At 43.4% G+C, this 127,232-nt stretch overlaps 1 protein-coding gene and 1 long non-coding RNA gene across 2 annotated transcripts; one reads left to right on the top strand and one right to left on the bottom strand.

The window, feature by feature from the left end:
* Positions 1–6,538: 6,538 nt before the first annotated feature.
* On the bottom strand, positions 6,539–73,686 carry USP44 (ubiquitin specific peptidase 44). The gene is made up of 6 exons (XM_073620154.1): positions 73,499–73,686; positions 60,407–61,898; positions 21,383–21,581; positions 15,903–16,011; positions 14,333–14,538; positions 6,539–9,676 (listed from the first exon to the last, which is right to left on the bottom strand). The coding sequence occupies exons 2-6, from the start codon at positions 61,886–61,888 to the stop codon at positions 9,498–9,500; spliced, it is 2,175 nt and encodes a 724-aa protein (XP_073476255.1). The 5' UTR covers positions 61,889–61,898; positions 73,499–73,686; the 3' UTR covers positions 6,539–9,497.
* A 46,581-nt stretch (positions 73,687–120,267) lies between these two features.
* LOC141134523 (uncharacterized) lies at positions 120,268–123,548 on the top strand. Its single transcript, XR_012243184.1, has 3 exons — positions 120,268–121,415; positions 122,988–123,164; positions 123,255–123,548. It is a non-coding gene; the product is annotated as an uncharacterized lncRNA (long non-coding RNA).
* Positions 123,549–127,232: the final 3,684 nt, after the last annotated feature.

The following is a 127,232-nucleotide window of genomic DNA, read 5'->3' as shown; positions in this document are numbered from 1 at the left end:
ATTTGTCTCACTTCCAGAAGGAGTCTTATATCTGTTAATTGCAGAGAACACTTGCCTAAATGTTGGTCCTATTGCTTATGCCTTTTGATGAGCAATGTCTCTGGGGTTTCCCTGGCCAATGTTACTAAAGATGTGAGTTAAGAAAAAGTACTCTTTTGCCCCAGCAGAAGAAACCTAAGTTTCAAGCTGAGAACACCTCATACCTCTAAAACGAAGAGTTTCTTTCGTGTTAACATGCCTTCAAATCTCGTCCTTGGTATAATACCCAGTTTAATTGCAGATTTTGGACTCTGAGTCTACAGACCAATTCTCCTCGCAAGGAAGGTAGGTCTCCCGACAGTGTGATCAAAAAATTCTGAGATGCCTGGGTACGGCCGACCCCAGGCAGTTTGAGTCTTGGCCAGTTGAGCAGGAACTGGCTGAGATTTTAACTATGTATGGGCAGGCTGAATGTACCAAATTGATCGATCAACTTGTGTACAACCAGCCTGCTGGCTTTTACATGCAGTTATCACTAGTGGCTAGTATAGCCACTAGCAGTGTTCACTGTCTTCTCCCACTGCCAGAATACAATGGCTTGGTGGGAGGAGTTCTCCTGTCAACATTGTGTTGCTAGGGGATTGGGCAAATTTCTTTCCTGAAACCCGTGGTTACAGGAAAGGAATTTGCTTTGTGTATGGCCTGCATCTGTGGTGTCCAGGGGTTTACAGGCTAGAATTTCTCTCATTACCAATGCCCTGCCTGTGTTCCTGTCCAGGAGAACAGATCTCGATGCTGCGCTTGGCAGTCCCCCAAGCTCCAGGAACCATTGCCATGGTTCCAGAGGAGGAAGCTCCAACCTGCTTCTTGTTCCCCTAAGGCAAATGGATAGTTTGCCCTATCTTCGATCTGAAGGCAATATCTTAATTTGCGTTTAAATATTTTGCATAGAATCCACTAGGTCTGGTACTGCTGCCATTCATCAGGGAGACTTTCTATTCACTGTAGAATTCCTGCATTTTGCTGTGGGTACACACCACTTACAGTTTGTAGTGTTTCCATTTGGTCTGTCCTCCACACCCTATGTGTTAAATAAGGTATAAGCCCCAGTGCCTACCTACCAGGGCATTCCAATAGTGGGATACCCAGACAACCTCCTCTTGAGGGAACAGGCAGCACAGACTTTGTCAATGTCCAGACTGTACAAGAGGTTCAGTTTGATCCTGAACCTTCAGAAGTTACCGCTGGAACTGAGTTAACACTTTGAGTATCTGGGTTTCCACCCAGTCCAGTTTTTCTTCATCAGAATAAAATGTCAGACCCCTAGCTCCCATACTCCAGACTTTAGGCTGCATTCACAGCTGAGCTTTTCGTTTTCAGGTAGAAAGTCATGCGGCTTTTACCACACATTTGTACAGGCGACCAATGTAAAAAGCAGAAAAATGCCCAAATTGAGCTACAAAAAAAGCTCCAGAACTTTTTTGAGCTTCAGGTGTCATGGAGTGGAGATGTGAACCATCTCCATAGAGGATAATTGATCATCCCCCCCCCCAGCATTTTGGAGCTTCAGGCTACAAAACGCTGAGGTGTGAAAGGGGCCTTAAAGTCCAGAAGCTGTCCACTTCAACATGAAAGATCTGAGCTTGATTGCCTTGTTTGATAGTCCCCTTTGCCCATTTTTTTGAATTGTGATAGTTAGTGGATACAGAGTACAGGGAGTGTGGTATTTAAGGCTGACTTTGCACTTGTGTACAGGGATATAAAGGAGTGATGTAATCAAACTGATAAATGACAACTTTGTGCAGGGTGATGTGATTATGCTAGCTCCAACAGGGTCTAAGCACATTATAGTGTTGGACAGTACTCAGTTTATTTCAATGTTGGGGGTCAGAGAATTTGTGGCAGTATCTAGGGACCAGTGTATGATGGTTCATTGGGTGTGTTGTGGGTGGAAGCTGGAACTGTGGAGAGAGTGTTGCATCAGGTTTCCTATACATTGAGGTGTGCTGTTTATCACCCCTGATAGATGGTGCAGGATCTAGGAAGTTTATATGTGATTGTGGAATAGTCTATTTTTAGTTTGATTGAAAAGTGAGCTGTATTAAGCAATAGGTTTTTGTTTGTTTGTTTGTTTTTTTCTTAAAGAGGGACTAAACGGATAATAAAGGCACGCACTGAGAGATAACTCACATTTTGCTTGTGCAATAAACCACAATCCTGCCAACAACAGCTGATGTTTTAACTAATCACATGCACAGCACCAGGACAACTGCAGATCAAACAAAGGCTAAGATGACAGCTTCCTTGGCTGTAAAGGATAGGAGGGTTTAGTTTCACTAACATTTTGCTAAACCTGTGTTTCAGTACTTAGAATAGCCCATCTGATCTTTAGGATTCAAGGCAGTTTTTGACTGCTGTGTTTACTATTTCCCTTTGGTTGTTTCATGTCGGCAACAGCGATTACATTGTTTGGCTATACATTTTTAAAGTGCTTGTAAACCTCAGACATGAAATACAAACAAAGCATGTCCTTCTATAGTGTGTACTTGTCTCCATTAAGAGCACCGAGTGTAATTTCTGTCTGCTAATTCTTCTTTCCTTTATCAACATGAATCACTTCTGGACACTTTTCCTAACATAGATAGAAAAAAGGTGACAGGGTAGGGGCCTTCACCTGATTAACCACTTACCAACCAACCCGGCCAATTCTGACACTTCACTGCTACATGTAAAAATCATCTTTTTTTTTTTTTTTTTTGCTAGAAAATTACACAGAACCCCCAAACAGTTTTTTTTTTTTTAGCAGAGAACGTAGAGAATACAATGGCGATCATTGCAACTTTTTATCTCGCACGGTATTTGCGCAGCAATTTTTCAAACACGTTTTTTGGGGGGGGGGGGAGAGAAACAGTAAAGTTAGCCCAATTTTTTTGCATAACGTGAAAGATTTCATATGTGGGCAGGACTTACGCATGCATTCGCTTCTGCGTGCAGGGGCACGTTAAAATTTTTTTTTTTTTTTAAATTATTTTACTTAAAGAAAAAAAAACAAAAAAACTTTTCATCACTTTTATTCCTATTACAAGGAATGTAAACATCCCTTGTAATAGGAATATGGCATGATCGGACCTCGTTACATAGTAGGTGAGGTTGAAAAAAGACACAAGTGAGATATGGGGTCAATCAGATCCCACATCGCACCTCTAGGCTGGGAAGCCTAAAAATAAAAAGATTATGGCTTCCTATCCGAGGTGGCACCGTTTCTTTTAATGCAGAGGCCGGGCATGACGTCATAACATCGCGCTCTGACGATCATAGAGACTCTGGCGACCATCTGGTCCGCCGGAAATCTCTATGGTGGACATCCAGCGCCGGGGGATCTGTTCTCCGACTCACCAATCGCAGAGGTGAGTCGGTGGAAGCACAGGAGGGGTGGGGGAAGACGTCCCCTCTCGCTGCCCATAAGAACGAACAAGCGGCTGACCCGCTGTTATGATTGTTCTTATGGTGTAGGGAATCACCGGCTGAAAACTGCAATATCTGAATGATGCTTCTAGCTGCAGGCATCATTCAGATATACCCCCACAACCCCAGGCCGTCCCACAGTCAGCAAGTGGTTAACAGCCTGTGCTGTGTGAAGGGGATGTGTCCCTTCCTTCCACTCAGCTGTCTGCCCCTTTTTTTTCTGACAGCTCAGCCAAGTTTTATAAATTCTGGACTTCGAACAGCTATAGAGAAGATAGACAAGTACAACATATGTAGGAGGATTTGTTTCAGCTCTGTGTATCACCTTTGGCCAATCACTTCACTGGGTATCTGTAAGGCGCCTTTCACACAGACGGCTGTTTTGCCACAGTTAAAAACATACTATGTTCTGTGAAATTCAAGACTTCAGGCACTGCGATCAGCTGCATTTGTACAGTGAGATTACCTGCAGCTGTGTTTGGAACATTCTTACCATTTCTGATGTGCTTCCTGTTGCTTTTCTTGTTCCCGCTGCTATCCGCAGGAGAAATAGTACAATGCGATTACCTGCAGTTATGTGCAGATAGCTGTGCTAAATCGCTCCTGGACGCAGTCAATTCTATTTTTTCTAAACCGCATGTAACCAAATCGCAGCTAAATGCAGTGTGTAAATGGGGCCAGAGGAAAGCATTGTGTGCTTTTAGCTGCAGTAGAAAACCCGCAGCTAAAAGCACAATTCTAGCCGTCCGCGTGGAAGGGGCCTAAGGTTTTACAACCATTTTAGTCCAACTGAACTTTAACGTGAAACTAAAGTTCTGCTGTGACTCACTGTGAGCAGGCAGGCTTTTTTTTTATTGCAGAAGAGACATTCACTGTCTTCTGCAATGAATTACACCTACCTGCCTAATCATAGCAATGGCTGGTAAGCAAGTTGAGCTGGGCAGCTCTGCTTACAGTGGCCAGCCCGATCCTGTGTGATGGGATGACTCGCTACGCACGTGCAGGCAGGCATGACATCATACCACGCTGGCCAATGCAGATGCCTGAAAACAGGCACACTAGAGAAGATGCCAGCACCAGGGTCACAATTGGAAAGGTTTGCAACTCTGTCTTTAGATCCTCTTTAAATCTGCTAAACCCCAGCTGCAGCAAAAAAAAAAAAAAAAAATATATATGTTTTCAACGTCTTGCAGTTATTTTTTTAACATTTTTTCTAATGCATGTATATAGCCCACGTAGGCACGCTTGTCACATGCCAGCAACTAAAGAGTAGGAGAGGAGAGATTGACTCAGCAATTGGTGTTACATCTCTGCAGAAAAATAACTACTTCTGCAGCATATCGTCAGGCTGACCAGACTTTTAGGCTGCGTTCTCACACACACGCACGCGTGGTGCGAATTCCAGCTCCGTTTTCTCTAAGAGAAAATAAAAAAAATTAAAAAAAAACAGCTGTTTAGCGGTTCCTTTCAGTTGTAGCTGTGGATCAGTGAGCAGGGAAAGGGAGGAGGTGTAGTGAGGAGAAGGAATTTGTGTTCAAAATGGAATGAGTCTGCAAATCAGATGCGTTCCTATAGACGATAATGTGCTTGTAATTCGCACCGCAATGCCCAGAAAACACACTTTTTTTGGGCAATGCGAATGCAACACACATATGTGAACCAGATGCATTCAGATGAATGCATTTTAAAATGTCCTGCAAATTGGATGCGGCGTAAGCCACATAGGTGTGAGCGGGGCTTACGACTCCAGGCTGTGACTGTTATATAAAGAAATCAAACTAAGACTTCAAACACTGTTTTTGATGCACCTAGAATGTATTTGATTGAGCCTCATTCTGATGCAAAAATCATTCTGCCGCAAATGTTAATAAGTCAGAACGACGTTCGTGTTCCAGGGTGACCCACACTCAGTACTGAAGATGCTGAGCTCTGTTGTAAGTTTGCCTGTGTGTTTCTCCTCCTCCCTGCATGCATCATGACAACATCTGTCTTGAGGAAGTACCTGGTGCTGAGACAAACACTGTCAATCAAGACTAATGATATATTCATCTTTTGGTTTATGTGTGACCAGACAGCAGTAGGGGAGATGTGCTGTCCACCACACTACCTCAGGACCACTTAGGAAAATCAAGACAATGTGACAGTCATACATGTCAGACACGTTACAGTGATAGAAATGGTCAACCTAGCTGAGTCTCTGGTTATTAATGGCAAACTTGCCTAAAAATAATTGTTCTGTAACAAAAAGGTTGTTTGGAATCGATTTTAACATAAGATTTACATTGTATTAAAAATAAACGTCAAGCAATTAAAAAAAAAAAAAAAAAAAAAGTCTGAACAAACCTAGTATCTCTGCTTTAAATAGATGCCAGCAAATAAACCAATCCACATATTGATTTAATCCCTTAAATTGGCCATACATGTTTCAAAATTTAGCTCAGCAGGGACCTGCCAAAATTTAGATCCATGTATGGGGACTGACCGACGTCTGTATAATAAATGCCGCTTGATCAGCATACTATGGGCTAAAGCAGACAGCAGTAACCAGTATATTATGATGGTGGGGAAGTCTTCCTGCTGACAAAACACATTCGCTTAGCAGGAGTGATTCCTTCATCCATTTTGAACTCACGGAAGGGGGAAAATTGGGTCAGTTTTTTTTTTTTTTTTTTTTCCCCCTTTGTGTGACCCACTGGTTAGAAAAAAAAAAAAAAAAAAATTTATACACCAATCATTTATGGGCTGCTTTTGGTACTCCAGTGCCAAAATCTGTACACCGGTATCAGAAACCTCAACCTTCCTGTTGGATTTACAAGAAAGGGAAAGCAGCAGAAAGAATAGGACTCCATAGTGAAGACAAAGCTGATAATCCCGATATGGAATTTTTGTGAGACACCACAGACTAAGCTATGCATTTTTCATTAACTGACCTTATTCCCTTTTTGTAACCAGTGTCTGTACACAAACAGGTCAACTGTGTGACACAATACTCAAATGAATCTAAAATAAGCAGGTAGAACTTAAAGTAAAAACAAGCAAGAGAACAGTTACTGTAAAAATACAATGCATGATGTATTAAAATGGAAAGAAAAAAAACAAAAAAAAAAACAAATCTAAAACCATAAAATGACATCAAGAAATCACAAAGTCAAAAATCAGCCTGAGGTCAGAACTATACAATTTTACATGGGAACAGCAAAAATATAGTTTGATAAAAAATGTTTTAAAGTTATACATTGCCAATATACAAAATGTTACCATCATTTTATTCTATTTTGGGTGCTTAATTCCTTAAAAATGTATAAACATATTGTACACAAAAATTGAGAAACATTGTCACATTCTTTCAATCATGGTGCTTATACAAGCATTTGGGATGACATGTCTGCTACAGCCTGCCCCTGGGCAGCAAGGTATAAAAGATCATTTATTTCATCAGCCAGGAAAGTGTTGTTCGTTTGCTTCCTTTTGGTTCTAAGTTGTTGGGTAGCAAAACCCACAGACTGATCAAATGATGCTTCCAGATTTATTCAGGGTACATGCCAAATGACATTCAAAGGACAGGACCCTACAACAATGCATAGGGCCAAAAATGCTATTGTTCAAAGTGCAACCCCTCAATTGACCGAGCAACACAGTGGAACCCAACAACCAGAAAAAAGAAAGCGTCTGAAACCTCTGCACCTGCATTGAACTGTTTACTACCCGTAATGGCACAAGGGGTATTTATTCGTGAGAACTGATTTTCTCCCAAAAAGCACCTCTGAAGGATCTTAGAAGTATGTCTAACAAATTTCAAATGCAAGCTGGCAACTGCAACATTGTTTTAGGTGCATTCAATCTACACTAGGCCTAATGTGTAGACAATTGAAAGGAAAACCTGTACTAAAATACAGAGGCTGTCATTGCAAAGACAACCAAGGTGTTAGCATTTTCATTAAGAGGTCAGCAATAGAGGCATTCGTATTTTTCACAGTACAGGCTTCCTTTACTGACAGTCCAGGTTGTTATCTATGAAAAACATGTAGCACTTTGTCCGTGCAATAATGGTTATGTTTCTCACATACATGTTCTGGATTTTAAAATATTTGTTTTTGTACTCACAGTAAAATGTTTTTCTCGGCATCCATTGAGGGACACAGGATGTAAAACCTTTGGGTTATACTGCCACCTACAGGATTGGACAGTGGGAAACCAACTGTAAGATAGCCAGGATAACCCCTCCTATTACCAGCATGCTGCCGTTTCCGAGCAAAGCAGTACCAAGAGTATGAGACCACAAGTTTGGGTTTGAGCCACCTAGAAATGGGGGACAATCTGGGAAAACAAACAGGGAATCAAGTTTTTCTGAAAAGTTGTGTCTGAAAGACTGACTCACACCCCAAACCACATACGACCTATGGAGAGAAATTTTGGTGAAACGTCACCTTCTGGTGAAGTGGAGCCAGACAGAAGAATGATGTTCTGGTTGAGGTGAAGTACAGAAACCACCAGAGGTAGGAAGAAAGTCCTGGACTTCAATGTCCTTATGCAAAACCAAAAAGCATTCCTTGCAAGATAAGACCATTAGTTAGGATACTTGCCTTGCAGAGATGGCTACAACAAATACCACCTTGTAAGTGAGGGGGGGCGAGGAATGTCCCCAATGGGCTCAAATGGTGGTTTTTGAAGCAGAGAGCCAGATGTAGATCCCAGAGTCACAGGAGAATGAACAGGGGGAGCTATGATGAAAACAAACCTGTACAAATGTCAAAACCAAGAAATATAAAAAGTTATTTGCCTCTGAAACTAGATGGAAAAAACATAAATCTGACCATTTATAGTGCTGATAGGTAAACACTGATTTAGACCCAGCTGTAGGAAGAAGGAGATATTAATCCCAAGAAGAAATATAGGATGGAAGCTCAGAGACTTGCACCAAGTGAAGTATGCCTTTCATTTCACAGAACAGACATTTTGGGATGTAGACTTCCTAATTTTTAACTTCCCAGGATCCATGGATTTAAAGATCCCACTGTCTCTCAGTTGCTGGCTTCAACAGCATGACTGTTGGACCCAGGTTCTGTTAAGTAGGCTGGGGACAGAAAATGAAAGGAAAGGAAAAGAGAGCAGAGCACCTAACACACCCACTCAACAGAAAGTGTGCATTTTAAAGAGGCCCAGTGACCAATCTAAACAAGGTAACTCCTGGTGATTCAGCCTGACCAGCTTACTCACTAAATGAGTCTTCAGAGACAGGACAAGCAGAGGCAACGCCAGTGGCTCTGGACTTGGAAAAGGCTCTGCTGCTAACTTGTTACCAGAACAATGTTTGAAAACCACCTTATGCTGAATTCCAGTGCTTAAAGGTAACTTCCAGACTATCCCTGCAATCTCCAGTCCAACAGGGTCCAGATGCCACACTCCAAAAGGCAGGCTGAGGATTGGCTGTGCCAAATAACTGCAACAGAAGAGAACAGCTCTAGCAGCAATGTAGAGAAGAGTGTTGATTAAAGAAAAAAAATGTTGCTCGTAAAAATAGGTTCGTCTTTTTCACAACAGAGCTGACGAAGACGTTCCTCCTAAGAACAGCAGCAAAAGACTGAGGCATTCTGGTAGTAGGATAGGCTATCCTGGGGCTGCCCTACAGTTTTGTTTGCCAGTGTCCAATCTTCCTGTCAACAGCAGTATAACCTTAATGTGAATTACTGGTTGTGCTACTCAACAGGTGAGACACACTTGCTTTCTTTGACAGGTGAGAACATGTATACAATTTTCTGCTTACGAAACAAGACCTATGGATTTCCTCAATAGACCTGGAGTCAACATTTGATGTCAGGAGCATGGTAATTCCTCTGCTGGATTCTGCCAAAGATAGTCACTTTTGTGAGCCTGCATTGACAGGATTTTTATTTAAAATTTACAGCAATGTTAAAATATCTTGAGCGGCCAATACTAGTCTGTGCTGGTTGGGTTGAAAAGAATGTGTACTGTACACAAGCAGACACACCAATGGCTCCAGGAACTGAGTTTAGAAGCTGCCATTAAAGGTTTTAATTTTCTATGAGAGTCTCTCAGCAAGGTGTGGACAGTGGACTACTAGACGGAGTGCCATGGCCTGAAAGCTTGTTAGACAAGTGTCCATTCTCCTGAGTGACCCGTTGTGTGTAGAACAGGATGTAAGCTTGTGCCTTGCAGACTTCTTCCACTGTGCATGTGTGCAGCTTAGAGTCATTGCAGTGCACCCAAAATCCTAAAGGAAAGAAAAAGGGTAAAACTTAACATTGGAGGAGTTATCATTTGTTCATCTAAGTGTCTGGAATGTGTCAAAACATGATCAAAATGGATAAACACATACAAATCTTTTACAATAATCTGCAGTAGTCTTGGAGAAATCTAGATGTGGATTTTTTTCAATGTATATTTGAAACAATGAAAATGCTAAATTAGTTGTGTAAAGGAAACCTCAATGTTATGGCTATAGATATGCACTTTACTAGGCACTACTGGCAGGTTTTTCAGTGTGTACACATTTATTCAATAGTATCACACTCAAATTCTCAAAAGGGTAGACGAGACATCATAGATGAGATTTAAAAAGGGAGGCACAGAAAGGCAATGTATTCTATTGTGATGAGCGTTAACAGTGTCCACTAATAGTAAGTAAAATGCTATATATTCTGACTACATGCTACATCTTCATTTAGTTTGAAGCAAAAACTGTCTCCTCTGAGAACATTTTTACAAATCATGATGTGTGCAAGCACTTCTACCACACACAGCCTCAGCTCTATCACATCTGATACTGCACTAAGGGTAGGTGCAGCAGAGGGCAGCTAGAAAGAGAAGAATCCAATACACCTAAAAGTGTCATTGTTCACATTTTCCCCTGCCTGTAACTGTAAGAATGTGTTCAAATAAAGCACTAATTAAAAAAAAAAAAAAAAAATGTAATTTTGACTTCCCTGTAAACTCCAGGCTGAACTTCACAGACTCTGGGTTTTAGGGTTAAACCCTTTTGTTGATTGGACTCTTGCAAAGCCTTTGAGGATATGCCCCCCCTATAACCTTACCCAACTCCATGAGTCCTCAGTTTTGTAGCAAGCAATGCAGCGTAACCCAGGAATAGAAGAGCTTGTGTGCTGGACTATACTCCCAAATATCTAATTTACAGATCAAATTTCCTCTTATCTCAACTGTACAGGACACAGGCTAAGTATTCATAGACCATGGGATGTCCCTAAGCAATGACTGAGAAGGAAGGGATACAACCAACGCTGTATCCTGGCCTAGGCCGACAAGGCCCAGGCCTAGGGCAGCACTTTGCAGGGGGGCAGCACAGAAAGAGTCCCGCCAGCTTGCGCTACACTGTAAGTGTAGCGCCAGTCTTATGGGGCGGACTGGGCTGAAAGGCAAATTAGTCTAGTGCCGCCGGCATTCTGCTACAGTGGGGGGGGGGGGCGCCGCTTCTAATTTTGACTGTCCTATCATCCTGGAACACAAACCTTCCTCACTGTGCTATATGTTTTCTGCTGCACCATTGGCATGGTTATATCTTCTTAGTCCTCTCCATAAAATTATCAGAAATTTGTGCTTAAAAGTAGAACTATAGGCAACACTTTTTTTTTTTGCATTTTGAAAAGAATAAGGTAATTAAAAATAAGGAAAGTAATAAGGTAAAAAAGGGGTTAATAGCCACTGTCAGTTTATTTTTTAACATCTGTCCCATTGCAGAGGTTCCCCTTCACTTCCTGTCCCATAGCCAAACAGGAAGTGAGAGGAAATGTATGCAAATTAAGGGAATCCATTGCCCCCCCAGGCCCTCAGAAGTGTCCCCACTTGAAAATTTCAGGGCGGGTCTTAAACAGCAAAGGGTGTGGCCTTGACAGGAAGGGGTGGGTCATATTTAAATTAGGGGGTGTACGCATTTAGTCAGGCCTAGGGCAGCACAAAACCTAAATACACTACTGGATACAACTAGGCAAACAGAACTGTGCCAAAAGGCCCAACAGGGATCAACAGACCCAATCTCAGAGTGCAACTGCAAGTACATTGCAGCCAAAGCTACATTTGCAGAAGACTGGTTGTGTATCTGGTAGAAATCAGAAAAGGAATGATGAGAGGAGCAGGTGGTTGACTTACAGATCCTGGCCTACAGAGGTTTGGTGCTGGAAAACTGAGAAAACACTCAAGGACCTGGGGGAGTGGGTGCATAAAAATGCAGGAGTAGTTTTTTCTCCTTAATAAGAGTGTAAGCTCTGGAGTTGTCTTATTCATCTAGGAATGGTGGACTTTGCAAGGTCCTGAGGGTAAGCCAAAAAGAAGTCCATCTTCCGGACAGAAGCGAATGCTTTGGAGTAGACTAATGGCTAGGGCTACATCCAGGCAATGTAGAGCCATTCCCATAGGGTCTTTGAAATGGGGCATAATATGGAAGGACAATGTCTTCATTGAGGTGAAAGACTGAAGCCACCTTAGGAAGAAAAGAGGATCTTGGGTGCAAGACTACCTTGTCCTTGTAAAGAAGCGGAATGACTTGAGCCATGTCTGACAGGAAGGCTCATCTGATGGTTTCAAAGGATGGTTTCTCCACGGCAGAGAGCCAAATTGAGGTCTGATCCAAGATACACTTTGGATAAATGTTTTGAAGGCTAGTGGGGTCAGAGTCTGTTGAAAGAGAATTGACAAGGCCGAAAGCTGTCCTTCCAGAGCATTAAGGCCAAGTTCTGGTCAAGTCCCGATTGCAGAAAGGTCAGAATATGAGGAACAGGGTAATTACTGGGATTAAAGTGCATATGTTCATAACAGGCCAAGAAGGATTTTCAGTAAGGATGCACCAATACTTTTTTTTTTTTTTTTAAATCGGCCAGTACAGATAGTTTCGCTCAAGTTCTCGCCAATATCAAGTACTGATACTTTGCGGTGCAATTTGCGCCCATATAAAATGAATGGGCGCAAATCGCACTGCAAATAAACTTTGCATAATTTCTTAGGAGTTAGGCACGCACTTTTGGCAAATGCAACTCCTAAGTGGAGGGCACTTGGTGTGAAGATATACATTGGAAGGCTCACCTAGCGGTGAAATTTTTAAGTAATACACGACTAGACTGTCTGATTAAATGCTTTGGAGAATATGCAGTATGTGGTAAAGGAAATTTGCAGTGAATTAACCTTTGTATGTATATACTGTGTATATCATTTTTTTGTACAGAAAATGTATTTAGTATAATGCTATTGATTTATGTAGACTCAAGGCTCTCATATGTCAGAGATTGGCCGTTAATATGATGCTATTGATTTATATAGACTTGAGGCCACATAACAAAATTGAAAAAAAAAAAAAAAGTGAAGGGGGTCTGAATACCTTACGAATGCACTCATTTTATCCAAAGGGGCATGGCAAGATGGAGGAGATTACAGTGCGACAATGTCAAGGCTTTTGCGCACAGCAGAAGGGACACTGGCAAGCATACTGTGTGAAGCTGCATTGTCAGGTGTACAGGAGTCGAAGTGAGAAATCTTCCGCAGTCTCCAACATTGCCTCTGGGTCCTCTTTATTCTCCTCTATATCCACCTCTTGTAGGCAGGGCATATAGGGATCTGACTCAGGTAGAGATGGCAGAACTGGAGAAGGTGCCTCCATTTTGGAGCCCTGGACAAGGGTGACTATATTAATTGCCCAACTTGTGATATAGTTGCAAAAAAATATGCCTTAGTTAAGTAGGCTGCTTGTTGCGTGCCTGAAATAAAACTACAATTGGATGCAGAGACCACTATTAGAATCGGGGCCTGCTCTGATGTAAGGAAAGAACTGTCACTGAGGTTGTGTTGTGTGGGCCTTCGGCACAGCAAATGTTCATTTGAGTTTTTGCCTGGTTTTCACCCTAGCTACAGGTGAGGGTATTTCCCTGTGGGGTACTCAATGAGTAGGGTGCAGAATATAGAGTAACTGTATCTGAGAAGGACAGCATATGCAGTAACACGGGTGCAGACCATCCTGTAGCAAAGTCCCCATGGCAAAGGGGCATGAGCAAGTGCTCAAGTACATTATAAGGGCTCTAGGGAAAGTGGCAGTAAACTCTGCGACATGTGGTGTGATGTAACACCTGGTCATCCACAGGAGGCTAATCGCTAAGTGGTTGCGTTTTAGCTCAACGTTTGAAAAGTTTACACTGTAAAAGTGAATACATTGCAAACATAACCCTGGATTTTACAGTAATGGACAAAGATACAGGGTGACCCTGGCTTACTGGACATGGTGCTGGTCCTTCTATAGGGTCCAGGCTTCACCCAACAGAGCGGGCGTACCCCCAAAACGGGTCTGTGTTCCATGAGTGTGGATCACACCCCCTACACCTGTGTAGCACTCTGTGGCTAACTACACGTGCTGAGGTGAGTGCCTCAGCAGGATTCAGTGCCTGAATCAGGATTACAGGCCCCACTGTGTGTGGTTTTATAAAGGTTGAACCGATTCAGGCACACTGCTTCTACTGTGGTATGAGAAGACAGTGAAGAGATGACAGAAGAGTTGACTTAAGAATCAGAAGATAAAGTAGTTAAGCCAAGAGCGATTTCTCCATAAGGAAGAAGGCCCATCACCTTAGGACACTTGCAAAAAACTGAGAACTCTTGGTGTGCAGAAAAGTTATAAGGGAGCCTCCCAGGAAGCTGATCCTCAAAAGCTTTGGCAGTGTTCAATCACCTGAAGTTTGGAACCAATAATAACCCAGGGTCTATAAATACGGAACCTGTGTCCTCTACTGTACTATTAAGATAATGCGTTTGGTCTGATGACAAGCTATAATTTCAATTAAATGCAACTGTAAGCACTTTAATAAAATGTGTGCACTTTTTGATTTACTTAGAAAGCCTTACAAGCTTTTACAATCATATTGACCACATCAACTACCTCCTTCCGGGTTGTAGCAGAAAGCTGTATAATGTCCAGAACCAAATCCTTTTCCATGATGCATCACCACAGCAGACAGGTCATAGATAAAGTGATCCGATTTCAGGGCTGCAGTAGATTCTCTACAACAATACGGCTTCATGTTTAGCGTTTGATCAAACTGTACGTGTACTCCAATTTTCTCACGATGATTGCGACCAGACCACCTGAAAATGAAAACCATTAAGCAGTTATGTTTTGGTGTGAATCGTCCTGCTTCCTGATAAGGCGTGCGCTTGAAAAGATAAATTGGGTTTAACAGTTTGAGTGTATTTTAGGATTAATGGTTTTAAGTGTTAAATTTAATTTTAAGTGTTAGGTTGAATTTTATGGTTGAGGTCAAGGGTTATTAGCTTAGATTATTAAGTGTACCTGACCTGAAACATTTCCAAGATAATAATAAAGCTAAAGTTCAAACATATTGTGGCAAGTACCCCCATCAATCTTCAAATCAAACCTTGTGGAGCACCTTGGATCCTAGACCTAGGGCTTTAACTTAGGCTTAGCAGCAGGAGGGGGTGATACTTGACCTTAACTTAGGCAAGAGCTGAAATTCAATGTTCACTCTAAGCCTAGGACTCAAGGAGCTCCATAGGATACAGCGTTTGATTCCAAGACTAATACAGGTTCTGTTACCTTAGAAATGTTTTAGAACATGTTAGATATGTGTTCAGGTTTAGGGATAGGTCACAAGAACAGGGTTAGAGACTGTTTAATAATCAGGTTTTGATACTGAAAGCCCCAAAACCCCTGGCAGTAGGCAACCTCGGCACTGCAGCTGTGTGCCAACTACAAATCGCATGAGGCACTGCAAGACTGTCAGCCACAGGCATGATGGGATTTGTATTTCATCACAGCTGGGGTGCCAATGTTTGACTATCCCTGGGCTATACATTTAAAACTGAAGAATCAGTTTAAATGGCCCCTTGAATTCAATCAATCAATCTCCACCCAAAGCAATGTTTCCTGTTTTTGGTGAAACAAAATGAGGTGATCAAACCCCCATGTTTGTTGTAACTCTGCATCTGTACAGCCTCAAGCGGCATAGACTTCTCCATTTATTCCTATAGAACGCCTTACGAGGTAACACGGAAAACCCATTTCTGAATTTATTGGGAAACTCCAGGCAAAGCAAAATATTCAGCAATGAACAACGAAACTTTCAAGTAATGCACTTGTGTCTGCGTTTGTTTTTGAATGTTGTATTTGAAAGAAATTATGTTCCACATTTTTTTAGCCTGCGTCTGGAAATTAAAAATGAGACAGCATACGGTTTCTCTGCAGTATGCACAAAAAATATCCATTGCACACAATACAATTTCTTTCAATAAACCCTCCACGTCATCAATTAGAAACTTGGCCTCAAATGTAAAGCTCTCAAATTTATGCAAATTTAAAAGAGAGCTTTACATTTAAGGATCACCTATCTTTGCAAGGCATATCCATATATGTTTCTCCCAGATATCAGAAAACTGGGCACACTCAAGGGCTCTGACTGTCCAGGTCCTTTGGAACATGCATATACCATTACCTGAATCTCTTGAGATGGAGTCGCAAGACTTGAGGTAGCTGACACACCATCAGCTGTTTCTGAGCTTCTGTAAGGATGACCGGTTTGGATGAGAACTTCCTGCGCTTGGCTGCACATATCAAGAAAGAAATGGGTAGTGGAATTGTAAACACAGAAAAACTATATCATCATCATACATTTCTAAGCCAAGTTTATAGCCTTGCCTTTTGTAACATCTACTCCTTCTGTTATCTTTATAACACTTGAAGTGAACATTTGAGAACAAACAAATGAAACTTCTAAAAGCCAAAACGGTTTTTACGTTTTGGTAAAAATAGGGAATGGTTAGAGAGACAGAGAATGAAGTCGCCGCTGTGGGGGATACAGATGGTAATGAAAGCCTTAATTACCTTTGAGCAGGTATAGGCCATCATCCTATTCCTTTTGTTTCCAACGTGTCCATCAAGCACAACCCTCCCAAAGCAAATGTGACAATACTGACTTCCCCAAGGGGACCTCCCAAGTGGCAAAGGCCATACCAGCTGAAAGAATGCCAAGACAAGTTATGGTATTGTATTGTATTGGGAGATGGAAGTGGAAAGGTGTGTCAAACTCAAAAGTGGCACTTCCTGTTGTCCCAGGGCTGAATGCATAGTTTTGCATGAATAATAGCAAGTCAGAGCACACACACCAGCTTTTAAAACCTCCCCCAGAGATGCATAACAAGTCTGCATCTAATGATTCAAAATTTGTCTACCTGCTAATTATTATAGAAGTTTCACCCCTGTCATTGGACTGGCTTCATGTACATCGTTTCATAGAAGTAGCAAGTGTCACTTCCTTTGTTTAGGAATGGCTGCAGTGCAGGTGCAACCATGAGTTCCCTATTGGATTGAATACTTTAAAAAAAATTAAATGATAAATACAATTAAAGTGGTTGTAAACCTCACACATGAAATATGAACAAAGCATACCCCTCTAGAATAGTGTGTACTCTCCAGTAGGATTTGGTGAAGGATGCAAGTGATACTATGTTATTTTACAAAGAGCATTATATGGCACGCATGTGCTAAGTTTATATATTTTACTGGACCTTCCCTGAAAAAAGGAAGATTTTCTGCCGTAACAATACAACAAAAGCAGTAAATTAGTAAAAAAAAGCTACATACATATGCCCAAGATCTCCCCATGGAAGACAGTGATGTCATTGGCATAACCAAAAAAAGCGAATAAAAAAAAACCAAAACAAAAAACACACATATACAGTGGGGAAATGTATTATTTGATCCCCTGCAGATTTGGCAAGAATATAAAATTTGCAGGACCAAGTAATAATTCTCACAAGACAGACAAGCAGCGCCAATCTAAGTGCAGCAATATTAGTAACACATTTTATTGAGTAGTTATTTGCTGCCTTTCTTGTGTCAGCTATACTCCCTGTGGTCATTACCCAGGCTATGGACTTCCTTTTAAAACCCATCCTACGCTAGGACTAAGAACCCCATAATGGTGTGAAACATGTCAGCTTTTCATTGTTCCTGTGCCTCTGAGGTCTTTGTACCAGAAGAATTTTTAAACGGTCTTCAATAAAAGGTGTAGAGGTCGACTGATATATCGGCCGATATTTGGCTTTTTTTTTACTTAATCGGCATCGGCCGATTGTGCTGATAAAAAAAAGCCGATTATAACTTCATCGGGACTTGCAAATGACTTCTGTAATAGAAGTCAATGCAAGTTTCCCGAGGTTATCTGTGGAGAGGATTCTCTCCCCCCTGGGCAGCCTGCCAAGTCTGATAAAAAGAACTTGAAAAGATACAATGTATCTTCTTATCAATGAACTGAGCTCCTTGTGTAGAAGTTTTCAGTTTAACCATTTAAAGACTAAATCTTTTCTGACACTTGTTGCTTACAAGTAAAAATCCTGTATTTTCTGCTAGAAATTCACTTAGAACCCCCAAAACATTATATATATTTTTTTAGCAGAGACCCTAGGGAATAAAAAAGCGGTTGTTGCAATATTTTATGTCACACGGTATTTGCGCAGCGGTCTTTCAAACGCAATTTTTTTAAAAAAAAATTAATGAAATAAAAAAAAAAAAAAAAAAAAAAAAAAACACACTAAAGCAGTAAAGTTAGCCCATTTTTTTTCGTCCAAAAGTTTTGATTACCTGTTTTTGTGTATTTAATATTTAAGATAGTTATTTTTTTAATCTAAATTATACAGAGAAGTGAACTGATTGGAGGTTTGTTTTGTTTAATAAATGTGTAAATGTAAAAAATTTTCTGTATCACTTATTACTTAAGGTTGCTTCACACTGGAGCGGGCAGGCGTTGACGGTAAAACGCTGTTAGTTTTAGCGGCGCTTTACCGTCATTTTAGCGGCGCTTTTCGGCTGCTAGCGGGGCACTTATAACCCAGCTAGCGGCCAAGGAAGGGGTTAAATGCGCCCATGAAGCGCTGCTGCCGAAACGCTTTGCAGGCGCTTCGGCAGCGGTGCGCATTCATTTCAATGGGCAGGAGTGGTGGAGGAGCGGTATACACCGCTCGAAAGATGCTGCTCGCAGGACTTTTTTTTTTAACATCCTGCCAGCGCATCGCCTCAGTGTGAAAGCACTCAGGCTTTCACACAGACTGCAGGGGAGCCGTTTTACAGGCGCTATTTTTAGCCCAAAAGCGCCTGAAAAACGCCCCAGTGTGAAAGGGGTCTAACTGTTAGATTTTATGAGATGAAGGGAAAAAAAAAAAAAATAAATAAAAAAAATCGGCCTAATATATCGGCCCAAAAAAATCGGCATCATATCGGCCAGCGCGATTTCTAAATATCGGCATCGGCCAGAGAAAAACCCATATCGGTCGACCTCTAAAAAGGTGTCAACAGAGTGCGACTGTCCAGTCTTTTCTTCGATTCATTCCTACATGCAGAGCCAGCACCTGTTTCCATTAGCAAGTGGGGATGCATTATGAGATGTCTGCCTAGAGCAGTGTTCTTTTGTTGTTTATATGTTCAGTAGCTTGACACCATCATTTTTTCATCATCCCAAATGAGACAGCTCTGACTGTTGGAACACCCTAGCGCAACAATTATTGTGTTTTTTCCAGAGTAATAATTCTTACCAACATTATGCTCCTAAAGGAATAGATTTTAGCTTAGCATAGATTTTGTACAATTTTGTACATATTTTCTTCTTTTTTTTGTGATTGAGCAAAAAAATGCAACATTTTGTTTAGTCAGGTAAAATTGGATAATGCCTATGAATATTGTTTATTCTAATTTCCAGAATGCAGTTGGACCATTAGGCTTCATTAAAAAAGGGTGACACCAGCCCTTTTGGAGATTTCTCCTTACTTCCTCTCCCAGTGACAACGCTGTCACCAGGAATAGAAGGCAGTAATCTTTCAGCGCAAGACAGCAGTAAAAACACAAAGGTTCTAGCCCCCAGCACCCTGAGTTGCCCTTAAAGTGCCTGAGGAAACAGGGCTGAACTATATGTGCCTTGGGATGTTGTATGTGCTTGCCTTCAAAACAATCACACAGGGCGGGTCTTACCTGCTTGCCAAATGGAGTCGCAACTCTCTGCCCTGTCCTGACACCAAACCTCAGACCACCTCCGCCCCATCATTCCACGATCGAAATGACAGAGCCTCTAGCAGGGCTCAAGTGAAATCAACTAAACAAAACTAAGGAGCCTATTAATAAATGGTGTATAAATCTAGAAGGTGAATACAAGTTTCATCAATTTTCTTTCACACTGCAATAAAATGTATTGAGTGACAAATCAATGTTACAGGCCCAGGAACAAAGCTGCTTTACCCATTCTGAGATCACATAAATGTACTATTGTTGGAAAGAAGGTAGTGAATGTTCTGTATGCTTGGAAGGATAGGTGAACTTTTAGTGATCGTACACACCTGCCTGCAGTGTTTTACTGTGTGGGCTGGTGTCTGGTGTGTGGCAGTGATGAGGTGTTTTAGCGTACCACATTGTTTACATTGTCTTTTAGCTTTATTGAAGTGTCAAAAAACAAAAAACAGACACTTCATTAAAGTTTAAGCACCACATCTGAGCTGCAGTGTGCGATTCGGAGAGTTGTGCTGCAGGTGGTCTGCAATTTTCCTCACGGCTGCATATGAATGGAGCACAAAGAAAACAAACTACACAGACCCATTAATTAGGGTGAGAGTAAATAGAATTATATTTGAACCCTTTCCTGTACTCCGGGGGACCAGACAGGGATGCCGGTTGTCCCCTCTTTTTTTCCTTGGCCATAGAGCCCCTGGCAGCAAAACTGAGAGACAATCCTCGCATGAATGGACTAAGAGTGGGAGGGATTGAGGAACGAGTTTACCTTTATGCAGATGACATGCTCCTATACCTACAAGATCCAGGTACTTCTCTGTCCACGGCTTTCCAATTGATACAAGAATTTGGAGACTATTCTGGATTCCGTATCAATTGGTCCAAATCGTCCCTATTCTCTATTGATCACACAGTGGCGGTCCCAGTGGATTGCCCTATTCAACTGTCTCAGTCATTTAAATACCTGGGGGTATTCAACTCCCCATTTCTGGGTATCTGGACTTCAATCTAAGACCGGTAATGGGGGAGATAAGGGAGATAAGACTGGGAGGCCCAGACCCGACTGCTAGAACTAGATGGCTAGCGATTATACTAGAACTGAGGAAATGTGGCAGGAGGTGCTCGATACATACCTTGTCTCGGTTATTTCTTCCACAGATAGAATGATACAGCTTCGATATTTACATCAGGTGTACTACACTCCAACCAGGCTATTCAAAATGCACAGAAGAGACAATGCAGAGTGTCATAAATGCAAGGGAAATGAGGGAACTTTCTTTCACATGATATGGCACTGTCCTAAGATAAGGCCACTATGGTCCCAGGTAACAGAGTTCATATCTGACCACTTTGACCTTCCAAATATATGCGCTCCCATAAGGTGTCTGTTGGGGGTCTTTGACCAAGAAGAGATTAATGTGCATACAAAAAGTTGTTTCTCAGACTTCTGTACTTCGGAATGCGGAAATTGATGGATTCATGACGAACAGCTCACTCTGGGAATGTGAATGAAAATAATAAATGCAGATATACCCTTGTATAAAACGACATATGAGGCGAGGGGAGCCCCCAAGAAATTTAGGAAGGTATGGTCTAGGTGGACTGACTCCAAAAACACTTTGGCAGACGAGGGGGAAGGGGGCACTGGGGATGGACGAACGTAGGCAAAGATGAACATGAACAGTAATGTGATATTTGAGAGGATACATACAATATTCTGGACAGATTAACACTGAGGGGGGAGGGAAGGGGGAATTCATCTGTTTCTATGGTTGAAACTATGTTTATATGGGTTAATGTTGAAGGTTGCGACTTTTTTTTGGTAACTTTTGAATAAAAAAAAAAAAGAGCTATTTAGAACAGGACAAACGTAATGTTGGATAGTACAGAATACCTTTGAGAATACATACTGCATCTACTCACTGTTGCACTGATCACAGGCGTAGATCTTCCCCTCTAAAGCCTCAGTCTCTGTGAACTTAGCCAGCATCTCGGTCAGCAGGCAAGGTCGCTGAGAGGCACTCTCTTTTCCATTGCAATGATATCTCTCAGGAAACTCCAAGGATAAGTCCCAAAATGGCTCTACTGTATTGGACTTGTTGTCACAGGCAAGACAGGTGACCTGAACAAAGATGTGATTTATTATCCTTCAGATTTAGAAATATAATCAATGACAAAGCACTATAAACAAAAAAAAAAAAATAAAATCTGGTGTACACCAAAAAGTGTCAAATTGTCAATAATGCATGCACCGTAATCAGTAATAGTCTATGAACTGGTTGTCTCTGTCTTTCTCTAGCCTTGATAATTGCTAAAGAGGTTTGAGGGTACAAAAAAAAAAAAAAAAAAAAAAAAACCCATACACATACTCACCTCTATGGCTGCAGCTGTCCCTTATCAGCTTTAAAAGTTGATGTAAACCATCTCCTATACCCAGTGAAGTAAACAGCCTCAGATGATACACAAAGATGAAACAAATCTCCCTACATACGTTTTACTTGTATATCTGCAGTCTTTCCCTTTTTTCATTCTTTAAAAGGTGCCGATCGTGTTAGAAATATTTCTTCCTGTTTTAGCAGTGGGAGGGGAGTCTGGACATACACTATGTGTGAGCTAATTGGAGGAAAGGCACCCCCCCCCCCCCTCCACATAGTAAGAGAAACGAAGGAGCATGCAGCGCTGCAGTCTGAAGACTCTCTGCTTATCTCTAAGTTCCCTCCCTGACACAATTTTCCAGTGGCTTTTATCTCATGAGCTTGTCAGAAGTTAAGCTAACAGAGCAGCAGAAAGACACAGCACTCAGAGCTTTAGAGAGGGATAAGTAAACACTACAGATACAGTTGTGCTCATAAGTTTACATACCCTGGCAGAATTTATGATTTCTTGGCCATTTTTCAGAGAATATGAACGATGACACAAAAACATTTTTCACTCATTGTTAGTGTTTGGCTGAAGCCATTTATTATAAAATCAACTGCGTTTATTCTTTTTAAATCATAATGACAACAGAAACTACCCAAATGACCCTGATCAAAAGTTTACATACCCTGGTGATTTTGGCCTGATAACATGCACACAAGTTGACACAAAGGGATTTGAATGGCTATTAAAAAAGGTAACCATCCTCACTTGTGATCTGTTTGCTTGTATTTAGTGTGTGAGTGTGAGTGTGTGTGTGTGTGTAAAAAGGTCAATGAGTTTCTGGACTCCTGACAGACCCTTGTATCTTTCATCCAATGCTGCACTGAAGTTTCTGGATTCTGAGTCATGGAGAAAGCAAAAGAATTGTCAAAGGATCTGCAGGAAAAGGTAGTTGAACTGTAAAAAACAGGAAAGGGATATAAAATGATATCCAAGGAATTGAGAATGCCAATTAGCAGTGTTCAAACTCTAAATCAAGAAGTGGAAAATGAGGGGTTCTGTTGAAACCAAACCACGGTCAGGTAGACCAACAGGGATTTCAGCCACAACTGCCAGGAAAATTGTTTCGGGATGCAAAGAAAAAACCACAAATAACTTCAGGTGAAATACAGGACCAAATGTGGTGTGGCTGTTTCAAGATGCACAATAAGGAGGCACTTTAAGAAAGATGGGCTGCATGGTCGAGTCTCCAGAAGAAAGCCATTACTACGCAAATGCCACAAAGTATCCCGCTTGAAATATGCCAAACAGCACAGAGACAAGCCTCAAACCTTCTGGCACAAAGTAATCTGGAGTGAGGAGACCAAAATTGAGCTTTTTGGCCACAACCATAAAACGCTACATTTGGAGAGGAGTCAACAAGGCCTATGATGAAAGGTACGGAGGTGGATCGCTGATGTTTTATTTTTTTTCTATCTTTTCATGTGAAAACTGGTCACTGGACGTTCAACAGGGCACCTCATGGCAAAGAACTTGAGGATCTGAAAAAAAGAATTGTTGCTCTACACTAGGCTATAAGAAGATTGCAAAGACCCTGAAACGGAGCTGCAGCTTGGTGGCCAAGACCATACGGCGGTTTAACAGGACAGGTTCCACTCAGAACAGGCCTCACCATGGTCGACCAAAGAAGTTGAGTGCATGTACTCAGCGTAATATCCAGAGGTTGTCTTTGAGAAATAGACGTATGAGTGCTGCCAGCATTGCTGTAGAGGTTGAAGGGATGAGGATTTAGCCTGTCAGTGCTCAGACCATACTCTGCATCAAATTGGTCTGCATGGCTGTTGTCCCAAAAGGAAGCCTCTTCTAAAGATGATGCACAAAAGAGCCCGCAAACAGTTTGCTGAAGACAAGTAGACTAAGGACATGGATTACTGGAACCATGTCCTGCTGTCTGAGACCAAGATAAACTTATTTGGTTCAGATGGTGTCAAGCATGTATGGCGGCAACCAGGTGAGGAGTACAAAGACAAGTGTCTCTGGTCTACAGTCAAGCATGGTGGTGGGAGTGTCATGGTCTGGTGGCCACACAAAATATTGACACTTTGTGCCCAATTTGGACATTTTCACTTAGAGGTGTACTCACTTTTGTTGCCAGCAGTGTAATGGCTGTGTGCTGAGTTATTTTGAGGGGACAGCAAATTTACACTGTTATACAAGCTGTACACTCACTACTTTACATTGTAGCAAAGTGTCATGTCTTCAGTGTTGTCACATGAAAAGATAAAATATTTACAAAAAAGTGAGGGGTGTACTCACTTTTATGAGATATATATATATATATATATATATATATATATATTTATTTATTTATTTGGGCATTCGAAGTAATACAGACTACAACTTGTAAGCAACACGCGTCAGAAAAAGGTTTAGTCCAGGGGTAGGCAACTCCCTCCCCATCAGCAGAGCAGCGCAGGGAAGTGTCAGTGCAACACTAATGCATTCCAATTTCAGAATTCTCCACACAGCACCTACACTGAGGGGGAGGCACTGCACCCCCACACATTGTAAAAGATGGGAAACATTGTTCGGTTCTCTAACTTTGCTGTAGTTGCGATCGTCAGCTTTTGCGATGGGGAAGAGATTGGGTGCAGTTCTGCTGGGGTGGGGGTGGTCCCTGTTTCTAGGAGGAGGACTGTCATTGACCACTGCTAAAGCCAAATCAGTCCTGCTAGCCCCATCCACCATCAGGAACAAGATGACTCGCTTGGTTGCCACCATCAATCTCAGAAAGTATTTCACTGTGATTGGGAAAACCACAATCAGGTGATAGTTTGTGGAATTACTGTTGAGCTTCTGGGAACATTGTTGAAATTATTCCTGAGCCTTTGTGTCACCTACTACTGAACCCCTCTGCACTCTGTGTCCCTTTAAGCCACAGTCAGTATTCAGCACAATGAAAATCACACCCAACCACTTTCTCAGCTGTGGGGGCCCAACTTATGATCCTGTACACAGGCCCACTGCTTTCAGAAAATGCCCCTGACCTGAGCTCATCATTGATTGATGATGGATGATCGGGGGGGGGGGGGGGGGTGTCAGTGTTAGGCCAGAAGAGGGGGGGGGGGTGAACAGTGTAGTCCAAGAATGAAATGTTACTTTGTTTATAGTTATTTCTGATGTTGAGATAAATTGGCAGGCTGCCTGGAATTTTTTTTGTGTCAGCTGTCAGAAGTGAGCAGAGAATGCTGAACTTGTTACATAGAATCTGGGAAATGCTGTTTTAAGATCGGGAGTGGGTAGAATCACAATTTCGCCTCTTGGAATACAGTGCAAACCAAGCACTAACATCTAATAATGTACACTATTTTAGCATTTCCCTCACCAATATGTGAGAACAATAATTACAGGCATCTGGAGAAAAACAAAAAAACAAAAAACTGCATTACAAATTTAAAGCGGTATTAAACCCAAAATCAAAAGTGTTAAAAATATTAAAATGTAAAATATAATATATTTTTTAAAAAGAAGTAGGGCCAAAGCTCTTTTGACCCTACTTCTCCTGTGGGTCACAGGAGTGCATTTAGGTCTGCACTCCTGTGACCCAGATTCATCTGACAAGATAAAGTCTGCCCTTACGCAGCTGGTCGAGACTCTGGTAGGATCCCAACAGTAAAGGTGGGATCCCTCCAGATGCCTGACCAGCAGCTGGACCAGCCTTTCAGAGCGTGGCTGAGAGCTTGAGCCAGACGTGTTTGTCCCTCAACAGGCCACAGCCCATATCCCTTTTTCGTCTTTAGTTGTCTCTTTATGGCTGATGTATATGTACCCAAGATGGTGGAAGGAGAGGAGAAAAGGGGTAAGCAGACATGGAGGGGGAGCGGTATGAGATATAAATGGGGTTTGTATTCACCAAAAAAAAAAAAGGGGGGGGGGGGGGTAGAGATTGACAAAATAAAACAAATGAAAGTGTAGTTAAGGGACTCCAAGGAAAGCCTATGTGAAGTTGCTTTTCATCATCTCCAGGAGTCCTATCCACTTTCAGGTCCCTAGGGTCAGCCAGGCTTTGGAGCTCACAAACACACCACACCCTGAGTAGCCATCCAATGTCAGGCTCTGGTTACACTGAACATGACATTACATTCAGGAATTATGGAATGGATTTGTAGTGCGTTTACCATGCCCATGTCTTTTTATATTTTGGTCAGCCTATCCTGAGCAGAGAAGTTTTTCTGTCTGATTCGAACATGATCATGTCTACTTGAATAACTTGCAAGGAATGTGCACAGTGCTTCTTCCTCCCTGTCCTAGGCAGAGATCACCCCCAAAGCAGCTACATATAGTTACATAGTAGGTGAGGTTGAAAAAAGACACAAGTCCAACCTATGTGTGTGATTATATGTCAGTATTACATTACATATCCCTGTATGTTGCGGTTGTTCAGGTGCTTATCTAATAGTTTCTTGAAACCATCAATGCCCCCCGCTGAGACCACCGCCCGTGGAAGGGAATTCCACATGCTTGCCGCTCTTACAGTAAAGAACCCTCTACGTAGTTTACGGTTAAACCTCTTTTCTTCCAATTTTAATGAGTGGCCACGAGTCTTGTTAAACTCCCTTCTGAAAAAAAGGTTTTATCCCTATTGTAGGGGTCACCAGTATGGTATTTGTATATTGAAATCATATCCCCTCTCAAGCGTCTCTTCTCCAGAAAGAAGTTGTTCAGTGCTCGCAACCTTTCCTCATAACCAAGATCCTCCAGACCCTTTATTAGCTTTGTTGCCCTTCTTTGTACTCACTCCATTTCCAGTACATCCTTCCTGAGGACTGGTGCCCAGAACTGGACAGCATACTCTAGGTGCGGCCGGACCAGAGTCTTGTAGAGCGGGAGAATTCTAGTTTTATCTCTGGAGTTGAGCCGCTTTTTAATGCATGCCAATATTCTGTTTGCTTTGTAAGGCTCAGCAATGGCATGCAATGCCAAGTTGCTGCTATCATCTACTAGGACCCCCAGGTCCTTTTCCATCCTAGATTCCCCCAGGAGGTTCTCCCCCAAGTGTATAGATTGCATTCATATTTTTGCCACCCACATGCATTATTTTACATTTTTCTACATTGAACCTCATTTTCCATGTAGTTGCCCACCCCATTAATTTGTTCAGATCTTTTTGCAAGGTTTCCACATCCTGAGGAGAATTTAGTGCTCTGCTTAGCTTAGTATCGTCCACAAATACAGAGATTGAACTGTTTATACCATCCTCCAGGTCGTTTATGAACAAATTAAATAGGATTGGTCCCAGCAAAGAACCCTGGGGAACCCCACTACCCACCCCTGACCATTCCGAGTACTGTCCAGCTACTTCTCCAGGCTGCCTCCAATAATGCAAATAAAGTTGCAGAACTGATCAAGCAAGAGTTTAAAATGCAAATGCTAATTATCACGTCACCGGCATATTAAAATGACCATCTGGAGCCACAAAAATATCTAACGTGATTTATGAGATCCTTTGATAACTCAGAAGACTGTAAAATGTGTTATATACTGTATTTTTATGGGCTGCTCATAACATGCTGGATATGGTCATTTTAACATGCGACTGTGTTGATCCTGTTGCTGCTATAACCCTGACTGGAGTGCCCCATGTTTCCCATTTGGAATACACTACAGATAAGCAGATGGCAAGTGGCATACAATGCAAAAATCAAGTTCTAGGTGTCTGGCAACCCAAGATTCCAGTGAAACAAAGTTCAAAACTCAATCAGACCCCATATGTCACTAGAAATATTAAAACTGAACAGATATTAAAACAGAAATTACCAAGCTGACCACACAGTAGGAACTCCTTAAAGCAGTATAACCCAAAAGCACACATATTGCAGCATACCAATTCTTAGATGTGATGGCTGTATTAGTTTTCTTTTTTAGGCTTTTTATTTTCACCTAATCTGGCCAATAAGTCTTTTGCAAAAGAACAAGCACTCCTGCATTTGTATCAGTTACAGGGATGGAGACAAACCAACACCGACAGGGATTCTTACAATGATCAGCTTTTTATAAGAAAGAAAAGCTAGACAGCCGCACTCCGAGGCAATCTCCTTTTTTAGACGTAATAAAAACAATAAACATATACAGCACGGATGGTGAACAACAAATACTAGCTAACGCGTTTCACACCCAAACTGGTGCTTACTCCTAGATGGTCAGCTTTTATGTCCCTTTATCCCAAAAAAAAAAAAAAAAAAAAAAAATATATCTGCTGCTGTGGCTGCTTATAAAGTGCTGGCTGTAGTTTGGCTTCAGTTCGTTAGTGTATTTAAATTTGTAATTACACTCCCCTCCCAACCGATTAACAATGCTGCTGTCCAAAGGTGCCCCTGTGATCCTTCATTCAGAGTAGGGATACTGTAGAAAGCGTGTTACTGGCCAGATTACCAGGTAAAAAAAGAGAAAAAAAAAAAAAAACAACACACGAACACACACACACACACACACACACACACACACGAATGCAGCCACCACATCTAATGATTGGTAAGCTGCGATACATTACATTTTTGGTTTAATACCGTTCTGAATTCTTAAAGGGGTTGTAAAGTCTGAAGGCTTTTTTATCTTAATGCATTAAGATAAAAAAAAAAAAAACCTGTGTGCAACAGCCCCCCTCACCCCCCCCCCAATACTTACCTGAGCCCCCTCTCTGTCCAGCAATGTCCACGAATGTCTCTACCGCCCGAGACTCTCCAACCTGATTGGCTGAGCCATTGGCTCCCACTGCTGTCAATGTCGGCTAGTCAACAGGGGAAGAGAGAGTGTCGGGGCTGGGCCAAAGCTCCATGGACTGAATGGACACAGGGAACTGACTCGGCTCGGGTGCCCCCATAGCACGCTGCTTGCTGTGGGGGCACTCGACAGGAGGGAGGGGCCAGAGCCCAAAAGAGGTACTCAAGAAGAGGAGAATCTGGGCTTCTCTGTGCAAAACCACTACACGGGGCAGGTAAGTATAACTTTTTTTTCCAATAAAAATCACAAACACCACAAGACTTTAGAATCACTTTAAGTGGGCTGGCTGCAAGCACCCGGAGGGGACAGTGGACAAAGATAGCAGAGCGGGACCAGGTGTGCTGCTCCAGATCCCTACTCGACAGAACACCGCTGGATCTCTGGGCAGCCAAGTATGTTTAGTTTGCATAACCCAGCGAAGGAGGAAGGGTCTCCTAAATATTTTGAAAATCTTTACTTCTTTAACATAAATACACACCCTTGGGCAGTCATATTTGCTCATTACAAATGCAGGCTCTGCTTCTTGCATGGCAGGACTACAAAACAGTTGTGCTTTACTGCTGCACTTTATAATGGAAGTCTATAAGTTTGGTCTTGTTCTCACTATATCCTTCTGCAAAGATCAACAAAGGCTCAACGAAAGGCAAATAAATAGTAAAAAACTACTGTTCTCTATGTGCCCTGTTTACAACCTAATGCTTCACAAAGGTTCATTTCAGTGGCCAAAAATGCAACATATCTGCATTTTTATGTGCCTCACTGCATCTCAACACGTTGCAGGGTATATAGCGTTCAATGAAATGTCATTTTGTGACAATTCAATAGTTAAAAAAAAAAAAAAAAAAAAAAAAAGGGAGGTGCAATGCAAGGGTTGCCAACCACCAGTAAATTTACTGACAGTTTGTAAAAATCTTTTTTTTTTTTTTTTTTTTTTTACAACGGCCAGTAAATATCAGGGGCTTATAATTTCATGCCGTGTTGACTTTTTAAGTGTAAATCAAGCAAATTACTTTATTTAGGTATTGTCAGCATTTCCATATCATGTTTATACTGTTCAAATATTCACTGTGCTTGTTTTCAATAGGAGTTCTGTAATTTCTCAGGTTGTCAGAGAGAACAAAAAAAAAAAAAAAAAAAAAAGTGCTCCGACAGTAGATTTTCCATGTTTTGACAGTAAAAAATGCCGCGGGAGGTTGGCAACCCTGTACAATGCACTGTAGCAATGTATCCCACCACCCTTCATAATTTAGAACATATGCGGACTGGTGTGAACAAGAAGACCAATGCACTCCACAGCAGTTTGACATACTTGGGTATAACTGGTGGATTCAAAAAGGCTTTGCAGATATTTACTCACTTCTCACCACAGATGGTATAAAAGGGGTTGGGCAACATTAAAAAGTTAGCGATCTACCTGAACAACACGGGAGACGTCAAAGATCACCGGGCACAGTGTCCCCTCCTCATGCATTGCACGGCAATCATGGGTTTAAATCAGGTGGTGAGAAGAGAACAGATCACCTCCTCACTACCTATTAACACATACTCGGATTGCTTTTCAGAGGAGCAGCACTTGAATGAGCCTTTAGTTGCATTCAGCAGCGGCACCTTAGGGCTCGTTCACACTTAAAGTCTATGGATAGAAGTCTATGGCTAATCGCAGCAAACCCACAGGAAGGCTGCAAGTACACTGCATTGCACCCATGGTGTGGGTAAAGCGTAGCACATCAGTGTGAAAGCAGCCCTATACTATTATGCCCAGTGTATTGCTTCACACTGACCTGAAAATCTTTTCTTTTCTGCTGTTGGCCCCACTCTGGAGACCACTACCCACCATAAGAGGTGGAGTGCAGTTGGTATCACTCTGCATGGGACAGGAGCCAGCACTACAGAGGAGGCATCAGCTTATGCGGCTCTTGTTCCCTACTACAGCTCCAACTTCACAAGTAGTTCCTTTTGCAATGCAATCTGTTTGATGCTTTGGAATGGCAGGTCAGCAAACCCAGACTGCAATCTACCAGTTACCTGTCTGCGATCTACTGGTAGATCGCGATCTACAGGTTGCTGACCCCCCGGTATAAAGTCTTGACTACTTTTGGTAAAAACATGAGGCATGTATACAGTTATGACACAACATGTAACTAAAGGATAGGGGAAAGAAAAAAAAAAAAAAAAAAAAAAAAAAAAAAAAAAAAAACCAACACCACACAAAACACACACACACACACACACACACACACACACACATATGAGTATACTACACTACAAATTTATTGAGCAATAGCTCAAGATAAAACAGCATAAATACCCTAATGTTCTCATAATGTCCTAACAAGTACCTGAGTCCCTCTATTAACCCCTCCCAGACTGGAACCATGGACCACCCTTAAAAAAAGGGAGGGATGCAGTCCAAAAAACGCGAAGCTGAGCCCACCCTCCCCTAAACAAAAACCTTCCCCACACCAAGGGACCAACTAGAGTTACTAGTCAATTGACTATCATTTGCAAGGCTCCTTCATACATCTCGATACCAGCACAGCAGGTGGACACTGAATCAAATGTTTTTAGCTCCCATTACAGCAGTTTGGTTTTCCTTTCTGCCATTGACTGACTACTTTGACTGACTGGCTTTGTGGGCTTGTGTTTTCATGCATGTAGCCCAATTTGGGCAGGTATGCATCTCTGTCCCACTTAATGCTGGTGTCTCATTTTGCCCACTGTGGCTTGAAGGTGCAGCACTGCACTCCATGCAACCAGTGTTTACCTCTATTTTGGTGGTGTGATTCGGGGTCCCCCTTGGTGTGTGTGGGGGGGGGGGGTTTGTTTAGGGGAGGGTGGGCTCAGCTCCGCATTGGGACTGCATCCCTCCCTTTTTTAAGGGTGGTCCATGGTTCCAGTCCAGGAGGGGTTAATAGGGGGACTCAGGTGGTTGTTAGGACATGAGAAACATTATGGTATTTATGCTGTTTATCTTGAGCTATTTCTCAATAAATTTGTAGTACACCAATTTTGGTGTGTAGTGTCTTTTTGTTTTTTATTTTTCCTATCCCTTAGCAATTATCTTGACAGATAAGCAAAGGTTCCACTTTTGAGTGGAACTCCGCTATAACCACTTCAGCCCCGGATTTACCCCCTTCCTGACCAGAGCACTTTTTGTGATACGGCACTGCGTCGCTTTCAACTCACAATTACGCAGTCTTGTGACGTTGCACCTAAACAAAAATTGACGTCTTTTTTCTCTCCCACAAATAGAGCTTTCTTTTAGTGGTATTTGATCACCTCCGCGGTTTTTATTTTTTGCGCAAAAAAAAAAAAAAAGAAGGAAAGAAGGATCAGGGGAAACGCAGGTATAGCAGCCCATTAAAATGGATGGCCCATACAAACATGAGCTGCACAACATGCTAGAGTGTGAACCTAGACTCCATGTTGAGAACGCAATTCCAACTTAAAGATTCAGGGACAAAAAAAAAAAAAAAGTAAAAAAGTAAAATTCAGTGCAGAAAACGTATACTAAAAGCCAGAAAAGAATGCCTAAAATCACCTCCAGCTAAAAACTGCAGCACTATCTCACGTGAGACCACCTGAAAACTGGTCGGTCCTAATAAAGGCCGATTTCCTAGCAACACGGTCTATAGCTTTTTCATGTTTTATCACCTCTGAGGGAACCATTTGGAAAAAGAGGGTCATCTAGGGGGCTTTAAAGAGTATGATGCCTTTGACAAAATAAAACCTCTCATTGCTAGTGCAAAAGCATACTAGAAGCGTAGATTGTTAAAATGTGTGACAACTTGGAATATTGCCTCCAAAAAATGACTTTGCAATGTATTTGAGAGAAAAAAGTGCCATCTGTCTAATTTACTTTAAAAAACCCTTGAGAATAATAATGGTCTTGCATCTCCCCTTGCTTTGTTACAAAGGTGAACTCATACCAACCTAAACATGACACTGTAGAAAATTAGTAGCAATGTTTGGCAGCTACCCCAAGGCCAGCATTGAGCAAATGTCTTTCCTGTAACCACGGGTTGCAGGAAAGAAATTAGCACAATTCCCCCATCAACACAGACAGTGCTGACAGGGAAAGCCTTCCCGCCAAGCAATTGTCTCCTTGGAAAGACCGTGATTATTGCTAGCAGCTGCTTACGATAATTGCAAGTGAATCCGACAGGCTGGTTGTACCCAAGTTGATCGATCAACTTGGTACATTTAGCTTGCCCATTAATGGTTCTACTCCCAGCTGTTTCAGCAGGAACCAAACTGTGTATATGCTGCCACTTGTAGAAAAGGCTACTACTGATTAAGCATTTGGGAATCAATGTAGAGAGACACACTATTACAATTACCTAAAAATAAAGCCGGCCATAGACGGTTTGAATCTTGGCTGGTTCCTGCTGAACCGATGGAGATTCAAACAATGTATGGGCAGGATGAATGTACCCAAGTTGATCGATTGATCAACTTGGGTACAACCAGCCTGTCAGATTTTACATGTGATTATTGCCAGTGGCTATATAGTCGCTAGCAGTAATCACTGTGTTCCCCTGGCAGGGGCAGCTTCCCCCGCCTAGAGAACATGACTCCCTGGGAGGGATTCCAAAGTGTGTCAGATGCAGAAAATCCTTTGCAGCCTTAAAAAGTGAAGAGAAGCCACAGAGAGCAAAAATAAGCCATAGAGTTTGAAAATGGTTGTAACCCTTGCTACTACAAACACCATCTGTCAAGTCAAATCAAGCTTGGACTGTGATCTTTGTTCAAAAATAAAATTCCTTTACTGAACTGTGCAACCCGTAGCTGCAGGAAAGAAAAATCGTTCTATCTATGGCCAACCTAATGGAGAACATTTTCACTCCACTGTACTGAATTATGTATGTACTTTAGGAGAGTAAATAAGCACCAGTGTGGTGAAAAATTGGACTGGAAACAGACAATGCAGTCTTTTGAAAGACTTTCCCATCAACAGGCCTCCTGTGACCAGCAAGTGCGGCTCTAGGACTTGCTCACACCAGCAAAGTCTGCTGCAATGTGTTAATATTCATTTAAAAAGGGTGCCCAGTGTACTACAATGTACCAAAAATTGAGCATGAAGCAATTTTGTGATGCCATTCAGAATATGACACAATCACAGCAACAATGTAAAGAAATGCCATTCTGAATACCAATCCAATCTCAGCAGGTTAAGGTTGCAGCAAGATGCAAAAATAAAAAAAATAAATTATATATCAGCATGCATAATTTTTGGCTCATTGTGCAGACCAATGAGTGGGCAGCTCTAACACAATGTGCATATGAACAGGTCTTTAAAATAATTTAAACAAGATGAAAAGCTGCTGACTTTGAATAAGGACAATTACCTGTCCAGCGAGTCAGCGATGTCGGCCCCCCGAGGCCGATCCGTCCATTGGATCGGCTGCCGGCGCCTCCATCTTAACGAAGGGAAACAGGCGGTGGAGCCTTGCGGCTTCACTGCCCGTTTCCTACTGCGCATGCGCAAGTCGCTTTGTGAATGGCCCAGTTGTTTTCTGGGACACACACGTCCCAGAAGGCAACAGGGTCGCTTGCCGAAGAGGAGGAAACGCTGCAGAATAGGAAGAGGCCGATTAGGAAGACTGCCTAGCAACAGGGGTTTCAGGTAAGCCATTTTTTTTTTTTTTTTTTAAGAATAATGCAATTTATTTTAGGGTGCCCCTCCGCTTTAATATACAAAGTCCAACTACACGGTCTGCCCCTTATGAGAGTGGGCTCTGGGGGGGGGATTACATTATTCCATTTAAAACCATTTTTAAAAACATGCAGCAGCTCAGTTTCACCTCCTCAGAAAATACAAGCTGGCTGGCACTAGAGTGTTACTTATGGATGTAATCTATGCTGCATGAAAACAGCTGACCTACAATAACTTTCAGACTGAAGCACACTGCTCTTATCTGACTTGCATAATACCAGCTGCTGCTCCTAGAGCAGATTACCAAGAAATAGATTGAAGGAAAATGGACACCTCTGATGACAACACATTAAATGGAAAGGAGAGGGGACCCAGCACCCTGTCAGTCAAGATGAAAGTGGTAGAAACAGGTGTGTGCACATGAAATGGCCATCTTTAACCACTTCAGCCCAAGAAGGATGTACCTCCTTAAAGAGGAAGTAAACCCTGATTGGTTTTACTTCCTCTTTTGTACCCTGCAAACGAAGCCGGCGCCGTCCCCGCATCCATCTTCGCCCCTCTTCCTTCCGGAGCTCTGTGACTGGCCAGAGCCGCGTGATGTCACTGCCGTGCACCTGAGCCGCCAGTCACTGCACTCACTCGGGAAGAAACCGTTTCTTCACAGCACATGCGACGATTACATCATTAGCACGCTACAAGTTAAATATCTCCTAAACGCCGCACGTTTAGCAGATATTTACAGTAACTATAAGTAAGCCTAGAATAAGGCTTACCTATAGGTACAAGTTCTAAAAAGAGGTTTACAGCCACTTTAATGACCAGAGCACTTTTTGAAGTTTGGCACTGTGTTGTTTTAACTGGTAATTGCGCAGTCCTGTACCCAAACAAAATTTGCGTTCTTTTTTCCCCACAAATAGAACTTTCTTTTGCTGGTATTTGATCACCTCTGAGATTTTCATTTTTTTGCGATAAACAAAAAAAAGACCGAAAATTTGGGAAAAAAAAAATATTGATATTTTTCACAATATAAAAAAAAAAAACTCCAATAAACTAAATTTTAGTCATACATTTTAGGCCAAAACGTATTCAACCACATGGGCTGGGGGGGGGGGGGGGGGATTTTGATAAGCGTATATTTATTGGTTTGCGCAAAAGTTATAGCGTCTACAAACTAGGGTACATTTACTGGAATTTACGCAGCTTTTAGTTTATGACTGCCTATGTCATTTCTTGAGGTGCTAAAAGTTGTAACTGAAATGATATACTGCTCACACATGGCATGGGTATACGTGGAATTACACCACAAAATACATTCTGCTGCTTATCCTGAGTACGGAGATACCACATGTGTGGGACTTTTTGGCAGTCTACCTTCGCATTCAGGACCTCGAAAAATAATCACCGCCTTCAGGATTTTTAAGGCCGAAAATTTTAGATTTCACTCCTCACTACCCATTACAGTTTCGGAGGCCGTGAAATGCCCAGACAGCACAACACCCCCCCCCACATTTTGGAAAGTAGACACCCCAAGCCATGAGAGGCATGTTGAGTATTTTGCTGATCGCTTATTGTCACAAAGTTAAGGGGAAAAAAAAAAAAAAAAAAAAAAAAAAAAAGGGGGATACATTTTCCTTTCCTCTCTTCATTTGCCAAAACAAATGAGAGCTGCAAAATACTGACCATGCCTCTTAGCAAATACCTTGGGGTGTCTACTTTCCAAAATGAGGCCATTTGTGGGGGTTTGACATTTCATGGCCTCTGAAACTGATAGGTAGTGAGAGTGATATCACCATTTTACGCCCTTAGAAACCCTGAAGGCAGTGATTGGTTTTCGGGTTCCTGTATGCAGCTAGGCTCCCAAAAAGTCTCACACATGCGGTAGAGACTTGTCAGCAGAATGTATTTTTGGGGTGTAATTCTACATATAACCATGCCACGTGTGAGCAATATGTCATTTAGTGCATCCTTTGTAATAAAAAAATAAATACATTTTTTCTGAAACTTGTGGCAAAATATAAAAAATATTCCATGGACTAAACATGCCTCTCAGCAAATAGCTTGGGGTGTCTACTTTCCAAAATTGTTGGGGGGGGGTTTGTGCGATCTTGACATTGCATTGACAGACTTTTACTGAGGTTTGTTCAGGGGCTTAAGCCTAGAACACACGGGCCAAATGTTGGGTGCCATCAGCTAGTTTCCATTGACACTGAGACCATGTGTACTGCAGCCGGTCCGACAGAAGCCAGCCGAATGGGCATGACTGAAAAAGGTCTGCTGATTGCCTCCCAATCAGCGCCCTTAGCCAATAGCAGGAGTGTTCTTGCGGGGGGGGAGTGTTAGAACACATTAGCACAGCAGGGGAGGTCGTTGCATTAACATCACACAGTTATTACAGCTGCTCCTCCTGAGCTGTCAGGATTTTTTTTGTTCAGCCCTGCTTGGGGGAAAAAAAAACAAAAAAAAAAAAAAAACAAAACCCACACATGTGTGTACAAGGCTTTAAAGCAAATAAAATCACCAAAAGCCCCAAAAACTTCAGCATAGGAGCAGATGTGTGCATGAGGTCTAAGATAGCTAAGAACACTTTGCCCACAATTACACCATTCACAAAAGGTTCTGACTACAGTAGGAGCCAATGGTTCCCACTGCTCTCAATATGTCCTGTGAGAAGATGAAGAGACCAGTGCTGCTACAGATGGGACCAGAGCTGGAACAAGAGAAGGCTCAGGTAAGTGGTGGGAAAAGGGGGAAAGTAATGGATAGTGGGACATTTTTTACTTTCAAGGATAATGCACTTTTTTTGCAGAACACAGGTCAGACATGTGTTCTGGCGGGGAAAGGGGTGGCAGGGGCAGTCAGAACACAAAAGGCACAGGGGGAGATCACTGCATCAACATCGCTTGTGTTGATATGGTGATCGGTTATTTGTTTTTGTACTATAAAAGGGCCAATGTTTGGTTTTTAACCCTAGTATGATAGGTGACACAAAAGCATGCTGTTGATACTAAAATGTCTTGTATCAAGCTACCTGCCTATGACAAGGGAGTCTGTCATGCATAATATATTACAGCCATGTCTGAAATCTGCAAAAAAGTGTTTTAGGCTAGGTTTCCACTAGTGCGTCCCCAAAGTTGCGCGATTTTACCGCGACTTTTTACCGCGATTTGGAGCAATGCCTGTATCTATAGACCTCAAGTCGCATCAAAGTGGGACCAAAGTAGTGCAGGGACTACTTTGAAGTCGCTGCGACTTGAAGTCGCACAGATATGAACGGTACTCATTGGAAATCATGGGAAACAATTTGTCATGCGACTTTTCAGTCCCAAGTCGCATGAAAAGTCGCACTAGTGGAAACAGAGCCTTAGGCCTTTTACATTTTTTTTCTCGTTAAATAAAAAGTTTGATCTCGAAGTCTGCAATGTACAAGATTCAACCTCTAAGGCTCTGTTTCCACTAGTGCGACTTTTCATGCGACTTGGGACTGAAAAGTCGCATGACAAATTGTATCCCATGATTTCCAATGAGTACCGTTCATATCTGTGCGACTTCAAGTCGCAGCGACTTCAAAGTAGTCCCTGCACTACTTTGGTCCCACTTTGATGCGACTTGAGGTCCATAGATACAGGCATTGCTTCAAATCGCGGTAAAAAATCGCGGCAAAATCGCGGCAAAATCGCGCGACTTTGGGGACGCAATAGTGGAAACATAGCCTTAGTATACATCTCTTCTGTTATTCTCAGAGTGGATTGGATATTTTATTCCCTAACCATATGGGTGGTTTATTTATTTATATTTACCACTGCATATAGATATTCAAGAATCATGTTTTTAACTTTACATATTAACTAAAAATTGTACACCACTTTTTTTTTATTTCTAGCTGCAAAAACGCATTATGAAAATGGAGAAGGGTGCTGTGACTGGGAAAAAAAAAAAAAAAAGTGTGCGTCCGAAGTCTAAGGCATTGGAGCTTTTTACGTTAAGGCTTAACGTACACAGGGTGTTTTTACTACCTCTCATTAACAATTTAACAGATAGTAACCCACGTTTAAAACGTCCGTTTTGCCGCGTTTACATGCCGTGTTTGCGTTTAGAAAAAAAAAAAAAAAAAAAAAAAAAAAAAAAAAAAAACAACAACCTTTTTTTTTTTTTTTCAAAATAGCCAAAAATGAAAAAACGCCTGTAAACAAAATTCAGCTAAAAGCGAGTAACTGCGTTTAGAAGCGTTTGCGCTTAAAATGCCTCTAAACTAGGCGTCTGAACTCATTTTTTTTTCTTTCCAAATAAGGCCTCTAAACTCAACTGCCTAAAAACGACATTAAATGAACCTGTGTACATGTACACATAAGATAACATTGGATGAGTTCAGGGGCAGCTGAAAAAAGCAGCCAAACTGCCTCTGAATGTCTGTTTACCAGCAGCAGTGTACATGAGGCCTAAATGTTATAAAGAAGGTTGTCATCTCCAAAATTTGCAAAACCCTGTACAACCATATTTAAAAAGAAAGAAATGGCATATTGGAGGCTTTTTTTCCCCAATTGATCGATTATTTGAAACATAAAATCATAAAATAATCATTAGTTGCAGCCCTAGTTATTTGTTCTTTGTACCCATAGTAGGGTCAAGAAACAAGAGTATTTTTTTTTGTCCTACTTAAAAACCACTGCCACTAAATATAAAAACTTTTTTCTTCTTCCCTAAAATGACATTGACCCTAATGGCCCATACACACCATCCAAAAATCACACGAAAAATACCGCTTTCGATGCAATTGTATGATAATTGGATAGTTAGTACAGAGCTTTCAAGAGCCGATCACGACAGTTCATCCGATCGGACAAGCGCGGAAATTTTCCAGCCCAGTCTCAGTGCTTGGCGTGCACAATTATGTGTGCTTCCAGCACAAATGTAGGAACACATACCCTATATTGCAGTGCCCAGGTTAAAAGCCCAATTCCTGGATGGCACATAAAATGTTAGACCCCTTTCTGGGGCGGTTTGCAGGCGGTATTGCGCTAAAAATACCGCCTGCAAACCGCCCCTAAACAGCCTCCGCTGTTTGTTCAGTGTGAAAGCCCGAGGGCTTTCACACTGAAGCGGTGCGCTGGCAGGACGGTGAAAAAAGTCCTGCAAACCGCTTCTTTGGAGCGGTGAAGGAGCGGTGTAGTATTCACCGCTCCTGCCCATTGAAATCAATGGGACAGCGCGGCTATACCGCGACAATAGCCGCACTGTACGAGTGATTTTAACCCTTTTTCGTCCGCCAGTGGGGGTTAAAACCGCACCGCTAGCGGCCGAATACAGCTGCAAGGACGGTAAAAATAGCGCTGTTTTACCGCCGACGCCCCCACCACCCCAGTGTGAAAGGGACCTTAGGCAGTTGTAAAGGGGTTCAAATGGTATTAAACCCAAAAGCAAACATTTATGAAATTGCAGCTTACAAATTCGTAGATGTAGCTGCTGCATCATTTTCTTTTTGGGCTTTCCTTCTTTTTTTTCTTCACCTGGTGATTCGGGCAGGAAGTCTTATGTTTTCAAGAGTGGCAATTACAAAAATGAGACAAACCATTTAGGCCCCTTTCACACTTGTGCGACTTTTCCTGCGACTTTGGACATCAGAGTCGCATGACAAGTCATGCCCCATGATTCCCAATGATAAACCATTCATATCTGTGCGACTTCAAAGTAGTCTCTGTGTGAAAGGGGTCTTAATGATCAGCTTTTGTTTATGTAAAACCTTTATCCCAAAAGGAATAAAAAAAAACTGCTGCTACAACAGCATAAAGAGTGTTAGCTGGTCTGCGAATACATCTATTACTCCCTTTCACACTTGTGCAACCTGTCCTGTGACTTGGGACTGCAAAATCCCATTGACAAGTCGTACCCATGATTTCCAATTAATTCCCTTTTATATCTGTGTGACTTCAAGTCGCACCTACTTCAAAAGTAGTCCCTGTACTACTTTGGTCTGACTTTGATGTGACTTGAGGTCCACAGACCTCAAGTTTACACAGGCATTCCCTGAAATTGCGGCAATATCGCAGCAGTACGAAAGGGGCCCCAACAATGGTCAGCTTTTGTTTATTTAAAACCTTTATCCTAAAAGGAATAAAAAACTGCTGCTGTTAGCTGGTCTGCGAATACATCGATTACCCCTTTCCCCTAAGACTGAGAAGTCTGCTATCCAAAAAGGTGTCTCTGTTGCTCTTTCATCCAGAGTGTAGGCACTGTAATACAGGAGAACTGTACTGACCAGAGCAAAGCTTAAAAATAGAAAACTAATGCAGCCATCATACTTGATTAGTAAGCTGCAATATTTTGGGGTTTTGGAATCAAAAGAGAAGTATGGGGTTTTAAAAAAACAGCTATACTTACCTAGGTGGATGTAGCATCAATCCAAGACTGAGAACTGAACGATCGAAGACCATTGATCACTCGGTTCCCAGTGAGCAGAGTCGAGGACTGTCACTGGCTCTGTCCCTCCAGCGCTCACTGGGAATGCCTGTGAAGGGGAAGGAGTGACTGGCTCAGTCTACCAGCTCCTCACTTAGGGGCTGAGCCAGCTGCTGGTCCAGGCACCTGGGTGGATCTGTACTATAAAGTCGAGATCGATCCAGAGCCTTGACTAGCTGAGTCATGTCAGCTAACAGCAGGCTTTAGTCACAGCAGTGCAGTAAAATGCACTCCTGTGATCCATAGATGGAGAAGAAAAGCCGAAAAGTCTTTGGCCATACTTCTCCTTTAATATAGCTTTAAAAGGGGAGGTCCGCCCACCCCTGCAAAAATTAAAAGCCAGCAGCTACAAATACTGCAGCTGCTGACTTTTAATAATAGGACACCTAACTGCCCTGGAGTCCAGCGATGTAGGCACCGCCATTGCCGGTAAGGAAACCTGGTAGTGAAGCATTACGGCTTCACGCCGGGTCCCTACTGTGCATGCGCAAGGCACCGCTGCGCTCTCCTACTGGCCCGGCAGCGGGGGAAGGAGGAGGGAGCCAAGCTGCTGATGTAATTCGCCGCGGCCTGGTCTCCCGGAAGTGGGGATGGGGTATCTGTCAAAGACAGGAATCCGCCCTCCCCCCCCCCCAAAGGTGCCAAATGTGGGGGGAGAGACAAATCAGCAGAAGTTCCACTTTTGGGCAGAACTCTGCTTTAAACAATGGTTATTGCTGAATAAACAGGTTCATAGCAGAAATATAAAAACTGCTCTGGTCCTTGGGGGTTGTCCAGAGTGAGAAGGTAAGTGGTTGAAAGGGAAGTAAACTTCCTCTGCAGACATTTACCTATAGGTAGTGTAACTATCTCCTAAACATGCACAGTTTAGGAGATATTTACTGTACATGCAGCCATCACTGGCTCATGCGCACTGAAGGAACGGCCCCACCAGGTTCCTTCCAAGCCCTGTGCCGTGAACTGAGGCTCCCGTGTGCACAACATCATCGCGGCTCCGGCCACTCACAGCGCCAGACCCCGCAAACTCGAAAGAAACCCTGGGGAAATGTCAACCGTTTCAGTGGTGTGCAGAAGGCTTCGGTCTAAGGTAAGTATTTCAAAATGAATTAGTATGTGATGCATACTAGCTCATTATGCCTTTCTCTTACAAGTTTGTTTTTTTTTTTTTTTTTTTTAAATAGTTTACAACCTCTTTAAGCACAAAATATCTGACAGTGAAAGAACACCTTAGTTATGAACATCCTAAAACAGTACAGGAATCATCTTATGATGGTTACACAACAGCAAAGAATTAATCGCCAAAGTCCAGAAACATTGCCCAACGGTACAACAGGGAAAACAAAAAAAACAAAACAAAACAAAAAAAAACACAAGTTTGGAAATCTGTATATTAATGGTTTGATAACCTATGTTTAATATGCCCAGCCCACACGTTTTCTATGTTTAAAGCTTGTCCTAGCTGGATATACCCTTCAAATGTGCAACTAGTTTTAAAAAGAGTCCTTAGGTTCCATGCACACTTGGCTTAAAAAAATGGCAGTTCCCTTGGCAGAAAAAAAATGCTTAGACGAGTTTTGCATGTTTTCTGCCAGAAAGCGCCACTCAGAAACGCAAACCAGAAGGTTTTTTTTTTCTCCTGCCTTTAAACGCTAAGCTCAAAATATGCCTAATAATTGTCCTAATGTGCATGGTCACATAGGATAACATTGAGTAGCTTCTACAGGTAGAACACAAAACTCCTGTAGAAGCAATGTTTTTAAGCCAGTGTGAATGGGGCCTTAAATCTCCAATGTAACATGATAGAGGCCTGCTGTGTGTCTGCCATCAATACTTTGAGTCACTGACCTGAACCAGACATGCAGATCAGGGATCTTTTAGAAGAATAGTCCCTCCTTCTCACCATTTTTTTGTGTTACACCCATATTAAAGTGATACTAAAGCCTCCCATTGTTAAAAACAACAAAAATATGTTATACTTACCTGCTTTGTGCAGTGGTTTTGCACAGAGCAGCCCTGATCCTCCTCTTCCCGTGTCCCCCCCACAGTAAGCAGCTTGCTATGGAGGCACCTGAAGCAAGCTGCATCTCTCTCCCTCTGGATCGAGATGGGGCTCAGGTAAGTGTATTGGGGGGCTGCTGCACACGAAAGGCTTTTTATTTTAATGCATTAAGATAAAAAAACCTTCTGCCTTTACAACCACTTTAAAAGAGCGCAACATGAAACAAGGTCATGTTTCCCAGCCCACTACCCTGCCCTCTACTTGCCTAAAATGTGACATCACTTGTACCATTGTTTACTTCTCCCAGCCTCATAACTGAAGGTTTGTACATCCCTACAGACCTAGGGCTGGGGGAATAGTCTGCAGAAGCCCGTGCACTGCATTCATGATGCACTAATCACAGATCCATTGCATTACTTCGAGGACAAATCTATACAATCCATTCAATGTCAATCAAGTTGCACAAGCCAAAGTTGTTGGTAGAGCTAAAGGAGATTGTACAATCAGACTGTATAATATATGGCCAGCTTAAAGCAGAACTATACTCACCTTCGATCCAGCATCCGAGTTACCCGCTGGCATCTGGGTCTTGATCTCTGGCAGTTTAGATTGGCCAGGTGGTGGTAAGGTTACTCCTGGGCATGCGCGGGAATGCACTCAGTTTTGCCATTGCTAAATTTCTAAAGTGATCTGCGCATGCACAGCTCACTGAACAAGGGCAGGCAGTAAGGCTCAATGCACAGTAATTTCTTATGCTCCTATAAGCTAAATAGTGTTATCCTATGTGTCCATGCACAATACTTTAGGCTATTATTTTTTTGAGCTTTAGCATCTAGGAGAGGGGGAAAAAAAAAAAAAAACACAAAAAAACCCAACACTAAATGCTCGTAAGAATGACTAAAAACACTCCTAAACAGTCGCGTGCCCCCCCCCCCCCCCCATGTACTGTAAAAACGTTCCTAAAAGCTACTAAAACGCTACTACAGGCCAGCACAAAAATGCTATTAGCGTTTTTCATCCAGCTTTTTTTATTTTGCGTTTTTTTTTTTTAAGCTCCAAAAAGCTAGTGTGCATGGAGCCTACTGCAGAAAACGTATCTTTTTCTTTGTTTTTTATTGAAGCTAAAATTACACTAAGTGTAAATGTCGGTTATACATTGTTTTTAAAAATCCAAACCCCTTGGCTAAAGCAGTACTGCAAGCACTTAGAAATGAAATACAAAACATACAAAGAATCAGCACGATGAAAACAAACGTCAAAGTTATTGAAGTATCTCCATCCACTGGTTCAAAGATTTCCCATAAACTCTTTTTAGAGCAAATTGCCCTTCACAGCAAGCCATGCTACACTTCATATCAGGGTCACTGGCATGCAGAAGTATCAGGTTTACTCTTGTTTAATTGTTAGGCATCTGGGCATTTCACACATAATGGGTCTCTCTTCTGTAATTTGTAACATCATCCACATCTTTCTGACATTGCTTCCAGTATTCCCATACTAAAACCCACTAAGCAAAGCTACAAACATTTAACCAAGGAGAAAAAAAAAAAAAAAAAAAAAAAAAAAACAAACACACGCATGGTAATGAAGCCTTTATGCAATACATTTTTTAAATATTAGTAGAAAATTAAAAGGGGATTTCCAGGTCTAAACAGAAATCAGCCATCTGCTACACACCACATTACAAATAAATATTGAATTCAGAAGCTAGACTAAGAAGCCATGACACAAATGTGTGCATTGACAGTGGAAATTGGCAGAAAAGTTTGTGCTGCATTTTATCAGCACTGGTGCTTTTGGGATCAGTCTGACCCTATGGCCTCTTGTAAATGAGAGAGAGAGATTTTTTTTTTTTTTTTTTTTTTTTTTTTTAACTACTTCATACACCCTTCCTGCCCAGACCAATTTTTAGCTTTCAGTGCTCTCACACTTTGAATGCCAATTACTCAGTCATGCAACACTGTACCCAAACAAAATTATCATTTTTTTCATACAAATAGAGCTCTCTTTTGGTGATATTTAATCACCACTGGGTTTTTTTTATTTTTTGCAACACAAGTGGGGAAAAAAAAAAAAAAAAAAAAAAAAAAAAAAAAAAAAAAGCGAAAATTTTATGAAAAAACTTTTAGTTTCTATGATAAATTTTTGTTCATAAATTTGGGCCAAAATTTATACTGCTACATCTCTTTGGTAAAAATAACCCAAATAAGTGGATATTATTTGGTCTCTGTGAAAGTGAGGCTGGGTTCACACTGGTCCGACAAACGCTCCGACATTGGGAGCTCATGTCGCATGACGTGTGAAATTTAATGTTTCCCTATGGGAGCCGTCCTAACTGGTCCGACACAAGTCGTTCCGACTTTAGAAATGCTCCCTGTACTACTTTGGTCCGACTTTGATCCTACTTCAGCCTATTGACTATCATTGAAGTCGGATCAAAGTCGGATTGCCGTCTTGCATGATCCGACTTTGGCACGCGACTTGTGCTCAGATGTTCTTGAGGGGGAACTCCGCGCCAAATTTTAAATAAAAAACCGGCATGGGTTCCCCCTCCAAGAGCATACCAGGCCCTTGGGTCTGGTATGGATCTTGAGGGGAACCCCCTACGCCGATAAAAGCGGCGTGGGGGTCCCCCCCAATCCATACCAGACCCTTATCCGAGCAAGCAGCCCGGCCGGACAGGAATGGGGGTGGGGACGAGCGAGCGCCCCCCCCCCTCCTGAACCGTACCAGGCCGCATGCCCTCAACATGGGGGGTTGGTGCTTTGGGGGAGGGGGCGCGCTGCGGCCCCCCACCCCAAAGCACCTTGTCCCCATGTTGATGAGGACAAGGGCCTCTTCCCGACAACCCTGGCCGTTGGTTGTCGGGGTCTGCGGGCGGGGGCTTATCGGAATCCGGGAGCCCCCTTTAATAAGGGAGCCCCCAGATCCCGGCCCCCCACCCTATGTGAATGAGTATGGGGTACAGCGTACCCCTACCCATTCACCTAGGAAAAGTGTCAATTTAAAAAAAAAACACTACACAGATTTTTAAAGCATTTTATTAGACAGCTCCGGGGGTCTTCTTCCGACTTCGGGGGTCTCTCCGGTTCTTCTCCACGCTCTCCGGATCTTCTGCCGGGCTCCTCCGCTCTCTTCTGCTCTTTTGCCGCTCTTTTGCTAAAGCGGAGGAGCCTGGTCTTCAATCTTCTGCCTTCTGCCCTCTTCTCCTGATGTTGACACGACGCTCTCCCCGGCTGGAATGCTCTCTGTGCGCTCTGCTCTGACTTATATAGGCGGTGACCCCGCCCCCTTATGCCGTCACAGTCCCTGGGCATGCTGGGACTGTGACGGCATAAGGGGGCGTGGTCATCGGGTGATGACCACGCCCCCTAAAACGTCACAGTCCCAGCATGCCCAGGGACTGTGACGGCATAAGGGGGCGGGGTCACCGCCTATATAAGTCAGAGCAGAGCGCACAGAGAGCATTCTAGCCGGGGAGAGCGTCGTGTCAACATCAGGAGAAGAGGGCAGAAGGCAGAAGGCAGAAGATTGAAGACCAGGCTCCTCCGCTGCGGCAAAAGAGCAGAAGAGAGCGGAGGAGCCCGGCAGAAGATCCGGAGAGCGTGGAGAAGAACCGGAGAGACCCCCGAAGTCGGAAGAAGACCCCCGGAGCTGTCTAATAAAATGCTTTAAAAATCTGTGTAGTGTTTTTTTTTAAATTGACACTTTTTTCCTAGGTGAATGGGTAGGGGTACGCTGTACCCCATACTCATTCACATAGGGTGGGGGGCCGGGATCTGGGGGCTCCCTTATTAAAGGGGGCTCCCGGATTCCGATAAGCCCCCCGCCCGCAGACCCCGACAACCAACGGCCAGGGTTGTCGGGAAGAGGCCCTTGTCCTCATCAACATGGGGACAAGGTGCTTTGGGGTGGGGGGGCCGCAGCGCGCCCCCCTCCCCCAAGGCACCACCCCCCATGTTGAGGGCATGCGGCCTGGTACGGTTCAGGAGGGGGGGGGGGGCGCTCGCTCGTCCCCACCCCCATTCCTGTCCGGCCGGGCTGCGTGCTCGGATAAGGGTCTGGTATGGATTGGGGGCGACCCCCCACGCCGTTTTTTCGGCGTAGGGGGTTCCCCTCAAGGTCCATACCAGACCCAAGGGCCTGGTATGCCCCTGGAGGGGGAACCCATGCCGGTTTTTTATTTAAAATTTGGCGCGGAGTTCCCCCCTAAAGATTCATACCAAACACAGTGCCGGCATTGGCGGGGATCCAAGTCGGATCCCCGTTCATTGAAAGTCGGACACATGCCGGCTTCATGTCGCAGGGCAAAGTCGGATCCAAAGTAGGACGGCTGTCGTGTCGCACCAGTGTGAACCCAGCCTTATAGTCTACAAGCTATGGTGCAAAGCATTGAAAATTGATCACACCTGATGCACTGACGGCCTATCTCATTTTTTGAGGCTCTGAAATGTCAGGAAAGTATAAATACCCCCCAAATGACCCCTTTTTGGAAAGTAGACAGTCAAAAGGTATTTAGTAAGAGGCATGGTGAGTTTTTTGAAGTTGTAATTTTTTCCCACAATTCTTGGGAAAAAATGAAGATTTTTTTTTTTTTCCACAAAATTGTCATAAGTTATTTCTTACACACAGCATATGCATTCTTGCAACTAAAATACATTCTGCTACTCCTCCCGAGTATGGCGATACCACATGTGTGGGACTTTTACACAGTCTGGCCACATACAGAGGTCCAACATGCAGGGAGCACCATCAGGTGTTCTAGGAGCATAAATTACACATCTAAAATGACCTATTACATTTGTAAAGGCCCTGGAGCACCAGGACAATGGAATTACCCACAAAATTACCCCAACGTCTATTCTATGGAGGCATAATGAGTCTTTAACGGTTCATTTTTTTCCACAAGTCTTCGGAAAACGTGGAAAGAAAATTAAAACTTTTTTTTTTTTTTTTTTTTTTTTTTTTACACAAAAAAAGAAGAAGAAGAAGTGGTCAGTTTATAAGATATTTCTAACACATAGCATGTATATAGCAAAAATTACACCCCAAAATACATTCTGCTACTCCTCCTGAGGTAATGAGATGTTGCCGCAATCTCCTCACACACGATTGGTGTGTGAGGAGGAGAACCCGGTAACATCTCGTTACCGCGGTTTGTTGAGATTCTGTGACCGGCTGTGATTGGACACAGCTGGTCACGTGGTAGAGCCAATTTCATTGGCTCTTTACTGTGATGAGGGTTGGGCTGTGTCAGGGTGACAAGCCTTGTCCCCGATCGTCACTCTGCACGCGCCCTAGGGGCGTGCACGAGTGCCATGCATGTAGACAGTACATGTGACCGGCTGTGATTGGACACAGCCGGTGACGTGGTAGAGAGACATTTTTATTGGTTCTTCACACGGATCTGGGATGGGCTGTGTCCAAGGGACACCCCTCATCCACGATCACCGCGCTGCGGGCCCTCGGGGAGAACACACAGTGAGGGAATACAGTTACCTCTTGATCGCCCCTGATGTTAACCCCTTCCCTGCCAGTGTCATTAGTACAATAACAGTGCATATTTTTAGCATTGATTACTGTAGTAATGTCACTGGTTCCAAAAAAAAATAAAAAATTTCACTGATCGCCATCATTACTAGTAAAAAAGATATAAGAAGGCCATAAATCTATCCCTTATTTTGTAGAGGTGGTAACTTTTGCGCAAACCAATCAATATCCGCTTATTGGGATTTATTTTACTAAAAATATGCAGAATACAAATTGGTCTAAATTGATGAATACATTTGTACCGTATATACTCAAGTCGAAATTTTCAGCCCCTTTTTTGGGGCTGAAAGTGCCCCCCTCGACTTATACTCGAGTCACCACCGTCTGCCTCAATGACCAGCGTGTAATGCAGGCAGACGGCAGCAGCATGTGCTACATACCACTCGGCAGCCTCTCACTGTTCAAAAGCCGCGCCGCCTCCTCCTCCTCTGTGATAGGCTGTACACTGACTGCCTATCATGGACATTCTCTCATCCTCGTCTGTGGTATGAGGATGAGAGAATGTCCGTGATAGGCTGACTGCTGGGAAATGGAGTTTTCTGCCTATCATGACGAGGAGGAGGTGCGGCTTTTGAACAGTGAATGGCTGCTGAATAGTAATGGCACACGCCGATTGGTACAGAGCGGCACACGGAGGCATGCACAGGACCATATACACAACACATGCACATATACACAGGACACAGTGAGGCATGCAGCTGCAGATGGGCATTGTTGACCCTCTTTTTCCACTTACAGTAGTTGCTGCATTTCTCACCCTCGTCTTATACTCGGGTCAATAAGTTTCTCCCATTTTTTTGTGGTAAATTAGGGCCTCGACTTATACTCGAGTATATACGGTAGAGCTGCACAATTAATCGTCAAGAATCGTTATCGCGATCTTGACTAAAGTGTTTCACAATTCTTTCTATGCAAAGAATTCTCTCTGCTCTTCTGAAGCCACAGCCTTCAAAAGAAAGGAAGAGAAAAACCAGGCAGTCTGCCAAGAAACAATACAACATTCTTTATCAGTTGAACTGAAGTATAAACATTGTAACAATTTGTCAATGGAATAGACTTCCTGTGTAAGTGAAAAAAGTTTAACCACTAAACCTTTTTTGACATTTGTTGGTTTCAAGTTAAAATCATTTTTTTTTTGCTAGAAAATTACTTAGAACCCCCAAGCATATATATTTTTTTTTTAGTAGACACTGTAGAGAATAAAATTGTGGTTGTTGCAATATTTTATGTCACACTGTATTTGCGCAGTGGTCTTTCAAATGCAATTTTTTTGGAAAAAAATTACTTTAATGAATAAAAAAAAAAAAAAAAAAAAAAACTAAACGAGTAAAGTTAGCCCATTGTTTTTTGTATATTGTGAAAGATTTTACGTCGTGGGAATCGTGAAAGAATTGTGATCTTTTTATTCTAAGCAAAAAAATCGTGATTCTCATTTTGGCCAATCGTGCAGCTCTAATATACGGTATTTTTTTTTTCCTTTGGAAAGGTTTTATAGCAGAAAGGAAAAATTTAGTTCTTTCAAAATTGTTCGCTTTTTAGCATAAAAAAAAAAAAAAAAACAAAAAAACAAAAAAACCACACACACACACACACACACACACACACACACTCTCAAATACCACTAAAAGAACATCAATTTTGTTTGGGTACAACGTAGCACGACCGTGCAATTGTCAGTTAAAGCAACGCAGTGCCGTATCGCAAAAAATGGCCTGGTCATTAAGTGGGGTAAGTCCTTCCGGGGCTGAAGTGGTTAAAAAAAATGCTTTTTTTGCTTCCATCACTTCCTGTGGATCATCTCCCATCATGCACAGCCTTGCTGCATCACATTATAGGTGTGTATTATTAGTCTGGACCACAACTCTCTCATTACTATACCACGTCTTGTTTTATTTCTAGCCAATTTCTGTACAATCTCCTTTAGATCTACCATTAGCTATGCAGTGCAAGGGCCTGTCTGATTTGATACAAATTGAATAGAATGCTCAGGGTGGTCTTCCTTTTCCATAGTTCTGGTAAATCTAAGGGCCCTTTCACACTGGGGCGGTGGCAAAGCGCCGCTATTCGGCCGCTAACAGGGCGGTTCTACCCCCCGCTAGCGGCCGAGAAAGGGTTAAAAACCACCGCAAAGCGCCTCTGCATAGCGGGAACTCCCGTTCCCGCACACGGGTTTTCTGGGGCGTTTGAGCGTTTTTCACTCGTCACACATAGGGTGAATGGGCTGCCCTATGCATAACAAACGTCCCCAAATTTATTTATTTATTTTTTTTAAAAGAGTGGAGCATGGCAGGTGTACCACACTTTTTTGTGCGCTTGTAGCGCATTTGTCATATAGCAGACGTGCGCCTGCTATCTGCGCTTAGGGTGCCATTACCATTTAATTGTGCTGCAAGTGTGATGGGCGTTTGCAGTGCATTTTCAAACTGCGTGGCAAAGTGCGTGTTTTCTGTGCAGTTTGCCATGCATTCAGAAACAAACAGATGTAAATGGAGCCTCATAGTTCTCACTAGTTCAGGCCCCAGTCACACCTAACGTAGTAGGAGCACATGTTTTTTGACTCATTTTTACCTTAACATGCATAGGGCAGCACACTGATTTCAATGGGCACAATAATGGAAAAAAAAAAAAAATGTCCCTGAGTCCGCACAGCCATAGCTTTCCAAGGTATGGTGATAAGTGGAAGCCTCCGCCTGGACTCCAGCCAGGCCACCCCCCCCCAAAAAAAACATTTCGCCCTGCCCCTCTGAGCTTAGTCATGGGGATGGACATGTATGTATAAGATTGACACCCCTTTCAGTGAGCCTGAGCGGCACATGATACAGGTCTCTTGTGTCACAGAGGAATAATGGTATACTACTACACAGGAGAGCTGGAATTTAGAAAAAAATAAAAAAAAAATAAAAATAAAAGCCTTTAAATCTTGAGGCTGCCACCTCCTGCAGCTAATCGCAGCCACTTGCATGTAAATCTATAATGCAGTGATCAGCTTTGGACGGAGGCAGTCTGCATCCAGGGTTGATCACTCACATGTGATTGCTGCATAAATGATTACATGCAAGTAGCTAAATTTTGCTGCAGGAGCCAGTAGGCTGGATCCCTTTTCATTTAATGGTGCTGCTTTCCGCAGTTAATCGCAGGAACTCCAGCTGGGGTTCTCACATTTAGAGTGTGGGTGCATTCGCAGGTGTGAATGCACCCTTAGTCTTTGTTCACACTGGGGCAGCTTCAAAGTCGCCCAGCTCTGAAGCCGCCCTGCAAAGCGCGTCTTTTGGAATAAAAGTCAATGCAAGCCGCTCCAAAGTCGCCCCCAAGTAGTACAGGAACCTTTTTCTAAGTTGGAGTGACTTGAGTTGCTTCGATTAGAACGGTTCCATTGCACTGAATGGAGCGCGACTTGTCAGGCAGCTATGTCGCCCCAGTGTGAACAGAGCCTTAGGTCCCTTGCACACGTGCGGACCGTATGTCCGTATTTCATCCATCCGTTTTTGGATGAAATACGGACATACATGCATCCCTATGGGACAGCGGGTGTCAGCAGATGAACATCCGCTGACACCAGATATCATCCGTCCCCGCTATGGTCAGATTCTGCAGACGGCGGAAAATCCTATTTTCCTATCCGTCTGCAGAGCAGATCGGCGATCTGACAGGGCGGTCCCTGCACACTGTGCAGGGACTGCCCTGTCATCCGCTGGCTCAGCGGGGATCAACGGAGCAATCCTCGCTGAGAAAACGGAGGTTCACGGGGCGGATCATCACGGATCCGTCCCGTGTGAAAGGGGCCTTAATATTCAGATATGCTGCTCATTGCATGTGTTTGGTATCCATTCAGAAGTATCAGACTCTTGGCAAAGTCTGAAACACTTGAAAACCTTTTACATAGAAAAAAAATATAATAATAATTGCCAAGCAAATTCTAAGAGGTAGATCACCACAGCTTTCCTCAATCTTCCCTAATTACATGGGCTTGGAACTAGCATGCAGAATGTGATACCACAAGTATATTGCCAATTTGTACACACATACTAAAGCCAATTTAGACAGCAGCCAATTAACCACTTCAGCCCCGGAAGATTTTAACCCCTTCCTGACCAGAGCACTTTTTGCGATTCGTCACTGCGTGGCTTTAACTGACAATTGCGCAGTCGTGCAACGTTGCACCCAAACAAGATTGACATCTTTTTTCCCCACAAAATAGAGCTTTCTTTTGGTGGTATTTAATCACCTCTGCAGGTTTTTATTTTTTGCGCTATAAACAAAAAAAAGCAATTTTGGGGGGGGGGGGGGGGGGGGGAATTTTTTTTACTTTTTGCAATGATAATAATAATAATAATATTTTTTTCCACAGTTTAGGCCAATGTGTATTCTACATTTTGGTAAAAAATAAAAATGTATATAATATTAATAATAATAATAATAATAATAATAATAATAATAATATTATTAGCAATAAGCGTATACTGATTGGTTTACACAAAAGTAGCGTCTACAAAATAGGGGATAGTTTTATGGCATTCTTATGAATTTTTTATTTTTTTTTTTACTAGTAATGGCGGCGATTTTTAGCGGGACTGCGACATTATGGTGGACACATCAAACACATTTTTGGGACCATTGGCATTTATACAGCGATCAGTGTTATAAATATGCACCCTGGTGGGTGTTGCGATTTTTCAAACGCAATGTTTTTGGAATTTTAAATGCACTAAAACACACTATATTGCCCAAATGTTTGGTAAAACATAAAAGATGATCTTATGCCGAGTACATGGATAACAAACACAACATGCTTTAAAAATTGCACACAAACGTGCAGCGGCAACAAAACAACATACATTTTTAAAAGGTTTACAGGTTACCACTTTAGATTTACAGAGGTCTACTGCTAAAATTACTGCCCTCGATCTGAGGTTCGCTGCAATACCCCACATACAACACAAAAAACAAAACTAGGGGTCTATTAGACTCTAGAGCTCTCCTCTGCCCTCAAAGCATCTGACCACACCAAGATCTGTGTGATAAGATGCTTTCCCAATGGCGCTGTTTATAGCTGGCGAAACCGAAGTCATGAAATGCTCGTAGCATCCGGTTTCTTAGGCCATAGAGATGACTGAAGCCGTTCTGGTCTTCGATCAGCCCTATGGTCAGCTGGCGGAACCATCGGCTGCATTCTCAGATTCCCCAGTGGGACAGGAGAGCCCGAGAAAGCCATTGAAGATGCCGGGGGTGGGGGGTGGGGGTGGTTATGACGCTCCCTCCCACTGCTTGTAAAAGCAGTTTAGCGGCTAATTGGCCGCTAAGATTGCTTTTACATGAAAGCTGACCGCTGGCTGAAAAGAACGATACCAAGATGATGCCTAAACCTGCAGGCATCATTCTGGTATAACCCCTCAAAGTCCAGCAACATACCAGTATGTTGCTGGGCATATACTGTAATGTTCTTTTCTTTCCATGCAGCCTGAACGAGAAAAGATTGATCGGTGGGTATGCCCACCATTAGAATACCGCCTGCATCCACCCACTTTTAATGGATGGGCATACATGCACTTTTTTTTTTTTAAACTGTGGTGGTGAAATCGCCTCCTACAGTGCTGGAGTCGCTGATTTACGTACTGTGAGAGCAAAACGCTGTTGCTGTCAATATGAATAAATCAGTGCTGCAGTTGAATGGCGTACCTGAAAAGCAAACAATGGTAACAATAAAACATTAACTCAATAAAACAATCTGTGGCAAAAACAAAAAAAAAAAATATATATATATAAATATATATGCCGAAGCATGGGGGCAAATTGCCCCTCCACCCCGCTTCAACAGCGTTTGAAACCTTTATCGATGCAGAGACCAGGTTGGTCAGGACAGGAGGGACATTAATAGCGGGTGTCACACCTAAATCCATGCTTGCTACAGACACATCTTCTTTGGGGTGCTCGATTGGTAGGGGTACCAGGGAGAACATACAGAAAATGCCTCCCATACAGCCGGCTCACTGCATTTGCATTGGGACGTTGGGCCACAGCACCGTCTGGAACCAGAAGGGCTGTGAAGATCTCTCTTCCTGGAATTTAAGGAAGGATCCAGTTCATCCTGAAGCTTTGTATAGTACATAAGCGTTCAGCAGAGCCAATTGGAATAAGTATACAGACACTTTTTTGTACCATCGTCTGGCCTTACGGGCAATTAAGTACGACGTCGTCAACTGGTCATTGAGGTCCACCCTTCCCATATTAAAGGTTGTATTCGTGGACACAGAGGGGTTTCTCCACAACACCAGTCGCCCTTTGAATTTGGATAGTCACGTTTGCATGAAGGGAGGACAGAACAAAAACATTCTTGTTATCCCCCCACTTCACAGAGAGCAAAATTATTACATCTCAAGCAGGCTCTCTCCCCCAGCCCAAGATGGGAATCTACTGGGGTAAGTCCTGGCGATTAGATTATACGGTGCCACATGCGCCAATTCCATGATCAAACAAGTGACTAAAAAGTGGCACGCTCGTGTAATAATTGTCCACCTACAAGTGGTACCCAAATAAGGGTGACACCAAGTCCCATACAATCTTACCAGCGCTCCCTATGTGGTCTGGGCAGTTCTCCAGCTCTACGTAACCATCTCTTTCCTTGTAAACCATAAAACTATATGTATAGCCTGTTGCCCTGTCACAGAGCTTATACATCTTGACCCCATATCTGGCACACTTGCTGGGAAGATACTGTTTGTTTTCTGGCCGCTTGTCATTCAATTAGGGACTCATCAATGCAGACAACTTGATCAGGAGTAAACAAGGCTGCAAACTGTTGGTTAAAGTGGTTTACGAGGGGCCGAATTTTGTAGAGCCGATTGTATCCAGGGTCACCCTGAGGGCCACAGAGTTTGTCATTGAAATGCATGAACCACAAGATCTGCTCGTATCGTGTCCGTGTTGTGGAGGCAGAGAACACGGGCATATGGTGAATTGGGTCAGTGGACCAATATGACCGCAACTCACTTTTTTTTAGAAAGGTCTTAAATTCGGAGACTGTAATAGGTCTCCAATCTCTGGCAAGGGTCAACTGGGGATTAGCGACGATGAAATGACCAGCATACCAATTGCTTTGGTCCACAATAGGTCTATATAGATCTTCCGTGAAAAACAGAGAATAAAGATCCCAGTGACGTAAAATCAACTGTTTCCACCTGAATTCCAGGTTGGCCAGTGAATGGGGGAAGTACGGGCGCTGCAGAAGTGGTGGGCTCCCAATTTGGATTGGCAAATGCAGCAGGAAGGGCACTATGGGCTCGATGGGCCTGTCTTCTTGGTGGCTGCGGGACACTACTTGTGCTAGCCACCTCACCAGCTTGAATTGCACTTATGGGACTCGCCACGTCACCAAGTGTTACTGCTGTGCTGGATGTACTAGGCCGCTGCTGCTTGCCAGTTAACCAGAAGGATGAGCAACACTAGTACTGGCTCTCTGCTCCATACGAGAGCCCTGCAGTTCTTTCACCTCAACAACAGCAGAAGAACAGTGTCCGGTATGCCTGACCTTGGCAGGAAACACTACTCCGTCATCAGCGCCATCTGTCAGGTTGCCGCTGCTGTCTACGGGATCGTATTCTGAGCCTGAATCTGACAGATGGGTGACTTCCTCTTCACTCTCATCTGTCATGCTCAGAAACGTGTAGGCCTCTTCACTAGTGCACCTTCGATTGGACAATTCAGCCTCTAAAATTTCCTGGTACAACTCGTGAGACTCACAGGTACAAAAAAAGAAACAAAAAAAAAAAAAAAAAAAACACACACACCATTAGCGTTTGCAGGGATCAGGCCTGACTCTGCAAACACTGCAGTTATGTGTTTAGTGTTTTTGTAAGTGACAGTGATCGATTGATACTGCACTTGGGAGGGATGGGCTGGCTGGAGGGGCTAAATGCAGGTGCTAGCAGGTATCTGGGCTGTTCCCGCTAACACTGCATTTTTGGGAACCCTAAACTACTGGGGACGCTAGTATAGATCTGATCAGATCAAAGATATTGATCCATTCAGACACTATACTACTATGGGATGTGTATGGTGCATGGGTGTTAGCACTACTGGCACTAATCTGACCCTGCCTGGGGCAACGCAGACCCTAACTGACGCTAAAACCTAACTGATATCACCCACCAGGTAATCAGGGGGTTAAACCTTTATTTAGGTAATATACAGCAGGTACCCTGACGCTAACAAAAAAAAAAAAAAAAAAAAACTAACCAGCGTCACCCGTAACACTAAATACGGTGATCACTGGTGACGGGGTGATCAAGGGGTTAAACCTTTATTAGGTGGGGTTAAGGGGGTACCCTAAAGCTACCTGGGCCTACCACTAACTTCCCTAACCCTGATTAGTGTACAAATGACACCAGTACAGTGATTAGTGGAAAACCTGACAACTGCACTGGGTGACACTGACAGGGAGTGAAGGGGGTTAACTTGGGGGGGGGTGACAAGTGTGCCTATGTGTACTGGTGTTAGTGCAACTTACTGTGAGAGAGGTCTCCTCTCTCTGGAACAAAAAGGAGTTCCACGAGGGGAGATGACTTCACTTCCCCTGCCCGTGTTTAAATTTACAAGCAGGGGAAGGATTTCATTCGCCAGAACCAATCAGCAGGTCCCGGCCATAAATAGATGGCCTGGACCTGAAGATTGATTGGTTTTGGGTCAAATCAGATGGTCGCGAGCGTGGCGGGGGCGCGCCCACTGGCGGCGAGAGCGCGCCCCATACAGGTACGGGATTTCGTGCAGAGGTGCCACAGTAAATGTACGCGACACGGTCAGGAACCAGGTAAGCATCACACTACCAAAATAGTTAGGTTACAGTAGTAGACCTCTTCAATAGGTAACCATCAAAGCTAAAATCGGTTTCCTCTTAGTACTACCACAATTACAACTCTATAATTATTATTATATATAAAAACATACTGTAAAGAATTACAAGCAAAGAAATGATATATACATAAAACACTAGTAAACAAAATGGATCACCACCGCCACTTACATTATCTTAGGACATATGCTGGAATGCATAACAGCTAGAGGGAGCATAACACATATTAACCCAAGTACTACTCATTTCAGCCTTTGTTAGCTTGTGGCACACATTAAAATAAGAATTGTAGCAAGCTGGCCATACATTATACAAACTTTCTTACTATTTTCTTTAGATTTACCTTCAACTACGTAGTGCAAGGGCCTGCCTCATTGAATACAATTGAAAGTGTCGTTTAGTTTTGACCTCATATTATATGGTTTTTGGTAAATCTAAAAGGAAAAATTGTACAAGAGGTTGACCATACAAGTTCAACTTTCTAGTCAAATGAAAAAAAATCTAAAATGAATGTTTCTGTTAAGCCACTGTCTGGGGACCGCTGTCCTATATGGATCATTTAAATACCAAAAGCATCAAATACTTCATATCAGCACATCACCAAATGTTCAAAAGATAACCTTCATAAGAACTTTGCCAACAGTTGGTTTAAAGTGAAGCTTCAAGCAAATGGCCAAGTACAGACGTGAAAAAATGCATCCAGTCACAATCACTGCACTGCAATCACTGGCTACGCGATCACTCACGAAGAGCAGCTATTTGCACGCACCTGTCGTCATTCCAGATGCAGGAATTAGATTCCTGCCGCTGTAAATCACAGGGTGTGCTAATCATCCATCTGAATGCAGCTTTAGGGTGACAGAAATGCAGTCTGATCCAAATTGCTTTCAACGCTCCAGCTTTTAGACTAAGTTCTGCTGTGCTATGATCAGGAAAGGTTAGTATACAGAAAGATAAATGGGTAAATTATTATTTATCACAGGTATTTATATAGTGCCGACAATTTATATATGTATTGTACATCCACCAGCATGTTTTTGCAGTGTGGGAGTAAACCGGAGTACTCGGAGGACACTCGCACAGGCACAGGGAGAACATGCAGACTATGCAGGTGCTGCCACGGTTTGGATTCAGTGCTAGTGCTGCCAGGCGGATGTGCTAACTACTCAGCCACTGTGCTGCCCAAAAATACTAGCAACTGAACTAAGCGGTGTATATTACCTGCCTGGAACGTTTTGCGTGTGAAGTTCCCTCCTCCCCACTCCTGCTCCAGGTAAAGAGCACTTTTTTTCTTAAGAGTTCGGTCCACCCCTTAATGCCTAGGGCAGGCCTGGGGATGATGTCACACATCAAGATGGCGGAGCAGGACCAAGCAGGGGTAGAATTCTGACAGGATTCTGCAAGACATTGCTGGGCAGGTATCTGAAACATTCATTACCCCACCACAAGGTATGCAGGAAAAAAAAAAAAAAAAAAGAAGGGTGGGTTTAAAGAGGCAAACTTACTCGCAATGTTTTTCATTTCCATAATTATTGACAAATATGAACTTGAACATGCAAACGTTGACTAGTCCTGTAGCCCAGCCCCCTTCCACATCATAGCTCTTTCCCCTTCTGGGAGTGTCTAGTTACTCTATGTGCTGCTCCAGCTCCTACACCTCTCCCTTCACCTGACTACATAAACTAATAGGTAACTGATGGAGGAGGAGTGAAGAGGAATACTATAGAGAATCCACCGAGTTAGGTGGGCCATAGACAGTTCGAATCTCAGCCGATTCAAAAGGAACCAGCAGAGATTCGAACCGTGTGTGGGAGGCCGAATAATCAACTTGGGTACAACCAGCCTGCCAGATTCACTCGCGATTATCGCTAGCAGCTGATATAGTCGCTAGCAATCACCGTCTTCTCCTGGCAGGGATGGCTTCTCCCACCAGCCCCCGCTGGGAGCAGACAATTGCTTGGCAGCACTGCCTGTGTTTATGGGGGGAAGTGTTCAAATTTCTTTGTGGTTGCAGGAAAGAAATTTGCACCATCTATGGCCTGCCTTACAGCTCAGCTCGCAAGCCTTAAGGCATAGGTGTTCAATCTGCGGCCCTCCAGAGGCATGATGGAATTATAAGTACCATCAAGCCTCTGCCAGTCATGCTTGTCCATGCCTTAAGGAAACATTTTGCTGGAATTATTGGTGTGGAAACAGGGCCTCTAGAAGCCATATCCATCAGAGTTAAAAAAAAAAAAAAAAAAAAGGGGGGGGGGGGATTTGGAGAGGTCTGGCTTTGTTGCAGATTTTACACAATGAAGCCTATCTGGCTGCTAGAACTTCAGGCAGGCCCTGGTTGTATTAAAGCATACCTGCTGTAGAACTTAGTGCAAGGGTAAAGAAAGAATGCACACAAATGAAAGATCCCTCCAGCATGAATTCGGTATCATGCCAAGAAGTAGTAAGGAAATGTGGGAGATCAGAACGCTTGCATTGATTCTGCTTGCCCTTGATGGGATTTGATTGTTATGCTTCAGTGCACTTAAAAAGGTTTCTTCCCAGTGTCCACTCTTTCACAAAAGAAAGGGGTGCACAGTTTTTTTTTTTTTTTTGTCAAGGAAAAAGGTTAAACAATTAGAATCCATGCCTGTTAAGAGTGAAAAACAGCCCTTTTACTTCTGGGCCTTACATATGCAGAAGGAAAGTCATGAGTGTCCAGTGTGCATAACAATTGGCACATCCACTACGGCCAATGAAGCTTGAAGGCCGTTTCTGTATCATCCACAATTAGTGCACTGCCACACACACACACACACACACACACACTTAAAAGTGTAACTACTAAAGGCAAGACTTTTCTTTTTTGGATACAGTAAGAATTATAACCCCATAATTTTTTTTTGCCATCTGTGTCCCATTGGGGAGATCCCCCCCCCCCCCCCCCCCCCCCCGCAAAATAATGGAAAGCCTGAAAACATGACCTGTTGGGGGTACTTGAGGACTGAGTTGAGAAACATTGCTCTATACAACTGACAGGAAAGAGAAAAATGACACTGAATAATACATCAGATCCTTGTCTCATCACTAGAAACACAAAAATCACCTGTGGAGAAATAAAACCTCTTGACATTCCTATTTGCTAGCACTGTGATAAATACAAAGTTCAGTTAGGTTGCACCTAGATCCACAATGAAATATGTGTATAAACCTAGTAAATGCTCTCTAAGTCACATTAGCATAATAAGAAAAAAAAAAGTTAATTTAATGCTGGCAGGTTGTGAAATCTCAGGACTGCTAATGGCATGCTATAATTAGTTTACATACCTGACTGAGAAGCTGTCCATGAAAAATTGTGTTGACTACATTCAGGACCTGTTTGATGAGTTTCCTCTGAGAGCTGGGAATCAGGGTTGGGTACCCGGTCCTGGTTGTCTCCAGTTCCTGTTGTACTTTATCCAAAAGTTCACATAAAAATTCCTGAGCATCTTGCTGTGCATAACCACGAAAGGCTGGAATTAGCCTCCACACTGAATGAAGCATGGCAAAGGGGGAGACTAGTGCCCACTTACCAGACCACATAACTTGGAAGAGAGTATGCAACTCATGGCACAGGGAAATGTGCGTTGAGCTGGGTTTAGGTTGAATGAGTTCCATATTTCTACCTTTTGATGCCCCACCACTGAGGCCAGATGAGGAGCTTTGGCGCTTTACCAAAGGCCTTTCTACTTTAATGTGCTTTTGTGTTATTTTAACAAAGTCTGTAGCAGGGGGGATTTGGCTGGATGATCTTGTTTTTCCATTGGCTGCAGCTACCAATAGCTCCTGAGTTTGATTTAGGTCAAGTTGCAGGAAACATTCCCGGAAAACATGTAAATGACTCAAAATCTGAAGAATAGAGTTCATATAGCAAGTGTTCCCCAAGTTCCTTAGCCCTGTCACCCCAGGGGTCACAGTAGATTTTTTTTTAACAGGGGAATCACTTAATTTTTGTCTACAGGTGTTTTCCAAGGTGGAACCTGAAGGTTTTTGTTTTGTGGTGGGGGTTGGATTTTGGTGCTTTTTCTGCAGTGGTGGCGATGTCACATTTTGCAGTTGCTCTTGCAAGCGGGAGCTCTTACGTGGAGGAGTACTTTCCAACTCCTGCTTTAATTTGTGCTTTAGCATCTGACGCTTTTTCCTTGCTTCCTCCCTCCTTTGTTCAGCCTTTTCCCTGAGGCGCTCGTCCTCCAACCTCCGTTTACCTTTGGGAGTCAAAGCAAACCAAGACCTAAACACTTTCCCCAATAGCGCATGTCTTCTATGCCAAAGAGCAGTAAATGTTAGGTCTTCATTCTGGAGCAGTGCTTTTGCACCTTGATGAGACGTAAAAGTGTCATCCACAGCTACCATAGATCGCAGCGTCCGACCACTGCGTGTTGTGCAGTCATAATTCTGACTTTTGATTGCACTTAATGTGCTACGTAAAAGTTTAAGGTCACCAGTGGCATTGTCATTGAGAACATAATCATCACAAAGGTAACAAAAAACGTAGAGTTCATTCACCTCCAGTGCTAAAGAATGTTTACTTTCCTGAAAGTGTTGCAGTGCATGTTCTTCAATGTATCGGCCACATGCCACATGTGAACAGCTCAGGCAAGCCCATACTGACTCTGTAGTGTTACAGTCCACACAATGCCACTTTTGAGGGTTCAATATAGAATGATCTTGGGCGACACGCAATCGTCCCACATGTCTACACTTATCCATCTTCAATATTCGGGATCTGAGGTCAGCTATGGGGTACCTCATCTGTTGCTTTTTGCACATACATTCTGACCTGCAAATACAATAATTATGATGAATAAAGCAGTATTGGAGAAGTGTGTGAATAGTTGTAACGATCCTATCAATTTCAATTATTATTAGATAGACATTTAATATACAATAGCATGTTCTTGCACATGCTGCATTCTTACAGCATGTGCAAAATGGCTTAATATTAAAAAGGGGTTGTAAAGGCAGAAGTCTTTTTTTTTATCTTAATGCATTCTATGCATTAAGATAAAAAAACCCTTCTGTGTGTGCGCAACAGCTCCCCCTCAGCCCCCATAATACTTACCTGAGCCCACCTCAATACAGCGATGTTGCACAAGAGACTCGGCTGCCCGGGACTCTCCCTCATTGGCTGAGACAGCAGCGAAGCACCATTAGCTCCCGCTGCTGTCAAAGTCAGTGAGCCAATGAGGAGAGAGAGGGGGCAGGGCCAGGCCACGGCTCCATGCCTGAATGGGCACACAGAGCAGCAGCTCAGCTCGGGTGCCCCCATAGCAAGCTGCTTGCTACGGGGATACTCAACAGGAGGGAGGGGCCAGGAGTGCCAAAGAGGGACCCGAGAAGCAAGATGATCCAGGCTGCTCTGTGCAAAACTACTGCACAGAGCAAGTAACTATGACAATTATTTTTTTTGTTTTAAAAATAACAAAACAAGACTTTAGTATCACTTTAACTTAAATATGAATTTGAAAATTTTCACATAAAACGGATATAAACAACATGTAATGAAAATATAGGAGGAAAAAGTGTGTAAATATCTTTTTTCCCTTCCGTTTTCGAATCAGCTTTGGTGCAGTCACAGGACTGAAAAAGTTGCGGCTCACCTGCATCAAGGAGCACTCAACAACAAGGGCCGAAATCAGAGCCACGATGTCACCAGCCAGATTATATTGCCCCTCCCTTCCACTCTCGCAGCTACTCAATGACCCATGGGAGGCACAATTTCTCAATCATGTGCCGCGCCAAAGCTGGTGAGGGGATCTGGAGTTATTTCCACATATCTTTTAGAAACAGTATGCAGCAAAGGTACGAGGCGGGCGAGGCAAGGTTTTTTTAACCACTATATTAGATCTCATTTCCACTTAAATTTCCAGCCACTTTGTATGTAAAAAAGATGAATAGATCCCTGCCAGGTCAGAATCCTCCTAGCTGATTTAAAATGTTCCAGTGGAAAGAGCGAATGTATTAGATGACATGTCATTGAAAGACAGCTGTGCTACTAGCTATTTTGATTTTAGTCATCTGACAACATATATGTGGTATAAACATCAATTATCCTGAGGACTATAAAAAGTTTACCAAAAAGGTTGATTGGCAAGGCTGTGTATTTTCAAAAATGGCTCCATTAATACTGCAATGGCCAGCCCTTTTATCATCTGATCATACAAAATTTCCTGAAAATGTATATCTGTTGTGTACAGAAATATTTCATTGAATGAAGTTTCTCATGAATTCCCAACATCCAAACTAAATAGATAACGCAAAGCTTTAATCCCAGTCAGCAAATTTCAGAGACAGATGAATGCTGAATGAAAACACAAGAAATATTGGTAAGCAATACTAAAAGTAGCCAATTCAACACAGGGAGTACTATTCTAGGAAAAGCCCATACTTCAATCACAGCTACTACCCAGCATGCACAGATTGGGGCACACATGCGTTGGCAGAAAAAGGACGATTTAAAACTGGATTGCCTTCTGGTAAATATGACAATGATGTAATGTGGAATATACTATGATTTATCACCAAATATTCACCAACTGTACTTTTAAAATTTTGTAAGCTTATATTATTGTACATTACCGATAGCAGGGGACATAATGAAAGTTTGAGAGGCATCACACCAACACAAATATACACTATATTACCAAAAGTATTGGTACGCCTGCCTTTACACGCGCATGAACTTTAATGGCCTTCCAGTCAGTAGGGTTCAATATTGAGTTGGCCCACCCTTTGCAGCTATAACAGCTTCAACTCTTCTGGGAAGGCTGTCCACAAGGTTTAAGAGTGTGTCTATGGGAATATTTGACCATTCTTCCAGAAGCGCATTTGTGAGGTCAGGCACTGATGCGCAGGAATGTTGGAACAGGAAGGGGACATCCCCAAACCGTTCCCACAAAGTTGGGAGCATGAAAAATGTTCAAAATGTCTTGGTATACTGACGCCTTAAGAGTTCCCTTGACTGGAAGTAAGAGGCCAAGCTCATCCAGGTCTTTATGGACCTTGCTTTGTGCACTGGTCCAAATCATTAGGTGGAGGAGGCATTATGGTGTGGGGTTGTTTTTCAGGGGTTGGGCTTGGCCCCTTAGTTCTAGTGAAGGGAAATCTTAAGGCGTCAGCATACCAAGACATTTTGGACACTCTTGCTCCCAACTTTGTGGGAACAGTTTGGGGATGGTCCCTTCCTGTTCCAACATGCCTGCGCACCAGTGCACAAAGCAAGGTCCATAAAGACAGAGTTTGGGGTGGAGGAACTTGACTGGCCTGCACAGAGTTCTGACCTCAACCCGATAAAACACGTTTGAGATGAATTAGAGGGGAGACTACGAGCCAGGCCTTCTCATCCAAAATCAGTGCCTGACCTCACAAATGCGCTTCGGGAAAAACAAACATTCCCACAGACACACTTCTAAGCCTCGAGGACAGCCTTCCCAGAAGAGTTGAAGCTGTTATAGCTGCAAAGGTTGGGCCAACTCAATATTGTAGTGTATTTAAAACAATCCATTGATAAGTTATAACAGCAATCATTTTGTGGTTTATATTTAGAACAACTCTAAAAATAAATGGCTGAGCACTGGCAAAGAAATAGGTGATCCCCTTCCCATCCACCCCGGAGCCCCGTTGAAAAATTCTGAACCCCAGGAGCAGAAAGGATGGGCGATAATGTTAACACTATGATGGACTGTGACAGCGGTCATATAATTGGAAGCCGGTTACAATGGGGCTTAATCTCTATGCTGCCTGTGCGCAGTGAATGTGCCTCCTATAAAACCTCACATTAGGAGTGGCAATAGGTACGGCAGAGCCAAGGAAAGTCCTAGAGTACTCCTTGACTCAGCCAACTACCTTGACTCCCCAGAGGGGAGACCTGGAAGAACTTCCCTCACTCTACCACTTCATCTGAGGTCTGATGAGTGAATTTTAATTATTACCGACTCCTGAAATCTGTGGCATCATTCGAATGGGTGTTTTTCCATGCTGAAAATCCAAGTGGCAGGAAACTACCGATTGACAGCAGCTAGTCACAAAGCCAGCGATCGCCAGCGAGTGCGGCTGGAGACACACAGGGGTTGATTTACTAAAGGCAAAAAGACTGTACACTTTGGAAAGTGCAGTTGCACATGGCAAGAGCAGTTGCTCCAGAGTTTAGTAATGAGCAGAAGCTCTGCTGACTTTCATCAACCAATCATGTGCAAGCAAAAATGCTTTTTTTTTTTTAAATTTTCCTTGCATGTGATTGGGTATTCCTTGCAAAGTGAAACTTTACCTCATTTACTAAGCTCTGGAGCAAGTGCAATTGCACTTTCCAAAGTGCACAGTCTGTTGGCCTTTAGTAAATCAACCCCACAGTATGCAATCACCTGTGGCGATGGTTGTTTTTATGAACAGATACAAATAGCCATGTATGGGCTCAGCAACTTCTGTTAACCATACAGAAGAACTGCACAATTGCCTTAGCAATAATAATTCCTTTTGCATCGTCAACAAGTATAAATTCAGCAGGTCACTCAATATTAATTCAAATAACCCTTTCAGGACAACTATTTAACCTTTCTGACTAGTAATGCTGAATACTGTATCAATGACATGATCTTTTAGCACACCCAAACAAACAATACATGACAAGTCATACAAATAGATGGTGAAAAGGAAATGTCTGGACAGCCACACTCTAATTAAACGCCTTTATTGTAGAAAAACGATCAATTCCATATAAGACAACAGAGGTACAGGTACAAAAAAGACATTTCATTTTCACCATTATGTGTGCAGTGCCAGCAACCATAGCCTTCACTTCAAGGAGGGTGTAACCACAAGTCCACCACCTTGAGAGGTAAACTCTTTCATACAAATAGATGTAGGTTCCTCTAAACCCAAGTGCTTCTCAGGGCTTATGTCAAATTATACAGACCATGTCATTAATACCTTTACAATTGCTGTTTATATTAGAAAGGTCAGGTTTATTTAAGCAAAGAATAATAACTGGAAAACTCATGGATCACAGGCCTGATTAAAAGAAGTCCAGCCAGAGCTCGTTTGGCTGGGCTTCTCCTAGGAGTGCAATTCGTTTTTGCACTCCCGTAACCCATTTTCAGCAGACAGCGGTCTGAAGTCCACTCTCTGCTGACGTCACAGGAATCAGTCCAGGCACCGCGTCATCACGACAATAAAGTCTGGATCCGCCCGGTGCCTGTACGGATGCCTGTCTCAGCGAGCCGCTGAGCGACTGAGATGGCTGATCCCCACCCATCCACAGCTCAGCACTCCAATGAGCACGGGGGGGGGGGGGGGGGGGGGGGCAGAGTGGAGAGCTGCTGACTGTTAGTCAGCAGTTCTCCTCTCGGGGATCTGTGAGAACCGAGCCATCGGCGATGTTCGATGGCTCATTTCTCAGTGTAGAGATGCCGGGGGGACAGATCGAGCATCAGTCCCATGCTGCATCCACCTAGGTAAGTATAAAAGTGGGGAAAAAAAAACCCACATACTTCTTTTAAGTAGTTAAGTGAAAGGTACTTGGTTGCCATTTGTTGCTTCACTTTTCAGATACTATGAAGTTTGTTTTTTTCTTTTTTGACGCTTTTATCAAATTCTGTCACAAACAAAACCACCTCTGAGACTAGACTAGAATGGAACTGCCATTACTAGCTGTAGAGTGGTGACTAAGGCCTCTTTCATACACGGTTGGGGTAAAAACAGGCAGATGAACTTCGGTTTTCCTGTCTCCCTGCCACCCACCTAAAAGCTAAACAACCACCAGAGGAGGCGGTTCACATGTAGTGACATGCCCAGTTGACGGGCAGCACTGCCTATCAAACTCGGCCACTAGTCAATGGGGTAAAAAAAACCATGAGTCAAACACTTGGCTTGCAGTTGTGGTACACTAACCCCATTATAAACTGCTGCCTGGCAGAAACAAAAAATGAAAACAGGCATTCAGGAGGTGGCAGGATCACCTCCTGAACACCTGACAGCTGATTGCTTTTTACTGATTTAGGTAGTGTGAACCTAGCCTTACATTGGGCATACATTGCTTGTTCTTGTTACCGATTTGACAATTTGATGCAACAAATGGATTGGGGTTTTATGGGCTATCCTAGAAAGGAAAAAATTAATGTTTACCGCCATCTGCAAAACTATTTATTTCATCACCCTAGTACATTGCAGAAGGTCCCAGAGCTAAATTTACAGCAGTCTACCGCAAGGTAACCCCCTCTGGAGAGCGCTTCTCCTAGGGGGTTATCTGATGCGGGGAGGAGCTGTGAGAGCCACGGAGGGACCCCAGAAGAGGGGGTTCAGGGTCACTCTGTACAAAACGAGCTGCACAGTGGAGGTAAGCATGATATGTTTGTTATTTTAAACAAATAAAAAACGAACCTTTAGTATCACTTTAACAAAGTTAACGACACCCCCAGTTTAGTTCAGTGCGAACTCGCACAGTAATTGGATTACATAGGTGAGAACACCCACGTGATCCGATTCTAGTGCAGGGGGAAACAAGTCTCTGCACTATTTTCTGTGCGAATCCAATGGATGAAATCACATGCGGTGCAGGTGCGAATGACACCTGATCGCGCTAGTGTGAACCCAGGCACTGACTGGTACCAGACTCAACTTGCTGCTGAAATGACCCTTGTGTCATGTAAAAGGTGTAGGTGTGTGTGTGTGTGTGTGTGTGTGTGTGTGTGTGTGTGTGTGTGTGTGTGTGTGTGTGTGTGTGTGTGTGTATATATATATTTATATACACATATACACACACACACACACACACACACACACACACATATACATACATACATACATACACACACACACACACACACTTTGGACAGAATATGGTGGAGTCGGTATACACAGTTTTTTTCCCTTTCTCAATCAGTGGGTTGAATGGGGAAGGAAAAAAAAAAAAAAAAAAAAAAAACCCACACACATCCTGGCATCAGCACAAGTGACGTTGATGCAGGGATCACTTCCTCTGTTCTATTGTATTCTGACAAGGGGGACTCCACAGATCAGCGCTTGCAGCCACTGGCTGCGAGCACAGATCGAACGCTGGTTTACTATCATGACTGTTCCACAAAAGCTGGTCGTCAGACAACAGTTACCTGGACAAATGGGAGGTAGAGGCACAAACGGTATTAAAAACAAGACAGGCAAGACTATCCAAACGATAGCAAAGGTTTTGTCTTTTCATACAGTTTAAGTCAGACACACAGTGTTGCCCCGATACTGGTTTCGGTGCCAATACTAAGCATTTGCATGAATACTTGAGAAAAAGTATCCGTACTCATGCTTGGTCTTAAAAAAAAAAAAAAAAAAAAAAACTGGTGTTGGTGCATCCCTACACACAAGAACTGAGATATGCTCATTTGTCTCACCACAAAAAAAAAAAAAAAAAAAAAAGTGCATTGATATACTTAATGGTTTGAAAATGTTGATAAAATAAATGGTATGAAGATTCACTTCAGGTTTTTCTATCACCTGAAAAGAAAATCCATTGTTCATTGTATCTGCACGTGACTGGATAATTGAAGTGAATCTTTACACATTATGATAATTCTCAAAACCTTTATTAAATCAGTCTCATGATGTGTGACAATTAACAATCTTGGGAGACTAGGCTTCATGTACACTAGCAGCTCTCAAACTTGAGTTTAAAAGCTTTTGGCATTTTTTGCCAAAGCTCCTAAATTCAATGTACACACAGGCTTTTCTATAACCTCCCTCTCCTGAACGTGGAAGAATCGCGTTCAGGATAGGAAGGTTTTGACCGCCGGCTGTGGGAAAATGCAAAACGTGATGCGATTTTGCAGCGTTTTTGCACAAAGTGTACTTGAAGCCTTACTTTCCAGCATGGTGAAAGAATCTTTCCACTTGTGTTTACATATTTTTTCTTTCAGAAAAGCCCATTTGTAATTACTAGTCCTACCAAATGACGGCAATTTTTTTTTTTTTTGTTTTTTACTGAGAAACTGTTGTGCAAGAGCAAAAGAAATTCCTGTTTGACACAACCTGCTAACCAAAGGACTGATGTGAATATTGAGCCTGCTTTTGTCCATGCAGTGTAAAGACACTGTATTTCTGGTGCCCAGGATGTCCTAGAGTTGTGTATAGATATGAATGGGTGAAGGTGGCTGCACGCAGTTATGCGCTGCTATTTATGTAAAGTGGCACACATGAAAAGACACAATGTACTGAACACACATTAAGTACATCCCAAAACACCAGAAATACACTGGGGTTGATTTAATAAAACTGGAGAGTGCAGAATCTGGTGCAGCTGTGCATGGTAGCCAATCGGCTTCTAACATCAGCTTTTTCAATTAAGCTTTGACAAAAGAAACAAACTGGAAGTTGATTGGTTTCTATGTACAGCTGCACAAGATTTTGCACTGTCTAGTTTTAGTAAACCAATTCCAATGTCTTTATGCTACACAGGCAAATGCACCCATGTGCATGTAGCCTAAAAGCATGTTTAAACCCCAAGAACAAAAATATAACATATTGCAGCTTACCAATCCATTCTTTTTTTTTTTTTTCCCCAGGCCATTTTCCTTTATTGATCCAGCCAGTAAACAGACTTTCTGTGCTAGGGTGACAGCACTCAATCATTGTAAACAGCAGTATTGTCAACCTAGGCTGCTCTTCTGATTTTGACAACACACACCTCTTACCTCATCTTCATTACTAAGGGGAAAGTTGTTCCATAGTTCACATAATACAGCTGGGGAAAACGAAAACATCGTTTGAGATTTCAGGTTAGGGAAGCAACAAGGACACTGGATTTCTGTCAGGATCAACATCTAAGGACTGCCAAGCTGCAGTATATTACATTTTTGTCCTTGGGTCTACATATCCTTTAAATAATGAATCTCTGCAACTACAACGACCAAATCTTTCAGAACACCGGACAAGATACTAGAACACAGATAACACAAAATAATCAAAATATATCTCACAATTGCACCAAGGGGAGAATTGGAGAAATAGCTGTGAAATCTAAATTTTGCCATACACTGAGCAAATTTTGGATGAACAGCACCCGTATCCAAATCAGATGCAGGCAGTGTTCAGGTATTCTAAAAATGGTGTTGGATAGTCAGAATACAATTCCCACAGTGGGAGGTTGACATCTAAAGTAGACAGACACAGTTCCCAACACTCATTTAGGTGACATGCAAACAAAAAAGGCATGGTCATGTTATGTAGAGGTAGTGGGGTAGTTTACAGCACAATACAGAAAAAGCGGGAAAAAATAAATCAATCAGGACACCTACCTAAATTCTGGAACTACAGAAGTCCCTAAAATGTTCTGTAAAAGAACGGATTACCTTCATCATGAAAAGGTTGTGCGTATTTATAAAAAATAAATAACAGGAGTCTGCAAATTCAGATGTATTTTTATATAACAGCCATGTATTAAAGCAGACCTCCACCCATTCCCATAACATGTTCTCACCTGCCTTCCCCCCACCCACTTACAGAAAAAAAAAAAAAAATTAAACACTGTAAAGTATTTTTTCAGCGTTGCTTCCCTCTGTCTAGGCCAGTGGTTCTCAAGCTCTCTAGTGCCGTGACCCCTTGATAAAATTTCCCAAGTTGTGGGGACCCCTAACAGTAAAATTATTTTCGTAGCGTGGACAAGACACTTGCGGCAAGACAAGTCATTTGTGCCCCTAACCCATGGACATTTAGCGATCCCTGAGTCCCTTCCACTCGTACAGTATTAAAACCCCTTATGGTACATTTTAGGATGTACCACTCTCTTTGTTCTCCTTTCTTTCCCCTTTTATCTCTCTTTATGCTAATTTATTGTCGTCCTCCCCATCCCTCTATCTAGCCGTCTTTCTTTTTCTCTTATTCTTTCCCTTTTTCTTTGTTCCTTCCCCTCTTTTACACTCCCTTCCATGTATTCTCTATTTTTATTCCTTCTCTTACTCCTTGGTGTGTGGAATGGGGTGAGTGGCAGAGCTGAGATGAGTGGCAGTGCTGGGGGGAGTTCTGATCAGCCAAATTAGGTGCTCTTGATCAAAGTCATCTACTGATCTGAGAACTGTAGTGGGGACTTTTAATGGCAACTATAATCACAGGTAGTGTTACTCACTGTGTCTCCGACTTTGTGGCAGCAGTGACACCTATGCCAAAATCAGGAGATAGGGTCTCCTCCAGCCCCACCCACTTCATTCCTCACCAGTCAGCTGACCTCTAGTCTCTGCCCCTCAGCTATGCTGTGAACTGAATGGGCAGCTGCGAAGAGGCCGAGTGTTGCACCACGGGCTCCAGGAACAGCCCAGCTGGGTGGCCGCGAGGGAGCAGCTGGAAGAGCAGTGCGGGCTTCAGGAACAGCCCAGGATTCGGTGACCCCTGGCAAATCATCATTTGACCCCCAGCTTGAGAACCACTGGTCTAGGCAATATTAGATATAGCAGCACTGCTGTCTACTGGGATGTCTAGGTCACACATCTCAGAGGGCCATCTCCTGGATTCTGCACACGCAGGGTCTCTGCAACAAAGCATGTTTGCACTGTGATGCAGCGCATGCGCAGATATGCTATGAGGCTCTGCTAGGTCTATGAGATCTGGCAGAAACTGTGTCTGCGCATGTCTCCCTTCAAGATGATGGTGCTGGGATCACTGCGGAGCAAGGGGAACTTCACCTGCGAAAAGACAACACTGGACTCCATGGATGAGCATGTTTTTTACCTTTCATGCAGGGCCAATTTATAGGAATATTACATTTCTTTTTTAATACCTAGGGTAGAGTTCCTCTTTAAAAGCATCCTTCTATTGTGACAGCTTTGTTCTGCATAACGATGTGTGTATAAAACAAGCGCCTCGGTAATCAAATCCACCATCGCTGGCGTCAGGAAAGTAATCCACTGTTGCTGGAGTCATGGCCGTCGATCTGACTCGACGGCCATCGGCATAGGGAGGTCAGATCCACTGTCACAGATGTCTGGGAACTAATCCGGAGAGAGTACCCACTGTCACCGGCTTCGGAGAGAGGATCCACTGTCACCGGCTTCGGAGAGAGGATCCACTGTCACCGGCGTCGGATCCAATGGTCACTGACGTCATGCAACAAATCCACTGCTGTCTGGGAGCAGACCCACTGTCACTGGCTTCGGGGAGCGCACCCACTGTCACTGGCGTCATGCAACAAAGCCACTGCTGTCTGGGAGCGGACCCACTGTCACTGGCGTTGGATCCAATGGTCACTGGAGTCATGGAACGGATCCACTGCTGTCGGGGAGCGGACCCACTGTCACTGGCATCATGGAACAGATCCACTGCTGTCGGGAAGCGGACCCACTGTCACTGGCTTCGGATCCAATGGTCACTGGCGTCATGCAACAAATCCACTGCTGTCTGGGAGCGGACCCACTGTCACTGGCGTTGGATCCAATGGTCATTGGAGTCATGGAACGGATCCACTGCTGTCGGGGAGCGGACCCACTGTCACTGGCATCATGGAACAGATCCACTGCTGTCGGGGAGCGGACCCACTGTCACTGGCATCATGGAACAGATCCACTGCTGTCGGGGAGCGGACCCACTATCACTGGTTTCAGGGAGCGGACCCACTATCACTGGTTTCAGGGAGCGGACCCACTATCACTGGCGTCGGATCCAATGGTCATGGCGTCATGGAACAGATCCACTGGTTTCGGGGAGCGGACTCACTCTGTCACTGGCGTTGGATCCAATGGTCACTGGAGTCATGGAACGGATCCACTGCTGTCGGGGAGCGGACCCACTGTCACTGGCATCATGGAACAGATCCACTGCTGTCGGGGAGTGGACCCACTGTCACTGGTTTCAGGGAGCGGACCCACTGTCACTGGCGTCGGATCCAATGGTCACTGGCGTCATGAAACGGATCCACTGGTTTCGGGGAGCGGACCCACTGTCACTGGTGTCATGGAACGGATCCACTGCTGTCAGGGATCAGATCCACTACTACTTATGTAAACAGAGTAGCATTTCAGAAAACTATTTTTTATTCCTTACAAGCAGTCAATCAGACAACGGTGATGATGTGAGTGTCCAGCTTTGCTGTGCTCTATAGGGCACACAATGTACACTCAGGATTGGAGCCCGTGTGTGTCAGTAGTAAAGTTGGGTGTGCGGTCAGTCACTGACCGTTAGTGTGTCCAGTGTATAGGAGAGCCGGGGCTCCATTGTATTCGGTACCCCTGTGGCCCCCAGCTCTCCCCGGTAGAGGGGAGGGGGAGGTGAGGAGTCTGGTGAGAAGCCCGGCCGCCCTCCAGTCCCAGCCGGTAGCCGGGTGACATGTGCACACACAGCCCGCCTGCCCGGCCGGCCTCCCTCACACACACAGCGGACCTCTCCCCCATTGTCCGTACACAAGCAGGCACTCACCGTGCGGACGTGTTGCTGCTCCCCGGGGAGGGAGAAGCGGAGCGGGCACAACAATAACAAAGTGGGGCTTTTCACTCAGCCCGCCGCTCGGCTCTCTCTCACGACGGTGACGAAGAGGATGACGTCTGGGGACGGCTAAAAAGAGGGGGGAGGAGGAGGGGGAATCCGGGCACACAGCAGCTCTGCCTCCGGGGGTGGGCGGGGCCTGACACTGAGCAACAACAGCTGGCTTTCCTGATTGGAGCAAGGGGCCAAGAGGGGACGGGCTGTACAGAGAGCGTGGGCGCCATGTTAGCTGTGGGTAAAGGAGTCCATGTGCTGCCATAGAACGCTTTAGCTAATTAGTATGTGTGACACCCAGTGTATACACGTAGGTGCGGGGCGAGGAGAAGGCGTACAGGTCACTGAGGTTTAAGGAGGACAGTGTTCTATAAGTTGTGCTCTAGTCCTCAGAGGTTTACTACGAAAGGAACGCTAGCAATCCGCCAGACGGCTCTAGCTTAGTCCTGACGTTGTTGGTGTGCGAGACGTCCGCAGCTAAATGCCTGCCACAGACAATGGGGCTCAGTGCTGAGCGCTGCCACAAAATGGAGGGATTTCCCTAGCAACCAATCACACACCTGCACTAGCTGTCACTGCTATTTTCTGATTGGTTGGCAGGTGAGTGATCTGTCTCCTGCCAGACGATTAGATCAGCCGATTTAGCTCAGAAAGCCCGGGGCCGTACATTGTTCTTATCCTAGTTCATGTCTACTGACAGGAGAAGTGCCACCCCACTATATGTACGATCAGGACCTATCACTGAGTGCTGGGATGATAGGACATGTTATGTGTACAATCACTGAGTCCTGGGATGATAGGACATGTTATGTGTACAATCACTGAGTGTTGGGATGATAGGACATGTTATGTGTACAATCACTGAGTCCTGGGATGATAGGACATGTTATGTGTACAATCACTGAGTCCTGGGATGATAGGACATGTTATGTGTACAATCACTGAGTGTTGGGATGATAGGACATGTTATGTGTACAATCACTGAGTGTTGGGATGATAGGACATGTTATGTGTACAATCACTGAGTGCTGGGATGATAGGACATGTTATGTGTACAATCACTGAGTGCTGGGATGATAGGACATGTTATGTGTACAATCACTGAGTGCTGGGATGATAGGACATGTTATGTGTACAATCACTGAGTGCTGGGATGATAGGACATGTTATATGTACAATCACTGAGTGCTGGGATGATAGGACATGTTATGTGTACAATCACTGAGTGCTGGGATGATAGGACATGTTATGTGTACAATCACTGAGTGCTGGGATGATAGGACATGTTATATGTACAATGAGTGTTGGGATGATAGGACATGTTATGTGTACAATCACTGAGTGCTGGGATGATAGGACATGTTATGTGTACAATCACTGAGTGCTGGGATGATAGGACATGTTATGTGTACAATCACTGAGTGCTGGGATGATAGGACATGTTATGTGTACAATCACTGAGTGCTGGGATGATAGGACATGTTATGTGTACAATCACTGAGTGCTGGGATGATAGGACATGTTATGTGTACAATCACTGAGTGCTGGGATGATAGGACATGTTATGTGTACAATCACTGAGTGCTGGGATGATAGGACATGTTATGTGTACAATCACTGAGTGCTGGGATGATAGGACATGTTATATGTACAATGAGTGTTGGGATGATAGGACATGTTATGTGTACAATCACTGAGTGCTGGGATGATAGGACATGTTATGTGTACAATCACTGAGTGCTGGGATGATAGGACATGTTATGTGTACAATCACTGAGTGCTGGGATGATAGGACATGTTATGTGTACAATCACTGAGTGCTGGGATGATAGGACATGTTATGTGTACAATCACTGAGTGCTGGGATGATAGGACATGTTATGTGTACAATCACTGAGTGCTGGGATGATAGGACATGTTATATGTACAATGAGTGTTGGGATGATAGGACATGTTATGTGTACAATCACTGAGTGCTGGGATGATAGGACATGTTATGTGTACAATCACTGAGTGCTGGGATGATAGGACATGTTATGTGTACAATCACTGAGTGCTGGGATGATAGGACATGTTATGTGTACAATCACTGAGTGCTGGGATGATAGGACATGTTATATGTACAATGAGTGTTGGGATGATAGGACATGTTATGTGTACAATCACTGAGTGCTGGGATGATAGGACATGTTATGTGTACAATCACTGAGTGCTGGGATGATAGGACATGTTATGTGTACAATCACTGAGTGCTGGGATGATAGGACATGTTATGTGTACAATCACTGAGTGCTGGGATGATAGGACATGTTATGTGTACAATCACTGAGTGCTGGGATGATAGGACATGTTATGTGTACAATCACTGAGTGCTGGGATGATAGGACATGTTATGTGTACAATCACTGAGTGCTGGGATGATAGGACATGTTATGTGTACAATCACTGAGTGCTGGGATGATAGGACATGTTATGTGTACAATCACTGAGTGCTGGGATGATAGGACATGTTATATGTACAATGAGTGTTGGGATGATAGGACATGTTATGTGTACAATCACTGAGTGCTGGGATGATAGGACATGTTATGTGTACAATCACTGAGTGCTGGGATGATAGGACATGTTATGTGTACAATCACTGAGTGCTGGGATGATAGGACATGCTATGTGTACAATCAGGACCTATCACTGAGTTCTGGGATGATAGGACATGTTATGTGTACAATCACTGAGTGCTGGGATGATAGGACATGTTATGTGTACAATCACTGAGTGCTGGGATGATAGGACATGCTATGTGTACAATCAGGACCTATCACTGAGTGCTGGGATGATAGGACATGTTATGTGTACAATCACTGAGTGCTGGGATTATAGGACATGTTATGTGTACAATCAGGACCTATCACTGAGTGCTGGGATGATAGGACATGTTATGTGCTCTCTTCACTCTCACTCACTTCTTTCTCTTACAGTCCTTAAAGCAAACATTTACTATATGACAGCTTACTAATTCTTACATGGCCAGATCACCAGGTGATCTAGCCATGATCAGGCCAATTTTCATCTTTCAACACTGTCACATTTTGAATGACAATTGCGCGGTCATGCAACACTGTACCCAAATGACATTTCTTTTGGTGGTATTTAGTCATCACTGGGTTTTTTATTTTTTGTTAAACGAAAAAAGACCGAAAATGTTTGAAAAAAAACTAAAAACCTTTTCTTAATTTCTGTTATAAATTTTTGCAAATAAGTAATTTTTCTTCACTGGTGGGCACGGATGAGGATGCACTGATGGGCGCGGATGAGGATGCACTGATGGGCGCGGATGAGGATGCACTGATGGGCGCGGATGAAGTTGCACTGATGGGCGCGGATGAAGTTGCACTGATGGGCGCTGATGAAGTTGCACTGCTGGGCTGTACTGATTGGCACTAATGAATACTGATAGGCGCTGATATGCTGCACTCACACTGATAAGTGGCACTGATGGGGCTGCCCTGATTATCAGTGTAAATGTGTGCTGTGACAGGATAGCCAGTTATCGGCTTTCCTTTCATCACACAGTGACAGCTCTGAGGAAAGGAAATGCCTATAACTGGGAAAGAGTGTGATTGGACACAGCTGATCACATGGTAACAGGCTGCTGTGATTGGCCCGTTACCTCAATCTGTGTTCAAAGGACACAGGGTTTACAGAGCGCGCATAGGGAGTGGGGTCCTGTGAGTACATCAATAGACGCCCTCCCAGAACTGGATGACCGCACTGTAGTCGTCTTCCAGCTGTAGCACGGTCGGCAAGTGATTAATACTGCTTCCCATTCACACCTGAGTGTTTTCAGGTCGGAAAACGCTCATCTCAAAAGTTCCAAAATGCCCAATAAGCAAAATCCCATTAATTTAAATGGCCATTGTTTACATTACAGGCGTTTTTCTGCTTTTTACATTGGTAAAAACTTTGACCTGTACAAAATCGCGCAAGCGCCTGAAAACTATGTGCTCCGGTGGGAATGCAGCCAAAGACTTAATTCCAAGAAATCTGGTAACTCTCCTGCAGTGGGACTAAGTCTGCAATGCAAGGCTTAAAGTGGTTGTAACCCTCAGACTTAACATTTGAGCAAATCACATCCTTCTATACCGTGTACTTGCCTTTATCCAAAGCTCTGTGTGTGATTTCTCTCTGATGCTTCGTTCCTCTGTTATTTGTATGAGTTACTTCTGACAGATCTTTCCCACACTGAGGAATAAAAGGGTTACAGGGACTAGAACTCCAGTACACAGCCTGTGACTGATATCCTCTACTCTGCTTGTTATCTATGAACTCTGAGGAGGGAGGTGTGTCCCTTTCCTCCAATCAGGGCTCAGAGCTCTCCTCACAGGGCTCTGCACTGTGAGACTTCAGCTTCCCACACTGCTTTTCAGAGCTGAGAGATCCTGTGACAAAATCTGGACTTTGTATGGCTGTAGAGATAGCGACCGATAAACAGGTACAACATATGCAGGAGGATTTGTATCATCTGATGGTAGTCACTTCACTGGGTATATGTGGGGGTTTTCAACCACTTTAGATGCTTGTTTATTCTAGGGGAGAGTGCAAGCAGTTTTATTTACCTGATCCTCAGCTCCCCCAAAAGGCAGCACTACCCCATGCTCAGCATTGAACTGTTCCCTGGTGTCCTCATGTCCAGTGCAGGGCTATGGGCCTTACATCAGTGATGTCAGAGGCTTAGACCTCTGGAGAATGGGGTAGAAGAGGCTGCAGGGACAATTCTAGCTGTTCGGTGGAGCCTGCAGGACCAGAGGATTGGGTAAGTAAAAAGTGCTTTTCCAAATCCCCTAGACAAAAATGAGCGGGTAACCCTTGCAGTGCAGGAGCCCCACTGCCTGAAAGATTTTTTGGTTTCTGCATTCATTTTCTTAGTTTAGCGTTTTTCCTATTATTTTCACCTGGTGATCTGGTTAGTAACACTTCCTGCCCTAGAGTGAGTCCACTCTGGATGGAGGAGCATCCACGAGGCACAAGGGCAGCATTCAGTCCTGCTGCCAGTGGCCAGTCAAAATCTATGGCAGGCTGAAATGCATAAGAGCTGGGTGCTGCCCTGAGTATTACTCGGGGTTTATGGTCAAATGCGTTCAGGGACATAAATGCTGAACGCAGAAATTCTGTGTTCAGGGCATAAATACTTGGTTACATAGTTAGTCAGGTTAAAAATAGACACAAGTCCTTCTAGTTCAACCAGTAAAAAAAAAAAAAAAAAAAAAAAAACATACAATCCCATATACACAATCCTATACCTACAGCTGATCCAGAGGAAGGCGAAAAAAACCTCTTGAACTTGAATACATACGGCTCACATATTACTGGACGCTGCACCTGTGCCTCCTGGGTGCCCAGAAATGCTGGGATTTGATGCTGATGGGCCAAACCAGCTGTGAGCATGAGGCCTTAGGCTCGGTTCACATAGGGGCGACTTGTCAGGCGACCTAGTCGCCTGACAAGTCGCCTCCCGTTCTGTGCTACGGAACCGTTCTAATAGGAGCGACGCAAGTCGCTCCGACTTAGAAAAAGGTTCCTGTACTACTTTGGGGGCGACTTGGGGCGACTTGCATAGACTTCTATACAGAAGTCGTTTTGCAAGTCGCCTCAGAAGTCGTTTGCAGGTCGCCTCGCTGAGGCGACCTGCAAGTCGTGCCGCCCCTGTGTGAACCGGCACTAAAGCTGAACTGCAGGCAGATATTAAATCGGAAGAAAAGTGTTTTTTTTTTTTTTTTTTTTTTTCGGAAGGATTTACCCACTTCCTGATCGGGCCATTTTTCTGCAATACGGCATTGCGTCGCTTTATCCGACAATTGTGCAGTTGTGCGACACTGTACCCAAACAAAGATGCCATTCTTGTTTTCCCCACAAATAGAGCTTTCTTTTGGTGGTATTTGATCACCTCTGCGGTTTTTATTTTTTATGCTATAAACAAAAAAAGAGCAACAATTTAAAAAAAAAAAATTATATTCTTGTACATATTTTTGGTAAAAAAAAATCGCAATAGGCGTATATTGATTGGTTATCACGTCTACAAACTATGGGATAGATTTAGGGACTTTTTATTGTTTTTACTGGTAATAGCGGCGATCAGCAATTTATTTATTTTAATTTTTTTTTTATTTTTTTTTTGTTAGGAGACTGCGACATTGCGGCGGAAAAATCTGTCCCCAAATGACTTTTTTTGGAGACCAGTGACATTATTTCTTCAGTGCTATAAAATGCACTGATCAATTTTATAAATTACACTGGCAGGGAAGGGGTTAACATTCAGAGCTGGTTCTCGTGGCCTGGAGTAGCGTGCATCCCCGCCGACAGCCTGGCTGATCGAGTCGGGGAAAGCCGTTGATCGCTGCTTCCTGGGCGTGTGGAGGGCTGGAACAGCTGCGCTCCAAGCTGGTTTTAGAGGAAGTGCCAGGCAGGTCACTTCTGAGTCGACTGACATCAGCAGGTGACAGCAATGCTGGTTCCAGGCTCCAAGGCGTGAACAGAGGATTGCTGGGCGTCTGGTGTTTTAGTGTGGGACCCAGCAGAGGCTGCGGGAACACCACAGGGAGCAGGATGGATTCCTCTGCAGTAGAGCTGCACGATTCTGGCTAAAATGAGAATCACGATTTTTTTGCTTCGAAGATAGATCACGATTCTCTCACAATTCTCGCGGCGTAACATCATCTTTCACATTAAAACAAAAAACAAAAATTGGGCTAACTTTACTGTTTCTTTTTTTTTTTTTTTTTTTATTTATTCATTGAAGTGTATCTTTTCCCAAAAAATTGCGTTTGAAAGACCGCTGGGCAAATACAGTGTGACATAAAATATTGCAGCAATTGACATTTTATTCCCTAGGGTCTCTGCTAAAATATATATAATGTTTGGGGGTTCCAAGTAATTTTCTAGCAAAAAATATTGATTTTAACTTAAAGCGGAGTTCCGCTTAAAAAAAAAAAAAAATTAAAAGTCAGCAGCTACAAATACTGCAGCTGCTGACTTTTAATAATCGGACATTTACCTGTCCCAGGGTCCAGCGATGCGGGGGATCAAAGCCCCTCTTGTCTCCCCCCTCCGCTTGGAGGCGCCGGCATTGTAACTGTGGGCGCCCGGCTGTGGCTTCACAGCCGGGCACCCACGGCGCATGCGGCGCCGTGATTGGCCGTGCATTCATCTGGGACCTTTGACGTGTCCCAGATGATTGACAAGAGGGTGGGGGCAGAGCTGATTTCCCTTCCTGCGCTGAGGGAAGTGACGTCAAGAGCCCAGGCGCTGAAGGAGGCAGACTACGAGGGACCCCCTAGCAACAGGCAGTTAGAGGTGAGTAAAAAAAATTTCTCCAAATATTTTTTTTTTTTTTTTTAATGCACATAATTGACTTTTTTTTGGGTGGAACTCCACTTTAAGAAACAAGTGTCAGGAAAAAGATTTAGACTTTAAGTGGTTAATCTTCCTGCATTTACAAGTTGTTTAAAAACTGGTCAGACTTCCTGGATTTTTTTTTCACACAGAAGTTTCTTTTTGATCAAGAAGAGTTGGTTACAATGTTTCATGTTAAACTTGACAGACTGCCCAGATGTTTTCTTTTGACAGCTGAGTGAGCAGAGAATTCTCTCCCCTTGTTATTTGAAAGAATCGGAAAACTTTGCAATATAGATGTCAGAGGGGTTGAATCGAGATCACGATTTTTTAACGATTAATTGTGCAGCTCTACTCTGCAGCACCTGCACAGGAAATCTGATGCAGGCTCTAGCACCAGCACCTCACAGGTAAGCCTGGGGATCTGGTATCCCTCTTTCATATCCTGTGGGGTTTGTTTCCTCTCACATAAGCTTAGTGGGGCTTTGGTAAGGATCTCTGTTTTTTTTAATTACAGGCCAAAGTGCAGGTCAAGGCCCAGGTGCAAGAGGTGCAAGCACCCTAGAGGAAATGTGCAGTCTGCATGGACGAATTAAGCTCCTCATGGAGTAAAGTGGCCTGCCGCACTTGTATAGAAGGCCTAGAAAATGATGACCCAGCAGTTTCCTATCAAAAAATGCTTACTTCTGTAAGGGACGAGCTATCCCCCACTTTTACCTTTTTCAAATCCCTGATTGACAAAATGCAGGTCCCCTCGCAGGGTCTATCTTCTGATGGGGCTGCAGGATTTTCTGTCAGAGTGCGGAAAGCGAGGATCCAGAGGATGAGACTTTGGGGTTGATTTACTAAAACCGGATCACTCAGAATCTGGTGCAACTCTGTATTGTAGCCAATCGGCTTTTAACTTCAGCTTGTTCAGTTAAGCTTTGACATCAAAACCTGGAAGCTGATTGGTTTCTATGCAGAAATGCACCAGATTTTGTACGCTCCAATTTTAGAAAAAATCTCCCCTAAGGTCTCCACATTCTTCCCAGGAAGAATCAGAAGCAGCACCTAGGTAAAGGGGAAACCATCCGGGGCTCTAGGTACAAACTATCACTGGAAAATGTTGATGCTTTTTTAAAAGCTATCTAAGTGACACTTGAGATTGAAGAGGAGAAGGTACAAATGTCAAAACGTGATCTTGAGTATGAGGGAATGCATAAGAAGAAAGCCAGGGTTTTTCCTGTTCACAGCTCCCTTCTGGATGCAACTAAAGTGGAGTTCCAACTACATTTACTAATTTAAAAAAAAAAAAAAAAATTTCATTAGTTAATGACATTGCTATTTAATACTCACGTTCTTGGATGAATTCGTCCCCCCCGATGTCACATTTAATAGCCGAAATAAACTTATATAATTGCTGGCTGTTGTCATGTTGCTTGTGGGCAGCTGAGCGACCAGCATGCACCGCCCCATTCTCGCACATGCGCAGTAATGCGCCGTAGCGGCGCTGTAAAGTATACAGGTTGCCATAACAACGGGCGGCCACCCCGTTGTTATGGAAACCTAGCCCTCGGCGCTGCCTACTGCCTCCTAGGAAATGATACACGTCTCCCAGGAGCAGTAGCGAGCGGAGGCGCCAAGGGAAGTGACGTCAGGAGCCGAGGCGATGAAGGTGGCAGATTTCGAGGGACCACATAGCACATAGCAACAGGCATAAAAAGGTACCATATATACTCGAGTATAAGCCGAGATTTTCAGCCCTTTTTTTTAGGCTGGAAGTGCTCCCCTCGGCTTATACTCGAGTCACCGCCGTCTGCCTACCTGATCAGCACGTCATGCAGACAGACAGCGGCCAGCGTGTCATAAAAACATACGGCGGCCATTCCACTGTTCAAAAGCTGCGCCTCCTCCTCGTCTGTGATAGGCTTAATTTCCCAGCAGTCAGTGTTCAGCCTATCATGGACATCCTCGTCCTCGTCCGTGGTATGAGGATGAGCGGATGTCCGTGATAGGAGGATGCGCGGCTTTTGAACACTGGAATGGCCGCCATATGTTTTTATGACACGCTGATCGTGGATGCAGGGCAGCAAACGGAGGATGCAGATCGGCAGACGGAGGCTGCAGATCGGCACAGGAGGCATGCACAGGACACAGAGAGGATGCAGATCGGCACAGGAGGCATGCACAGGACACAGAGAGGATGCAGATTGGCACAGGAGGCATGCACAGGACACAGAGAGGATGCAGATCGGCACAGGTAGGCTGCAATGGACACAGGGAGGTATACACAGGACACAGTGAGGTAGGCAGATATGCACAGGACACAGGAAGGTATGCAATAGACACAGGGAGACATGCAGCTGCAGATGGGCATTGTTGACCCTCTTTTCCACTTACAGTAGCTGCTGCATTTCTCACCCTCGGCTTATACTCGGGTCAATAAGCTTTACCAGTTTTTTGTGGTAAATTAGGGGCCTCGGCTTGTATTCGGATCGACCTATTCTCGAGTATATACGGCAAGTAAAAAAAAACATTTTCTCCAAATGTTTTTTTTTTAATTTATTTCATGCACATTAATGACACTTTTTTTTTTGGGTGGAACTCCACTTTAAGTTAGAATGGGAGAATCCAGAGAGGAAACCATTTTTTCTTTTTCCGGCAGCCTTCAAAGGAGCTTTCCTTTTGATGAGGATGTGGCGCAGACATGGAACATGTACCCCAAGTTGGACGCGCCTATTTTTTAAATTTCCAAGAATATGGACCTGGCGTTTGATGACATGGGGACACTAAGGGACCCCATGGATAAGAGAGGTGATATCCTGTTGCGCAGGGCCTGGGATTAATTGATTGTCAGTCTTAAACCAGCCTTGGCATCTGCGTGTGTAGCCAAGAACCTTGAGTGTTGGCCACCACAGATACAAACTCACCTCACTGCAGGAATGGCAAGAGATCAGATTCTTAAATCTTTTCTTCCCTTGTTCCTGGTGGTAGGTTTTCCAGCTGATTTCCCTGCCAAGGTGGCTAAGATGGTAGCTAGGACCTCTGCTTTCATCAATTCAACCAGGAGAAACCTCTGGCTCAAGACATGTTCAGGTGACTCCTCTTCTAAGTTGCGCCTGTGTGGTCTTCCCCTGTCAGGCGACCATCTGTTCGGCCCTGGATTACAAGAAGCGCTGGAGTGCATGGCTGATGGGAAAAACTTGTTTCCAGAGAATAAAAAGAAACCAATGGCCCGAAATTTTTTTCGTGGTCGGGGCAGACAGCAGGGTCTGCAAGAAGAGGGCAGGCCAAAAAAACCTTAGGTTCACCATGGAAGAGGTGGGGGGGGGGGGTCTTGTTTAACCCTCCTCAACAACCCACCAAGCCTCAATGACACCTGCCGCCCAGTGGGAGGAAGATTGAGGGCCTTCCACCCACATTGGGCAGCACTCAACTCAAGCCCATTTATTTTGGATTTGGTGTCCAATGGGCACAGGCTGGAATTTGATTCACAATCGCCAGAGAGATTTTAGTCACCAACCTGCCCCGCAATCATGTAAAAGTGACTGCCTTATGCCTCCAGATTGGAGACTAAGAAGTACTTGTCCAGGTTCCTTGGACAGGGCAAGGGCTTTTTTTCCCCATATCCTTGTGATGAAGAAGCCCTCTGAAGTATTGCCTAATTTTTTTTTTTTTTTATATAAATTCTTTATTTTCACAAACATCATATTACATTTCACAGAGATCATATATCTTCTCTCTACAACATCTCTTTAATACTGCCATCTATCTACATCAGCATGTTACTTAACAATTCTTCACTATATAACACATACCATCTATTATGATCAGCTCGTTAACGAAACATGACTTCTCTTTTCCCTTTTTTTCCTTTTCTCTATTTTCCTCTTTACTCATGAGAACCTCATGTTAATGCCAAGGGAAAGAAAAAACAAAAAAAAGAAATTTTCCTCTCTCCTCTCCCCCTACCCCTCCCAGCCGACCGTACCAACAACTTTATTTTTCTTCTCCATCCCCTTCCCTATATGCAAGATAGGGGGCCCATATCTTCCGATATTTCTCATCTTGTTCTTTCAACATCATAGTAAGATTTTACATTTGTTGAATTTCTGCAATTCTAGCAAGCCACTGTGCTCTAGATGGGGAATATCACTTTTACACAGAACAGGGATACACGCCTTCACCGCCGTGAGAAGATGTTTCAACAATGAATTTAAAAAAAAAAAAAAAAAAAAAAAAGTGTAGCGCTATAAAATGATGGGCTGTGGGCCCAAATAACATCTGAAAATTACAAACAATAAATAGAAAAATTAAATTATGCCATAGAAAATGACATTGTTAATAAAATGCAAATGATAGAGTAAAACTGGGTGACCATATAAGTGACAACACTAGTAATGCTGTGACTGAAATTTCAATAAATGTATAATTATCCCTTTCATGACTAAGCCTATTTTTGAAATTTGGTGTTTACAAGTTAAAATCTGTATTTTTTGCTAGAAAATTAATTAGAGTACCCAAACATTATATGTATCTTTTTAGCAGAGAATCTAGAGAATAAAATGGCGATTGTTGCAATATTTTTTATCACACGGTATTTGTGCAGCGGTGTTTTAAACGCAAATTTTTGGAAAAGGGACACTTTCATGAATTTTAAAAAACCGAGTAAATAGATACCAAACATGTCACCCTTTATAATTGCACGCACTCGTGGAATGGCGACAAACTACGGTACCTATGAATTTCCATAGGCGACGCTTTAAAAATTTTTTACGGTTACCAGGTTTGAGTTACAGAGGAGGTATAGGGCTAGAATTATTGCTCTTGCTCTGACGATTGCGGCGATACCTCACATGTGTGATTTGAACACCGTTTACATATGCGTGCGCGACTTCCGTATGCGTTTTCTTCGCTGCGCGAGCTCGCGGGGACAGGGCACTTTAAAAAAATTTTTTTTTTTTTTTATTTATTTTATTTTTTTTTTTTACTTTATAAATTGTGTTTTAAAAAAAAAATTTTTTTTTTTTACTTTTATGGCTGTCACAAGGAATGTAAACATCCCTTGTAACAGTAATAGGTGGTGACAGGTACTCTTTATGGAGGGATGGGGGGTCTAAAAGACCCCCCATCCCTCCTTTACACTTCAAAGTATTCAGATCGCCGAAAATGGCGATTCTGAATACTGTGTACTTTTTTAAATTCGGCGCCATTGGCAGCCGAGTAAACGGGAAGTGACGTCATGACATCGCTTCCGCGTTTACAACGAGAAGGCTGGAACGAAGCCGCCCACAGCTTTGTTCCAGCCCGCCCCCAGCTGCCGAAGATACCCGATCAGACACCGGGCCTCCCGATCGCACGGGAGGCCCGGTAACAGCGGCGGGAGGGGGGGATGTCCCCTCCCGCTCCTCCGGTATAACAACCGAGCGGCTTATAGCCGCATCGGTTGTTATACTCAGGTAGCCGATCGCCCGCTGGAAACAACGGTACCGGGATGATGCCTGCAGCTGCGGGCATCATCCCGGTATAACCCCGGAAAGCCGAGTACGCATATCTGCGTACGGTCGGCGGGAAGGGGTTAATGCCAGTCTATATGTTTAGAGTTGTGAAACTCTGCAACAAAAGTTCCAGTGTGGAAAGACGTGTCTATCCAAAGATAAAAATCTGTGACTGTGATAGGACCACCACTGTGAAAAGAGGAGGCTTACCGGAATGTTTGAACACGCCAGAACATATGTTCTGTGTGTCAAACAGGCTTTTAATGTGGTGGGTAGATTCAGGAGATGTTGATTTCTCTGGGCTGGAGATTCCCGGTTCACATTCAAATGAGGACACGTGCCTGACCCCAGACAATGTCCTTGGAGACGAAACGCGTCTGGAAGGTCTCCTGCTGCCTTTTGATCTAGTACAAGCGCTTTTCCATCTACTATCATGTGAGTGTTGTTAACTTTAACAAACTTTAAACTTTATATACGGAATTACACTATTTGGTCCCTTTTTGCTTCTCCCTCTGCTACTTTACACCTGTGAATGTCGGAGTAGCGTTACATATGAGAGGCTACTTCCCACGTGTCCTCATTTGAATGTAGAATGCTTTAATTTTTGCACAGTCCCAAAAAACGTGTAACATAGTACCCTTTGCCTCCCGACAACACCATCATGCATCTGAGACTTGGGGAAATATCTGATGCAATACCGACGGTGTTCTATACCATATGGTAAGGATTTTATATCCTCCCTCCTGGCACCTACTCGCCACTGAGGCCCTGTGGGTGGATAGCAAAATCCTATCCTTCTGCATTTGCGAGAATGTAACCCCCAAGTCCCTTTCCCACGCCTGGATAAAGGTGAGGTCTTGTGGTGCTTCTAATTCTGTTAGTATGGAATAGAAATGTGACAGGGAGTGCCTCAATAATTCCCCATCTAAACATAGCTGCTCAAAACTAGATAATGTCCATACTTCCAAATATATGTTTAACTTTGATTAAATAAAGGCGCACAGTTGCGTCAGCCTGAAAAAAATCTAGTTCTGGTACTAACTCAGATTCCATCTCCCTTCTTGTCATTAACTGGTTGTCTACTGAAAAATGTATAAGCCTATTTTTACCCCTCCTCCGCATGGCCTCAAATCGCAAATCTGTCATACCCGGCTGAAACTCCGGCGTACCCAGAATTGGAGCCATAGGGCTCGGGTATACTGACAAAGTTGTATTTTTAAAAATCCTTTTCACTATTCACAACGTAGCGCCTACCGTTGGATGTTTCCTCACTGCCTTTGGGATATCAGTTTCAGCAAGCCAAATCAATCTCCCCAGAGGGATATCTATCGTCGCCTGTTCCATTTGAACCCATGGTTTCCTCTTGTGGATTACTCACCAGTCCACCACTCTGGCTAGATGTGACGCTTCCTGATATCTAACTTGGTCTGGGAAACCAATCCCTCCCTTTTCTTTTAGGAAGCAATAGGATAGCTCTGCGTACTCTTGCTGGTTTTCCCAGCCCAGATAAACCTCAGGAACCTTGATCGAAGGTCTCCTAGCAACTTGCTTACTGGGCACTTAAACCCCCCTCCTGCCCAGACCAATTTTGAGCTTTCAGCGCTGTCGCACTTTGAATGACAATTGCGCGGTCATACAACACTGTACCCAAATGAAATTTGTATCATTTTTTTCCCACAAATAGAGCTTTCTTTTGGTGGTATTTAATCACAGCTGGGGTTTTTATTTTTTGCTAAACAAACAAAAAAAATCATGTTTAATAGTTTGTTATAAAATTTTGCAAACAGGTAATTTTTCTCCTTCATTGATATGCACTGATGAGGCGGCACTGGTGGGCACTAATAGGCTGCACTGATGGGCACAGATAAGGCGGCACTGATAGGCACAGTTAAGGCGGCACTGATAGGCACAGTTAAGGCGGCACTGATAGGCACAGTTAAGGCGGCACTGATGGGCACAGATAAGGCGGCACTGATGGCCACGGATGGGCGGCACGGATGGGCGGCACGGATGGGTGGCACGGATGGGTGGCACGGATGGGTGGCACGGATGGGTGGCACGGATAGGTGGCACGGATAGGTGGCACGGATGGGGGGCACTGATGGGCGGCACTGATGGGGGGCACTGATGGGTGGCACTGATGGGCAGTGATGGGCGGTACTGATGGGCACTTATGGGCACTGGTAGGTGACACTGATGGGCACTGATAGGTTGCACTGATGTGGGTGCTGATGGGTGGCACTGATGTGGGTGCTGATGGGTGGCACTGTGGGCACTGATGGGTGGCACTGTGGGCACTGATGGGTGGCGCTGATTGATGGCACTGTGGGCACTGATGGGTGACTCTGGTGGGAACTGGTAGGCAGCACTGCTGCCTATTGCTTTGAGTTATAAGATCGCCGTGACCGGGACTGATGTCCCGATCACGGCCGCCGGTGATCGGGTTTTTTTTTTCCTCCTCACGCTGTCAGCGCGAGGAGGAAAAATAGCCGATTACCGGCTCTGTTTACATCACATGATCAGCTGTCATTGGCTGACAGCTGATCATGTGGTAAGGGGTCGGGACCAATAGACTCGCTGATCACCGAGCGCGCCGCGCGCGCCCTGCAGGGGGCGCGCAGGCCGCTCGTGCACGGGACGACGTCAATAGACGTCGTCCCGGCAATTTAGATCCGCGCTGTTGCCGTCATTTGGCAATGGCCCGGATATGAAGCGGTTAAAAAACTTGATGGGATCTTAATTGGCAGGGTTTGCAACAAATACAGAAGCCTTGGAATCACATTCATCTTTATAATATCTGTCCTCGCAAACCATGTAAAAACTTCCTTATCCCATCGCTGGAAATCAAGTTTAAGCTGTCTCCCCATTGGGGCATAGTTAAATTCAAATATTCTACTCAGATCTTTCAGTATTTTAGTCCCTAGATAACTTATATAGGTATCTGTCCATCTGAAATCAAATTACGTAGTTATCTGATGTAGTAAGGCTACCTTCTACTCCCATTGCTTCAGATTTACTTTAATTCACTTTAAAATTTGCTATTTCCCCATATTCACTTAACTCCAACAAAAGGGATGGGAGAGAGATAACTGGGGAGGTTATAAAGAAGATTAAATCATCAGCATATGCCGCAAGCTTATGCTCCTCTCTCTTTGTTGTTATGCCCCTAATATTTAAATTAGCACACTCTTCTTAAAAAGGGTTCCATTGTGTGGATAAAAATAATGGGTGACAGGGCATCCCTGGCGTGTGTCATTTCGAATAGAAAAAGGCTCCGAGATTCTATCATTGATCTTAACCCTGGAACTCGGTACTGAATATAAATTTGTGAACCAGCTCAGCATACCCTCCCCCAAACCTATATGTTGTAAAGTGGCCCTAAGAAACATCCAGTTTACCCTGTCAAATGCTTTTTCCGCATCTGCGGATATAAGTAGTAAGGGTTTCTACTGACTTTGTGAGTGATGTATGGCACTCACTACCCTTTGCATATTCTCTCTCCCCTCTCTACCAGTGGTAAATCCCACATGATCTGGATGTATAAAAAGGGGATATGATGTGCTAATCTGGTAGCAATAATCTTTGTAAAGACTTTAAGAACAACATTTACCAAGGATATTGGTCTATAGCTAGCACATTGAGAATTCTAGTATACGTCTTATATTTCGCAGAAATGAATGTGTAATCCCTATCCTGTACATGAACAGTCCTCCAACTATCTATCAATTGCAAATCCTGTAAAAGTTTCTTCGCTCTTCGTAATTTTACGTATGATATATGAGAGGAACCCTTTGATGTATCCAAAATGGGATCCATGACCACATTTAGATCTCCACCTATCACCAGAACTCCCTCCCTGTGTTGATGAACCAGCTGCAGATAGGCCTCTAAAGAAGTAACCTGGTCTTCATTTGGTAGATATAAATTCACCAATGTGACCTTTTGCTGACCCAGGGATCCTTTCACAATAAGAAAGTGCCCTTCTTCATCTGTAATTACCCTAGATTCCTTCCATGGTAACTGTTTTGAAAAAAATAATAGAGACCGCACATGACTTAGAGGTCTGCACTATGCACTATGACACACTGTCAGGAATCTGTGATTGTTTTTTTTTTTTTTTTTTTTTATCTTGGGATTTTGTCACTCCTAAAGTGTGTCTCCTGCAGGAAAATAATTTTGTGATTTCAGTCTTCCCAATTCGGCCAGGAGTCTGATCCGTTTCCCTGGAATATTCAACCCCTTTACATTATATGATGTAAAAATTATCCTAGTCTTTCCTGCGGTCGGCTACGAGAGAAGGACGAGGAAGAAAAAAAAAAAACGACAACAACCAACCCCCCTCATTTTAAGAGGGTAGTTAACCTGGTGTGACTTTTCGGACCCGTCAACTATCCTCGGAGTAAAAAAAAAAAAAGGAGGAAAAGAGGATAAAAACAAAAAAAAAACAAAACGCCTCTGACTTTTCCTCCACCTGGAGGAGAGGCGTTTATTATGGGGGGGGTGTTGCCAAGCAGGCAGGAATCTGAGCTGTAGTATCTTCAGCAGTGCACTCTTATCATATTATGACATTTATTAGAAAAAAAACAGTATCTATACCATGAAAAGAATCTTATTCAATTCAACCAATTCTACAATTCTAAACCCCCTATAGCAGAGTTTTAACGATCACACCTCTTTATTCGAGAGCTATGATTAAGCACCAGATTCAGGTGTGAAACATGTAAGCTGCTTGCATCCCCCTCTTTTGTACCATATGGATTGACTGCTGTACGATGAATTTTAACCCAATAAAGGTGTTGTATCGGACTGCTACCGTCCAGGCTTATTCGTTTGTTCTCACACGTCTGTATTCCTTCGTCTCAGTGTTGTCTATTAAGCTCCTACCGTTGACATATTCACTACAAAATGTATTCCATCACTTCTATCTATAGACTACCACTTAAGAAACTAATCTCTCTCAACCCTGACCTCTATAATCAAGTTCAAATTCCCTTTATTTTTCCTTTCTCTTCTTCCCCTCCTCTTTACCCCCTTTCCCTTCTCCTACCATTTTCCTTCCCCTTCCCTTTTTATATAAAACCCCCCTCCTCTAGTGTTTTCAAGCATTACTACCATTCCCTTATTTATTGAATAAGTTAATACTATACCCAACAAATTTCAAATCCAATACATATCATTATATTATATTGTGAAATAAAACAACAACTAAAAAGTGTGTACCCCACAACCCCCCCCCCCCCATACTCATACCCCCCCCTCTCTTGTGATCAATATTTTATAACCATTTCCAAACAAAAAAAAACTTGTTTTTTCTTTTTTCCTCTCCTTCTCCCCTTCTCTCTGTCTATGTCTATACCCCCCCCCACTCCCAATCTCTTCCCCCTCCCCACCATCTTGTGATCAACACTCTATACCAAAAAAAAAGACTTTGTGAAATATTCTCTATTCAAAACATGTGCCCCCACCTCCCGCTATCTTAATGTGCAATCATCTTTTAAACACCCTCTCAATTATACACCACAATCTATAATCAAATGAAACATTTTTGTGTTGAATGTCCAAATATCACAATCACATTTAAAAAAAAAAAAAAAAAAAAAGTTTTCCTTTCCCCCTCTCCTTCTCCCATCCCCTCCAAGGGAAAGTCTCCTTCCATTATTCAGTTTCAGTTCTCAAGAGGAAGGGAGAAAGATCTTAAACTCCCTCGCATTAGAAAAGCTAAAAAGAAAAAGTGAGAAATATAAAGTCTCCAACTCTGAGAATTATAAATCAAGTTACTTAAACATTGTGATCCGCCTGGAATGTTTTTCTCCCTTGATGTTTCCTTTGCTTCATAGATCCTCTTTCCATAGCTATTGGCAAGTCTATCCAGTTGGGAACCTCGAACGCTTCTGAGCCCAGAAACATAAATAACTCCGGCAATTGCTCTGGATCATATAAATTAAAAATGTGTTCCACTTTTTTAAAAATCGGAGACATTGGGTAACCCCATCTATATGTTGCTCCCTTTGCTCGCACATGTTCAAGTAGCTGTCTCGGCATCCGTCGCCTGTTTTTTGTCTGCCGACACAAATCAGGATAGACCTGTATTTCCTCTTTATTATATTCCACTGGGCCTTTCTGCCATGCTGCTCTCATTATGTCCTCCTTTATCTTAAAGCAGAGGTCCACCCTAAAATAAAAAATGACATTAAAATTCTACAAAAAATATATATAAAAAACATTTGAAAAAAAAAAACAAACCTTCTTTTACTTGCCAGAAACCCCTGTTGTTAGGCAGTCTTCCTAATCTGCCTCTTCCTATTCCGTGGCGCTGTTCTGCCACTTCCTCCTCTTCGGTGAGCTGCCCCATTGTATTCTGGGACATGTGTGTCCCAGAAAACAACAGGGCCATTCACAAAGCGCTGCGCGACTCGCGCATGCGCAGTAGGAAACAGGCAGTGAAGCCGCAAGGCTCCACTGCCTGTTTCCCTTAGTCAGGATGGCGGCGCCGGCACCCGATCCGATGGACGGATCGGCCTCAGGGGGCCGACATCGCGGGCTCGCTGGACAGGTAAGTGCCCCTATTAAAAGTCAGCAGCTACAGTGTTTGTAGTTGCTGACTTTTTTTTTTTTTTTGTAAATGACCGGACCTCTGCTTTAAAAAAATGTAGTTAACATAGGACATCTCTGGGAGCTGCCTGAGCAGGATTACGAACTGCTGGAATCCTGTGCACTCGATCCAATTCAATATGCGTATCTGGGGAGTTCTCCAATATTTTATTAAAAATAGAAGTTGCTGTATCTCTCAGATCCAGTGACAATATGGTTTCTGAATTTCCCTTAATACATATGTTATTCTGATGCTGCATTTTTAATTTCTTTATCGCACATCATGGGACACAGAGCACCATAGTAATCACTATGTGGGTATGTAGGCACCTTCAGGTGATGGACACTGGTATACCCAATACAGGAAGTTCACTCCCTATATAACCCCTCCTCCTACCAGGCGTACCTCAGTTTTTTTCGTCAGTGTCTAAGGAGTGAAGATGTGCTCTGAAGAGCTCCACTGGAGGGATCCTTGCTGGATTTAAATAAACTCCACTGACCGGATCCATCCAAGGTGCCACTGAGGCCAAGGTGGATGGTACCCGGGCCTCGTATACGAAGCACAAGGTTTTGCCTGTAATGCCTCTCTTTGCAGGGCTTGACCCTGGGACCCAGGGCTTTTTGGCCATGTCAATATTACCTAAAGTTTTTTCCTGGCAGGGTGCTAATACAGTTCCAAGGGAGTGGAACCCCTTTAAAGGGACCCGGTCCTTGAAGGTTTGCTAACGCAGCCTGCTGTGATGGGTGAAGTTTGGATCTGTCTGTTACAGCAGTATCCTGCAGCGAGGATAAGGTAAGGGAAGAAGCCTAGGAACTGTAAGAAGTAAACCTATGTTTTTTTTTCTTCCATAAGTAAAATGTTGTCATGCCTAAAATCTCCACTAGGAGAGTAAAATGCACATACCTTAGTACGTTGCGTCTCAGTCAGCTCAGAGTCCCAGCTAAACAGAATGTGTGTGGTCTCGGTAAGCCAGGGGGGAATCCTCATCCAGAACAAAGTTTTTAAAAAACAGCATGTTCGTTTTTCCCCCCTGTGGGAAGAGAGGTACAACAGTAGTTTGTACTTCCCCTCCCCCCTTGGGGGTGCGGTGGCTTTCATATGTTTATTTTTCTTTTCTTTCCCACAGAAGTTTTTTCAAAACTTCCCGCCTCCCCAGCCCTCCCTTCTCTCCCCTCTCGCTCAAGGAGCGTGCCGAATGCCGTCTGTACGCGGACTATGGCTAGTTAAAACCAGAGGCGGGATGTGTGTAATGATGCAGGGGGTGTGGCTTAAGGGAGTGGCTAAGGCGCGGCGCTGTGTGCGGGACGTAAGTCCACGAGGAGCACACAGCGCAGGCGCTGGGGACAAGAGACAGACGCTTCACAGCTAAACCAGCTGGAGCCTGGGACACGGGAGCGCTGGAGGCATGTAAGGTTGATGAAGGCATTTCCAGTACAGGAAATAACATTTACACACAGCACTAAAGCTGAACTTTCTTAGCAGCATTGTCTTTTGCTAGACGAGTTGTGCATTTACTTAGTGCCTCTGCTTTTTGTGCTCAGCACTATGGCTCCCAATAAAGACACCGCAAAGGTACCAAAAATCCCACCTCCAGGCGCTGGGAACTCCAGTCGTGCCTCCACACTGTCATCCTCGCCTGAGATACCAGATATGGCAAGTCAGGGTGAGTCATTGGGACCAATTGCTGGTGCAGCTGCTTCTCACATCTCAGCCCCTGTATACGTGACTGAGGATGCATTTTCCTCCGCCCTGCAGGGCCTAGAAGGAAGATCAGCGACTTTAATCGCATCCTCCATCCAAAAGGATAGAAAGTGTGTTAGATCCCCCTCCCCCGCCTCAGACCCCTTACCAAGGGAACAGTGGGTAGAGGATGAGGTGTTTCCCTCAGACGATCAGGAGGAAAGGCAAACCGATTACTCCTCTGTGGAGGAGACAACAGTGGATGAGCTTTTTTCAGCCTCGCAATCTGAGAAATTGCTGGTACAATCTCTTACGGAAATGGTTTGTGCCTCTTTCAAGCTACCTCTAACGAAGTCAGCTGAAAGTTCTGTTTCTTCTTTAGGTTCCTTAAAACCTTCACAGCCTTTTCATGCATTTCCTGTACATGCATTACTTGAAAAACTTGTTTATGTTGAATGGGATCACCCAGATAAGCATTTTCTCTCTACAAAGAGATTCACAGCTCTATACCAGCAGTTGACACTGCGATTTCCAGTGTGAATAATAGTCTAACTTGTCCAGTAGACAATGCACAAATGCCTAAAGATCCAACAGATAAAAGGTTGGAATTCCTGTTAAAATCCTCTTTTTCCTTGGCAAGGGCCATTACTCAGCATGCGGTCGCTGCAATAGGCATCTGTCAGTCCCTAAAGGACCAGTTTAGACAGGGCCTTAAGAAGGCCCCTGCACAATAGGCCCGCGATTTAGCTGAACTACCAAAGGCGTTATGTTTTGCCATAGACGCCATGAAAGACTCTATTCACCAGGCATCCCGCCTTGCGCTTGTGCTACTACACATGCGTATGACCCTGTGGTTAAAAAATTGGTCAGCCGAAGCACCTTGATAAAGGCTTCTGACTAGTTTACCTTTTCATGGGGATCGACTATTTGGGAAAGATTTGGACAAATCCAAACAATTTCTAGTGGAAAGAGTACTTTTTTGCCAGTCAAAAGAAAGTATAAACGTCCTTCATTTAAGCGAACTCCTTCCCCTGCGCCAGGGGCATCTGCCACCAGAGTGGGGGGAAGACTTCTGCAATACTCAGAAGTCTGGCAAGAGGAAATTTAGGACAGACGGGTCATCTCCACGGTGTGTCTCTAGGATACAAACCAGAATTTCGGGAGTTTCCACCGTCTCATTTTCTGAGATCAAACGTTCCCAAAGATCCAGGGAAAAGGCAATCTCTGTTACGGGCATTAGACCAATTACTGACTCAGGGGGTGATCATACAGATCCCCACAGAAGAGCAGGGTTTGGGGTTTTATTCAAACCTCTTTTTGGTACCAAAACCTAATGGAGATCTCAGACCCATTCTAGATCTAAAGAATAGAAATCAGTTCCTGAAGATCCGCTTCTTTCGCATGGAGTCGATCAGGTCAGTAGTTTCTATCCTACAAGGAGGAGAACTTCTGGTGTTTATCGACATCAGGGATGCATATTTGCATGTCCCTATATTTCCCGCTCAACAAAGGTTTCTGCGGTTCGAAGTAGAACAACAGCATTTTCAGTTTGTAGCTACAGCACCTCAGGTGTTCACAAAAGTTCTGGCCCCACCTCTAGCCAGGTTAAGGGCACAGGGCATAACAGTCTTGGCGTATCTAGACAATCTGTTGCTAATAGACCAGTCGGTGGCTCGTTTGGAGCAAAGTGTACGCATTACAACCAGTTACCTTGAAAGTCTGGGTTGGATTCTCAACCTAGAGAACACCCCGACATTTTTCAGGCTCTTTGGCAAAGATGGGGGACTCCGGACCTAGATCTTCTAGCGTCCAGATTCAACATGAAGTTTAGTAAACGTTTGTGTCCAGGACAAGGGATCCACTCGCATGCGGAACAGATGCATTGGTGACCCCGTGGGATTAGTTCTCACTGATTTATGCATTCCCCCCTATTCAATTGCTGCCACGACTTCTTTGCAGAGTCAAGCTGAAAAGTAGGTAATTCTGGTAGCCCCAGCATGATCCAGAAGGTCCTGGTATGCAGAAATCGTAAAGATGGTGGTGCAGGATCCATGGTCCCTTCCACTACGACCAGACCTGCTCTCACAGGGGCCGATATTCCATCCTACCTTACGAATGCTAAATTTAACGGCTTGGCTATTGAAACCCACATTCTGAAGAAACGTGGGCTTTCCGGGTCAGTTATCTCTACCTTGATTTAATGCAAGGAAGTCAGCTTCCAGAACTATATATTATAGAGTCTGGAGGGCTTATGTTTCCTGGTGTGAATCCAAGGGTTGGCACCCTCAGAGGTATATCATAGGCAGAATTCTTGCCTTTCTAAAATTAGGGGTAGAGATGAAATTGGCCTTGAGTACTATTAAGGGCCAAGTCTCAGCTTTATCGGTCTTATTTCAAAGACCGCTTGCTACACATTCTTTAGTCCGGGGTTTTATGCAAGGGGTGATGCGGATTAATCCGCCAATTAAATCACCTTTGAGCCCGTGGGATTTTAACTTAGTTTTGTTAGTATTACAAAAACAGCCATTTGAACCGATACAGCATATTCCCTTAGTCCTTCTGACAAGGAAGCTAGTATTCTAGGTTGCTATATCCTCAGCAAGGAGGGTTTCGGAATTGGCTGCTCTTTCTTGTAAAGAGCCATACTTGATTATTCGTGAGGACAGAGTGGTGTTGTGCCCTCGTCCAGGTTTTTTGCTTTTGGTTTCCACCTGAACCAAGATATTGTCCTGCCATAATTTTTTTCCAAAACCATGTTCCAGGGAAGAGAAGTCACTACATTGTCTTGCTGTGGTGAGAGCAGTCAAAGTCTATTTAAAGATAACTGCTCAGATTCGGAAGAATGATGTCTAATATGTACTGCCAGAGGATCCTAAGAAAGGACAGGCAGCGTCAAAATCCACCGTCGCTAAGTGGATTTGGCAAGTTATAATTCAGACTTATGATTTAAGGGGTAAGATTCCACCTTTCCAAGTCAAAGCGCACTCTACCAGGGCGGTTAGTGCTTTTTACGCAGTGCGTCACCAGGCCTCCATGGCTCAGATCTGTAAGGCCGCAACTTGGTCTTCAGTACATTCACCAAATTTTATCAGGTGGATGTGAGCAGGCATGAGGATATCACCTTTGGGTGCAGTGTGCTGCGGGCAGCAGTATAGGTCCTCAAGTCTGGGGGTGCCCTACGGGTTGTCTCCCTCCCCTCAAATAGCATTGCTATGGGATGTCCCACATAGTGATTACTATGGTGCTCTGTGTCCCATGATGTATGATAAAGAAAATAGGATATTTATACCAGCTTACAGGAGGTCCCCGAGTTACGAACCTACGACTTGCGAACGACTCCTAATTATGAACGGGAGGCGGCGGGCACATTGGAAAACAGCGGAAAACATCGTCAGAAACATCGGAAAACGACGTCGGAAAACGACGTCTCTGCCGCTCTGCGCTTCCAACTTACGAACAAATCAGACTTAAGAACAAACATGCAGTCTCTAACCCGTTCGTAACTCGGGGACTGCCTGTACCTGTAAAATCCTTTTCTTGGAGTACATCATGGGACACAGAGGTCCCTCCCCTCTTTTGGGGTTTAGGTATATTGCTTTGCTACAAAAACTGAGGTACTCCTGGTAGGAGGAGGGGTTATATAGGTAGTGAACTTCCTGTATTGGGTATACCAGTGTCCATCACCTGAAGGTGCCTGCATACCCACATAGTGATTACTATGGTGTTCTGTGTCCCATGATGTACTCCAAGGAAAAGGATTTTACAGGTAAGCTGTTATAAAAATCCTATTTTTTCCTCCATCATATCTATGCGTGTATTGGCTGTACTTTGTAATGTCTCACAACGGAGCAATCTTTGATCTATTGCCTCCTAATTTAGAGCAAACTTCCCCTATTTCCTCTGAGTCCCGATTAAATTGCCCATCAACTCCTGTATATCTTCTTTAGTGAGGAGAGCCTGAATGAGTTGTCTGATATCTGGCTCTCTATCCTGCTCCTGTGTGTACATATCAGATGGATTCAAAGAGTATACCTGTGGGTCTCTGACGAACATCATCTGAGAAGGTATTTAATTCCATTGATTCTGTTCGGATTCCTCCCATGGTCTCATTTGTCAATATGGGTGCCTCCATTGTTATTTTCTGACCCTGCGTTAGCCGCGTCACATGTTGGGGGACCATGCTGGTATCTATTAACGGCTCCGTACCTCTTTACCGTCAGGTACCACGTTATATACGAGTAGCTAGGAGTGTAAGGCACTTTCTGGTTTCTGAAATTCCAGCCAATGAGGCTGTAGCAATGTTCCTGCATGACGTTAGCCCTCCCACTTCACGCAGTGATGCGAGAAGGAAGGAGGAGAAAAATACAGAGGAGAATAAGTGAAATAATAAAAGAGGCGAGTGAGGACGAGTATATTTTCAGTTAACACACTATTTTTTTTAAAATTCTGTTTGAGATTTTTTTTTTTTATAGTACATACAATATGTGGGTTGTGTCAACGTGACACTAGCCTGAACCTCGGCCATGCAGGGCCCAATAACATTCTACATTCCTGACTAACATAGTCATCCTATCATGTATCACAGCTCAGTTGGGCGAATGTGTTTGTTCCAATGCCAAATCTTACTACTATTAGAAGGGATAGTCCATTGTATTGGTCACTACTCTACGTACCAGGACAGTCATCATGTATTATATATACTTAATCTTAATCCGTGCCCTTACAGGGAGCATTAGATTCACCTAGGTATATCTTGGTGCAGAAAGAAACTCCTATTTAACCTACAGTACTCTTAGAATTGTACCACGCGTGCCATACTTTTATCAAACTTCTTCCCGCATCCCCTGGCCCTGTAAGTGGTTTTGTAGTATGGCAGCATGGAATTTACCAGGCCCTTCCATAAGATCATGTCTGGAGCCCTCGCTTTCTTCCAGTTTAGCAGTATGGCCTTCCTCCCATAGAATAGTAGAATGGTAAGCAGGGTTTTAAGGCTCTGGATGGTACCACCTTGTCCACCAGGCCCAACAGACACACCCTCACAGTCAATGGTATGGGTATTGTCAGGAGATCTGAGATACAAGAAGTGACCTCAGACCAGGGGTGTTGCTAGGGGGTGGCTATTGGGGCTATAGCCCCGAATCTGGGGCCCATAGCCCCAAGTCTCTTGCTGCAGGGTCCCTGCCTAACTAGCGGGTTGCGGCTGCTGCGGCAGGCAGGCTGGCTGCATGAGAGAGGCTGGAGGAGAGGAGAGAAGCGAGTGAGCGGACGAGCAGAGATGACATCTCTCTCTCTGCCTGCTCCACATCAGCGCTCTTCACAGCCGGGCCTCTTCAATTTGGTAGCGAGTTGCGGTGAGCAGCAGAGAGATGACATCATCTCTCACTGCCCATCACACATCAGCGCTCTTCCACCCTCACAGCACGGTGGAGTGGAGGTCACGTGCTTCCTGTCATCGTGGAGCTCCACTTTGCAGCCAGACCCCCTTGCTTCAATGTCGGAGGTGCAGCGGGGAGCAGCAAGATGACATCATCTTTCACTGCCCACCCTGCATCACCACTCTCCTGCTCTCACTAAATGGACCAGTGCTGCCAGCCTGCCACCAATGCAGCGTCAATGCACATTTGGTGGCACTGGCTGGCATGGCAAATTACAATCCACATCAGGTGGCAAGTGACAATTTGCAAATTGTGGCAGGAGATGTGGCAATCTGCAGATTGAGCCAGGAGACATGCCAAGTGACAATCTGCAAATGGTGGCAGGTGACGTGGCAAGTGACAATCTGCAAATGGTGGCAAGAGATGTGACAAGTGACAATCTGCAAATGGTGGTAGGAGACGTGGCAAGTGACAATCTGCAAATGGTGGCAGGAGATGTGGCAATCTTCAAATTGAGCCAGGAGACATGGCAAGTGACAATCTGCAAATGGTGGCAGGTGACGTGGCAAGTGACAATCTGCAAATGGTGGCAGGAGATGTGGTAAGTGGCACACCCAGGGCTCCCACTGATTGTGCAGTATGGTGAACCACTTCATTATATATTAGAATTTAACAATAGAAATAATACACTTTAATCACCCTGACACCATATCAACCATGGTGCCATGGTGCAAAGTTGTTGGATCTGGGGACACTGCCAGAATATATGCTCAGCGTTAGCAGGTAAAAAGGAACATCTCCAGCATTCAGCCGAGACTGCATGGAAGATCTTAGCTAGCCTGGCCAGTGTATAGTAACTCCTGTGGAGGAATTTAAACTGGATCAATTTATCTCTAGCTGACACAAAGTGTTTAAATGGCTGGGTCCATAGGTCACCCCAGTCCTCCCCCCTCTATGTCAGGATCTTCTGCTTCCCATCTTCCCCTACGACTAGAGACTGCCTTCTGTGTTTTTTTTTTTAAAGAATTCTTTCTAGGTCATGGAAAGGGGCTTAACCAGTTCCTCCGTTGACAGCGGGTTTTAAGAGCCGAGGACTGGGACTCCACCCTCATCTCCAGAAACTGTACCCGATAGGCATGCCGGAGCTGGAAGTAGCGAAATAAGAATTGGCTAGGTCGTGTCTCGTCTTCAGTTGGGGAAAGGTCAAAAGATCCCCAAAAGAGGTAATGTCTTTCAATGGTTTTTATCTCCTTGATTGCCCAGGTCATGGAATCCGGCAGATTATAAAAATGTGATTATGTGGGGTTCATCCACAGAGGGGCAGACGGGGAGATTCCTTGATAACTGGGACACGACAGCTTTACTGCGACTTCCCATGCTCTTATAGTGGCCTTCATTGTTAACGTCACTGGTAGATCAGATTTGGTACCCCTAAACAGAGCTAGGCGCAAACTCTCATATGACCCCAGTTGCGCCGCCTCCAACACTTTGGCCACGTCTCCATCTTCCGTCAATAACCATTTATGGGCAAACGCCATTTGGCCAGCCAAATAGTATGTCTGCCAGTCAGGTAATGCCAATCCACCCTGATCCCCAGGTTCCTGCAACACTTTTATACCTATTCTGGGGGTTTGGGCGTCCAGAGGAAAGAACTGACAATACCATCAATCTGCTTAAAATATGTACAGTTAACACATTTTCATACAGAAAAATATATGTTGTAAAACTTGGAGGACAGATATATGTTACACATGTCATTCTAAAGGCGTCTGTAATGTTGGAATGCATCTTTTTCTCTAAAGAGTTATAAAAAAAACAAACAAAAAAAAAAACTCTACTTACGTATACTTACAGTGGAATGTTTTTACTTTTTCTTTTTTTTTTTGCGTAATTGTGCAAAAAAAAAAAAAAAAAGTGTGTGTATATGTATATATATATATATATATATATATATATATATATATATATATATATATATATATATATATATATATATATATATATATATATATATATATATATATATAATATATATATATATATATATATATTATACAAACTGTTTGTTTTTGTGTGTTTGCAAAACTAAAGTAGGCCGGTGTAGATGAAGTCCAGGGCCAAATTTTTGTCCCAGCCCTGCCGGGGACCTGTCTCTAGTTCTACAAACTTTAGTGGTTGTTCCATTCGAGCCCCTGAAGGATTTGTCAGTGAAATTACTCACGTTGAAGACTACATTCCTAATTGCAATTACGTTAGCTCGTAGGGTCAGCGAATTGCAGGCCCTCTCAGTTAGGGAACCTTTCATCACGATTTTTGATGATGGACTGGTGTTAAAAACAGACCCGGGGTTTTTACCAAAGGTAGCCACTTTTTTTCATAGATCACAGTATATTGTACTACTGACTTTTTGCAATTCGCCTATGAATGAGAAAGAGAACAATTTTAGAGTCAAATATGTTTTATTGTCATTAACAAAATAAGGTAACATGAGTAGCAGTCAGATGTCAATATCATGGGTAGTACAAAGTATGTCACATTTCCATTATACAACACGTAACTGTGCCAACGACAGCACCAATAGCCCAACCACCCAACAAGAGCAGAAGGTAACAACCTTTTCAAGGAGCCGTGAGGGCTGGTCTGGTCGAAGGATATAGCATCTGATTCTGGGGTAAGTAATTATGTTTATAAGAAAGGAGGAGGGAAAAAAAAGTAGAGGGAAGATGGGGGAGTGGAAGAGAGGACAGGGGTAAAGGGGAAGGGGGCTTTAGGCAGACCTCAGTGCGACAAACCTGTATGGTGTAATCAGGATGTGTGTCCGGGTTGACCTTGGGGTGTCAACAAAGTTTTCAGGGAGTCCGATTCAGAGTAGTCGATCCATATGAGCCATAGGATCTTAAATTTGTCAAAGGTGTCATTATCCAGGGATAACATCTCCTCCATGCGCATGATGTCATTGACTGTGGAGACCCATAAGGCCAGGGGGGGGCTAGTGGTAGTTTTCCAAAATAGGGGTATAATCTGTCTGGCAGCTCATAGAAAAAAGCGCAATAAGGTACGTTTCTGGGAAGCTATGGAACCAGGGAGCATGAATAGTAGTGCTATTTCTGGAGATGGTTGCAGAGGCCGATCATAGAGACTGCTGTATATGGCAAAGACCTGTGGCCAGAGGGGCTGAATGGATTGACAGTCCCAGCATATATGTAAATAACTTCCATCTGCCGATCCGCATCTCCAGCACGAGGGAGGTACGGATGGGAATATTTTGTGGAGAGATTGAGGGTCCCTGTACCATCGGGAGAGAAGTTTGAAGTTTTTCTCCTGGGTGTAGCAAGATATTGAGGATTTGTGTGTGAAATAGTATGACTTTTGCTAGTCTACCAATTGAAGTTCCTTTCCCAGATCTGTGGACCACTTCCTGGTGTAAGAGGGGGGTTGATCATGTAGTAGTGCGTGTTGCAGCGTGTACATGGTAGAGAGCAGGTGTCTGGGGGTTTCTGAAAGAGAGCAAAGCTGTTCATATCCCGTTAGGGGCCTGTGAATCTGGGAAGAGTAAGAAAGGTCTGAACAGAAGGAGGATATACAGAGGGCTGTGAGCCAGTTGCCCTGGTCATTTGGCATCAGGGGTGTGCCTGAGGTGGAGTCCACAAATGTGCTCGCCACAGGCCAGGTGGATCGGGAGTAGGGGCCTATTGTGTTGGAGCCCTTACCTTGAGGCAGTGCGGGGTGGTCAAACAAAGAAGTGAGAGGCGAGGGATCTGAGGGCAATAACCATTGCATACCTTTTTTTGTACCAGAGGTGCAGGGCCGCAGTTGTCAGTGGGGAAATAGAGGAGAGTAGGTGTAAGTGTTGTCCATGTCCCCGAAGTAGGGCTGAAGAGAACAATTTTAGTTTCCTCGATGTCAGAAGAATTTTTCTCGTCTACCTAGAAGTTACCAAGAGCTTTAGAAAATCAGATGCCTTTATTTGTACTTTTTTTTTTTTTTTTTGGGGGGGGGGGGGGGGGCCCAAAAAGGTAACGGAGCATCTAAGGCCACCATATCCAGGTAGATAAAGCAGGCTATTGCTGAGGCCTATAGAGTTATGAAGGTTTCGGCGCCATTTGTCCGTGCGCATGCAACAAGAGCCTTGTCCACATCTTGGGTCGAAAGGACTGGAGCCTCACTGGAACAAATATGTAAAGCGGCCACCTGCTCCAATTTTTTTCGACTTTTAGTTAAGCATTATGGCCTGGACCTCCTCTCTTCCAAGAAGCAGGCGTTTGGTCGAAAAGTCTTCCAGGCAGTGGTCCCCCCCCCACCTAGACTGGTAAGTTCTAGCTCATCGTCTCATGGGCTGTCCTGGAAGACGACTTGAGAAAAGCAAAGTTAGACTTACCCGTAACTCCTTTTTCTGAGAATCTTCCAGGAGAGCCGGATTCCCACGCGATTTTGTCTTGAATTATGTGTTGTGCATAGGCCCATAGGCCTTGCAGGGACGTCCTATAGTTCTCGAATACTGAAGGAGAGGCCTGGAGGACCTCCTTTTTTATCTGGTGGGGTTAACGTGTTTTCTGTCCTGGTAGGAGTCATAGGTCTCATGGGCTGTCCTGGAAGACTCTCAGAAAAGGAGTTACCGGTAAGTTTAACTTTTCTACCTCTTTAGAGCAACAGCAACATCGGGAGCATTTCCTCACACATGCTCATGACGGGATCCATAGTGAAAACACAAAAATAAGACCGCTATCTACAAGCACACTGCTCTCTCTTCTCTCACAGAATGGCTGAAATAGTTAATACTACTTGTTTTTCATGCATTGTGGGCATTTTGGAGGGTCTCCTGAGGTTATCTTTAAAAAAACGCTTCTAAACTCAAATGCTCATAACTGCTGCTAAACTCAATATGTAAAAGCTGTAGAATGGACATTTTTCATTGTCGGTTTACAACATTCAGAAGAGGTTTTTAACTGCCCTTTGTACATGAGCCCTACAGGTGGAGGAGGAAAACTGAAGATTTTCCCTTCTCCCACTCTCCTTTTTGTATCTTTTTTTCCTTTCATTTAAGCTTTGGGCCTGTGCACGCTTTCCCCCTCTCTTATCCCTATTTCCTATCCCCATCACACCCGCTGCTTATTGAATTATTTTTTAGTTGCGGTGTCATGTAGGATGTGCGGGACAGGGGCCTAACTCATTGCGCCCGCTAGGTGTTTTGGTGGTACCTTAGGGGCCATACAATGTTTTTGGGGTAAGCAGTGTCATGTATAACATGATGGCTTGGGGAACTTTGCTCTGCACAACACGTTGGGCATTTTACCGCAGAGTAAATGTATTTATTGTGTGATTGGAACTATATTGTAATGTAGTGTATTCGTGCTCTGTCTCGCAGTACATGGTGGAATGTACCCCCATAAAGTATCTTGTTTTTTATATAAAATAAAGTATATTTTTTTCAACCAAAAAATATCTGTTGTCAGAACTATACCCAGTGTCATGGTAACTTTCCTCCTGCAATGCACTTTGGAATTTTACCCTGAATGTCACAGCCACATCACATGCCAATATGAGCGTTTATCAGAGCGTATATCAGAGTGTCTCCTGATGCTCACGTGACTCCTTGGCTCTCTCCTCTGCCTGGCTGATAGCTTAAGGGGCGGGGCCGAGCACTCCCGCTGACATCAGCCAGAGAGGAGAGAGTCAAAAAAAGTAAAAAGTAAAAATCAAAAAAGTGTCATAGATCTGTATAACTGGTACAATACAAAAAAGATGGAGTCAGAGAAAAAAAAAAGAGAAGAAAGACAGGCAGGAAAGTAAGCCCTGCTGCAGTGAATGTACTTTAATTAGGGGCAGGGCATTGATTTTAAAAGGGGTATGGTTTTACAAGAGGCATATCGTTAACCTAATCCCCTACTTTAACTAAACAATCAACTTTGTTACTACACCCAACCGCTCACACTTAAGTAGCAAAAATAATACCTCGTGTAGTATTTGGTGGGCAGTACAGCTGCTGAAAGTGAATCATGCAAGTGAAAGGCGCTGCGCTGCAACCACAAGACAAACGGTCAGATCACATCCTCTGCAGTTTGCAGGACGATGCCGGCCTGAACAGACATCCACCTCTCTGTGCCTGACATCTACCCGCCACATACTTTCTAAACGCCATCTACTGAGCCAATACCAGATACCCACTACATACTCTCTAACGCCATCTACTGAGCCAGTACCAGGACCCACCCTTGGCCTCAGTGGAGCTGCAAGTTTCTACACTTTTTATACGCCTGTTTTTGGGCTCTCTCTTCCTCTTTTTTGAAGAGAACACCTTCTATTCGTAACTATATATAGATGGGAATTTCATTGCTACCTATGTAGTAACACCACCTGCAATACGTTAACAAATTCCTCTATATCGGAATCAGGAATATGCTGGGTAGACAGACAATGTCAGTGCCTTTGTTTTTAATCTAAAGTGTTACGGAATGCCAAGTCAGCTCATACAGTGTCAAACAATTTTCTGTAAATTCACACCTACCCCTGAGGAAGGAGGCTAAGTAACTCCGAAACGCGTCGGGTGCAAGAGTTTCGTTTTATACACTGTATCAATGTAAAAGTACCTGACTCACATTCCTTACAACAACTGCTACATTATTGTTATGTGTTTTACTGTTTTTCTAATCAATAAATTATCGTTTATACTTTATGTACTTTTCCTATGCTTTTTTACATGTGCCTCTAAAATCCACCACTAGGGGAACTTTTTTTTCTATTCATGTTAAAATTTGGATGTGGCACAACCCCACAGTCGGCTGCCGATCTACACCTTTTGCTCCAAGTTTGGGTTATTCCAGATATCCCACCACTTCTTCTTTTGTTTCTCTCCATACTGATCATGCCAGAGTTAATATGGGCATTTTTACCCTTGGTAATCTTGCTGCCTGTGCCTCTAGTCCAACTAACAGTTCATCTACCTCCTAAGATCTTAAGCAAGTACCTCTCCACTCCCCCTCCCTGCTCCTAAGCTATCCACTTCTGCAGGTGCTTCAATTGGCCCAATAGATAATATAGGTATATATCCGGCAGCGCCGCACCTGCCATGGCTTTAGGTCATTGCTACCATTAGCCCATATGAATTTTATAAACTGGGAGTTTAGTTTGTTAAATATTACTTTTTAGGTATTATTACTCGCGAATGTGAAAACACATATAAGCATTTAGGGACTATTATACTTTTAATCAAATTTATTCTGTCTACTACTGATAACAGCATTTTAGACCATATCCCCAGTTTATATTTAATGTGCTCTGTAAGAGGATATACATTAGCTTTCAATGACTCTTTCGCTTGTGAGGTGATATAAATTCCAAAATACTTAAAGGACTGTACTATTTTTAATGGGGGCTCTACCCACCCCATCTCCCATCTGTATTTCCTGTCTTAATGGCATCAATGTAGATCTCTGCCAATTTATCTTCAGGGCAGAGAACTCTCCATATGTCTCTATTATCTTCATGGCTTCATTTAATGTACTCTGAGCATCCGACATATATAATAGGATGTCGTCTGCATACCATCCAATACACTAGAGTAATTCCCTTGTATTTCTTTGACTGCCTAAATCTTAACGCTAAAGCTTCTATCGCTATTGCAAACAGTTGTTGAGATAGGGGACATCCTTGTCTAGTCCCTCTATACAGCTTTACAGGGGGTAATGGCATACCATTCACCAGCAAATTTGACCATGGCTGTTTATATAATATACCCACCCATTTTATACATCTTTCTACAAATCTTTTCATTGTCACTTTTAGAAACGGCCACTCTATAGAGTCAAATGCTCTAGCCGTATCCAAGGATGCCAATGCAGATGTAGTTGGAATATGCTCTTTTAACTATGCTACTATTTGCGTTCTTCTTATATTAATCTACGTTGATTTCCCTGGAATAAATCCTTTGGTCATTATGGATAACAGAGGTAATAACCATATTTAATCTTTTTGCAAGAATTTTGGCTAGGATCTCCTAATCTATATTTCATAGCGAGATCTGTAAGAGGCACACCCGCTCAGATCTTTATCCAGTTTCGGTAATAATACTACTGTAGCCTTGTACATAGAGATTGGTAATACTCCACGCACAGAGGCCTCTGTATACACTCTGGATAAAACTGGTACTATAATATCTATATATCTTAAATATACCTCTAAGGGTATACCATCTGGACCGGGCGATTTCCCGATTTGCCATCTGTGAGATAGCCTCTCTCACTTCCTCCTCAGCAGTCTCTTCTTCCAACATTAAGATCTGCTCTTCCATAAGTTCAGGAAACTCCAACTCATTGAGATATTTATCTCAAGGTTGATGTATACATTGTAATATAGTATTCATAAAATCTTTCTATTTCCTCTTCCATATAAACCTCTACTCCACTACTACTTTGTATTTTTGAGATTACTGAAGAGGGAGTCTGCTGTTTCAATAGACGTGATAATAACTTACTTGGCTGTTCTCCCTGTTCAAAATTCTGCTGTTTTTGAAAAAGAAGTTTACATTTGGCATTAGCCATCAGGTGGTTTTTATACTGACGAGTAAGGTTTTCCCGTTTTTGCTGATTAGAATTTGAATTATTAATTATAAATTCTGCTTCTGCTCGGGCACATGCCTGCTCTAGCTCTTCCTCTTGTTACCTATTATTCTGTTTTATATATGAGATCATGGATTTCAGGGCTCCCCTTAACCACTTAAGGACTAGCCTCGTTTTGAGATTTTGGTGTTTACAAGTTTAAAAAAAAAAAGTTTTTTTTTTGCTAGAAAATTACTTAGAACCCCCAAACATTATATATTGTTTTTTTCTAACACCCTAGAGAATAAAATGGCGGTCATTGCAATACTTTTTTTCACACTGTATTTGCGCAGCGCTCTTACAAGCGCACTTTTTTGGGAAAAAATTCCCTTTTTTGAATAAAAAAATAAGACAACAGTAAAGTTAGCCCAATTTTTTTTATATTGTGAAAGATAATGTTATGCCAAGTAAATTGATACCCAATATGTTGCGCTTCAAAATTGCGCCCGCTCGTGGAATGGCGTCAAACTTTTTTACCCTTAAAAATCTCCATTGGCGACGTTTAAAAAATTCTACATTGCATTTTTTGAGTTACAGAGGAGGTCTAGGGCTAGAATTATTGCTCTCGCTCTAACGATCGCGGTGATACCTCACATGTGTGGTTTGACCACCATTTTCATATGCGGGCGCTACTCACGTATGCGTTCGCTTCTGCGCGCAAGCTCGTGGGGACGGGGCGCTTATTTTCTTATTTATTTTACTTGATTTTATTTATTTTTTCACTGTTTTTAAAAAAAAAAAAAAAAAATTGGGTCACTTTTTATTCCTATTACAAGGAATGTAATAGAAAATAGGAATGTAATAGAAAAAAGCATGACAGGTAGAGATGCACCGAATGGGTTTTTTGGTGCCGAAACCGATACCGAAAATAAATCTTCCTTGATCCCGAAAACCGAAACCGATGCCGAAACAACACCGATACCGAAAGTGACTGTTTTTCAAAATATTTTTATACAGGAGATGGTCAGAGACTGGGGACATGGTACAGGAGATGGTCAGAGACTGCAGAGATGGTACAGGAGATGATTAGAGACTGCAGAGATGGTACAGGAGATGGTCAGAGACTGCGGACATGGTACAGGAGATGGTCAGAGACTGCGGACATGGTACAGGAGATGGTCAGAGACTGCGGACATGGTACAGGAGATGGTCAGAGACTGGGGACATGGTACAGGAGATGGTCAGAGACTGGGGACATGGTACAGGAGATGGTCAGAGACTGGGGACATGGTCAGAGAGAGACTGCGGACATGATGCCAGAGATCAATGCAGCCAGCCAGTGTCCCCGGTAGTGCAGCCAGTGTCCCCATTGCAGCCAATGTCCCCAGTAGTGCAGCCTGTGTCCCCATTGCAGCCAGTGAAGGGATAGGAGAGCCACCGCCTGTTTGATTACAGCACCGGGAACATCACAGCTTTCATTTCAATAGCTGTGTGTTCCCCGCTGCGTGCCGTCACATACAGCCCCTCCCCCTTGTCCGGGCACTTTGATAGACAGATCACCCATCCCATTGGACGTACCATTTTCTGTTCTACGATATAGGAAGCCCCCCTGATAGGCGGCACCAGGGGTCTCTTTTTACCCACATACATTCCCAGGATACCGTCTGGTGTACCATTAAGGTAAGCCCCCTTGAATAAGTTGTATGGTACGCATGAACCCATGTTTTTTTTTAACTGATGGGAATGCTCTTTTATCATATGTGTTTCCTGTAAGCATATTATTTTGGCCTGGGCCTTACGTATAACATCAAATACTTAAATCCGTTTCGCTGCCTCTTACGTTCCATGTCAATACTGCTCACTACTCAGCCACATCCGGCCTTTCCTATGTTTAATCCTCTCGCCAATATATGCCCCTTTCTCCTACCTCTAGGGACTAGTTTTTCTTGGTGATACTCAACAGCAGTCCTTATATTTGGTATATTATCATCTTTTAATTGTATACACTTCATTCTTACCATCCATCCTACCTCACTCATACACCAACAATTTAAAATTATTATCGGGGCACTGCCACCATACAGCACTATCTTGTATGGAAGCAATACATAGTGTTCTCAGCCTATCTGGCTCTGAGAGACCCCAAAAATATTTCTCAGCTAACTTTACATATCTTTCAATATACTTCTCTTCTATTTCTCAAGGGTAGGGAGAGGCACACACCAAAAAAAATCCTCCTTTCTCTTTCTTCCTTTGTTTTTTTTTTCTCAATTCTTCTTGTCCCTTCCTTTCCCCTTAATTTTCCTTTATTTTTTTCCCCTTTCTTGGCCAAGAAATCATAAAGTTTGCCATGGTATGTAAACTTATTAGCACAACTGTATATACACATCTATTAAAGTCCGTGTGTTTCAAGCAATAAAGTTCTCAGTGCTTCAAACAATATATGTTCTTATGTTCCACGGCCCGGAACCAAGCGGACAGAAGTGATGCCAACAAGCCCCGTCCAACGTGTTTCGTAACTCCTGATGGAGTCATTGAGCAGGGCTTGTTGGTGTCACTTCCATGGTTCCTCCTTTTTAAATCAACGGAATATCATCTGGCTTGTATTTTCCTTTACATACGGAGTGTCTGCACTTGAAGCACAGAACTTATATTGTTTGAAGCACTGAGCACTTTTTTGCTTGAAACACATGGACTTTAATAGATGTGTGTGTGTGTGTGTGTGTGTGTGTGTGTGTGTGTATATTATATATAGTATATCTATTTAAAGCACACATCACTTTATTGTATTTTGCTATTTATTTGTGATTTATATTCATGAACTTGTTTTAATTTATTGTATCACTTTGAGCACTTTTGATATTAGCGCCACACACCATTGATAAATAGTGATATTAGTTTAACCTTTTTCAGGACAATCTCAGTGCAGGCAGCTAATCACACTCCATTGTGCAAGATCCCAATACTCTATCATCCTGGTAACTTGCATCCTCACACGCCACTGTCCCTCAGCGAACATTTTATAGAGGAAAGCACCGGGGGAAAAATGGAGACACTGCAGCTGTTCCTGCGGCTTGGATCCTGGGACATGGGTCAGGACACAGCCGCTGCCGAGCAGCTGAATGGAAAAAGGGACCGTCCTGGCAGATCCAGGACTGCTGGTGCAATATGTGGTTGGTGGCCAAGACTGGTGCTGTAAGTATCTGGAAAAAATTTTAAAATTCCCTAAGATCATTGAATGCTGCTGGTGATGTCATTCAAGGTTTGTCTCTTAGGGCAATCCACACTACTTGATCTGGTATGGCTTTGAAGTGGGGGAGTGTATAAGGAAAACTGAAGTGGATGGGCGTGGATATGATTTGTAGATTCATTTGCAGAGATGTATTCGCCATGGGTAACATCTTTTGAAAGCATCTTAGACAATCTGTGTGGAAGTGGAGTCCAGACCAGGTCCAACCAGAAATTATCTAAAATGGGGGATCTAGGATTGGACGTTACAATAATACTTGTAAAGGCATATGATCCAATATACAATACTTCCAGCTGGATACGCGGTGTAATGACATTACATAATAAGTCCTCACAGGCAAAGGCAAGGTCTATTCTTCAGTAATTAAAGAAATGGGATAAATGAGAGTATGGCTTAACGCTGGAATGTTTCCATCTCCAGATTTCTTTCAGGATAGTAATGTCACCCCAAAGCTGCATGTTATGCTTGTGCAGACTCCTCTAAAGCACAGAGTCAAGGTATCAGTTTTTCTTCATCAGGGCTTCTGATGGTGGAAATGGGCTGGAAAAACTATTGGCCCCAGGTTGTTGGGACAGAAAAGTGTGGAGACAGTAAAAGTGACTTTTATAGACAAAGATGTGACAAGTATTTCTTAGATAGTAAGATAGATTGTAAACTTCGGGGGAAAAAATAAAAAAACCCTGCAAGACAAAGGCATAATGAGCTAGTAAGCATCACATACTAGCTCATTATGAAATACTTACCTTAGAACGATGCCCTGGATTGGCGTCGGACATTTTCCACCGGAGTTACTTCCGGGTTCGCGGCTCCGGCGCTATGATTGGCCGGAGCCACGATGACGTCACTCCCGTGCATGCACACGGGAGCCACCAGTCACGGCATGACTCCTGAAGAAACTGCACCAGCGGCCCGTTTCTTCAGTGCGCATGCGCCGATGATGTCGGCAGCAGCGCATATACTGAATACCTCCTAAACTGTGCGAGTTTAGGAGATATTTAAGGCATCAACAGGTATGCCTTGTTATATAGGCTTACCTGTAAGTAAAAGTGGTGTAACAGGGTTTACAACCACTTTAAGGATAGTACTATGGAACGGGTGGAATATAAACATTCACTTGTGCCAGCATTTTAGTATTAATTTCAAGGATAGCTATCGTGTATCTGCTCTCTGAGTGGGTAAAGATCCTCTGAGCGTTACACAGGAAATTGACACACCTCTGACATATGAAGAATATGATGCATGTTTAGCTTGTTGAATCCATGACTGCATTACAGAGAGGATTATGTTCCCCAAGAAGTGTATTTCCTAGTGAAATACCAGGTGTGGTTGGTGAAATATAAGGGATTGAGGACAAAATTATGTTTCAAATTTGGAATTCAATCCCCCTGACATTCCAGGAGATAAGTTTTAAGCTTTCTAGTCATATAGATAAAATAACAGATTTAGGCCCAGTTCACACTGCCATGACTTCAAAGCCGACATCCCAGTGCTACTTCAGCATGGCTTGCATACAACTTCTTAAACAGAAGTCAATGCAAGTTCTGCCAAAGTCACACCAAAAGTAGTGCAAGAACCTTTTTCTAAATCTGAGCAACTCAAGTTCCTATTAGAATGGTTCACATGACTTGTAATGTGATGTGCTCTGAAAGTCGGAGCGCATGTCGCACCAGCGTGAACCGGGCCTTCCTAGACATATACGGTATACTGTATGCCAGAGCATATCAGGGTCTCTAAGAGACAGCAATAGGCACAGTCACAGTCATTACAATTTTAACAACCAATCCCCAACAAGAATAAATGGACATCCCTGTCACTTTATCTAACTGAGTAACTAAACTAAACCTTAAACAAGCTTTATTATCCTAAACTTAAATCAAACAGGTATGAGTGTTAACACATTCTCACTGATTAGTGGAAAAGGTCCCTGAATTTGCATAAGCTAGGAAAAAAGGAATTGCAAAGATCCTAAACCAAAAATGGTTATAGTGATATTTAACTCTCTAAGGCCCCTTTCACACTGGGGCGGTGGGGGCGTCGGCGGTACAACAGCGCTATTTTTAGCGCTGCTGTACCGTCGTTCTTGCAGTGGTATTCGGCCGCTAGCGGTGCGGTTTTAACCCCCGCTGGCGGCCGAAAAAGGGTTAAATCCGCTCCTACAGCGCGGTATAGCCGCGCTGTCCCATTGATTTCAATGGGCAGGAGCGGTGAATACACTGCTCTTTCACCGCTCCAAAAAAGCGGTTTGCAGGACTTTTTTTCACCGCCCTGCCTGCGCACCGCTTCAGTGTGAAAGCCCTCGGGCTTTCACACTGAACAAACAGCGGAGGCTGTTTAGGGGCGGTTTTCAGGCGGTATTTTTAGCGCAATACCGCCTGAAAACCGCTCCAGTGTGAAAGGGGCCTTAATCCTTTCCTATGTTTCAATTTAAGTTGCCATGACCTGCTGTCCCTGGTTTCCAGTTTTAGGATGGCTTCTTTCTCTTTCTGCTTCATAATAAAGCCAATAAAATAAAGCATTTCAACACATTCTCCATTTGCATTAACCCCTTCGCATGTTTCTTATTTTTTTTGCAGCTGTTTTTAAATTCTTGCTTCCCGGAATAAGCCTGAGCCGTGTTAAGTAAAGTCTTCCTAGTCCGCAGTGCACTCTACTTCTGCAATTTCTGTTATTCCTGCACATGCACAGTGATTTCTTAGCCAAGCCTTGTTTTCGCAAGCAATCCTGTCCCACATATCACAGCTGACCTGTTTTACTCCTGTGTGCTATGCCAATGTTATCACACCCTGTGACGTTGAAAGTTACATGGGGTGTATCAGGAACTTTTGAATGGGACTTTAGTTACATAGTTAGTAAGGTTGACTAAAGACACAAGGCCATCCAGTTCAACCTGAGAGAGTGTGGGTGCGTGTCTACAATTATCCCTATTTTATTTAAGGTACCCATATAGCGTCATCAATTTACGCAGCACTCCACATGTACATTGCACACTCATATTGGTCCCTACCCTCAAGGAGCCCACAATCCAAGGTCCCTAACTCACACTAGGGCCAGTTTTGGACAGAAGCCAATTAGCCTACCAGTATGTCTTTGGAATGTGGGAGGAAACCGGAGTATCTGGAGGAAACCCACGCAGGCACAGGGAGAACATGCAAACTCCAGGCAGGTAGTGTCGTTGTCGGGATTCAAACCAGTGACCCTTCTTACTGCTAGGCGAGAGTGCTACCCACTACACCACTGTACTGCCCCTAAGTCTCGGAGTATCTCGGCGCAGTGCCGCAGAGAGGAGATGACATGGCGACTGACGGTACAAAAGAGTGTGCCGTAAATTGGGGGTAATATGCGCATGTGCCGGTGACATCAACCAAATGAACTGGACTGATTACAAGAAAACAGTGTAGGGTAGGAGACATCTACACACAGAGCGTTGTACAGTTTTTACTGCTGATTTAAATGTGGAAAATGTATGGGGGAAGTTTTCTTTCACTTTAACTATTTCCAGTGAAGCCAAGAAGTTCAGGGAAGCAGCAATGAGAAAGCGGGAGTCAGTAGCATTGAAAGTTGTAAACGTCAAGTGTTGGGGTAAAAATTTTAACAAATATTTTAATGGGGAATGTTTCTTTTATTGTGCTAAATGTGTTAAGATTAACACCCTGAGAGTTCACAGTGGAAGTAAACCCACCTATCGTTTTCAGCCAAGGAAGCTGCCATCTTAGCCTCTGTTTGATCTGCAACCGCCATGGTGCTGCACATGTGACCAGTTATGACTCCAGCCATTTGATGGTTTGACAGTTTGGTTGAGAGCACAAGCAAATGTGACCATTGAATGATGGCATGCTGGGAATGTAACTGTTTTTTTAAACCATTAAATTGATGGGTTTAGTTCTGCTTTAATTCCCATATCAAGAGAGAATTTCCCTTTTTTCTTTCAGCATTGATTTAGAAGTGACTCCAGGTCAACAACAGCCGACCACTGAAAGATGATGAAGAAACCAAGGCCTCACTCATTGGAGTATTGAGTATACAGTTGAGAGAAAATCCTCACCAATTGTAGTGACTCAATATTAGATGAGGCTTGTGTTCAGTGTAATAGAAAACCCCAACTGAGACACCATAGGTCTGTGTAAAAAAAGTGGATTGACGTCATTAAATTGTGGCAGTGTAAGAGGGGTGCTCACAACATACTGCAATTGCTAAATTGAAAAATTAACAGTTTTGTGAAGTATTATTAATAAATATGTTATTACATTGCAAATCGCCATATTATAGGGAAATAATTATATATGACTAGGAATATCTGTATAGTAGAATCCTTGCATTAACTATTGTATACTCCTATATAAGTTCATTTATATTGTTCTCATGGGGTCCATTGCTAGATAATGGAGGTGTAAGTGACTAGAGATGAGAGAAGAGTAGAAACCATATCATTGTCATCAGATCTTTGAAAAGATCAGGTATCTGTCATTTTGGTGTAGATTTACCAAAACTAGTGCATTCAGAATCTGGTGCAGCTGTGTGTGGTAGCCAATCAGCTTCTAACTTTAGCTTGTTCAGTTAAAGGGGTTGTAAACCCTTTGAAAATGCTCCCTGCACTACTTTGGTCCGACTTTGATCCTACTTCAGCCCATTGAATATCACTGAAGTCAGATCAAAGTCGGATCGCTGTCTTGACTGATCCGACTTTCTCATGCGACTTGTCTCTGATCTTGAAGGGGAACTCCACGCCAAATTTAAAAAAGAAACGGCATGGGTTCCCCCTCCAAGAGCATACCAGGCCCTTTGGTCTGGTATGGATTTTAAGGGGAACCCCCACGCTGAAAAAACATACCAGACCCTTATCCGAGCGCACAGCCCGGCAGGTCAAGAAAGAGGTGGGGACGAGCGAGCGCCCCCCCTCCCGAACCGTATCAGGCCACATACCCTCAACATGGGGGTGGTTGCTTTGGGGAGGGGGGGGGCCCTGAGCCCCCCCACCCCAAAGCCCCTTGTCCACATGTTGATGAGGACAAGGGACTCTTCCGGACAACCCTTGCTGTTGGTTGTTGGGGTCTGCGGGTGGGGGGCTTATCGGAATCTGGGCCCCCCAGATCCCGGCCCCCAACCCTATGTGAATGAGTATGGGGTACATTGTACCCCTACCCATTCACCTGAAAAAAAAGTGTCAAAAATAAACAACAGAACACAGGGTGTTTAAAATAATTTATTAAGGCAGCTCCGGCGTCTCTTTCGACTTCTCCCCTCTCCGGTTCTTCTCCGCTCTCTCTCTGATTCTTCTCCCTCTGTCCGCTGTCTTCTGCCGGGTCTCCTCCTGCTGTCGTCACGCTCTTTTGCTCGCTCTATTGCCCAGTCTTCTTCGCTGTATTCTCCCTCTGTTCTTCTGATGTTGACTCGACGATCTCTCCCGCTCTAATGCTGGGTGTGCTACTACTTATATTGGCATGGAGCGGGGTCACCTTGTGTCGGAGGCCCCATGCCAATATAAGTAGTGGCACACCACGCACCCGCCATTAGAGCGGGAGAGTTTGTTGAGAGAGCGCATTGAGTCAACATCGGAAGAAGAACAGAGGGAGAAGACAGTGTAGAAGACCGGGCAAAAGAGCGTAAAGACAGCAGGAGGAGACCCGGCAGAAAACAGCGGACAGAAGGAGAAGAACTGGAGAGAGAGCGGAGAAGAGCTGGAGAGGGGAGAACCGGCAGAGGCAGAAGACATCAGCGGAGGAGGCAGAAGAGCCGGAGAGGAGTGAAGAAGTCGGAAGAGACTGCTTAATAAATTACTTTAAAAACCCGTGTACTGTGTTTTTTTTTTTACACTTTTTTTTTTTTTTAGGTGAATGGGTAGGGGCACAATGTACCCGATACTCATTCACATAGGGTGGGGGGCTTGTTAAAGGGGGCTCCCAGATTCCGATAGGCCCCCCGCCCGCAGACCCCGACAACCAACGGCCAGGGTTGTCGGGAAGAGGCCCTTGTCCTCATCCACATGGGGACAAAGTGCTTTTGGGTGGGGGGGGCGCAGGGCCCCCCTGCCCCAAGGCACCCACCCCCCCATGTTGAGGGCATGCGGCCTGGTACGGTTCAGGAGGGGGTCGCTCGCTTGTCCCCACCTCCTTTCCTGACCTTTTTGTTTTGTTTGTTTTTTTTTTTACATTTTGTGTGGAGTTCCCTCTAAAGATTCATACCAGACAGTGCCTGGTATTGTCCGGGATCAAAGTTGGATCCCTGTTCATGGAAGTCGGACGCATGTCGGGCTTCAAGTCGCAGGGCAAAGTCGGATCCAAAGTCGTATGACTGTCCTGTCGTACCAGTGTGAACCCGGCCTAATGCATCCTATGCATTAAGGTGAAAAAATTTCTGTCGCTGACCAGCCCTCCCGTTTTACTCACCTGAGCCCATTTGTTCCCACACTGGAGACGCACAAACCCTCTCCGGCCGGGATCCCGGCTCTTGAATGGATAGATTGATAGCAGTGCAGCCATTGGCTCCCGCTGCTGTCAATCAAATCCAATTACGCGGGCGCCGAGGCGGGGCCGAGTCTGGCATTCTGTGTCTCAGGACACAAAAAGCTGGACTTGGGAGTGTGCCCACACAGTAACCCCCAGGGAGAATGCTTCTCCTGGGGGGGGTTCCAATGTGGGGAGGAGCCGCGAGCGCCCTTGGGGACCCTAGAAGACGAGGATCGGATTGCCGAGTTGCACCAGATTTTGCACTCTCCAGCTTTAGTAAATAACCCCCTTTGTATCTATGGCCAGCTTTGGTAAGCTCTTTAGAATAATCCTGTCAATAACTTGTGGATATTAAAGAAGCATTAAAAATGGCAATGTAACATTGGTTGTTACCAATTCTGATTGAACATGTTTGTATTAAATTTTAAGAGTTTTTTGCATGATAATTGTATCCTTAGGGAGGTGAGTGATTTAAAGCTGAGCATAATTGTAGTAGAAATTGTCCATTGGCGACAACTGGAAACATGGCTGCCATAACACCACCTTTGACAATACTCTGCCCACCACGTTACCCTGCTACTACATTAGGGCACTGCAGCCCTATGCAGCTACATCATCTTATATCTCTCTGCAGGTGTGGTGCAAATACTAATGATGTGTGGACATAAGCTGTGGCAGAAAAAATAGTACTACTTTTATAGAGCCAAAACTAGCAGTGAACAAAATATCATTACAAAGGGAAGTATGGCCAAAGCTTTTTTGGACATACTTCTTTTGTATGTTACAGAAGTACATATACCTTTGTCTTCCTGTTACCTAGCCTCAGCTTATAGAAGGCTATTGCCTGTTACCAGCTGACATGGTTGAGCCATGCCAGGCTTGGGAAGGATTCTGACAATATTGTCAGGATCCACCTAGCTTCTTGAGTGACAGCTGGATCCATCTTTCAGCATGTAACTGAGAGCCAGCTGTGCAGAAGCAGAACAGAGAGCAGTGGCAGATGGTCACTGCTGTCCATTCAGAGCATACAGAGAGCTGAGTAATCAGCGATCATGTGATCACTCAGTTTCTGGTCTTAGAGCCATTGTGGAACAGCTGCAGCATCACACAGATGCATCAGCATAGAGGTGCGTATGTTTTTTTTTTTCAAATCCCATATTTCTTCAAGGCTCCGTTCACACCTAGGCGTGTTTGGGCGTTTTTCTGCTCTAAGCCTCAGTTTTAAAAATGCCCAACAAGACAAATCCCATTCATTTCAATTGGCCCTGTTCACATCTGAGCGTTCTGTCGCCTAAAGCAAAATGCCTGTTGCTCAAAAAACTACATGAGCTTCTTTTTTGGCAGATTACAGGTGGTTTAACTCTTTTTTTACATTGGTGACCTTTTGAACTTCAAAACGCCTGTACAAAAATGCTGCAAAAACTCTGCAAAAATGCCCGAAAAAACGCCTGTAAAATAGCAACACCTAGATATGAACGGAGCCTAAGAATAAAGCTGATGACACATGGGCATACCTCCCAACCATTCTGGATTCTGCAAGACCGGTTTCAACTAAATTTGAACATTCTGAGGATCCGGGCTGGAGTCCCGGATAACAGATTGCTTTTCAAAGGCGGTGAGGAGGTGATAAGTCACCTGTTTTTACCCCTGTATTTACGCTCAGTGCAGTCCCACTGCATCTGGTAAGAATGTACCTTAAAGGGTGAGCAGCTTAACCATGGCTCAACTGCATGGTTTTACCACCTCCAACCACACGTGAAAGAGTCCTGAATGAGAAAAAAAAAAAGCAAAAATACAGATTCCTATAGACACCACTGGAAGTGATCTCTACACCCATCTGAGCTCATTCGCTCTACCCCTCTTTTCTCTCTCCCCCCCCCCCCCTTGCTCTTCCCCCTCTTTTCCTCCTCCCTCTCTCTCTCCCCTCCTCCCTCTGATCCTCCCTCCTTCCCCCTTTTTTTCCACCCTCCCCATCTCTCCTCTCACCCCATTTCTCTCTCACTCCCACTGCCTTTCTCTATCCTTTCCCCCTCTCTCCTTCCCCTTCCTCTCTCCCTCACCCTCTCCCCCACCTTCTCTCCCCTACCTTCCCCTTCTGTCTCGCTTCCTCCACCCCTTCCCCCTCTCCCTCTCATTATCCCCTCCTTTCTCTTTGTTTGCTTCCCTTTTTTCCCTCTGCCAGAATACAACAGCATGGCAGTGATGATTCCTCCATCCACCTCAATATGTGAATGTTTTTTTCTCTTTGTTTAAATGTGTAAATGAAAAAAAATATATGAATCTATGGGCATCTTTACTTCTGACCCCTGCACTCTATATATACAATATTACCAAAAGTATTGGGACACCTGCCTTTACACACACATGAACATTAATGGCATCCCAGTCTTAGTCCATAGGGTTCAATGTTGCGTTGGCCCACCCTTTGCAGCTACAGTGCCTTAAAAAAGTATTCACACCCCTTGAAATTTTCCACATTTTGTTATGTTACAACCAAAAACATAAATGTATTTTATTGGGATTTTATGTGATAGACCAACATGAAGTGGGGCATAATTGTGAAATGGAAGGAAAATGATAAATGGGTTTCAATATTTTTAACCAAATATGTGAAAAGTGTAGCGTGCATTTGCATTCAGTCCCCCTGAATCAATACTTTCTAGAACCACCTTTCTCTGCAATTACAGCTGAAAGTCTTTTTTTGTGTCTCTACCAGCTTTGCACAGAGAGTGACATTTTTGCCCATTCTTCTTTGCAGAATAGCTTAAGCTCTGTCAGATTGGATGGAGAGCATCTGTGAACAGCAATTTTCAAGTCTTGCCACCAATTCTCAATTGGATTTAGGTCTGGACTTTGACTGGGCCATTCTAACACATGAATATGCTTTGATCTAAACCATTTCATTGTAGCTCTGGCTGTTTGTTTAGGGTCGTTTTCCTGCTGAAAGGTGAACCTCCCTCCAGTCTCAAATCTTTTGCAGACTCTAACAGGTTTTCCTCTAAGATTGCCTTGTATTTGACTCCATCCATCTTCCCATCAACTCTGACCAGCTTCCCTGTCCCTGCTGAAGAAAAGCATCCCAACAACATGATGCTGCCATCATCATGTTTCAAGGTGAGGATGGTGTCTTCAGGGTGATGTGCAGTGTTAGTTTTCCGCCATATATAGCGTTTGGTTTTAGGCCAAAAAAGTTCAAGTTTAGTCTCATCTGACCAGAGCACCTTCTTCCACATGTTTGCAGTGTCCCCCACATGGCTTCTCGCATACTGCAAACAGGATTTCTTATGGGTTTTTTTCAACAATGGCTTTCTTCTTGCCACTCTTCCATAAAGGCCAGATTTGTGGAATGCATGACTAATAGTTGTCCTGTGGACAGATTCTCCCACCCGAGCTGTAGATCTCTGCAGCTCCTCCAGAGTTACCATAGGCCTCTTAGCTGCTTCTCTGATTAATGCTCTCCTTGCCCGGCCATGTCTTGGTGGGTTTGCAGTTGTGCCATACGCTTTGCATTTTCAGATGATGGATTGAACAGTACTCCATGAGATGTTCAAAGCTTGGGATATTTTTTTGTAATGTGTCAAAAGGGTGAACTAAAAGTGTTTTAGTATATAGATTATAAAACCTAAGTGTTGGAAGTAATGTGTGAGTGTGTGAGGATGTGTGTGTGAAGAAAGAAACAAACAAAAAAAGCATAACAAACTGCAAAACAAGCTAAAAAGTAATGAACGTACGTGAACAAATAATGCAATCAATACGGTGAATTTATGGTGATAGGTGGTTGTTGCATTTGTACCATAATACCTATAGTATATTGTCTAAATGGTATAGTCTCTGAATTAAATATATGGGGTAATCAATGAAGTAATAGTGATGGGTGGTTTGTTGCATCAGTGCCATAGTATCTGTGGTATATGGCACAAATGGTATAATATTTAATTAAATATAAAATGGTAGAAAGTGTTAAAGGAAGCACTAGAAGTGCTTGATATATCAAAATTGTATGATATGCACTGATATTGTATTGGCAGTAAAAGGTAATTTTACTGGTTGGCACTGATGCAACAAACCACCCATCACTATTAATCGCATTGATTACCCCATATATTTAATTCAGAGACTATACAATTTAGGCCATATACTATAGGTATTATGGTAAAAATGCAACAACCACCTATCACCATAAATTCACCGTATTGATTCCATTATTTGTTCACGTAAGTTCATCACTTTGTAGCTTGTTTTGTTTTGCAGTTTGTTTTCCTTTTTTTGTTTGTTTCTTAGCTCATTTTGTCACTTGTTCACACACACACATCCTCCCACACCACTTCCAACACTTCGGTTTTATAATCTATATACTAAAACACTTTTAGTTCACCCTTTTGACACATGCACTCACTCACCTCATTCACATTGGTTTCATTACTTTATTATACCCAACACGCTATTTGATAACAATACATTTTTCATCTTACCCATCGTATCCTCCTTGGTTATGAAATTACAAATATGATAACCAAGATACAGCAACAGTAATATAGCATATTCCAGCCTACTGTATTCTTCTCTATGCATACTGAGTCAAGAATCAAATACTCGTACATACAGGTGGGGATATAGCTCACTGGGTGCTAGGATATTACTATTAAATAACATAAATACTGAATTATTTATTGCAATATATCTCAGGTGTTGTCCACCGCCTCCCCCTCTGTTGTTCCAACAATGTGTGACTCCTTGCAAGCCCCTTGGTGTTGGCGCCCGCCTGGAGGGGTGGGGATTGACTCATGAGGATCCCTGGATCAGTGCCTCTTTTTAGAAATCTCTGGATATGTGACATTTTATTCGAAATTCATCCTTCAAGTGGTAAATATAATAATATAATACTACATATATATAGCTCTTAGTACGATACAAAGTGTTGAAACATTGAAATCTTTTGATATATTTCACCAGAATACAAATCCCCTGAAGAAGACTGCAACAGCATGGGTTGAAACGCATCGGGGTATTCATGTGGATGTCTATTAACTAATTGATTTTATATTTTAAAATGCATTGTATTATCAAACATTGATGGAATATTTTGAGACCTGTCCGAAACCAGAGTTCTGTATTTTTACTAAAAACTTTGAATGATCTGCAATTTGTTGTTTGCACAAATAAATGATTTTATTATATCTCCATTCTTTTTGATTAATATATCGCTATTGCCGCTAAAAAACCCCTTGGGGGAACTTCCCAATTTTTCTTTTAAAATATTTTTTTGTAACCTAACCCTGCTTTAAACTTCTCCACAACTTTATCCCTGACCTTGCTGGTGTGTTCCTTGGCCTTCACGATGCTGTTTGTTCACTAAGGTTCTCTAAACCTCTGAGGGCTTCACAGAACAGCTGTATTTATACTGAGATGAAATTACACATAGGTGGACTCTATTTTACTTATTCGGTGACTTCTGAAGGCAATTGGTTCCACTAAATTTTAGTTAGGGGTATCAGAGTAAAGGGGGCTGAATGCAAATGCACACCACACTTTTCACATATTTATTTGTAAAAAATGTTGAAAAACATTTATCATTTTCCTTCCACTTCACACTCATGCCACTTTGTGTTGGTCTATCACATAAAATTACAATAAAATATTTTTATGTTTTTGGTTGTAACATGACAAAATGTGGAAAACGTTAAGGGGCATGAATACTTTTTTCAAGGCACTATATAACAGCTTAAACTCTTCTGGGAAGGCTGCCCACAAGGTTTAGGAGTGTGTCTATGGAAATGTTTGACCACTCTTCCAGAAGCGCTTTTGTGAGGTCAGGCACTGATGTTAGACGAGAAGGCCTGGCTCGCAGTCTCCACTTTAGTTCAGTGTGTTCTATCAAGTTGAGGTCAGAACTCTGTGCAGGTTTGTCAAGTTTCTCCACCCCACCTCGCTCATCCATGTCTCAGTGTACCTTGCATTGTGCACTTGTGCAAGTTGATGAAGGAGAGCAGAACCCAATGATGTTGCAAATAGCCAGCGATAGTAAATAAATTGCCCATGTGTCAGACTATGATTTTTGGCATTTGTTTGCTGTTTATTATTTGAGCAGAGATTTGAAATTGCTGACAACAATATGACACATTTTTGAATATTTGAAACTTTGTTGCAATTTGTAGGCTATACTAGTTTCAACTCCTTGTTGCTGTTAAAAAAACAGTGCTGAGAGAACTATGAGGAAATGTCCTTTTTAATGAGCTGTTCTAAACATTTTGGTTGTCTGGCAGATCCAATAACTTCCATATTTTTGTATTCAATGAATCACTGGCCCACAATATGTATACAAAAAAAAAGTTTTGACTTCAGTCTGACTTTTGTAAAAGTTTTGTAAACATTTCCTTTAATGCCAATGTAATGAAATGTCCCACACTCCACTTGAGTGCTTTCGTCATATACCGCTTCCTCCCAGTCTGAATATAGATATCAGATATTCCAACCACTGACAGCCACAAACTAGGCAGTACTCATTTGGTTGCTCAACATGAACTGTTTATTGAAACACAGGTACACAGGTAATATTCGGGACAATCCCCCCACTTCTTTGCATTCTGGGTGGGGTAGACTGTCCAATCAGCAGGGAAAGCTGTTGGAAGAATCCCCCTCCTCCCTCCTCACAGGAAACACACTTACACATCCCATAATACCTAAGGCAGACAGACACAATAGAACAATGGAATACAGACACATCCCATACCTAAAGCAGACAGACACAATAGAACAATGGAATACAGCCATACCCCAAACGACCCAGCAAAGAGTACACAGCAAAATGAGACAATATAATTATATATACACACATATATATACACACACACACACAACATTCCAGTGTGGTTGTACAGTGAGTCAGATTAGTACAGATTATTATTATTCTTTTTAGGAAACTTTTTATATACTTAGGCCCCACAGTGTAGGAAAAGAATCAGCCATAGGATATAAAATGTGTAAGAATGCAAATATTACCCACCAAAAAAAATATATCTATCATAGCACTAGGCTAGAGCATAAAAGTTTGTTATCAGTAAATAAGTGCAATGAAGGAAATAGAGGCATGGTTGGGAATGTAAAGTAACTACCGCAATGGGGGACTACTGGATGCAACAGGCTTTCTTAACCCCTTTTAGCCAGAGCCTCCCGGCCCTTTACGTGGTTTAGGATCATGTGACCTCCGTGATTGGCTGTCACAGCGGTCACATGATTGGAAAGCTCCCGATCGCAAGCTTTCTGTTTGCCGCCGGTAATCTCAGCACAGCTGTATATCACCAATTCATGCAAATATGTGGCTGTTCGACGTCAAGGCCCACCCACCGAAAGTCCACATATTTGCATCCGGCCGGCACAAGAGGGTTAAAGAGACCCTGTCACCAGCCTAAAAAATTCCAACTAATGAATAAATCAAGTATTTTAAATGGTCACCTGTAGTGTTTTCCTTCCTTTAAACATTTTTTATTCACGTGCAATGTGCCTTTGAATTTGCTAGGGAATTTGACCATTTTAGGAAGAGTTAAAGCGGAAGTAAACCCATCCATAAAACCGTTACCTTTCTGGTACGTGCCGGAAATGTAACACTCCCATTGGTTGTGCTCTCAACCAAACTGTCAAACCATCCAATGGTCGGTGTCATAACTGATCACATGTGCAGCATCGTGGCAGTTCTAGATTAAACAGAGGCCAAGATGGCGGCTTCCTTGGCTGAAAACGATAGGAGGGTTTACTTCCACTTTAATTTCCTAGCATAGCCACAGTCACCCCTCCTTCCTGCTTTGCCATGGCCCTCTCCATTCCTCTGAATATCTAATTACTCTCTGTGCTGGCCCTGCTGCTCCATCCCTCCCTTCACCTCTTTTTAGGCTTGGTTCACACTGCTGCGATGCGAGAGCCCGTGCGAATCCAGTATGGGTTCCCGCATCGCATACAACATGCAGGCAGTTCACACTGCCCTATGTGAACTGCTGTGGGTGTCAATAAAAAGTTCATGATGCCCCCAGATCGGTTCGCATATCGCAGTGTGAACTGTCAATTCAGACAGGAATCGAATCGCATGGGTGTTAACGCCCATGCCACCCGATACTGGTGTGGACCAAAAAAGGGTCCTGCACGACTTTGGTCAGAATGTGATGCAAATTTAGCCATACAATCTGTATGGCTGAATTTGCATTGCTCAGACATCGCATGTGATCTTCACAGCGATGCGAATCATGTGCGATGTCTGACATCACAGCAGTGTGAACCTAGCCTTATAATGTTTTATGCAGATTTGGGGGGGAGGAGCGAAGGGGATTACTAAAAAGTACACTTGAGACAGCTCTGGGAACACATCACATCCAAAATGTTTGCACCCAGCAGCAGTCACAAGGCTTTTGAATGTCTACACAAGGCTTTTACAGGTAAATAACATGCATAATATCAGCAAAATAAACAAAATCTTATGGGGAGATTGTTGAGTTGAATGGCCTAGTCAAGACACTTTTTCAGGGCGCTCAGTATTAGCAACCCAAGTAAGCGAACACATTTACTGTAAAGGTGCAATGGGAGAATGTGAGAGTGAGAGTATGAGGTGGTATGAGTATGAGGTGCGTCTTTTCAGGTCTAAATTCAGACAAAAATTTGTCCCTGAAAGGGGGAACAGGGACGCATCGGAACCCTGCTGTCAGCCGCATCCATCTTAGATGTGTACCCAGCCTCAAGGTGATGATTGTTGGAACATGTTACCAATATGAACAATCATTTAACAGTCTTGGGGAATTACTGTCCAAACAATATTTCTATTGCTCAAAGTGCAAATGATCAGATGCAGCCTAAAATATTAAGCAGTGTATAAAAACAAATCACAAATTAAACTATTAATTGTTCGCTTATGATTGTTGTAAGAATTTTAAGACATCATGTTTTCAA

The sequence above is a fragment of the Aquarana catesbeiana genome, linkage group LG03 (assembly GCF_042186555.1).
Source record: "Aquarana catesbeiana isolate 2022-GZ linkage group LG03, ASM4218655v1, whole genome shotgun sequence".
Classification (NCBI taxonomy): domain Eukaryota; kingdom Metazoa; phylum Chordata; class Amphibia; order Anura; family Ranidae; genus Aquarana; species Aquarana catesbeiana.
The sequence above is the reverse complement of the archived record's forward strand: the minus strand, read 5'-3'. Positions and strand labels throughout refer to the sequence as shown.

Bases quoted from the DNA above. Each gene is read 5' to 3' on its own strand.
- USP44 (XM_073620154.1), bottom strand. From the start codon at position 61,888: ATGTGCAAAAAGCAACAGATGAGGTACCCCATAGCTGACCTCAGATCC. The intron at 14,539-15,902 runs GTAATGGTATAT...TTTCATTTTCAG, and splicing joins CTCCATCTCAAGAGATTCAG to GTGGTCTGGTCGCAATCATC. The intron at 9,677-14,332 runs GTAGTTGATGTG...TCTTTCCTTTAG, and splicing joins CTGCTACAACCCGGAAGGAG to GATTTTGGGTGCACTGCAAT.